Genomic DNA, 144,179 nt, shown 5'->3' on the forward strand with positions numbered 1-144,179 from the left:
AAATGAGCCCTCATATTGCCCCATATACGTCAAAATGAGAAAGTTATTGTTGATCAAAATAGGGCAATTTCATACATACAAATTTTTTTTGAGCGGTACAATTATAGAAAAGCATATAACATGGGTATCATTTTAATCATATTGACCCACAGAATAAAGAAAACATGTAATTTTTACCTGAAAGTATACAGCGTGAAAACAAAACCTTCCAAAATTTGCTAAATTGCGGTTTTCTTTTAAATTTTCCCACATAAATAATATTTGTTTGGTTGTGCCGTACATTTTATGGTAAAATAAGTGATGTAATTACAAAGTACAATTGGTGATGCAAAAAAACAAGCCCTCATATTGGTCTGTGGATGGAAATATAAGAGAGTTATGATTTTTAGAAGGCGAGGAGGAAAAAACGAAAATGCAAAAATAAAATTGGTCTGGTCCTTAAGGCCAAAATGGGCCCGGTCCTTAAGGGGTTAATATCATTGATTCTGTCAATTGTTATTATTCTTATTACAATATCTCTCAAATGATAGTTGATGCAACTGTGTTGCCGGAGCTCCTGATCAGGGACCCATGTGAACCAGTGCACTTCTATCACAAAGTATTGTTTTCATATCATTTGTAAATGATCCATAAAAAAATCTAAAGATAAATGGAATGCAAACGGTCTCATGGCCAACCAAAGAAAGTTCTACTCCCTTTGCAAAAGAAATATATTTTTTTGGTTCATAGTAGTTAATACATTTTATATAAGGGAAAATCTATATAGCTATGTGTAAATAAAATATACAAAAACAAAATATATTTATGTACACAATAGAATTAGACTACTTTCCCCCATGATTTTTTTATGGAACAGGGCAAGGTTACAGTGCTAAAAGGCTTACATACATACAGAAGTACAGTAAGTTTTAACCCCTTCCCTCTTTGGCGATTTTTCATTTTTGCACTTTTGTTTTTTCCTCCTCACCTTCTAAAAAGCATAACACTTTCAATTTTCCCCCTAAAATAATGGGGAAAGGGAGATGATTCAAACTTTAATTAGGGAAGGGGTTAAATGATCTTTATTAACTATTTTTTTACACTTTTTTTGTAAAAAGGGCTATAACATTGCACACACTGATTGAATACACTGATCACTATTATGCAATAGCATAACACTGATCAGTGTTATCGCCGCTTGACTGCTCCTGCCTGGATCTCAGGCACTGAGCAATCATTCAGCGATTGGATGTGCAGGAGGCAGGTAGGGATCCTCCTTGCATCCTTCAAGCTGTTTGGGAATCTGTGGTCTCGAATAGCACCATTGAGCTAACCGGCATTATTTACTTTAGTTTTAGACATGAAGATCAAGTTTGATAACCGCGTCTAAAGGGTTAATGTCGGGCATCAGCCCGATCGGCGATGTCCGGCATTAGCCGTGGGTCCTGGTTGCTTATAGCAATTGGGACCCAACGAGTATGATACGCGCTCTCCTGCTGAGCACACCTCATACCTCGGGAGTCACAATTGGACGTGAATGTACGTCTATTTGCGTTACGGGGCAAAAAAACTGGTATGTTTCCACCACTCAACACCATTTCAACCTGAAAGCTAGATATTACCTATGCAAGGCCTAAAAGTTCTATGATTCATTGTACTCTGTAAATGGATATTGATTTTTTTCCTGACTTTAGAGCAATGCAGACATTGGGGGTCATATTCATAACGCTTAACATGAAAAATTTGGCATTTCGCACAAAATTTTTGGTGCAAAAAAGTTCACGTCAGATATTCAAAGTGTTTTACATGAGAATTATCCAAGGTTTACACTAGTCACACCAGTTTTGCAAAAGTCGGTGTGGCTATGTCAATTTCAAGTTTTAAATTATATCTTCAATGGGGTGAGAGTCCATTTTACATCAAACATTTCACAGGTTTTTTTGCTAGTGTAGAAATCACAGAAAAGTTAATTTTTTTTTAGTTTTTGGGGAAAAGGTGTTATTTAACCCCTTCAGGACCAAGCCCATTTTGGCCTTAAGGACCAGAGCGTTTTTTGCACATCTGACCACTGTCACTTTAAACATTAATAACTCTGGAATGCTTTTAGTTATCATTCTGATTCCGAGATTGTTTTTTCGTGACATATTCTACTTTAACATGGTGGTAAATTTTTGTGGTAACTTGCATCCTTTCCTTGTGAAAAATCCTAAAATTTGATGAAAAATTTGAAAATTTTGCATTTTTCTAACTTTGAAGCTCTCTGCTTGTAAGGAAAATGTATATTATAAATAAAAAAAATTTTTATTCACATATACAATATGTCTACTTTATGTCTGCATCATAAAAGTGACGAGTTTTTACTTTTGGAAGACACCAGAGGGCTTCAAAGTTCAGCAGCAATTTTCCAATTTTTCACAAAATTTTCAAACTCACTATTTTTCAGGGACCAGTTCAGGTTTGAAGTGGATTTGAAGGGTCTTCTTATTAGAAATACCCCACAAAAGACCCCATTATAAAAACTGCACCCCCCAAAGTATTCAAAATGACATTCAGTCATCATTTTAACCCTTTAGGTGTTTCACAGGAATAGAAGCAAAGTGAAGGAGAAAATTCACAATCTTCATTTTTTACACTCGCATGTTCTTGTAGACCCAATTTTTAAATTTTTACAAGGGGTAAAAGGAGAAAATGTATACTTATATTTGTAGCCCAATTTCTCTCGAGTAAGCACATACCTCATATGTCTATGTAAAGTGTTCGGCGGGCGCAGTAGAGGGCTCAGAAGGGAAAGAGCGATAAGGGGATTTTGGAGAGTACGTTTTTCTGAAATGGTTTTTGGGGGCATGTTGCATTTAGGAAGCCCTTATGGTGCCAGAACAGCAAAAAACCCTCACATGGCATACCATTTTGGAAACTAGACCCCTTGAGGTACGTAACAAGGAATAAAGTGAGCCTTAATACCCCACAGGTGTTTCACGACTTTTGCATATGTAAAAAAAAAATTTTTTTTTTCACTAAAATGTGTGTTTCCCCCCAAATTTCTAATTTTTCCAAGGGTTAATAGCAGGAAATACCCCCCAATATTTGTAACCCCTTCTCTTCTGAGTATGGAGGTATCCCATAAGTTGACCTGAAGTGCACTATGGGTGAACTACAATGCTCAGAAGAGAAGGAGTCATATTTGGCTTTTTGAGAGCAAATTTTGCTCGGGGGGCATGTCGCATTTAGGAAGCCCCTATGGTGCCAGAACAGCAAAAAATACCCACATGGCATACCATTTTGGAAACTAGACCCCTTGAGGAATGTAATAAGGAATAAAGTGAGCCTTATTACCCCACAGGTGTTTCATGACTTTTGCATATGTAAAAAAAAAAAAAAAAAAATTTCCACTAAAATGTGTGTTTCCCCCCTAATTTCACCTTTTTGCAAGGGTTAATAGCAGAAAATACTCCCCAAAATTTGTAACCCCATCTCTTCTGAGTATGGAGGTACCCCATAAGTTGACCTGAAGTGCACTATGGGCGAACTACAATGCTCAGAAGAGAAGGAGTCATATTTTGCTTTTTGAGAGCAAATTTTGCTCGGGGAGCATGTCGCATTTAGGAAGCCCCTATGGGGCCAGAACAGCAAAAAAAAAACACACATGGCATACCATTTTGGAAACTAGACCCCTTGAGGAACGTAACAAGGGGTACAGTGAGCATTTGCCCCCCACTGGTGTCTGACAGATCTTTGGACCAGTGGGCTGTACAAGTTTTCATTTTCATGGACCACTGTTCCAAAGATCCGTCAGACACCTGTGGGGGGTAAATTCTCACTGCACCCCTCATTACATTCCGTGAGGGGTGTCGTTTCCGAAATGGGGTCACATGTGGGGTTTTGTTTTTTTTGCGTTTGTCAAAACCTGCTGTAACAATCAGCCATCCCTGTGCAAATCACCTCAAATGTACATGGTGCGCTCTCCCTTCTGGGCCTTGTTGTGCGCCCCCAGAGAACTTTGCGCTCACATATGGGGTATCTCTGTAGTCGGGAGAAATTGCGTTACAAATTTTGGGAGGCTTTTTTCCCTTTTACCTCTTGTGAAAATGTAAAGTATAGGGCAACATCAGCATGTTAGTGTAAAAAATAAAAACATTTTACACTAACATTCTGGTGTAGACCCCAACATTTCCTTTTCATGAAGGGTTAAAGAAGAAAAAGCCCCCCAAACCTTGTAACGCAATTTCTCCCGAGTACAGCGATACCCCATATGTCACCCTAAACTGTTGCCCTGAAATACGACAGGGCTCCAAAGTGAGAGCGCCATGTGCATTTGAGGCCTAAATTAGGGATTTGCATAGGAGTGGACATAGGGGTATTCTACGCCAGTGATTCCCAAACAGGGTGCCTCCAGCTGTTGCAAAACTCCCAGCATGCCTGGACAGTCAACGGCTGTCCGACAATACTGGGAGTTGTTGTTTTTCAACAGCTGGAGGCTCTGCTTTGGAAACAGTGGTGTACCGGACGTTCTTATTGGGGGAGGGGGGCTGTGTAAGGGTATGTGTATATGTAGTGTTTTTAACTTTTTATTTTATTTTGTGTTAGTGTAGTGTAGTGTTTTTAGGGTACAGTCACATGGGCGGGGGATTACAGCGAGTTTCCCAGCGCAAAATTTGCTGCATCTCAAGATGTGAGAAACCCACTGTAAAAGCCTCGCCCATGTGAATGTACCCTGTACATTCATGGGGGTGGCGGGGCGGGGGGGGGGGGGCTTGCATCAGCTGTTGCAAAACCACAACTCCCAGCATGCATGGTCTGTTAGTGCATGCTGGGAGTCATAGTTTTGCAACAGCTGGAGGCACACAGGTTAGGAAACACTGAGTTAGAAACAGACAATGTTTCCCAACCAGTGTGTCTCCAGTTGTTGCAAAACTACAACTCCCAGCATGCCCAGACAGCTGAAGGGCATGCTGGGAGTTGTAGTACGGCAACATCTGAAGGGCCAGATGTTGCTGAACTAAAACTCCCAGCATGCCTGGACAGTCAGTGCATACTGGGAGTTGTAGTTTTGCAACAGCTGGAAGAGCACAGATTGGAGACCATTATACAATGGTCTCCAAACTGGGGCCCTCCAGATGTTGCAAAACTACAACTCCCAGCATGCATGGTCTTTTAGTGCATGCTGGGAGTTATAGTTTTGCAACAGCTGGAGGCACACAGGTTAGGAAACACTGAGTTAGAAACAATGTTTCCCAACCAGTGTGTCTCCAGCTGTTGCAAAACTACAACTCCCAGCATGCCCAGACAGCTGAAGGGCATGCTGGGAGTTGTAGTTCGGCAACATCTGAAGGGCCAGATGTTGCTTAACTAAAACTCCCAGCATGCCTGGACAGTCAGTGCATGCTGGGAGTTGTAGTTTTGCAACAGCTGGAAGAGCACAGATTGGAGACCATAATACAATGGTCTCCAAACTAAGGCCCTCCAGATGTTGCAAAACTACAATTCCCAGCCAAAGGCTGTCTAGGCATGCTGGGAGTTGTAGTTTTCAGACTCCTAGAAGCAGCAGTGAAGATCTTCACTGCTGCCTCTGAGGACTACATACTTACCCGTCGCTGCTCGTCCACGTGGCCGGTCCCGCGCTGCTCCTCGGTCCCGCCGCTGGATCAGGTAAGTCCGCCGGTCCCCACGTGTTCCCCCCGAATGCCGCAGGTCCCGAGCGAGCCCCCGCAGCCATCGTCCACCGTACTGCCCGACTTCCAGGGGCGGGCAGTGCGGGGGATCTGAACTTTCACCCCAGATCACTGTGATTGGTCCCTGTGGACCAATCACAGTGATCGCTGACCAGGACCATCAATTGATGGTCCTGGGGGTGAAGCAGAAGTTGTCCCCTGCTGGAAACAGCGGGACTTCTGCCAGTTAACCCGTGCGATGCTGCGCATCGCCGGGTTAACTGAATGTCATTTATAAACGCCGGGATGTGCGAACGCACTGCACAACCCGGCGTTTATATATGACATTCTGCAGGAAGGGGTTAATAAATTATTTAAAAAAAAATAATAATTTATTGGAAAATGTTTTGGCGCCAAACTCAGCAATTTTGGCACCAAAAAATGTAATATGATGGCAACAAAAAAAATTGGTGCCAAATTTGACAATTTTAGTGTAAAAAAAACCCCAAAAGTGGGATGCACATAATCTGTCATATATTTTCATATTTTCAAAGCAGCACAAGAGACCTTTAAAGGGGTTCTCCGGTGCTTACACATCTTATCCCCTATCAAGGATAGGGGATAAGATGCCTGATCGCGGGAGTCCCGCCGCTGGGGACCCCCGGGATCATGCACGCGGCACCCCGTTTGTAATCAGTCCCTGGAGCGTGTTCGCTCTGGGACTGATTACAGGCGACCACCGGGCCGGCGGCATGTGACGTCATGCCTCTGCCACTGTGTGACGTCACGCTCCGCCCCTCAAAGCAAGCCTATGGGAGGGGGTGTGAAAGAAAAAAAAAGTGTAATTAATATTGCTGGAACAGAAATTACTGTAGTTTGTGAATATCTCCCCCATTATGTCTCTACCTTCTAGAATGCAAATCTGTACAGCTCTATATAGACAATGAACTAGAAGGAGTTGCTAAGAAGAACCTAGAGGAATTCTGGATTCAGCTTTAGATAAAGTTCAAGATATAGTATGTTGCAGAGTTTAATAGCTGCAAATCTATTAAATCTGTTATCTATTTTCTAGATATTTACTGTAAAAAAAATTAATGACTTAAGATTAGTGTCTTATATTTCACTGTCTGTCATTTTCAGTTATTTTCATTATATTGAAACATAAAATAAACAAATTATGTCATTACAGGAACTGAAGCCATTTTGTTAACGTAACCATATTTTGGCCTTTGAAATCAAGCTTGGGTTAGACCTGTCAATAACATATTGAGGCGACCCATACTTGGTTTCCGGGACTGAAAGAACACACCTACAATAATATATTCTGCTTTGCAATAAATGAACAAGAATATGCATGAACTAATGGGAAATAATGCCTAAAGGGGTAATCCAGGGAAGTCAAGTTACCTATCCACAACCTATTCCAGCGGTCAGACCTCCCACAATCTCCTGTACGGGGCCCCACAACATCCTTGGAGTGCTTCGGCCCCCACCTTCTGAGATGAGTGGGAGTCTCAGCTGGTGATTGGCTGAGCAGGCTGTCACTCCTGCTTATCTCCAATGGTGGGGGTCGAATCGATCCAAGGACTGCTGAGTTGCCAAGTCCTTTTTGGTACCCCCAGATTACCCCTAATGTACTATATGTTGTACAATCAAGCCTAGTCTCAAGATGATGGTCTGGTACTCTAGAGTCACAATATTATTGTCATAAATATACCAAATGGAATACCTTGTACAATTTAAAGCATATCTGTCAGATCCCACAAAATTTTTTAATATGTTACTCAGTACCTAATCCTGACCATATACATCTAATTGTTATACCTCTAAGGCTGGGTTCACACCACGTTTTTCAAATACGGTTACCGTATACGGTTTTCCGCTAAAAAACGTATGGCAAAAACCATATGCAACCTTATACAACCGTATGACTCCAAATTAAAACGTATATGGTTTTTCCCCATACGGTTCTATCCGTTTGCATCAGTTTTTGCCAACGGTTTTGCTATTTTGTTGGAATTAGTTTTCCAGCAATTTAATAAAGTTACTATTGTTCTACTGAAATTCCAATCTGCACATGTGTCAACTCCAAAAACGGATTAGAAAAACCGTGTGCAACCGTATTCTGAAATTCCGTGTACGGTTCCCATAGACAATAATGTTAAAAGAACCGCATACGGTTCGCATACGGTTTTCCAACTGGAGGCAAAAATGTGGTCGACAGCGTTTTTGCCTACGGCTGAAAAATCGGCAAAACCGTATCCGAGGCAAAACGGATGCAACCGTCCACAACATTTGGAATACGGTTTACAATGCATTCTCTATGCATACGGTTTCGGGTACGGTCGTATACGTTTTTTTGCGGAAAACCGTATACGGTTACCATATTTGAAAAACGTGGTGTGAACCCAGCCTAACACATATTTATTAAATAAAAACCTCATCCCATTAGCTCACAGTGCTGGAAATCTTCTCAGGGGAAGGGGGCGTGTCCCTCCCTTGTGGTGGTGGGTGGTGATTGGTGTGTCTGCTTATGCAACCTTCAATAGAAATTGCACTCAAACAACCAAATTTGTGTTCCAATCTCAATACTTTTTCTTCACATGTTAGTCTTCATACGAACAACTTTCTTGTATATGGAAACAGTAAATATGAACACAATTGATATTCACCCAGTGTTTTAGTCGCTGATTCGGATATATAGCTTTTGGTTCAACTTCTTATGCCCCAGCCGGAGCTCTGTGTTGGAATGTCCATAGTAGCTGCACACCTTGCTTTACTCTGGAAACAGCATCTGAGAGCTCACCGGCAGGTGAGCTTGATTGGCGACGTTTCAGGATCTCTCCCTTTCTCAAGCCTAACATGAATGAACCCACCACCACACCACCACAATGGGGCTCCGGCTGGGGCATAAGAAGTTGAACCAAAAGCTGCATATCCGAATCAGCGACTAAAGCACTGGGTGAATATCAATTGTGTTCATATATACTGTTTCCATGTACAAGAAAGTTGTTCGTATGAAGACTAACGTGAAGTAAAAGTATTGAGATTTGAACACAAATTTGGTTGTTTGAGTGTAATTTCTATTGAAGGTTGCTATACTGAGATGTGGACACTCAGATGCTAATACACAACCCCAACCCTATATAGAGTGTCTGCTTATGTAGCCTTGTCCATGAGTCAACTCTTGTCCATGACTCATGGACAAGCCTGAAGCTGCAGGACTGGTTAGTGTCTCATTGGTATGGGGACCCCTTGTAGTGGAATTTTCAGGAGTCGTTTTCTTTATTAAATATACATTTTTCTTAAACAACGATGTTACAAAAAGGTCTTTAATTTTCCTCAATTACAACATATAAAAAGTTTTTGGATCTGACAGTGCCCATTTAAAATATAATTTTTGTTTTATCTTGTCTTATGAAAAGTAGAGAATAAAAATGGGTGCCTAGAGTAGTTTTTCTAGATTTATTTTACACTTTCTTTCTTTGTATTGTGTATATCACAGATATGTTATGAACTGTATTTGTATTTACTCTTGCAAATAAATAATAGTGAATAATGCTGGATTTTTTTTGTATTATCACTAGAAAGGTATTCTTACTTATGCTAAATTATACCTATGAACAATCAGTAAAGCAAATTGACAAATAGATTTACCATTTATCAGTTTTCAATAAACAGCAGTTACAATATGTTGAATGATTTCCCTTCAAGTATGTATTGATAGATTCTTCTTATTACAGGACAGAGATGAAAAAAAAAGTTTGCGACAACTGAGCAATAGAAAACAGATGAAAACGAGATGTTAATTGATTTATCTAGTTAACGTGGATTTATGTATCTTGGGTTTTGCATAGTTCTGCCATGAATTCAATGCATGCCTATGTCATAATGCAAATAATCCCATAAAATCATACAATTAAACATTTTTCTATACAGTAATGAAAGTTGTTGAGGGTTCTATTCCCTAGACCCTCAGTGTACACTCTTTGACCATAAAACTAATGCACCTACACAAAAATTTTGGATTGTAGCAAAACATGGCATGGAGTTATGCCTCAGGTTAATATGTAAATGATTACAGGAGTGGTATATTTCGACACTGGGTCTAATCACAAGGGGGCACAAAAGTACTTCCCACGATGTCCTATAAAAAGGCTCTCAGAGACTACTTGTGGGTAGTAAAGCTCTTTGTAAGATATGGGTAGACATGCCTCTGTGACGCACTGAAATACATTTTGCCCAGGGGACAAACTTTAAGAAGGATATCGTTAAAGCGAGTGACACAGGATAGTTGTTCCAACGAATTGCTCGCCATCTAGGCCGTTCTAACCAAGATATTAGGAGCAGTGGTTACATGAGGCCATGCAAAACACAGCCCAGAATGACTAGTGAAGAGAATTGTTTCATTCAACAAGCACAAACACCTCCGACAGTTTCACCATCCAGACAAATGGGTTTGAGTATGGAGGCCTCATGGTGAGCACTTCAGTTCTCCCAATTATTGGTGAGATGATCTGGGGAGCCATTGCATACAACATTAAGCTACCCCTAGAAGTGATACAAAAGATGCCAACAGCTCAGCGATATATACAGGGCATCCTCTTGCCACATATACTGCCTCTCATGACAGAATAATGTTGACATACACATCAAGATTGCAACACTTCCTTGGCCTCCCAGGTTGCAAAATTTATCGCCAAACAAACATTAATGGGACCAGCTGGTATACTTACCTATGAGTGTACAGGATCTACAGGCTCAGCTTCAACATATGTGCAAATGTGCCGCAGAATGCCAAAATCATTAGCCTCATTCACATTGAAATAGGGACATGTTTCCTGAAATTCATCTGTTTTAAAGGCATTTCCAATCAATCTGAAGTTTTCTTATACTATTTGGATTCTATATTAATGAACCCAACGAATGGTTGCGCTGACTAAGCTGTTTTTTTGCCTCCATCTGAACGGAGATACCTGTTCATCTCAGAATTCCAAATAGGACTGATATGCTTCCATGGCCAACCATATCTTATCTTTAATATAGGGCGTTCTTTCAATTGAACAGTTTTCCTCAGCAAACATATCCTTTTGCACTAATATTGTGATTCCTTCTATATATCACCATTATATTCACATATACGCATCCCATTCGGATACCTGTGATGGACAGCATAAATGCTGTGTGGATCTAGCCATACTTTGATAATTCTAGCACATTTAAAGACTTTCTAAGCTTGCACTATCTAAGAATCAGCCAGTTTAAGTAAATCTAGACCTAAGTCTTCAGTTCAGTCTGTATTGATCCAAAGGTGGCACAGAGGGCCCACAACATGGGTATTAATAAATATGCTTATATTGTTTCTCTGATTTTAATGATGCTTCCCTAATGAGGAAATATATACATACAAAATGAAACATGTTATTATAAATAGAAGTAACATGTATATCAGGTGTCATCAGCACTATTTTTGTTGTTTTTTTTTTGGGTGGGGGGGGGCTGGACATTTGTAGCGATTTTATCAGATTTATTTCTCAGGCTCTCGTTGCATTTTTCACTAATTATATTTATGAACTTTATCGTCCAAGCTGCTTTACAAAATCTTATCTGATACATAATCACCATTATGGAGCACTTCAAAGGTGCAGAAAAGAACAAATTGGGTCTTTAATTTGTTCTAAAAAAATAATAGATCCACATGGGAATTCTGTACTGGTGTAACACATTAACATAATTGAAAGCAAAGATTCAGCATTTAAAGTTTAACAATTTATTAAAGGGGTTACCCAGATACTAGACTTTTTATTTAAATGTTGCTGAGGTCCTGTGATTGGTTGCTGTGGAAAAATCACTCCAGTTTTTCTCTCACACAGTTTGATAAATCTGGGCCATATTTACTTGCCTTGCTCTTTCAGGGATCCCTCTGTGAAGTTTTCTGGTCCACCGTGCTGAACGCTCTGGCTGCTACTTATGAAAAGGACTCTTCTGAATTACTGACTGAGGTGGGACACCATATTAACCGATCATTGGCTAAGTGGGCTGTCTCTGCTGAGGCAAGTCCATCTGGGAAGTAGCAGGAGCGTTCAGAGGGGGACTAGAAGACTTCATTGGGAGACCACAGAAGGAGTGAGGTAGGCAAGAATGTGTTTTTTCAAATTGTTATTGCGATCCCAGCAATATATAAAAATATTCTAGTATCTGGATTACCTCTTTAAAGTTAGAACAAAGCTAAGGAAGCAAAAAAAATAATTCCCATTCCTATCAGTTACAACATTTTCCAATTTTGCAATGGCAGGTTGTTAGAGGGGCAGCATCAGATACATGAGATTGCAAAAATGTTCCTATGTTCTGTACGGACAATTGGAGAGATGAAGACCACATAGAAAAATGGTTGCATTTAGAAACCAAAACTATATAAGAACTTGATATACTCTTGCCAAAAGGTCTAAATGTAGTCCTTGAAATTTTAGTTATTTTTATGAAGAGGGGGCCTGAGCTGATATGTATTGCATATATTATCCATCTACACATCAATTTATTTATTTAATTTATTGTAAATTATTGAGTAGCGTATTCCCGAAGGGCCCATAGAGTTTGATGGAAATCTAGTGACTATGTTTGGTCAATTTTTCCAACATATGCATTAATTTGGCAGAATTCAATAGCATAGCAGAAAGTCATAATAATTTAAATTAAGTCATAATAATTAAATTAACATATACATTTAGAAAATGGATTGAAAATAGTTACTTGTTGATTGGGTCCATTAACTCCTTATGACGTGGTTTGTTTAGACCTTAAAGAGATACTTTAGGGAGATATACATATAAAAAAAAGTTCCAAAAAGTCTCCACACTACCTGGATATTTTCCCCTTAAATGATCCGGCCTGGTATGCATGGCTCCTGTGGCCCTTATGGTCTTTTCTGGCTTATTGATATTCTTTGTCATCCTTTCCTCCCCTTGCCTCATAGATACTACATTTCCCAGTAATCATTGCAGGTCTACTCTGCTGTTCAGCTCACTCTCTGAAAAAAGCCCCTACCCTCCTGGTCTGAGCAGCAGAAAGAAGTTCAGTGTCAGTGGCTGAGGCTGCACACACCTCCCAGCTAAAGAGAGTATGACTAATCAGTGCAGGGCAGAAACCACATAGTCTGTGTCTCTCATTAAGGTGGGGGCTACTTTCAGATGGGGATTTGGACAGAGAAGGCCTGGATCTCATTATGAAGTATTTCCTCACTCCCTGCATGTAAGTGACAACTGAAAGAGGGGAAACTGCTTTAGATAGCTAATGAAGCATATTTAGACAATTAAATAGGTTTATAAGAGGGAAAGGATTCGCTATGGGTTTAGTTTCCCTGAGTACCTCTTTAACCCCTTAAGGACCAGGCCATTTTACACCTTAAGGACCAGAGCATTTTTTGCAATTATGACCACTGTCACTTTAAACATTAATAACTCTGGAATGCTTTTACTTATCATTCTGATTCTGAGATAGTTTTTTCGTGACATATTCTACTTTAACATAGTGGTAAATTTTTGTGGTACCTGGCATCCTTTCTTGGTGAAAAATCCCCAAATTTGATGAAAAAAATGAAAATTTAGCATTTTTCTAACTTTGAAGCACTCTGCTTATAAGGAAAATGGATATTCAAAATAATATTTTTTTTGGTTCACATATACAATATGTCTGCTTTATGTTTGCATCATAACATTTATGAGTTTTTACTTTTGGAAGACACCAGAGGGGTTAAAAGTTCAGCAGCAATTTTTAAATTTTTCACAACATTTTCAAACTCACTATTTTCCAGTGACCAGTTCAGTTTTGAAGTGGATTTGAAGGGTCTTCATCTTAGAAATACCCCACAAATGACCCCATTATAAAAACTGCACCCCCCAAAGTATTCAAAATGGCATTCAGTAAGTGTTTTAACCCTTTAGGTGTTTCACAGGAATAGCAGCAAAGTGCAGAAGAAAATTCAAAATCTTCATTTTTTACACTTGCATGTTCTTGTAGACCCAATTTTTGAATTTTTACAAGAGGTAAAAAGGAGAAAATTTTTACTTGTATTTCAAACCCAATTTCTCTTTTATGTAAATTGTTCGGCGGGCGCAGTAGAGGGCTCAGAAGGGAAGGAGCGACAAATGGTTTTTGGGGGGCATGTCACCTTTAGGAAGCCCCTATGGTGCCAGAACAGCAAAAAAAAAAAACACATGGCATACCATTTTGGAAACTAGACCCCTCGGGGAACATAACAAGGGGTAAAGTGAACCTTAATACCCCACAGGTGATTCACGACTTTTGCATATGTAAAAAAAATCTATATATTTTTTGCCTAAAATGCTTGGTTTCCCCAAAATTTTACATTTTTAAAAAGATAATAGCAGAAAATACCCACCAAAATTTGAAGCCCAATTTCTCCCGATTCAGAAAACACCCCATATGGGGGTGAAAAGTGCTCTGCTGGCGCACTACAGGTCTCAGAAGAGAAGGAGTCACATTTGGCTTTTTGAAAGCAAATTTTGCTCTGGGGGCATGCCGCATTTAGGAAGCCCCTATGGTGCCAGAACAGCAAAAAAAAAAAAAAAAAACACATGGTATACCATTTTGGAAACTAGACCCCTCGGGGAACGTAACAATGAGTAATGTGAACCTTAATACCTCACAGGGGTTTCACGACTTTTGCATATGTAAAAAATAATAATTTTTTAACCTAAAATGCTTGGTTTCCCAAAAATTTTACATTTTTAAAAAGGGTAAAAGCAGAAAATACCCCCCAAAATATGTATCACAATTTCTCCCGAGTACGGCGCTACCCCATATGTGACCCTAAACTGTTGCCTTTAAACACGACAGGGCTCCAAAGCAAAAGAGCGCCATGCGCATTTGAGGCCTAAATTAGGGACTTGCATAGGGGTGGACATAGGGGTATTCTACGCCAGTGATTCCCAAACAGGGTGCCTCCAGCTGTTGTAAAACTCCCAGTATGTCTGGACAGTCAGTGGCTGTCTGGCAATACTGGGAGTAGTTGTTTTGCAACAGCTGGAGGCTCCGTTTTGGAAACAGTGGTGTACCAGACATTTTTCATTTTTATTGGGGAGGGGAGGGGGGCTGTGTAGGGGTATGTGTATATGTAATGTTTTTTTACTTTTTATTTTATTTTGTGTTAGTGTAGTGTTTTTAGGGTACAGTCACATGGGCGGGGGTTCACAGTAGTTTCTCGCTGGCAGTTTGAGCTGCGGCAGAAAATTTGCCGCAGCTCAAACTTGCAGCCGGATACTTATTGTAAACCTCTGCCCATGTGAGTGTACCCTGTAAACATTCAGCTGTTGCAAAACCTCAACTCCCAGCATGCACGGTCTATCAGTGCATGCTGGGAGTTGTAGTTTTGCAACAGCTGGAGGCACGCTGGTTGTGAAACACTGAGTTTGGTAACAGTGTTTTGCAACCAGTGTGCCTTCAGCTGTTGCAAAACTACAAACCCCAGCATGTACAGACAGTGGAAGGGCATGCTGGGACTTGTAGTTATGCAACAGCTGGAGGCAAACTACTTTGGCTGGGGATTGTAGTTATGCAACAGCTGGAGACATACTGGTTTGCTACTTAACTCAGTGTTTCACAACCAGTGTGTCTTCAGCTGTTGCAAAAGTTATGCAACCAGCAGATGCACCACTACAACTCCCAGCATGCACTTTAGCTGATTGTGCAAGCTGGGAGTTGTAGTTATACAACAGCTGAAGGTACACTTTTCCATAGAAAAAATGTGCCTCCAGCTGTTGCAAAACTATAAGTCCCAGCATGCCCATAAGGGAATGCTGGGAGTTGTGGTGGTCTGCCTCCTGCTGTTGCATAACTACAGCTCCCAGCATGCCCTTTTTGCATTCTGGGAGCTGTTGCTAAGCAACAGCAGGAGACTGTCACTCACCCAACTGCTGATCCCCGCCGCTGCAGGTCAGTCCCTCGTCGCTGCCGCCGCCGCTCCTGGGGCCCCGATCCCAACAGGGACGCCGGGGATCGGGGTCCCCAGCTGCCGGGTTCCTCTTCCTGCATCCGATCATGTCCTCTGGAAGAGGGGCGGATCGCGTTGCGGGAGTGACACCCGCAGCAGGTGCCCTGATTGGTCGGCCGGTAAACAGGCCGACGAATCAGGGCGATCGTGAGGTGGCAGCAGTGCCACCTCACCCCTGCTTGCTATGGCTGTTCGGGGCCGTCAGAGACCCAATTGACAAGGAATCCGCCGCAGATTGCTGGGCTGAATTGTTCAGCGATCTGCGGCCATCGATATCAGCAGGTATCGGGCACCAGCTCCGCTCCAGCTGGCTGCGGGGGGCCGGGAATGGACAGGACGTATTCCTACGTCCTCGGTCCTTAAGGACTCGGAAACGGGGGCGTAGGAGTACTTCCATTGTCCTTAAGGGGTTAATGATCAAGCCATGTTTTTCAATCCTAAAATGTGTCTCTTTGTGGTAATAACTTTGGAATGCTTTTACTGATCGAAAAATTTTTGAGATGATGTTAAAATTATGTTATCTTTGTTAGGTGGGTTGGTACAATTATAAAGATAATCAACAACACAAATAGAGAAACATAGCCGCACATCCACCATTTGTATTTTGATCTACTTGCTTCTCAGCATAATTAAAAAAAACTAACAGGTTGTTATTATACATTTTGATCAAAATACAAGCCCGCTTGCCACGTCAAGGCCACCTAGTCAAAGTGGGTCCCTAACCTAACACTGGCATAGGGCCAGGCGGTGACCACCACCTCCAAGACACCATGCCCACAGGGAGATCGGCCCAGTTTCCTCCTGGCATTCTCCCAGCCCTCTGGCAGGGAGCACTTGGAAGGTATTCACATTGGTGTGGTTGCACTGCGGTGGTCATTGTTACTGCGATACTTTGTCTGTGGAGTGGGGTGGCCCAGAGCCAGGGGCTATATTGCTTTTTATGTTTTTTTTTTCTTTTCACAACAAAATCCTTTTTATCCCTTTTTTGTGTTGCCATTAGAGATGAACAAACTTTCGAAAAATTCGATTCGGCCAATTGGTTGAATTTTTGTAAAAAAAAATTTGGTTTGTTCAGAATTTATTCGCAGCGAATCTATATTAAAAACGGCTATTTCTGGACTACAGAGAGCCTCAATAGGGGTGTAGAACACTACTTTGTTCTAACACGCATATTGAGTGTGCTGGGGTAGTGAAATAATACTGTTATTCAGAATGACATGCAGATTACAGGCATTGATTAGTGACAAAGCCTGGAGGGAGCATCAGTATGAGGAGACCAAATAGTGGCTGAATGACACAGCATGGAGGTGTTGGCAGCATGAGGAGACCATATAGTGGCTGAATGGCACAGCTTGGATGTGGCTGAAGCATGAGGAGACCATATAGTGGCTGAATGACACAGAGTGGAGGTGTTGGCAGCATGAGGAGACAGTATAGTGGCTGAATGACACAGCTTGGATGTGTCTGAAGAATGAGGAGACCATATAGTGTCTGAATGCAACAGCCTGGAGTTGGCTCAGCATGAGTAGACACTAGGGCTTCACAATACCTAAGATGAAAAGACAAATTTCAAAATTTAAATTGAAGATTGTGGGTAGCTAATGCTACCATAAAAACATTTTTAGGCTCAGACCCAGGCCCAGCAGCATCAGTAAACCATATATTGGCTGATTGACACAGCCTGGAGTTGGCTGAAGCATCAGGAGACCATATAGTGTCTGAATGGCACAGCCTGGAGTTGGCAGAAGCATGAGGAGACAATTTAAATTTAAGATTTTGAAATTTAAATTTAAGATTTTGAAATTTAAATGAAGGATTTTGAAATTTACATTTCACTACTCTGCCTGACATACTTATTGCATATGTGAGAGGAGCACAATACGCTTCACTATGTTTAAAACAGTATTTGTCTAGAACAGCAGTAGATGTGTACTATTGGCTGTCCTTTCACAGTATATAGACCCTTGACAGATTAACAGGTACAAAATAGTACACTACTTAGATGTAGGTATGTGGTATGTACTTATGAGGGCAGAAAAATGTGCTACAGTATGCTTAAAAATACTTATTTTTACCTGTGTCCCAGATTCCAAAATTCCTTTATAATCAGAAAATGTCAGAATACCACCTGACATTCAAAATAAGAAATGATACATACGTTCTCTGAAGAAAATGATCCTTCATTAGATGTTCCAGGGACATTAGCTCATCGGAGGAACAGGAAAACATGATACAACTTAATTCTGCAACTGAAGAACCACGACAAAGAATGAACGACTTAAAGCCTACTGGAACTGAGGAACTTCAAAATGGCAAATCTACCACCTGGGATAGTCAGTCAATACCAACAGCCGGCGGTCAGTATTCACAGTACCCTGCTTCTGCTAGTCCTTGGCAAAATTCCTTTTATTACAGGTATCAACATGACAATAATGATGGGAGAGTAACTAAAGGATACCCACATGTTTCCTACAATACACAGTCAATATATGGAGACCATATAGTGGCTGAATGATACAGCCTGGAGGTGGCTGAAGCACGAGGAAACCATATAGTGTCTGAATGACACAGCCTGGAGTTGGCAGAAGCATGAGGAGACCATTGAAATTTAAGATTTTAAAATTGAAATTGAGGATTTTGAAATTGAAATTTTAACTCCCAAGTTTTAGTGCCCCGGGCGTGTGGGTACAAAGGACCAAATCTAACAAGGAGTCACATGTCACATGGCAGCACAATGACAGAGCCTGGAGGTGGCATCAGTATGAGGAGACTATATAGTGGCTGAATGGCACAGCCTAAAGTTGGCTGAAGCATGAGAAGAGACCATATAGTGGCTGAATGAGACAGCCTGGAGGTGGCATCAGCATGAGGAGAACATATAGTGTCTGAATGACTGCCTGGAGTTTGTGGCAGCATGGGGAGACCATATAGTGTCTGAATAACACAGCCTGGATTTTGCTGAAGCATGAGGAGACCATATAGTGTCTGAATGACACAGGCTGGAGGTGGCTGAAGCATGATGAGACCATATAGTGGCTGAATGGCACAGCCTGGAGTTGGCGGCAGATGAGGAGACAATAGGGCCTCACAATCTCTAAGAATAAAATATGAATTTTGACATTTCCATTGAAGAGAATGTATGGTACGTAATGCTACCATAAACATATATAGGTAATGTCCTAGGCCGCAGCATCACTAAACCATGTAGTTACTGAATGACACAGACTGGAGCTGGCTGTAGCATCAGTAAACCATATATTGGATGAATGGCATAGCCTGGAGGTGGTTGAAGCATGAGGAGACCATATAGTGGCTGAATGACACAGTCTGGAGTTGGCTAAAGTATGAGAAGAGACCATATAGTGGCTGAATGAGACAGCCTGGAGGTGGCAGCAGCAGCATCAGGAGTCCTGAAAGTGACCTGGTGACAGACTGGTGAGGTGGATGGCAATACCAGTACCCGGTGACAAAGGTGGGTGAAAAAAGGTCTGATTCGGAGGAATGTTTGTAACTGGGGAGCAGCGCCTAAAATATGTTTGGCGCTATCCATATTTGTGAAGTGTTGGTGTGGCACCATGGTCAATCTACTCTCATGCATCAGTCATTGATGGTTGGAAATCCTGGCAGTCAGTTTCTCCATATTTTTTGTGGACATACGAGTTCTCCTTGGGGTGACTACCACATCTCCAGTGCCCTGACCAGCCATCGTTTCCAACACATGTTGTAAGAAATTAAGCAGTGGAATTACGTTGTTCATCCCGTAATCCTGGTGACTTATTAATAATGTGGCTTCCTCAAAGGGCCTGAACAAATGGCAGCTGTCACGTATGAGCTGCCACTGGTTCACATAGAAGTTACACAGGAGAGTACCCCTATCCGCTTGGATCATCTAGAAATCGGTGATGGCTTTTCTCTGTTCGTACAGTCAGTCCAACATATGGAGGGTGGAATTCCAATGTTACAAATAGTGATGAGCGAACTTTTCAAAAATTGAATTCGGCCGATTCGCCGAATTTTCCGAAAAAGTTTGTTTCGATCCGAATTTTTTCGCGGCAAATCTATATTTAAAAATCCTATTTCTAGCCTACATACAGCCTCTATAGGGGTATAGAACACTTTGCTGTGTTCTAAAACGCATATGGAGTGTGCTGGGGTAGTGAAATAATACTGTCATTCAGAATAACATGCAGATTACCGGCATCGCTTAGAATCACTGCCGCACAGCAGCACAATGACAGAGCCTGGTGGTGGCATCAGTGTCAGGAGACCATATAGTGACTGAATAACATAGGGTGGAGGTGTTGGCAGCATGAGGAGACCATTTAGTGGCTGAATGACACAGAATGGTGGTGTTGGCAGCATGAGGACACCATATAGTGGCTGAATGGCACAGTGTGGAGGTGTTGGCAGCATGAGGACACCATATAGTGGCTGAATAACACAGAATGAAGGTGTTGGCAGCATGAGGACACCATATAGTGGATGAATGGCACAGTGTGGAGGTGTTGGCAGCATGAGGACACCATATAGTGGCTGAATGACACAGCTTGGATGAGGCTGAAGCATAAGGACACCATAGAGTGGCTGAATAACACAGAATGGAGGTGTTGGCAGCATGAGGACACCATATAGTGGCTGAATAACACAGAATGGAGGTGTTGGCAGCATGAGGACACCATATAGTGGCTGAATGGCACAATGTGGAGGTGTTGGCAGCATGAGGACACCATATAGTGGCTGAATGACACAGCATGGACATGTTGTCAGCATGAGGAGACCATATAGTGGCTGAATGACACAGCATGGAGGTGTTGGCAGCATGAGGAGACCATATAGTGGATGAATGGCACAGCCTGGAGTTGCCAGCAGCATGAGTAGGCACTAGGCCTTCACAATCCCTAAGATTAAAAGATGAATTAAGAAATTTAAACTGAAGATTTTGGATAGCGGGTGCTACCTATGAGAAAATTTGAAATCCCCAGACCCAGGCCCGCCAGCGGCATCAGTAACCCATGTATTGCCTGAATGACACAGCCTGTAGTTGGCTGATGTACGAGTACACACCAGGGCTTCACAATCCCCCCAAAAAACACCACCATTTTCGAAATTTTTGGAAAAGATTTTGGATAGCGGGTGCTACCTATGAGAAAATTTGAAATTACCAGACCCAGGCCCCACAGCGGCATCAGTAACCCATATATTGCCTGAATGACACAGCCTGGAGTTGGCTGATGCACGAGTACACACCAGGGCTTCACAATCCCCCCCAAAAAACACCACAATTTTAGCAATTTTTGAAAAAGATTTTGGATAGCGGGTGCTACCCATGAGAAAATTTTAAATTCCCAGACCCAGGCCCAACAGCGCCATCATTTTTTGATTTGAAATTTAAAACAACCTTTGCGTGTTCCGGACCCCAGCATGTGGGTATGAAGGACCAAATCCAAAGGGCTCATATGGCCGTGAGATTTAGGCGAAACGTCTCCATTGCCCTGACCGGCCATTGTTTCCAAGACTTCTCGCCAAGGCAAACCATGTGAAGAACAGCGTGACACCACCGTGACCTGCACACATGGTATGCTGAAGGGCCACTGAGACTTGTCCGGGCAGTGGAGGCTTAAGACACAGTGGAGGATGTGGAGGCGGAGTAGCACACTGTCGCAGGACCAATGGGCTGACTGAGTGTAGCAGGAAGCAGCATTGAGTACACACCAGGGCTTCAGAATCCCAAAGAAAAAACAAACATTTTTCAAATAATTTTAAGAATATTTAGGACAGCGGGTGCTACCTATATGTTGCATGAATGACACACCCTGGAGTTGGCTGATGCATGAGTACACACTAGGGCTTCACAATCCCTCCAAAAAAACACAACAATTGTAGAAATTTATGAAGAAGACTTATGGATAGCGGGTGCTACCTATGAGAAAATTTGAAGTTCTCAGACCCAGGCCCAACAGTGCCATCAGTAAACCGTATATTGCCTGAATGATACAGGCTGGAGTTGGCTGATGCATGAGTATGCACCAAAGCTTCACAATCCCTAATAAAAAAGACAAACATTTTTGACGAAAAATTTTAACGAAAATTTAGGACAGCGAGTGCTCTCTATATATTACCAGAATGACGCAGCCTGGAGTTGGCTGTAGCATGAGGAGACCATTGAAATGTGTTATATTTTTTTTTTGAAATTTAAATAAAAAATTGTGTCCCGGATCCCGCCGTGTGGGTACAAAGGACCTAATCTGACAAGCACCCACAGGGCTCATGTGGCTGTAAGATGTAGGCGCAACGTCTCCATAGCCCTGACCGGCTATTTTTGGATTTTGTACCTTGTTTAAGAACAAGCGCATATCAAAGAGTCCAGAAGACTCTATAATGCAGGATGGTGGACCACCAAAAGACATTCTTCTATAAAAGAATTTTTTTATGAAATAAAGAAGCAGAGTTCATCCCTCTGCATATTTTTTTTGAAAATTTTACTTAAAAAATCACACGCAACAATCGTTCAATGGTGTAATGGTTATTATTGTGGAAAATTCAAGTTTATTACTGTGATAATTATCAGAAAATTTGAAAAAAACACTACCCAAGAGTGTTTAATAACCCCATACAATGCACCATAAATGTTGAAATTTTAATTAAGCATGTATGTATGTATTTCAAAAATCCTAAAATTAAAGGCCCAAGCCCAGAAGCATCATGAAATCAAGTAGTTCCTGAAAGACGCAGGAATAGGCATCAGCAGTACCCAAGAGGCTTTAATAACCCCTTACATTGCACGATCACTCGCGAAATCAAGCAATAACAGGTGTGTTATGCCCTCAGATGTCCGTGGCTGCACGCGCGCTACACTGAACGGACCAGCGTGTGTCTATCTTTCACCGACAGGTGCTGAACTCCCTTCGCGATAGGGATCAGGGATTGCAATTATTTGCCAAGTAAGAAGAATCACAACTAAGCGCCGGTCATAAGCTCAGGTTCATTAAGTCCCTGCCCTTTGTACACACCGCATGTCTCTACTACCGATTGGATGGTTTAGGGAGGTCCTCGGATCGGCCCCGGTGGGGTAGGGGAAGGCCCTAGCAGAGCGCCGAGAATTTAAAGATCATTGTTGAAATTAGGATGCATTAGCTACTGCTAAACTTCCAAAAATTTAAGGCCCAAGGCCTGAGGCATCAGGAAGGCAAGTACTTCCCGAAAGACACAGAATGAGTCAGGAGCAGTTATTCTCAGTACCCAAGAGGGTTTCATAACCATCCCCTTACATTTTAAGATCAATGTTGAAATTTGCATTAAGTATGTATTTAGCTACTGCTAAACATCCAAAAATTGAAGGCCCAAGGCCTGAGGGCAGGGAGGCACGCAGTTCCTGAAAGACACAGAATGAGTATGGAGCAAGCATTCGCAGTTCCCAAGAGGGTTTCATAACCCCTTATATTTAAAGATCAATGTTGGCATTTGCATTAAGCATATATTTAGCTACTGCTAAACATCCAAAAATTAAAGGCCCAAGGCCAGAAGCATCAGTGAGGCAAGTAGTTCCTAACACAGGATGAGCCAGGAGCAGGCAATCACAGTACCAAAGAGGGTTTCATAACCCTAATTGATAACCCAAGAGGGTTTCATAACCAACCGTAATTGGGAAATGTTGGTGTAGCAGCTTGGTCAATCTACTCTGAGGCATCTGGCATTGGTGGCTGGAAATCCTGGCTGATCCATCCCTGATTCATCTTGACAAACGTCAGTCTCTCCACATTTTTGGTGGAGTTCGCCTTGGGGTGACTATGGCCACGGCCGCACTAAACACCCGCTCTGATGGCACACTACTGGCCATTCAGGACAGCTTTTCCAAGGCAAACTCTGCTAGTTGTGGCCATAAGTCAAGTTTGGCTGCCCAGAAGTCCAGCGGATCTTCAATGGTTGTTGGCATGGCCATGTCAAGGTATGCCACCACCTGCTGGTTCAGGTCCTGCTCCATGTCTACCTGCTGCTGATGAGTTGCTTCACTATGCGGGTGAAGAAAGCTACTCATCAGCGACTGTAGACTCAGGCTGCTGCTGATTGAGCTGGTACTGCTCCTCCCACCCCTCCCCTCCCCAGCAGCCATGGCAGTGGAAGGTGAGCGCAGAGGGCCCCCCGAGTCAGACCTGCGAGTGGATGGACCATGTGGCCGATAGGCATCAGCCAACTGACTACGTAAAATCTCTCTGTAGTAGGTCAGTTTGTCCTCCCTCTCAGTGGGTGTAAAAAAGGCCCCCATTTTGGGACGGTAGCGAGGGTCTAATAAGGTGGAGATCCAGAAGTCTTCCCGCTGACAAATTTTGACAATTCGGGGGTCACTACGCAAGCAACTGAGCAGGCATTGTGCCATTTGCGCCAGTGACTCGGAGGGACTACCTGCCTCCATCTCCACTGCATACTGCCACAGTGTGTCTGGGTCCTCTGTCTCAACTTCCTCATAACCCTCCAGCTCCTCTGGCTGCTCCTGCTCCTCCTCTCCTGTCCGAAGACTAGAAACACCGGCCATCTCATCCAACCAAAACTGTGCTCTGCTTTGCCCCTCATCCTCCTACTCCTCCAGTTCAGCCCCCACAAGACTCATGTAGCCTTGAGATGTAGGCGCAGCGTCTCCATTGCCGTGACCAGCCATGGTTTCAATCATTTGTTGTAGGAAATGTAGGAGTGGATTTACGTCGTTCATGGCGTAATCCAGGTGACTCACAAATACTGTGGCTTCCTCAAAGGGCCTCAGCAAACGGCAGGTGTCACGTATGAGCTGCCACTGGTTCACATTGAAGTTACACAGGGGAGTACTCCTATCTGCTTGGATCATCAAGAAATCGGTGATGGCTTTTCTTTGTTCGTATAGTCTGTCCAACATATGGAGGGTGGAATTCCAATGTGTGGCAATGTCACAAATAAGACTATGTTGTGGGATACCGTTCTGACGCTGCAGCTCAAGGAAGGTGTGCTTGGCGGTGTACGAGTGGCTGAAGTGCATGCACAGTTTCCTTGCCATTTTCAGGATGTTTTGCAAATGGGGTGAAGACTTGAGGAAGTGCTTGACAACCAGATTCAACACGTGTGCCATTCAGGGCGCATGTTTCACACTTCCTTATCGCAGCGCGGACACGATGTTCTTCCTGTTGTCGGTCACCATGGTTCCCATTTCCAGATTTCGTGGAGTAAGCCATACTAGGATTTCTTTACAAATTAACTTTAGCAGTTCCTCCCCTGTGTGACTCCATTCGCCAAGGCAAACCATGTGAAGAACAGCTTGACACCGCCGTGCCCTACACACATGGTACGATGAAGGACCACCGAGATTTGGACGTGCAGTGGAGGCAGAGGACACGGTGGAGGTTGAGGAGGTGGCGTCGCACACTGTAACAGGACCAACTGCCTGGGAGCGAGAGCGGGGAGGAGGAAGCGGTGTGACCTGTACAAGTTGCTGTTGTGGCTGTGCAGGAACCACATTTACCCAGTGGGCCGTAAAAGACAAGTATTGTCCCTGCCCGTAATTACAGCTCCACATGTCGGCGCTGCCGTGCACTTTTGAACACACCAACAGGCTCAAGGACTGGCCCACCTTCTCTTGTACAAACTTATGCAGGGCTGGTACGGGCTTCTTCACAAAGAAATGATGGCTTGAGACTCTCCACCTCGGCTCGGAACAAGCCATCAATTCTCTGAAAGGTGTAGAGTCCACCACTTGAAAAGGGAGGGACTGCAACACCAGCAACTTGGACAGGAGCACATTCAACTTCTGCGCTGTTGGATGAGTGGGCGCATACTGTTGTCTCTTGGACATGGCTTCGCCAATGGATTGTTGGCAGAATGGCTGACTAAAAGCGGGAGAAGCAGGAGCCACAGAAGGAGGGTTTGACACACAGCTCCCTTCGGCTGAGGTGGTGGAGCCTTGGCTGGATGAAGGAGGGAGCGGATGGCCACTGGATGATGCAGCATGCTGGACCACTACATCAGAGCCACCGTTCTCCCAGGCCGCTTTATGGTGGCGAAGCATGTGTTGACGCCGGGCCGTGGTGCCGACATTGGGACCCTGGCCACGATTCACCTTCTGCCGACAGATCTTGCATGTGGCTATGTTAACCTCCTCCGGATGCTTTATGAAAAACTTCCACACCACCGAGTAGCTGATTTTCCCATCCGCAGTCCGCACTAATTGACTGCTACTGGCGCCATCTCCAGGAACCCCTGTTCCACTACCTCCCAGAAAGGTAGGCTGCCGCGAAGCAGGTGTTGTCCCCCGGGCACGTTTGGCTCCTGAATTTCCACTACTGCCACCACGCTGACTGCCAACTGTGCTACCGCCTTGCTGCCTCAAGGGCAACTCTCTTCTCCTGATGATGATGAAGCCCCTTCTGCACCCGACTCCCAATTGTGATCGGCTTCATCATCATCAACAGTTGTGTGCATGTCACTGATGTCCTCCTCGTGTTCCACAACAGTGTCTGCCTCAGGACCCTGAACACTTGCAACACTTGCAACTCCCACGTCACTCTCCGCATCACTACTTGGCCGCCTAGCAGAGCAAGCAGCGCATGTCTCCTCCCCTTCTTGGCTGTCCAGTAGCTGCTGAGTGTCCTCTATTAGATCGTCCTCAGTAAATAGTGGAGCTGATCCCACAGCATAAGATACTTCTTTAGGAGAGGGAACAGCATAGGACAAAGGCAATGCGAGGACACGGACTGTTCCCGGGCCATGCCAACTGAGGGCTGTGTCTGAGGAACCCACCGACTGTTGACTGGGGGTGTCAGATATCACTTGTGATGATGTGGATGAGCGTGCTAACCAATCCACGATGGCAGATGGGTTGCTGGTGGAGACACGACCGCTGGCTGATAACGGGAGCTCAGGCCTCTCGCTGCAACTCCTGCTGCCACTCGCCCCAAGTCTGCTGCCAACTCTACCTGAAGTATTTAGGCCTCTGCCACTCCTCTGTGCACGTCCTGGCTCTTCTCTGCCTGACATACTTAGTGCGTTTATGAGGGTATTACAATACACTACACTACTCTTTAAACAGTATTTGTCTAGAACAGCAGCAGGTGATTACTTACGGCTGTCCTTGAACAGTATGTAGGCCCTTGACAGATTAACAGGTACTAAATGGTACAATACTTTGATGTACCTATGCGGTATGCACTGAGGAGGGCAGTAATATGCCTAACTATTAGCAGAAAAAAATCTGTATTTTTGTAAAACACCAGCCGGTGGATATTATTGTTTGGGCTTTGACGATATGGAGCACCTTGACAGCTTAACAGGTACTAAATGGTACAATACTTGGATGTACCAATGCGGTATGCACTGATGAGGGCAGTAATATGCCTAACTATTAGCAGAAAAAACTCTGTATTTTTGTAAAACACCAGCCGGTGGATACTATTGTTTGGACTTTGACGGTATGGAGCGCCTTGACAGCTTAACAGGTACTAAATGGTACAATACTTGCATGTACCTATGTGGTATGCTCTGATGAGGGCAGTTATATATGCATAACTATACACAGAAAAAACTATTTAAAAAAAAAAACAGCTAGTGAATATTATTGTTTGCACTTGCACAGTATGTAGCCAGCCCCTTGACAGATTAACAGGTACAAAATGGTACAAATGCACTACAGTCCACTGAACAATCATGTATTTCTGAACAGCAGCAGGACCCAACAGTGCAGCACCACAAAAAAAAAAAAAAAAAAAACAAGGGATGAAACCCTAAATTGCACTCTGTCACACAATTCTGAGCAGCAGAAGATTTGTGGAGCATATAAAAATATAAACTCAATTGGGCTGAAAAATGAGGAGATAAGATGCTTGAGAAAGTTTAGGCAGCTTGGAGATCTGTGTGAGGCAACTGACAGCTATCTGCCCCTCTCTGCTGCAATGCTCAATAACGTGAATAGGAGGTTTAGCTATCAATGATCCTTCTCAGAGTAACAGCAAAGCACTCTGCACTCCTGCCTTTCCCTAATGCTGACGTGACTAGCATTTGCGTTGTAACGCTGAGGTATGAGCTATTCACACACACGCAGTTCCGTCCTCTCCATCTGAGTGCAGAGATGAAATGAAGAGAGGCAAGATGGCCGCCGATTATATAGGGCCTGTGACATCACAGGGGTCAGTGAACACTGATAGGCTGCATCTCACATGTGATTCAGGGTCAGCCCGCCTACCTTCATTCCCGCCCTCCCATAATCCCCTGCCCCATGTACTCACATGTGGATCCGCCATCTTAGGTCTCCAATAGCCTGGAACGCTGTAAAATGGAGTTTAATGAAGCGATTTGCGCAATAGAATCGCGGCAATATTCGTATTCGTTGCGAATCAAATTTTTCATGAAATTCGTAACGAATTCGGGTTCGTCAACTTCGATTCGCTCATCTCTAGTTACAAATCAGACTATGTTGGGGGATACTGTTTTGACTCTGCAGCTCAAGGAAGGTGTGCTTTGTGGTGTATGAGTGGCTGAAGTGCACGCAAAGTTTGCCTCCCATTGTTAGGATGTCTTGCAAATGGGGGGAACACTTCAGGAACTGCTTCACAACCAGATTGAACACGTGTGCCATGCAGAGCGCATGGCTCAGCCTTCCCAGTTGCAGGGAATGCAAGATGTTCTTCCCGTTGTCAGTCACCATGGTTCCCATTTCCAGTTTTCATGGAGTAAGCCATGCTCCGATTTCTTTATGAATGACTTTTAGCAGTTCCTCCCCTGTGTGACTTTTCGCCAAGGCAAACCATGTGAAGAACAGCGTGACACCGCCATGCCCTGCACACATGGTATGCTGAAGGGCCACTGAGACTTGTCTGGGGCTGAGGACGCGGTGGAGGATGAGGAGGCGGAGTCGCACACTGTAACAGGACCAACGGCCTGAGAGCGTGGTGGAGGAATCGGCGTAACCTGCCCAAGTTGGTGTTGTGGCTGTGCAGGAACCACATTCACCCAGTGAGCCGTAAAGGACATGTATTGCACCTGACCATAGTTACAGCCCCAGACGTCGGCACTGCTGTGCACTTTGGTACACACCGACAGGCTTAAAGGGGTACTCCGGTGAAAAACTGACATCTCTGTCCATTTTATGAACTGTCAAGAACAGCATATGTTTGCAATGGGGATTTCCTTTTACCCTGGACAGTTCATAAAATGGACAGAGATGTCAGCAGAGAGCACTGTGCTCATGATGTCAGCAGACAGCTCTGTGTTTCAAGGGGAAAAGAATTTCCACTGTAGTATTCAGCAGCTAATAAGTACAGGAAGGATTAAGATTTTTAATAGAAGTAATTTACAAATCTGTTTAACTTTCTGGCACCAGTTGATTTAAAAAAAGAAAAGTTTTTCACCGGAGTACCCCTTTAAGGACTGGACTACCTTCTCTTCCACAAATTTGTGCAGGGCTGATACTGCCTTCTTCACAAAGAAATGATGGCTTGGCACTCTCCACCTTGGCTCGGCACAAGCCCTCAGTTGTCTGAAAAGGGCAGAGTCCACCACTTGAAAAGTGAGGGACTGCAGCACCAGCAACTTGGACAGGAGCACATTCCGCTTCTGCGCCGTTGAATGAGTGGGCGCATACTGTTGTCTCTTGGACAGGGCTTTGCCGATGGATTGTTGGCGGAATGGCTGAATAAAAGTATGAGGAGCAGGAACATCTAGAGCGACAGAGGGAGGGTATGAAACACAGTTCCCTTTGGCTGAGGTGGTGGAGCCTTGGCTGGCTGTAAGAGGGAGCAGCATGACACTGGGTGATGCAGCAGGCTGGACCACTACATCGGAGCCACGGTTCTCCTAGGCCGCTTTATGGTGGCGACGCATATGTTGACGCAGGGCCGTGGTGCCAACATTGCAAAACCTGGTCACGCTTCACCTTCTGCCAACATATCTTGCATGTGGCTATGTGAACCTCCGGATGCTTGATGAAAAACTGCCACACTGCCGAGTAGCTGATTTTCCCACCAACAGTCCGCACTACTTGACTGCTACTGCCGCCGTCTCCAGTAACCCCTGTTCCACTATCTCCCGGGAAAGTAGGCTGCCGCGAAGCAGGTGATCTCCCCTGGGCACGTTTGGCTCCAGAATTTCCACTTCTGCCACCATGCTGACTGCCAACCATGCTACCACCTTATTGGCTCAGCTGCTACCTCATGGGCAACCTGCCACTCTTTTCTCCTGATGATGAAGTCCCTTCTGCACCCGGCTCCCAATTGAGATCGGCTTCATCATCATCATCATCATCATCAACAAGTGTCTACACGTCACTGATGTCTTCCTCAGGTTCCTCAACAGTGTCTGCTTCAGGACCTTGTAACCTGGCAACAACGCCTCCTACATCACTCTCCTCATCTCTACTTGCCCGCCTGGCAGAGGAAGCGGCAGATGTCTCCTCCACTTTTTGGCTGGGCAGTAGCTGCTGACTGTCCTCTATTAGATTGTCCTCAGTGAATGGTGGAGCTGAACACACAGCATAAGATACTTCTGTAGGGGAGGGAACTGCATAGGACAAAGGCAATGGGAGGACGGGGACTGCTCCCAGGCCACGCCAACTGAGGGTTGTGTCTGAGGAACCCACCCACTGTTGACTGGGTTATCAAATGTCACTTGTGATGAAGTGGATGACCATGTTAACCAATTGATGACGGCAGATGGGTTGCTGGTCGAGACACGATCGCTAGCTGATACCGGGAGCTCAGGCATCTCGCTGCAACTCCTGCTGCCACTCAACCCTAGTCTGCTGCAACCTCTGCTTGATGAATTTAGGCCTCTGCCACTCATCTGTGCATGTCCTGGCACTTCTCTGCGTGACCTACTTAGTGTGTATATGAGGGGAGTACAATACCCTTCACTACGCTTAAAACAGTATTTGTCTAGAACACAGCCGGTGAGTACTTTTGCCTGAACTTTCACAGTATCTACAGTGGGGATCAAAAGTTTGGGCACTCCAGGTAAAAATTTGTATTAATGTGCATAAAGAAGCCAAGGAAAGATGGAAAAATCTCCAAAAGGCATCACATTACAGATTAGACATTCTTATAATATGTCAACAAAAGTTAGATTTATTTCCATCATTTACACTTTCAAAATAATAGAAAACAAAAAAATGGTGTCTGCAAAAGTTTGGGCACTCTGCAGAATTTATAGCATGCACTGCCCCCTTTGCAAAGCTGAGACCTGCCAGTGTCATGGATTGTTCTCAATCATCATCTGGGAAGACCAGGTGATGTCAATCTCAAAGGTTTTAAATGCCCAGACTCATCTGACCTTGCCCCAACAATCAGCACCATGGGTTCTTCTAAGCAGTTGTCTAGAAATCTGAAACTGAAAATAGTTGACTCTCACAAAGCTGGAGAAGGCTATAAGAAGATAACAAAATGTTTTCAGATGTCAATATCCTCTGTTCGGAATGAAATTAAGAAATGGCAGTCATCAGGAATAGTGGAAGTTAAAGCAAGATTTGGAAGACCGAGAAAAATATCAGATAGAACAGCTCGCAGGATTGTGAGAAAAACAATTCAAAACCCATGTTTGACTGCACAATTCCTCCAGAAAGATCTGGCAGACGTTGTAGTACACTATTCCACTATAAAGAGATACTTGTACAAATATGGTCTTCATGGAAGTGTCATCAGAAGAAAACCTCTTCTACGTCCTCACCACAAAAATCAGCATTTGAACTTTGCAAATGAACATATAGACAAGCCTGATGCATTTTGGAAAGAAGTTCTGTGGACCGATGAGGTTAAAACTGAACTTTTAGGCCGGAATGAGCAAAGGTACGTTTGGAGAAGAAGGGGAACAGAATTTAATGAAAAGAACCTCTGTCCAACTGTTAAGCATGGGGGTGGATCAATCATGCTTTGGGTTTGTATTGCAGCCAGTGGCACAGGGAACATCTCACGAGTAGAAGGAAAAATGGATTCAATAACATTTCAGCAAATTTTGGATGCTAACTTGATGCCATCTGTGAAAAAGCTGAAGTTAAAGAAAGGATGGCTTTTACAAATGGATAATGATCCTAAACACACCTCGAAATCCATGAGGGATTACATCAAGAGGTGTAAACTGAAGGTTTTGCCATGGCCTTCACAATTTTCTGACCTCAACATAATTGAAAATCTATGGATATACCTTAAAAGAGCAGTGCGTGACAGACAGCCCAGAAATCTCAAAGAACTGGAAGGCTTTTGTAAGGAAGAATGGGCAAAGATACCTCAAACAAGAATTGGAAGGCTCTTGGCTGGCTACAAAAAGCATTTACAAGCTGTGATACTTGCCAAAGGGGGCAGTACAAGATATTAACTCTGCAGGGTGCCCAAACCTTTGCAGACACCATTTTTTGTTTTCTGTTATTTTGAAAGTATAAATGATGGAAATAAAATCTAACTTTTGTTGACATATTATAAGAATGTCTAATGTCTAATCTGTAATTTGATGCCTTTTGGAGATTTTCCATCTTTCCTTGGCTTCTTTAAGCACATTAATACACATTTTTACCTGGGGTGCCCAAACTTTTGATCCCCACTGTAGGCCCTTGACAGGTTAACAGGTTGAAAATAGTACACTTCTTAGATGTAGGTATGTGGTATGCACTTATGATCGCAGAAAAATGCGCCACAGTAAGCTTAATAAACGTATTGGACTAGAACACAGCCGGTGATTACTTTTGGCAGTCCTTTTACAGTATATTGGCCCCTGACAGTTTAACAGGTACAAAATAGTACACTACTTAGATGTATGTATGTGGTAGGCTCTTATGAGGGCAGAAAAATGCGTTACAGTACACTTAAAAAAGTGTAATAACACAAGGCGGTGAGCAGTTTTCCCTGGAATTTCACGGTATCTAGACCCTTGACAGATTAACAGGTTTAAAATAGTACACTACTTAGAGGAAGGTATGTGGTATGCACTTATGAGGACAGAAAAATGCACTACAGTATGCTTAATAAACGTATTGGAGTAAAACACCAGCCGGTGATTACTTTTGGCTGTCCTTTCACAGTATGTGATGAACAGGCACAAAATAGTACACCACTTAGATGTAGGTATGTGGTATGCACTTATGAGGGCAGAAAAATGCAGTACAGTACACTTAACCCCTTAAGGACCTAGGACATATGGATACGCCCTGGCTTCCTGGTACTTAAGGACCCAGGACATATCCATACGCCCTGGGAATTTCAGTCCCTGCCGAGTGCTGGGCGGGGACCAGACCTTGGTGACTGCTGATATCGATCAGCAGGCACCCCGCGCAAATGCCCAGGGGGGGGTCATCAGACCCCCCCATATCGGCGATCGGCGCAAATCGCAAGTGAATTCACACTTGCGATTTGCGGCTATTCCGGGTCATACGGGTCTATGGTGACCCGGTGACCCGGAATATAAGGGGGATCGTGGTGGTCTAAGACACCTACGATACCCCTGAAGGGATAGGAGTGAGGTGGCCGGGGTGCCACCCCTCCTATCCCTGCTATTGGTCGTTAGAAGCGACGACCAATAGCAAATCGGGGGAGGGGGTTAACTTTCGTTTTCCCCGTCCTGCCCACCCACAATAGGCGGGGCAGAACGGGGAAACTGAAGAGGACCGACAGCAGAAGATCCACTTAACCATCCGGTGATTCGCCGCAGCGCAAACTCCTAGCGGGAAACTCACCGTAACCCAACAGTGTGAATGTACCCTAAAAATACTACACTACACTAACAGATAATAAAGGGTAAAACACTACTGTACATATACACCCCCTTACATTGTCCCCCCCAATAAAAATGAAAAACTTATTGCATGGCAGTGTTTCCAAAACAGAGCCTCCAGCTGTTGCAAAACAACAACTTCCAGCATTTCTGGACAGCCACTGACTGTCCAGGCATTCTGGGAGTTTAGAAACAGCTGGAGGCACCCTGTTTGAGAATCACTGGCGTAGAATAGCCCTATGTCCACCCCTATGCAATCCCTACTTTAGTCCTCAAATGCACATGGTGCTCTCTCACTTCGGAGCCCTGTCGTATTTCAAGGAAACAGTTTAGGGCCACATATGGGCTATTTCCGTACTCGGGAGAAAATGTACTACAAATTTTGGGCGGCTTTTTCTCCTTTTACCCCTTATGAAAAGGAAAAGTTGGGGACTACACCAGCCTGTTAGTGTAAAAAAATAAAAAAATTTACACTAGCATATTTTTTTTTCACAAGCGGTAAAAGGAAAAAAATTCCCCCAACATTTGTAATGCAATTTCTCCTGAGTACGGAAATACCCCATATGTGGGCGTAAAATGCTCTGCGGGGGCACAACAAGGCTCAGGAGTGAGAGGGCACCATGTACAATTGAGGCCTGAATTGGTGATTCGCACAGGGGTGGCTGATTTTACAGCGGTTCTGACATAAACGCCCAAAAAAAATACTGAAATGTGACCTCATTTTGGAAACTACACATCTCACGGAACGTGACACGGGGTATAGTGAGCCTTAACACCCCACAGGTGTTTGACGAATTTTCATTACAGATGGATGGGAAAATAAATAAAAAAATTCACTAAAATGCTGGTGTTACCCTAAATTTTTCATTTTCACAAGGGAAAATAGGAAAAAAGCCCCCCAAAATTTGTAACCCAATTTCTTCTGAGTAAGAACATACCCCATATGTGGATGTAAAGTGCTCTGCGGGCGAACTACAATGCTCAGAAGAGAAGGAGCGACATTGGGATTTTGAAGAGAAAATTTGTCCTGAATTGAAGACCACGTGTGTTTACAAAGCCCCCATAGTGCCAGAACAATGGACCCCCCCACATGTGACCCCATTTAGGAAACTACACCCCTCACGAAATGGTATAAGGGGTACAGTGAGCATTTACGCCCCACAGGTGTCTGACAGATTTTTGGAACAGTGGTCCGTGAAAATGAAAAATTAAATTTTTCATTTGCACAGCCCACTGTTCCAAAGATCTGTCAAACGCCAGTGGGTTGTAAATACTCACTGCACCCCTTATTAATTTCTGTGAGGGGTTGATCGCTGTGCCGAGCGCTATTAACCCTTTAGAAGCGGCGGCGTTCAAAGTTGAACGCCGCGTCTAAAGTGAAACTGAAACCATGCCGGTTAGCTCAGTGGGCTGTTCGGGATAGCCGCGGCGAAATCGCGGCATCCCGAACAGCTTACAGGACAGCTGGAGGGTCCTTACCTGCCTCCTCGCTGTCCGATCGCCGAATGAATGCTCAGTGCCTGAGATCCAGGCATGAGCAGTCAAGAGGCAGAATCATCGATCACTGGTTTCTTATGAGAAACCAGTGATCAATGTGAAAGATCAGTGTGTGCAGTGTTATAGGTCCCTATGGGACCTATAACACTGCAAAAAAAAAAGTGAAAAAAAAGTGAATAAATATCATTTAACCCCTTCCCTATTAAAAGTTTGAATCACCCCCCTTTTCCCATAAAAAAAAACACAGTGTAAATAAAAATAAAAACAAACATATATGGTATCACCGCGTGCGGAAATGTCCGAATTATAAAAATATATCGTTAATTAAACCGCTCGGTCAATGGCGTGCGCGCAAAAAAATTCCAAAGTCCAAAATAGTGCATTTTTGGTCACTTTTTATATCATGAAGTCCTATCAATGCAAAAATGGAACCGTTAAAAACTTCAGATCACGGCGCAAAAAATGAGCCCTCATACTGCCCCATACACAGAAAAATAAAAAAGTTATAGGGGTCAGAAATGACAATTTTAAACGTATTAATTTTCCTGAACGAAGTTATGATTTTTTCCAGAAGTACGACAAAATCAAACCTATATAAGTAGGGTATCATTTCAACCGTATGGACCTACAGAATAAATATCAGGTGTCATTTTACCGAAAAATGTACTACGTAGATACGGATGCCCCCAAAAGTTACAAAACGGCGTTTTTAAAATTTTTTTTGTCTCACAATGATTTTGTTTTCCATTTCACCGTAGATTTTTGGGGCACAATGACTGACGTCATTACAAAGTAGAATTGGTGGCGCAAAAAATAAGCCATCATATGGATTTTTAGGTGCAAAATTGAAAGAGTTATGATTTTTTAAAGGCAAGGAGAAAAAAACAAAAATGCAAAAACGGAAAACCCCCCGGTCCTTAACCTCATAAGGACCCAGCCATTTTACACCTTAGGACCCGGCCATTTTTTGAACATCTGACCACTGTCACTTTAAACATTAATAACTCTGGAATGCTTTTAGTTATCATTCTGATTCCGAGATAATTTTTTCGTGACATATTCTACTTTAACAGAGTGGTAAAAATTTTTTGGTAACTTGCATCCTTTCTTGGTGAAAAATCCCAAAATTTTATGAAAAAATAGAAAATTTTGCATTTTTCGAACTTTGAAGCTCTCTGCTCGTAAGGAAAATGGATATTCAAAATATATTTTTTTAAATTCACATATACAATATGTCTACTTTATGTTTGCATCATAAAATTGACAAGTTTTTACTTTTGGAAGACACCAGAGGGCTTCAAATTTCAGCAGCAATTTTCCAAGTTTTCACAAAATTTCCAAACTCACTATTTTTCAGGGACCAGTTCAGGTTTGAAGTGGATTTGAAGGGTCTTCATCTTAGAAATACCCCACAAATGACCCCATTATAAAAACTGCACCCCCCAAATTATTCAAAATGATATTCGGTCAGCCTTTTAACCCTTTAGGTGTTTCACAGGAATAGCAGCAAAGTGAAGGAGAAAATTCACAATCTTCATTTTTTACACTCGCATGTTCTTGTAGACCCAATTTTTGAATTTTTACAAGGGATAAAAGGAGAAAATGTATACTTATATTTGTAGCCCAATTTCTCTCGAGTAAGCATATACCTCATATGTCTATGTAAAGTGTTCGGCGGGCGGAGTAGAGGGCTCAGAAGCGAAGGAGCGACAAGGGGATTTTGGAGAGTACGTTTTTCTGAAATGGTTTTTGGGGGGCATGTTGCATTTAGGCAGCCCCTATGGTGCCAGAACAGCAAAAAAAAAAAACACATGCCATACCATTTTGGAAACAAAACCCCTTGAGGAACGTAACAAGGAATTAAGTGAGCCTTAATACCCCACATGTGTTTCACGACTTTTGCATATGCAAAAAAATAAAATAAAATTTCACTAAAATGTGTGTTTCCCCCCAAATTTCACATTTTTGCAAGGGTTAATAGCAGAAAATACCCCCCAAAATTTGTAACCCCAGCTCTTCTGAGTATGGAGGTACCCCATAAGTTCACCAGAAGTGCAGTACGGGCGAACTACAATGCTCAGAAGAGAAGGAGTCATATTTGGCTTTTTTGAGAGCCAATTTTGCTCGGGGGCGTGTCGCATTTAGGAAGCCCCTATGGTGCCAGGAGAGCAAAGAAAATCCCACATGGCATACCATTTTGGAAACTAGACCCCTTGAGGAACATAACAAGGAATAAAGTGAGCCTTAATACCCCACAGGGGTTTCACGACCTTTGCATACATAAAAAAAAAAAAATACGTTTTTCACTAAAATGTGTGTTTCCCCCTGAATTTCACATTTTTGCAATGGTTAGTAGCAAAAAAAAAAAATTGAAACCCCATCTCTTCTGAGTATGGAGGTACCCCATAAGTTGACCTGAAGTGCACTATGGGTGAACTACAATGCTCAGAAGAGAAGGAGTCATATTTGGCTTTTTGAGAGCAAATTTTGCTCGGGGGGCATGTCGCATTTAGGAAGCCCCTATGGTGCCAGGACAGCAAAATAACCCCCACATGGCATACCATTTTGGAAACTAGACCCCTTGAGGAACGTAACAAGGGGTATAGTGAGCATTTACCCCCCACTGGTGTCTGTCAGATCTTTGGAACAGTAGGCTGTACGAAATTTTAATTTTCACAGCCCACTGTTCCAAAGATCTGTCAAACACCAGTGGGGTGTAAATTCTCACTGCACCCCTCATTACATTCTGTGAGGGGTGTAGTTTCGGACATGGGGTCACATGTGGGGTTTTTTTTTTTTGCGTTTGTCAAACCGCTGTAACAATCAGCCACCCCTGTGCAAATCACCTCAAATGTACATGGTGCACTCTCCCTTCTGGGCCTTGTTGTGCGCCCCCAGAGCAATTTGCGCCCACATATGGGGTATCTCCGTATTCGGGAGAAATTACATTACAAATTTTGGGGGGCTTTTTTTTCCCTTTTACCTCTTGTCAAAATGAAAAGTATAGGGCAACACCAGCATGTTAGTGTAAACAATTAATTTTTTTACACTAACATGCTGGTGAAGACCTCTACTTCACCTTTTCATAAGGGGTGAAAGGAAAAAAAGCCCCCTAACATTTGTTAGGCAATTTCTCCCGAGTACTGCGATACCCCATATGTGACCCTAAACTGTTGCCTTGAAATACGACAGGGCTCCAAAGTGAGAGCGCCATGTGCATTTGAGACCTGAATTAGGGATTTGAATAGGGGTGGACATAGGGGTATTCTATGCCAGTGATTCCCAAACAGGGTGCCTCCAGCTGTTGCAAAACTCCCAGCATGCTTGGACAGTCAACGGCTGTCCAGCAATACTGGGAGTTTTTGTTTTGCAACAGCTGGAGGCTCCATTTTGGAAACAGTGGCGTACCAGACGTTTTTCATTTTTATTGGGGAGTGGGGCTGTGTAGGGGTATATGTATATGTAGTGGTTTTTTTTACTTTTTATTTTATTTTGTGTTAGTGTAGTGTTTTTAGGGTACAGTCACACGGGCGGGGGATTACAGCAAGTTTCCTGCTGCGAGTTTGAGCTGCCGCACACAATTTGCTGCATCGCAAACTTGCAGCCTGATATTCACTGTAAGCCCCCTGCCCTTGTGAATGTACCCTGTACATTCACAGGGGGGGGGGGGGGGCTCCAGCTGTTGCAAAACTACAACTCCCAGCATGCACATTCTATCAGTGCATGCTGGTAGTTATAGTTTTGCAACAGCTGGAGGCACACGGGTTGGGAAACACTGAGTTAGGAAACAGACAATGTTTCCCAACCAGTGTGCCTCCAGTTGTTGCAAAACCACTACTCCCAAGCATTCTCAGGCATGCTGGAAGCAGTAGTTCGGCAACATCTTTAGAGCCAGATGTTGCCGAACTACAACTCCCAGAATGCTTGGAGTTGTAGTTTTGCAACCCCTGGAGGACTACAGTTTGCAGACCACTAATACAGTGGTTCCCAATCTGCGCCCTTCCAGATGTTGCAAAATTACAACTCCCAGTATGCCAAAACTGTCCAGGCATGCTGGGAGTTGTAGTTCTGCAACATCTGAAGGGACAGATGTTAAAGAACTACAACTCCCAGCATGCCTGGTCAGTAAGGGCATGCTGAGGATGTGTAGTTTTGCAACATCTGGAAGGGCACAGTGGTCTCAAAACTGTGGACCTCTAGATGTTGCAAAACTGCAACTCCCAGCATGCCCAGACACCAAGGGCTGTCTGGGCATGCTGGGAGTTGTAGTATACAGGGTCACATTACAGCAATGCATGTCGCTTTACGGCGACGTGCATTGCTGTAAAGGACCCGACCGCGGCTGAAGAGGAACTCACCTGTACCAGGGCCAGGCCACAGCACTCCCCCGTCCCCCGCCGTGTCCTCCGGTCTTCCTCCCGTCCTCTCCGGACTTCCAGGGGCCGGGCAGGGCGGGAGGAAGTAATCACCCCCCCCCCTGCGATTGGTCGGTTAGCTAACCGACGGATCGCAGGGGATATGAGGAGGTGGCAGGCTTGCCACCTCGCTCCTATACTTTTGCATGGGCCTGGCTGTTTGTGACAACCGGGATCATGCAAAATTACCGGGTGGTCGGGTCCCAGAGACCCGATCAGCCCGGTATTGCCGCAGATCGCAAGGGCGATTTCCCTTGCGACTTGCGGCGATCGCCGACATGGGGGGCCTACATGGCCCCCCTCGACGTTTGCCCTGGATGCCTGCTGAAGCATTTCAGCAGGCATACGCTTCCGATCTCTGCCCGGCGCGCGGCAGGGACCGGAAAACGCCAGGGCGTATGGATACGCCCTGGGTCCTTAAGGCCCAGGGTGTGAGGGCGTATCCATATGCCTTGGGTCCTTAAGAGGTTAAGGAGTACTCCGGTGAAAATCTTTTTTCTTTTAAATCAACTAGTGGCAGAAAGTTAAACATATTTGTTAATTACTTCTATTAAAAAATCTTAATCCTTCCTGTACTTATTAGCTGCTGAATACTACAGAGGAAATTCTTTTCTTTTTGGAATGCTCTCTGATGACATCATGAGCACAGTTCTCTCTGCTGACGTTATTATAATAATAATAATGCTTTATTTATTGTTGTCCTTAGTGGGATTTGACCGTAGATTTTTGGGGCACAATGACTGACGTCATTACAAAGTAGAATTGGTGGCGCAAAAAATAAGCCATCATATGGATTTTTAGGTGCAAAATTGAAAGAGTTATGATTTTTTAAAGGCAAGGAGAAAAAAACAAAAATGCAAAAACGGAAAACCCCCCGGTCCTTAACCTCATAAGGACCCAGCCATTTTACACCTTAGGACCCGGCCATTTTTTGAACATCTGACCACTGTCACTTTAAACATTAATAACTCTGGAATGCTTTTAGTTATCATTCTGATTCCGAGATAATTTTTTCGTGACATATTCTACTTTAACATAGTGGTAAAAAATTTTTGGTAACTTGCATCCTTTCTTGGTGAAAAATCCCAAAATTTTATGAAAAAATAGAAAATTTTGCATTTTTCGAACTTTGAAGCTCTCTGCTCGTAAGGAAAATGGATATTCAAAATATATTTTTTTAAATTCACATATACAATATGTCTACTTTATGTTTGCATCATAAAATTAACAAGTTTTTACTTTTGGAAGACACCAGAGGGCTTCAAATTTCAGCAGCAATTTTCCAATTTTTCACAAAATTTCCAAACTCACTATTTTTCAGGGACCAGTTCAGGTTTGAAGTGGATTTGAAGGGTCTTCATCTTAGAAATACCCCACAAATGACCCCATTATAAAAACTGCACCCCCCAAATTATTCAAAATGATATTCGGTCAGCCTTTTAACCCTTTAGGTGTTTCACAGGAATAGCAGCAAAGTGAAGGAGAAAATTCACAATCTTCATTTTTTACACTCGCATGTTCTTGTAGACCCAATTTTTGAAAAAAATCTTTTTTCTTTTAAATCAACTAGTGGCAGAAAGTTAAACATATTTGTTAATTACTTCTATTAAAAAATCTTAATCCTTCCTGTACTTATTAGCTGCTGAATACTACAGAGGAAATTCTTTTCTTTTTGGAATGCTCTCTGATGACATCATGAGCACAGTTCTCTCTGCTGACGTTATTATAATAATAATAATGCTTTATTTATTGTTGTCCTTAGTGGGATTTGAACCCAAGTCCCCAGCACTGCAAGGCAGCAGTGCTAACTACTGAGCCACCATGCGGCCCTTAGCATACATCTGCTATGCATGGTTGCTAAAATGGACAGAGATGTCAGCAGAGAGCACTGTGCTCGTGATGTCATCAGTGTTCCAAAAATAAAGGAATTTTCTCTGTAGCATTCAGCAGCTAACAAGTACTGGAAGGATTAAGATTTTTTAATAGAAGTAATTTACAAATATGTTTAACTTTCTGCCACCAGTTGATTTAAAAGAAAAAAAGGTTATCCCCTGAGTACCCCTTTAAGGGGTTAGAAACACATATTTTAGTAAAACAGTACACCACTTAGATGTAGGTACGTGGTATGCACTTATGAGGGCAGAATAATGCGGTACAGTACGCTTAAAAAAAGTATTTTTGCACAACACCAGCAGTACACAACAGTGCTGCAGCACAAAAAGCTGTGTACTAAACACAACATTTTACTCTGTCAAATACTATTAGAAATGGACTGCTGGGTATTATACCATCTACAGACTAGTATAACCAGCAGAGCATTTGTTGTGGAACAAAGACACAGAATTGCGCTGAAAAATTATTCCTGCCTCCTCTGCTAAGGTTTATGAAGTTGAGGCAGCTTGTTGAAATGTGTGAGGCAACACAAAGCTCTCTGCCCCTCTCTGTAGTACAATGCTGAAGAAGGTAACTGGGAGGTTAATGGCTGCAGTAAAAATCCTTTTCAGTGAAAAAAACACTGCTCTCTGTCCACCAGAACGCTGATGTGACTAGGATGTGAAAAGCTGCTGGAATGAGCTTTTCTGTGTAACACACAAACACACACAGCGATGTCCGTCCTATCTGTATGCAGTGTAATGAATGATATGACGAGCCGCAAAATGACCGCCGATTATATAGGGCTGTGACATCACAGGGGTGACTGGCTGCTTATAGGCTGCATCCTACAGGTGATTCAGGGTCATCCCGCCTACTTCCCTTCCCGCCTTCCCAGCATTCCTTGCCCCATGTACTGACATGTGGATCCACCATTTTAGATGCGCTGGAGCCTGGACCGCAGTAAATTAAATTTAATGAAGCGATTCGCGCAATAGAATCGTGGCCATATTCACATTCGTTGCGAATCAAATATTTCATGAAATTCGGAATGAATTTGGGTTCGTCAGCTTCAATTAGCTCATCTCTAGTTGCCATGTTCTGACAGTTGTAATAAATTTTTTTGTCCAATACCATTGTGTGGGGGTTTATTTTTAGCGGGACAAGCTTTTTATTGATAACATTTTTGAGATACATGCTGCCTTTTGATTATTAGGTGACCAAAATTAACAATTCTTGTGCTTTTTTGCTGTTTAAATTTTTTTTGAAGCGTTCACTGTGCAGGATAAATAACATTATTGTTTTATAGTACAAATCGTTACAAATGTGGGAAAACCTATTATGTATAGTTTTTTTTATGATAACACATGGCTTTATTGGGAACGTTAAAATTTTTTACTCTTTATTATAAAAAAATTTATATTGATCCTTTTTTTTTTTTTTGCCTATTATATTATACTGCAGTATATATGTACTGAAGCATAGTATAACTGTCAGTATCTGTGTTCCCACTGTATGTGTGCAAAGATGCCTTTAGGCGCCCTCAGGCACCAGGGCCCAGATCTATAGCTCACTTCTACTTTACTTAAAATGTTTTAAAGATACATTAATACAGTAAAGATAATTATGTGGCATAACGAACAGATATAGTAATAATATGATTTGCTCCTTAGTTTATGCCAGGTACTGTAGCTAACTCAAACACTGAGACCTTTTAAATCTTTTTAAAGGGAAATCAAATCTGTAAAATAAAAACGCTAAATACATTTCTACTTTTGTATTGCTCTAAAACACTGGCAGATTTTTGAAGGACAACTGTCATTAAACAACAACTAAAATACAGACTACTGCAATATCATGTACTTTCATTCATAATATATAAGAAAATACATTATTTCAGTGATTCCCAGACTGTTCTACAGCCAAGAAAGATTTAAAAATTCTTTGTAATCTACAGCCAATAGTATGCCGTCTGTATCTTATGGCTTCAAGCCCAGTATTGCTCCATTCTTTCACTTACATACATGGGACAAAAACAGAAATAAAAACATACTGAGCTGTAACTCTCCAGGGGGCTGAAAAAAAAAAAAAGGATAAGAACTAAGGGGAGTAGACCTTCAATTACGTCATTGCACCTTTGTGTGGTTCTTTACAAAAAATGCACAATATAATCCTTTATCATATCAATCAAGTTAAACAGTAAATAACATTAAAAACTTTAAAAAGTACCTGTCACCAAACCAAATAAACTGTTCTAAACCAACTCTGGCATGTTCCCTAACTACTCCAAACACCCCTCCTGCCCTTAAACAAAATTCAGAGCTTTAAAAAGCTCTATATTATACCTTTTTTCTTTCTTAAGGTATGTTCACACATGTGAACCGAATCTCCGCTCCCAGAATTCCGCGAGCGGAGATTCAGTCTGGCAGCCGATGGTGGCGGTAGGACTGCGCAGCACTGCGCCATCACCATTGATGGCTATGCAGTGCTCGCAGACTTCCGCGCAAAGAATGAACATGTTCTTTCTTTGCAAGTAACAATTTCGCAGAGACACATTCACACTAATGTTAAGTTCACACCTGGAATTCCGTAGTGGGAACATTCCCCTACATTCCCAGCAGGAGAAAGTGGGCATTTCCCAGCAGTCATGACATTACTGAAGCCTGCTGGGGGACCACTTGCGCCCTCACATGGTTTGCAGAGCTCTGTGCAGGTTTCAGTCTGTGTGGCTTTCTGGGAGAATCTGTGGAGCTTCCACTTTCTCTTCAGCTGTCAATCAAGCAGAGAAACACTTCCTGAGTTTGGACTCCTGGGAAGAGACCAAACTGACTGTATTAATTGTGGCAGGGAACAGAACAGAGACACCTAGTGGCCATTTTTTTTATTAAAATTTAAACATATTTATGTTGATAATTTTAAAAGCAATTGAATAGGAAAGTGTGTTCTAATTACATAAGGAACACTATATTAAAAGTTTTATTTGGTGACAGGTACTCTTTAAAAGTTCACTGTCAGGGAACGATCAGGGAAGATGGAGAGTAAGCCCTAAACTGACCCTAAAACTGCTCTCCCTGCCTAACCGGTGGATCGACATCTGGGCGCCGGTCCCTCCCTGAACTAAACTGCAAGGGCCTAATAAAAACACATACTAATAAATAGTTGTTCTCAAACTAGAAACATAACAGGAGCATAGAACTCTATAGTATAAAGTTCAGAGGACACAGATCAGTGAGCAGCACAGGGGACACTATATCAGCGGACATGAACAGAGGACTCAATGGTCGTGAACAGAGGACACTATAGATAAGCGGTCATGAACAGAACTCCAAAGATCTGAATAAAGAACTAATAAACATATAGAGTTCAAAACACCAGACAGGAAAACAGATAAGTCTAAACATACTTAAGGAACAAACAGGAATATAGCATAATTCCCCAGAACCTCCAGTAGACACAAAGTCCGCATTGACCGGTAACAGGGATCTATAGCTAAACAAGAATATTTGCAATTCCACGTAAAACCTCCAGTAGACACGGGGTCCCCATGGACAGGTAACAGGGATGCCTAGACCCACAGGACATATTTGTAGAATACTGTTCACACTGAACACAAGACAGGAATAGCAATCCCTCAGAACAACTCCAGTAGACACAGGGAGAACAATACCCTCTGAGATCCCATGGACAGGTAACAGGGATGTCTAAATACACAGGATATAATATAGAACACTGTTCACACTGGACACACAAACTGTACACTCCACTCCACTAATGAAGTAGCCATTAATAATAGATCCAAATAGACTACTGGCCAGCGGCACACTCCACAGTGTGGTCAGAAGCTCACCGAGTAGGAAAACAGAAATATTAAACACAGAACTTCATATAAATGGATACATGAGAAAACACAGTGTGAACAGACAGTTAGCAAAAAGAACATACAAATCCATTGGTTTACTTCAGGGAGATCATGTCAAACAAATCTTATTGATTTTTTTTGACTGGGTGACTAAAATAATAGATGGCGGAGGGGCAGTAGACATGGCATATCTAGATTTTAGTAAGGCTTTTGACACTGTCCCACATAGAAGACTTATCAATAAACTTGAGTCATTGAGCTTGGACTCCAATATTGTTGAGTGGATTAGGCAGTGGCTGAGTAACAGTTAACAGAGGGTTGTAGTCAATGGAGTATATTCAGAGCAAGGTCTTGTCACCAGTGGGCTACCTCAGGGATCTACACTGGGACTAATATTGCTTAATATCTTCATTAGTGATATTGCAGAAGGTCTCGATGGTAAGGTATGTCTTTTTGCTGCTGACACAAAGATATGTAACAGGGTTGATGTTCCTGGAGGGATCCACCAAATGGAAAAGGATTTAGGCAAACTAGAAGAATGGTCAGAACTCTGGCAACTGAAATTTAATGTGGATAAGTGCAAAATAATGCACCTGGGGCGTAAAAACCCAAGGGTAGAATATAGAATATTTGACACAGCCCTGACCTCAGTATCTGAGGAGAGGGATTTAGGAGTAATTATTTCAGAAGACTTAAAGGTAGGAAGACAATATAATAGAGCAGCAGGAAACGTTAGCAGAATGCTTGAATGTATAGGGAGAGGTATAAGCAGTAGAAAGAGAGAAGTGCTCATGCCGCTGTACAGAACATTGGTGAGACCTCAATTGGAGTATTGTGCGCAGTACTGGAGGCCGTATCTCCAGAAGGATATAGATACTCTAGAGAGAGTTCAGAGAAGAGCTACTAAACTAGTACATGGATTGCAGGATAAAACTTACCAGGAAAGGTTAAAGGACCTTAACATGTATAGCTTGGAAGAAAGAAGAGACAGAGGGGATATGATAGAGACTTTTAAATACATAAAGGGAATCAACACGGTAAAGGAGGAGAGCATATTTAAATGAAGAAAAACTACCACAAGAGTAGATAGTTTTAAATTAGAGGGGCAAAGGTTTATAAGTAATATTAGAGTAGTGGATGCATGGAATAGCCTTCCTGCAGAAGTGGTCGCTGCAAATACAGTGACGGAGTTTAAACATGCATGGGATAAGCATAAGGCTATCCTTCATATAACATAGGGCCAGGGACTATTGATAGGATTCAGATTATTGGGCAGACTAGATGGGCCAAATGGTTCTTATCTGCCGACACATTCTGTTTCTATGTTTCTAAAACCGACTAAAAAAACACAGCTTACAATCTACTAAGAGCATGCCACATAAAATTGGCTAAAACCAGAAAATACTAAGTGCATGCTAAAACAGAGATAGTAGATTAAAAGCTCAAACAAAGAGTGTTTCGCCCAAAGCACCAAAGCAGCATGTCAAACATGGCAGCAGCAAGATGTAGTCACCAAGAGCTCCATGTCCAGCATCTTAGCGAGTCAGGATGTGAAGTATCACCAGCCTTGAGGCTAGGGTGAGCTGATCCTTATCTAAACACACCCTAGGAGCAATTGGATAGCAAGCCAGAGACATTAACTATTCCCTGGCCAGGGAACATAAAACTGTTCACACACAAGCAAACCAATAGCTGTGTGTGAACACAGGCCAATACAGATATGACATTCACACAGTGGTTCTTAAAGGGAACTTATAAGCAGTATTTGCTGCTAAGAGCTGTTAGGGTTGAAAGCAATCTGTACCTTTCCTGGAACTGATGGTAGTTGCCAAACTTATAAAATTGCCTTTGTATTTCTCAATAGTGTTGAGCGGCATAGGCCATATTCGAATTCGCGAATAGGGGGGAGATAAAAGCCGTATGCGCTCCCGTATGTCATTCATTTCAATGAGCCGACCGGAGTGAAACGTTCGGTCCGGTCGGCTCATTTTTGCGCCGTATGCGCTTTTACAACCGGACCTAAAACTGTGGTCAACCACGGTTTTAGGTCCGGTTGTAAAAGCGCATACGGCGCAAAAATGAGCCGACCGGACCGAACGTTTCACTCCGGTCGGCTCATTGAAATGAATGACATACGGGAGCGCATACGGTGACATACGGGAGCGCGAGCTTTTAGCTCCCCCCTGCCGTATGCGCTCCCGTATGGAGGAAAACGTAGTGTGAACCCAGCCTTAGTTACCTGTGACTTGCTTTTCCTCAGCAGTTCTCTTTACTTTTATACCTGACCACATTTTGGAAGGTTGTTTCCCTTGATATATGTCACAAGTGGAACTTTAATGCAAACAACTTCTCTTTCACTAGTTATCTTGAAAAGAGACACAAGCTCATAGCAGTCACACAACAAACAAGTAACAGTCTCTTATACAACAGGTCTGACAGACAAATTTCTTCCAGGTGGTTGTTCTAAAGCACTTCCCCCCACAGATTCACACAATCACACACACACTCTGTCCTACTGAACTCTTGGCACATGTGCTCAGTATATAAAGGGGTACTCCGGTGGAAAACAGATAAGTTAAACAGATTTGTAAATTACTTCCATTAATAAATCTTAACCCTTCCAGTACCTATCAGCTGCTGTATGCTCCAGAGGAAGTTGTGTAGTTCTTTTCAGTCTGACCACAGTGATCACTGCTGACACCTCTGTCAGGAGCTGTCTAGAGCAGGTTAGGTTTGTTATGGGGATTTGCTCCTACTCTGGACAGTTCCTGACACAGACGGAGGTGTCAGCAGACAGCACTGTGGTCAGACTGAAAAGTACAACTTAACTTTCTCTGGAGCATACAGCAGCTTATAAGTACTGATAGGATTAAGATTTTTTAATAGAAGTAATTTACAAATCTGTTAAACTTTCTCGAGCCAGTTGATATGAAAAACATTTTTTTCCACCGGAGTAACCCCTTAACTCAGCAAAGGGCACCCTCTCTTGGAGGTTTAGGAGTAAAGTTTATTCATTACTTAAATTTGAGTTGTTTTCCAGCAACTCAATTTTGGCTCATTTCTGCATTTCCACTGGCTTCTCACCTAGACTACCCACCTTCTGCACCCTGACTGGCTATAGCACCTCCTTAGAAGATATTGTTTAAAGGGGACATGACGTCTCTGCACACTAAATTTACAACAATTTATGCCTGGATTTGTCAAGAGTTGTGAGTCCTTTGTTAAATATAGTGCGAGAGTACACTGACTTGGGTTTACTTAAGACTGGGTGAGAAACACAGGTCTTAGTGAATTCACCCCAAAAACTGTGCTGCCTTCAATGCAATAGAGTTGTGTTTTCTAACCAAGGTGCCTCCAGCTGTTGCAAATTCTTGCAGAATGATCTTCCACCCAGCGGTGGCCCACAAATTAAAGCAAAGACAGGCTCCCTCTGAAAACCTGACTAGTGATGTTATGTCTCGCGCCGCACAGCAACCTGGGAAAACCTGAGACGACACTCATTTTGTATGCTGTTAAAAATAAATGTAAGGGCAAAAATCACAGAAGAATTGCAAGACCTGCATGAAACATAGATACAGACACTTTGTTATGAACTACACTAACTGTACAGCTACTGTAGCATAGTCAAATAAAAAAAATCATGGAATACCTCTTTGAGCAGTTTTTAAAGCTGAATAATGCCAGTAGGTATACACCCCATACAGGTCACCCATTTATAAAGTATCATTAGAATCTATTGATATGCCCCATTGCATATTGTGGAAGTCATTAAATTTGGCAAAAAGTGTTCTAAATGTATTAAAATAGCATAGTGTGCATACATTTGGGGCAACTCCTAACAGATTAGATATATGTATTTTGCAATAAATATATTTCAGTCTTTACAAGCTCCTTTAAAGAATCTCTTTTTCAAAATATATGTCAAATACAGTATGCCACAAAACTTGACTTTCAGAAAAGAGTAAAGTATAAACGAGAGTAAAGGAATCACAAATAAAAATGACTTCCTAATTTTTATGGATTATGCTGGAATAATTCATGACCCCTTAAATTGGTTTATGAGCCAAAAAATATGTCATTCCTACAAATTAAAAATTTGAGGATTATCCAGCATCCGTACCATTCATGCCTCAGCACTGATGATATGGATAACTTCAATGCGTGTAAAAATGCTCATCTCCCTGGCAGAATTATTGAGATATGTGACAAAGCTTCACAGACCATTAAAGATGAGACATTTTCCTGCATGGTGAAATTAGGATGATCAAATGTTTCTTACTTTATGATTCTTGACATTGTGCAGCACCTAGAACAATAGATTCTAAGAATATTCTGTGTAAATAAACTTAATTAAAACATCAGGGTGAGCGCTGTCACTGCTGGTAACTCAATATAAATTTGTCTTGTCTAGACATAGTTGCAATTAAATATGAGTAATTCAGAAGACGACTCGTGTTATTCTGTGAATCATTTTACAGCGGAGCCCAGATTTTTGCAGCTTAGCAACATAAATAATTAAAGCCAATCCTGCGAGTTATGAGCTGTTTGTTATTTATTGATACTGAATTCTCGTACCCAGGGTTCAACATTCCTCCATTAGAAAGAATGAATTGAAGACAAATCCGGCCTCAGCACAGTTGTTGTTTTCATACATATCAATAAGCTATTCCTTTTCACGGATTTCCTTTTTCTCCTATATCACATTTTAATGTGCTCTATTTGGATTATGAGTATATTTATCAAAGGGAGAATATTTTAGAAGATGATCACGATCAGAACAAATTCTTTTTGAAATGTAACTCCTACATTTTCTCAAAGCCTCTAAGTTATGCACAATCATCTGAAACATGTCAAAGAAACTGCATATGACTCTGGCTCTAGGGGACCCGTCCCATGCATGAAAGGGGGGGTGAATCAGCGTAACCAGAGTTTGCAAGAACCCCTTGGGACTGATAGGTGCTCTCCCTGAGTTATGTTAATGTTGATGCTGTGAATTACTATGTTATAATGGATATATGCATTTTCTTCTTGTATTTAGCTTGGGCCTCTGTAAAAATAAAAAAAATAAAAAAATATACTTACCTACCTGGGTCTCTCACTCCCACTGTGACATAATCCAGTTCACTGTACATTACTCTCTATACTACTTCAGCAATGGACTCATCTCTGCAGTGGTGACGGCCTGCAAAGCCAATTACTGGCCACAACAGTGATCTGCATGAGTAAATATTTGGTTGAGCAGGCCGTAACTGCTAAGACGAGTCCATCTTAGAAGTAGAAACCAGAGCAATGAGCTGGGAACAAGATGACGTCACAGTGGACCCCGTTAGATGAGTATGCCTTGTTTTCTATTTTTACAGCTCCCCAAGCAAAACATAAATAGATGTATATCAGGATAACCACATTAATAGTTTATACCTTCTATTTTATTTCAGAGAATATGACCATTGCTTTGCACGGTTGTAGTTAAAGGGGTACTCCGGTGAAAACCTTTTTTCTTTTAAAACAACTGGTGCCAGAAAGTTAAACAGATTTGTAAATTACTTCTATTAAAAAATCTTAATCCTTCCTGTACTTATTAGCTGCTGAATACTACAGAGGGAATTTTTTTCTTTTTGGAATTCTCTCTGATGACATCATGAGCACAGTGCTCTTTGCTGACATCATTATAATAACTCTTTATTTATTGTTGTCCTTAGTGGGATTTGAACCCAAGGCCCCAGCACTGCAAGGCAGCAGTGCTAACCACTGAGCCACCATGCTGCCCTTAGCATATATCTGCTATGCACGGTTGCTAAAATGGACAGAAATGTCAGCAGAGAGCACTGCGCTCGTGATGTCATCAGTGTTCCAAAAAGAAAGGAATTTCCTCTGTAGCATTCAGCAGCTAATAAGTACTGGAAGGATTAAGATTTTTTTATAGAAGTAATTTGCAAATATGTTTAACTTTCTTCCACCAGTTGATTTAAAAGAAAAAAGGTTTTCACCGGAGTACCCCTTTAAGGTGTTTATGTTGTGCTGAGCTGGAGTGTACAGCATGAGGAAAGTGACAAGAGAGTTTTCCGGGCCTGTGTGACAAGCCACCACTAGTACAGTGCTATGTGCTACAGAATACAGAGATTATTGCTGGCGTGACAGGGATAGAGAGAGAATTGTAGCTGTGGAGAAGTCTGAACTTTGAGACCGATGACTGGGCTGAGGGGGGAAAGAACCACCATCAGTATCATCAGTAACATAATAGTGAGTAGTGTATGTACAGAGCTTGACTATAGAATATGGGGCCCTTAAACAGGGTCTTCAGCTACAACCCTAGCTCTGGGGATAGATATTGAGTTAGTAGAGCGTTGAAACATTAGAACTGCCAGCTTGCCACTGTTATAATATGAGCTGTGCCTTTTTTTGAGAACCTGTGTAAATTTTTCCATAATCATCAGGTTTACAGTGCCTTCCGTAAAGTCTGCTTGAATTTACCTACTAAGACTATGGGGGAGATTTATAAAGACCCGTCCAGAGGAAAAGTTGCTGAGTTGCCCATAGCAACCAATGAGATTGCTTCTTTAAATTTCTGAGGCCTTTTAAAAAATGAAAGAAGCAATCTGTTTGGTTACTATGGACAACTCAACAACTTTTCCTTTGGACAGGTATTGATTGATCTCCCCCTATGTCTCTCACATCACTTGCTATGCCATCTCCTCAGCCACATCAACAGCGAGCAGAGCTTTACCATTGCATATTACATTACACCTTGTCCCTTCTTACATACGGACATTACATGGAAAACTCTTGAATTTTAATGGGACACAATATATTACTGCAGGGATACTGAAAACATACTGGTAGTTGTTCCCACAGAGTAAAGCTGGGGCCCCTTTAGTGGTATACCCTGTGCTCTAGTTATTGTCAATGTACCTTTCTAAAGCAATCAAGTCTGTATCCATGACCTATAGATGAATAAAAGTATCTGTGGAATTTTCCGGTGTAAGTGTCACAACTTTATGTTGATAACCCTCTTTGAAGAGCTTCAATAATGGGATGTTTGTACATTTATTTTCCCATAGATTCCTATTTAGGAGTCCAAAAAAATCCCTATGTTCCCATATATTAAATTTTTGTGATCCCACAAGCTTTATTGGAAAAAGTGCTCAAAATCAAATTGGAAAAACACTCTCTTAAAATTACACACAGCTCGGGACAGTTTTATGGATAAGAACCTATAGTTTCAGGGAGTTATACTCCTCTATTGTTGTTTTGTATAATGCATCTAAGAAAGCGTGCCTGCAGGAACATGCTCTCTCATTGACTGGCCTCCGCTTGTGCTATTAAAAATCTCCCTGCTCTGCCACCCTCGACATGTTTCGCTACAACGTAGCTTTATCAAGAGGTAGTGGGCATATGAGTGCGGGCGCCATTTTGGCTTAATTTATAGACTTCCTCCGGTGTCAGCGTGGTCACCATTTGTATTTTTTAGCCTATCAAGTGGTTTCTCTCTGTACCGATGCATTTCCGATTGGTTATTTCTATTTCTGATGTCCTTCCTAGCCAATCTGCTCTTGATAGCATCTGGGCCAAAAAAATCTAAGATTAAGTCCTGGTCATTCATTGGTGGTATCAGTGACACGTCATCTTGCGCATTCTCGTCTGCGCAGGGACTTAGAGTTCGGCGGTATGTCTCGCCTGCGCAATCCCGTATGCGCCGGCACTTAGATGTTTTTATTCAATCCCTCACTGCGCACACTCCGGGACTTCAAGAACGAGTGTTCAGGTTGCTTCCACTGCGCAGGCTCCGGGACTTAGAATTATTTCTAATCCACATTTTTTGTACGCATGCGCCTGGACTTTATTTCTCCTTTCTTTTATTTTAGGTAAATCCATAGAGGCTCCTGCTCCCCAATACACTCTCCAGTGAAAATCGGTAAGTATTTTTAACATGTTTCTATGATGTTATACTAATAAGCAAGGGGAGAAAAAAGGAGATTGGTGAAACAGATATTAATAAAGAGGAAGTAGAGATATTATATTATACACATACCGTGATATAGGGTATCTTTTATCAAATTTTTATAGATGCTATGTTGACAAATATATTTTTCTGGGATATGATAATCCTTAGTGATAGATAAAGGGGACAATTATATATTGAGGAGGGCCAATACTGATATTAGATAACCCTCCCTCATTGTCCCATTGATTCACTTAACACCCTCCTTATATCTACGGCATCTCATATCTCTTATTATGTTAATACCTTCCTGTCTCACTGTATGCGCATGTGCGTATATGATTAATTGTTAGTTGTTTGTTACTTGAACATGATCACTGTATCTATTGGGGCCAATTAATTGTTCATATTATTTAGTTATTATTTTTATTTTTAGGTTCCGCACTCTACCCCATTCCAAATCCTCCCACTGGTGACCCGGACATACACCACCCTCAGGAGGTATGTTATCATATAAATTTTCTTTATATTCCCTAGATTATTGGCTATTGGTCCACTTTTGATCTCACTTCTTATTTTTCTTCAAAACACTTTAATTCCGGGGTGTCTATCTTGTTTTCAAGTGTCTGTTCTTCCATTCTTCAATTTTCTTTTTGTATTCTGTATTATATTGTATTCATATTTCTAATATTCTTAAGTTAAATGCAGGTTTATAAGAAGGCTGAAAAAGTAAATCCCTCGTTCAAGCCTTGAGGGCTCAGTGATTTTAGTCTATATATCCAAAATTGCTTCTTCCTTAAGCAATTTCTTGTACATTTAGATACTCCCTATGAAAGAATCAATAATAGCATACATAAATAGTGTCACTCTTATTTTTGACATGTCACTGGAGACAGGCTCTTTGGAGCATGCTTCAGTCAGCTATATCAAACAATGGGAGGGGGTGTCAGCATTGAGACCCAGAACGATCTGAACTTTTGACATGTTTATGTGGCATGTCAAAAATTCCTTTAAAGGACAATAATCCTTTAAAAATACATCACCTATCTTAGTATTGTGTGCTTATTGGTATGAAAGAAAATCAGGATTTGCATAGAAGCACTGAATTAAAAAAGTGGATGTCATGTGGTAGAGAAGAAAAGTGGAGATTCTAATGTGTAAATGGACTCTCACCATTTTAGAACCTTAATTTCATGCATATCACCCCTAACCAGGGGTACATCAGGTAGGATGCTCCGGCTCGTCAGTGTCTCGTACTGGGATACTCGGCAGGAACCTGTTAGCGGCAGTTCTGAAGAAAATAATAATAATTTGCACTGGAATCGGCGCTGGATAAGGATAAAACCTCAGGAGTTGTTGATAATTAAAAATATATATATTAATATATTTATTGACACTAAGAGAAAATAAAAAAGCTACGTACAGTAGCAATTACGTGTTTCAGGACTTAATTCAATTTTTGCAGATGTATAGTCACCATGAGGGACATTTATCAGTGTTTCCTTATGTATTCCTTTTTTTAGTAATTTTTTCCTTACTTTTTTTTTTGCTTATGTGTGACTTATTTATCAACTGGTTTCAGCCTGTTGATAATTTTCTTTCACGTAAGCAATTTTTCCTTTTTTACTTTGGTAGTAGCTTTTTCTGCTCCATGTTTGAGCTGGAGTAAATTTAGTCAATTTTTAACCCTTTTTTTGCGCAGTTGCGACTGTCGCAGTTAATAAATACCTGACTACCTGCTGTCCATTATAAAATTATTACTACGTAGTTCATTTTTGGAAAACTTGCTTTACTCGCTTTCCAGTCAAAATGTCGCACAAAAAATCACGTAGTCGCAGTTGCGACAATTTTGCGACAATTATAGTAAAGAAAACCTGACTAAACTCGTTGATAAATGTCCATACATGTACACACAATTGGAAATGGCACTACAGCCACATTCAGGTGACTAACATATAAAAGCAACAGCAGACATAGGCCATGGGCAAGAAATGTACTGCTTTGGGGAAAAAGTAAGTAGGCCTTTTTTTAAATGAAACAATGATTATAGAGGTTGCCAGCCATGTTTAAACAGGGAACATAAGTGGGCATCTTTGTGTTCACTAGGCAATCCAATTGTTTAGCTACGTGAAGACAAGGGCCACCAAAGTTATTAACCACTCATCCTTCTGATCTACACAGTGACAAGATACACATCTAGCCAAACAGTATTTCATTTTAAAGAAACCAAAGTATACAAATAGAAAACAGCACTCCAGACAAGGGTTTTCAGTAAAACAAAGTGACGTGTCATTATTCACCCATCAAATATATAATGCAACATTTCAAACTCACAATGAGGTTGAGACTTAATAACCACAAATCAGCTATAAGGACAAGTAAAAATTAAGTTACCAGTTCCCTGACACTTTATGGAAAATAATCATTTTGTGGACTAACTATGCTTCAAAATAACTGATCACATCCTAAAATTGTAGAGAGAAGGCAGTAGAAAGAAATTGTTACGAAGAAAGTATGCCTGGTGGATAAATAGTCTCAATACCTTACATCCACACAGACTTAACATGGATAACTATTTGAAAGCATATATGTAGCCTTGCCCTTGTTGTCCCCGAATGGAGACTTCCTGTTGAAGGGGTACTCCAGTGGAAAACTTTTTTTTTAGGGGATAAGTTTCAGAGTGTGGTGGTCGACATGCGCTATCTGGCCGGAGAGCTGGGGCCCGTACAGGAGATCACGGGGTGTCCCAGCGGTCTGACCCACCACGATCTGAAACTTATCCCCTATCCTTAGGATAGGGGATACGTTTTTCAATACTGGACTACTCCTTTAAGATTTTCAAATAAAAGTAATTTACATATCTGTATAACTTTCTAGCACCAGTTAATTTTAACTTTTTTTCCCCACTGGAGTACCCCTTTAACCTCAGAGGTAGTAAAGATATGCATATCTATTCCTTACGGTACATAGCAATATTTGCTTGTATACATATCATATGACTAATACCTGTCTGTGTCCGCTTTTTATTTTAGATGGTAAATGGACTGGGGGCACACCAATAACTTCTATACTTACCTTTTGATTTGTGTGAAGCCCTGGAACTACAAGTATCTACAGTTTCTGGCATCTTGGACATATTTCACCTCCTATGTAATTATAGATGTATTTGATTGTTATGTTGTTCTCTTTTTGGTGAAGCAGACATTATGACCTATGTGTCCTTGTTTGTATGAATGAGTTGATCACTTGCTGTATAGAGTGTGTTCACACTAAGTAATATATTATATTTTCTCTTTAGAACGTATGTTGCCATGACGGTAGATATTGGGGGGGGGGGGTGAGTCATACGAACCTTGGTATGTTATTGATATACCTAGTGAGGTATGGCCCCCTGATAACCACAATCAAAGGTTGCCATACCAAGGGTGGGCTGCAACTGGTATTTAAATAATCTCTCTGTGTATATAAATACATTATGCCAAGGAACAATATGGAAAAGTAGTGAAGTGTGGGGTTGATTCTGCCTCTCACCTATTATGTTTACAACTTATCTTGTAATCTATAGAATAAATGTCAGCATTATATGTATATATATATATATATATATATATATATATATAAATCATAAAATGTTGCAGTATCTAGTAATACCTTTTTTATTGGACTAACAGCATTTTGTAGAGACAAGCTTTCGGGATTCCTCCCTTTATCAAGTCCAAAGCAAATCTAAGCACAAATATGCAGGGGTTAGGACAATAGATGGGGAGAATTCACACTAAGATGGGCCATAAATTGTCCTGTTATGGGAACATAGACTAAATAGATAAGGATGAGAAAAAGGGGGAGGGAGGGGGGAGCAGGGAAGAGTGATAATTAAGCAGGACAAAGTGAGATGCAAAAGAGAATCCAGTACAGTACAGGATATAAGAAATTTTGATAATGAGATAAGAAGCTCAAATCCACATTGAGTTCCCTGTTTTTCGAGTAAAAAAACAGTATCATTTTGGCTTCAAATGTCTTTCTCTCTTCTGTGTTTTTGAAATTCCCTCTCTTTGAAATTCCCTGATTGTAAGGTCATGTATGGAGTGCCCTGTTGGGTAAAATGGTGTCCAACTGGGGTGCAGTAGTCATTTTCTTTATGGCGGTTGATGGAATGTCTGTGTAGATTCATCCTTTCGTTGAGTTTCCGGCTGGTTTCACCAGTGTAGCATCCCATGTCACACTTGGTGCATTGTATCATGTAGACCACATTTGGGGATGTGCAGGAGTATAGTCCCCTAATGTTATATGTCTTGTTGTTGTGGGTGGCTTCCATCTTAGTGCAGATATGTTGGCAGAGTTTACAGCGAGGTTTGGTGCAGGGTTTAGTCCCATTGTCTATGTCTGTTCTTTCTGTAGGTAATTTTCGGCTGACCAGTTTTTGTTTTAAATTGTGTGGTTGTTACGCCTAGCGCTCCGGGTCCCCGCTCCTCCCCGGAGCGCTCACGGCGTCTTTCTCCCTGCAGCGCCCCGGTCAGTCCCGCTGACCGGGAGCGCTGCACTGTCTTGGCCGTTGGGGATGCGATTCGCACAGCGGGACGCGCCCGCTCGCGAATCGCATCCCAGGTCACTTACCCGTCCCGGTCCCCTGCTGTCATGTGCTGGCGCGCGCGGCTCCGCTCTCTAGGGCGCGCGCGCGCCAGCTCTCTGAGACTTAAAGGGCCAGTGCACCAATGATTGGTGCCTGGCCCAATTAGCTTAATTGGCTCCCACCTGCTCCCTGCCTTTATCTGACCTCCTCCCATGCACTCCCTTGCCGGATCTTGTTGCCTTGTGCCAGTGAAAGCGTTTAGTGTGTCCAAAGCCTGTGTACCTGAACTTCTGCTACCCATCCTGACTACGAACCTTGCCGCCTGCCCCCGACCTTCTGCTACGTCTGACCTTGCCTCTGCCTAGTCCTTCTGTCCCACGCCTTCTCAGCAGTCAGCGAGGTAGAGCCGTTGCTAGTGGATACGACCTGGTTGCTACTGCCGCAGCAAGACCATCCCGCTTTGCGGCGGGCTCTGGTGAATACCAGTAGCCTCTTAGAACTGGTCCACTAGCACGGTCCACGCCAATCCCTCGCTGACACAGAGGATCCACTACTTGGAAGCCGAATCGTGACAGTAGATCCGGCCATGGATCCCGCTGAGGTGCCGCTGCCAAGTCTCGCTGATCTTCCCACGGTGGTCGCTCAGCAATCGCAGCAGATTGCCCAAAAAGGACAGCAGCTGTCGCAGTTGACCGCCATGTTACAGCAACTTCTGCCTCTGCTACAGCAGCAACCATCTCCTCCGCCAGCTCCTGCACCTCCTCCGCAGCGAGTGGCCGCTCCTAACCTCCGCTTGTCCCTGCCGGACAAATTTGATGGGGACTCTAAACTCTGCCGTGGATTTTTGTCTCAGTGTTCCCTGCATATGGAGATGTTGTCGGACTTGTTTCCTTCAGAACGGTCTAAGGTGGCGTTCGTAGTAAGCCTTCTTTCAGGAAAGGCCTTGTCTTGGGCCACACCGCTCTGGGACAGCAATGATCCTGCCACAGCCACAGTCCAGGCCTTCTTCGCTGAACTCCGGAGTGTCTTCGAGGAGCCAGCCCGAGCTTCTTCTGCCGAGACTGCCCTGTTGAACCTGGTCCAGGGTAATTCTTCAGTGGGCGAGTACGCCATCCAATTTCGTACTCTTGCCTCCGAGTTATCATGGAATAACGAGGCTCTCTGCGCGACCTTTAAAAAAGGCCTATCCAGTCGCATCAAGGATGTGCTGGCCGCACGAGAGATTCCTGCCAATCTGCAAGAACTCATCCATCTAGCTACCCGCATTGACATGCGTTTTTCTGAGCGACACCAAGAGCTCCGCCAGGAAAAAGACTTAGATCTCTGGGCACCTCTCCCACAGTATCCGTTGCAATCTACGCCTGGGCCTCCCGCCGAGGAGGCCATGCAAGTGGATAAGTCTCGCCTGACCCAGGAAGAGAGGAATCGCCGTAGGGAAGAAAATCTCTGTCTTTACTGTGCCAGTACCGAGCATTTCTTGGTGGATTGCCCTATCCGTCCTCCACGCCTGGGAAACGCACGCACGCACCCAGCTCACGTGGGTGTGGCGTCTCTTGGTTCCAAGTCTGCTCCTCCACGTCTCACGGTGCCCGTGCGGATTTCTTCTTCAGCCAACTCCTCCCTCTCAGCCGTGGCCTGCTTGGACTCCGGTGCCTCTGGAAATTTTATTTTGGAGTCGTTTGTTAATAAATTCAGCATCCCGGTGACCCGTCTCGTCAAGCCGCTCTACATTTCCGCGGTCAACGGAGCCAGATTGGACTGCACCGTGCGTTACCGCACAGAGCCCCTCCTCATGTCTATTGGACCCCACCTTGAGAGGATTGAGTTCTTCATTCTCCCCAACTGTACCTCTGAGGTCCTCCTCGGTCTGCCTTGGCTCCGGCTTCATTCCCCCACCATTGTTTGGACCACCGGGGAGATCAGGAACTGGGACTCTGCCTGCCACAGGAAGTGCCTCTCCCCCCCTCCCAGTCCCGTCAGGCAATCCTCTGTGCCTCCCCATGGCCCCCGTCCTGGTGTCACACTGCCCCGTGCCAGGCCTCGCCCTCTGCCCTCCCTCCCCATTCCCACTCCTGCTGTACTGCCTGCCGTTGAGGAAACCCTCCATTCTTTCCCGGTGTCCTCATCCCAGGAGAGGCAGTTACCGGACAAAGAGAAGGGGAGACCTAAGGGGGGGGGTACTGTTACGCCTAGCGCTCCGGGTCCCCGCTCCTCCCCGGAGCGCTCACGGCGTCTTTCTCCCTGCAGCGCCCCGGTCAGTCCCGCTGACCGGGAGCGCTGCACTGTCTTGGCCGTTGGGGATGCGATTCGCACAGCGGGACGCGCCCGCTCGCGAATCGCATCCCAGGTCACTTACCCGTCCCGGTCCCCTGCTGTCATGTGCTGGCGCGCGCGGCTCCGCTCTCTAGGGCGCGCGCGCGCCAGCTCTCTGAGACTTAAAGGGCCAGTGCACCAATGATTGGTGCCTGGCCCAATTAGCTTAATTGGCTCCCACCTGCTCCCTGCCTTTATCTGACCTCCTCCGATGCACTCCCTTGCCGGATCTTGTTGCCTTGTGCCAGTGAAAGCGTTTAGTGTGTCCAAAGCCTGTGTACCTGAACTTCTGCTACCCATCCTGACTACGAACCTTGCCGCCTGCCCCCGACCTTCTGCTACGTCTGACCTTGCCTCTGCCTAGTCCTTCTGTCCCACGCCTTCTCAGCAGTCAGCGAGGTAGAGCCGTTGCTAGTGGATACGACCTGGTTGCTACTGCCGCAGCAAGACCATCCCGCTTTGCGGCGGGCTCTGGTGAATACCAGTAGCCTCTTAGAACCGGTCCACTAGCACGGTCCACGCCAATCCCTCGCTGACACAGAGGATCCACTACTTGGAAGCCGAATCGTGACAGTGGTTGTCTGAAGGCCAAGATGGGAGGTTAAGGGAAGATTTCTTTTAGCATCTCATCATCCGCCAATATTGGCTGCAGGTCCTTGATAATTTTGCGTATTTTTTCAAGTGCCGGATTGTATGTGGCTACCAGTGGTACGCGTGGTGATGGTTGTATCTCTCTGTATTGTAGCAGGTGTTCCCATGGTGTTTGAAGGGCGGAGTGTATTTTCCTATTGATTGTCCTAGGTTTGTATCCTTTTTGTTTGAATTTCTCAGACAGTGTTTGTAGGTGCATGTCTCTGTCATCAGGGTTGGAGCAGATGCGATGGTACCTGGTAGCTTGGCTGTATATGATGCCTTTCTTTGTGTGTGATGGATGGAAACTGGATTTATGTCGATAGCTGGATCAGTCTGTGGGTTTTATGTACACAGACGTTTGTAGTGTGTTCCTTTTTATTGTGACAGTTTTCAAATGTCTTTCTCTCTTGTGTGTTTTTTAAATTCACTCTCAGTATCCTGATTGTAAGGTCATGTATGGAGTTGCCTGTTGGGGTAAAATGGTGTCCAACTGGGGTGCAGTAGTCCTTTTCTTTATGGTGGTTGATGGAATGTCTGTGTAGATTCATCCTTTCGTTGAGATGCTAAAAGAAATCTTCCCTGAACCTCCCATCTTGGCCTTCAAACAACAACACAATTAAAAACAAAAGCTGGTCAGCCGAAAATTACCTACAGAAAGAACAGACACAGACAATGGGACTAAACCCTGCACCAAACCTCGCTGTAAACTCTGCCAATATATCTGCACCAAGATGGAAGCCACCCATAACAACAAGACATATAACATTAGGGGACTATACTCCTGCACATCCCCAAATGTGGTCTACATGAAACAATGCACCAAGTGTGACATGGGATGCTACATTGGTGAAACCAGCCGGAAACTCAACGAAAGGATGAATCTACACAGACATTCCATCAACCGCCATAAAGAAAATGACTACTGCACCCCAGTTAGACATCATTTCACCCAAACAGGCCACTCCATACATGATCTTACAATCAGGATACTGAGAGGGAATTTCAAAAACACACAAGAGAGAAAGACATTTGAAGCCAAAATGATACTGTTTTTTGACTCGAAAAACAGGGGACTCAATGTGGATTTTAACTTCTTATCTCATTATCAAAATTTCTTATAACCTGTACTGGATTCTCTTATAACCTGTACCGGATTCTCTTTTGCATCTCACTTTGTCCTGCTTAATTACCAGTCTCTTAATTAGAAGTCTCTCCCTTGCTCCCCCCTCCCTCCCCCTTTTTCTCATCCGTATCTATTTAGTCTATTTTGAGTTCCCATAACAGGACAATTTATGGCCCATCTTAGTGTGATTTCTCCACATCTATTGTCTTAACCCCTGCATATTTGTGAAATGTAACCTGTGTCTTCTACTTGTGAGCTTAGATTTGCTTTGGACTTGATAAAGGGAGGAATCCCGAAAGCTTGTCTCTACAAAATGCTGTTAGTCCAATAAAAAAGGTATTACAAGATACTGCAACATTTTGTAATTTGCATCACTGGACTAATACGGCTACTCAAATTTAATATATATATATATATATATATATATATATAAAAAGAAAATGGCAGCAGCACACTTGGTCAACAAAATGGAGGCTCTTAGCGCACTTTTTGATCAAAACGTGTCCCCCATCCACCACGCGGAGGTGGCCTCTTATCGGATGGGTCCCTAAACACTCACCTACCTCAGGCTGGGTGACATGTTGGATCCACTAACGATCCAAACCACCTCCTGTGAAAATAGGGGAGGGGATGCACGGCTACAGAGGGAGCCACTCCCCCCAAATTTGCACAGCAAAGAAAAAAAAATGAAAATGTAGCCAGCACCTATTTTCACAGGAGGTGGTTTGGATCGTTAGTGGATCCAACATGTCACCCAGCCTGAGGTAGGTGAGTGTTTAGGGACCCATCCGATAAGAGGCCACCTCCGCGTGGTGGATGGGGGACACGTTTTGATCAAAAAGTGCGCTAAGAGCCTCCATTTTGTTGACCAAGTGTGCTGCTGCCATTTTCTTTTTTTACATGTTTTGTACTTGCCACAGCAGCGTGCACCCGTGTATTGGGTTTAGGTGCTGGCTACATTTTCATTTTTTTTTTCTTTGCTATATATATATATATATATATATATATATATATATATATATATATACATACATACATTAATTTAATTCGTATATGTGATTATGTAGTAACATTGGATTGTTCTTGTGATGGATATGTTATAATGTTTTATGATCAGAAGGTATTATTTAACCCCTTAAGGACAAATTTTCGTTTTTGCATTTTCGCTTTTTCCTTCTAAAAATCATAACATTTTCAGTTTTGCACCTACAGACTCATATAAGGGCTTGTTTTTTGCAAGGACATCACATATTTTATAATATAACCTGTGGCAAAGCCCAAAAAATGTATTATTATTTGTGGGATGAAATAAAAAAATAAAAAAACGCCATTTTGTAAATTTTAGGGCCTCCCGTTTCTATGCAGTGCAATATTTGGTAAAAATGACACTTTATCATTATTCTGTAGGTCCATACAATTAAAGAGATACCCAATTTATATAGTTTTTATTTTAAAGGGGTATTCCAGGCAAAAACTTTTTTATATATATCAACTGGCTCCGGAAAGTTAAAAAGATTTGTAAATTACTTCTATTAAAAAATCTTAATCCTTCCAATAGTTATTAGCTTCTGAAGTTTTCTGTCTAACTGCTCAATGATGTCACATCCCGGGAGCTGTGCATGATGGGAAATTATCCCCATAGGAGCTGCACAGCTCCTGGGACGTGAGTCATCAGAAAGCAGTTAGACACAAAATAACAACTCAACTTCAGAAGCTAATAACTATTAGACGGATTAAGATTTTTTAATAGAAGTAATTTACAAATCTGTTTAACTTTCTAGAGCCAGTTGATATATATATATAAAAGAGTTTTGGCCTGGAATACGTAAAAATGACATGTGTTCTTTATTCTGAGGGTCAATATGATTAAAATGATACCCATTATTACATACTTTTCTATTATTGTTGTGCTTAAAAAAAATCACAAACTTTTTAACCAAATTAGTATGTTTATAATCCCTTTATTTTGATGACCTCTAACTTTTTTATTTTTCCGTATAAGCAGCGGTATGAGGGCTCATTTTTTGCCCCATGATCTGTACTTTTTTTTGCTACCACATTTGCAAATAAAAAACTTTTAATACATTTTTTATAATTTTTTTTAATAAAATGTATTAAAAAAGTAGCAATTTTGGACTTTTTTTTTTTCGTTCACGCCGTTCACCGTACGGGATCATTAACATTTTATATTAATAGTTCGGACATTTACGCATGCGTCGATACCAAATATGTCTATAAAAAATTTTTTTTACGCTTTTTGGGGGTAAAATAGGAAAAAACTGACGTTTTACTTTTTTATTGGGGGAGAGGATTTTTCACTTTTTTTTTACTTTTAATTTTACATTTTTTTAAAAATTTTTTTACACTTGAATAGTCCCCATAGGGGAATATTCATAGCAATACCATGATTGCTAATACTGATCTGTTCTATGTATAGGACATAGAACAGATCAGTGTTATCAGTTATCTTCTGCTCTGGTCTGCTCGATCTCAGACCAGAGCAGGAGACGCCGGGAGCCGGAAGGAGGAAGGTGAGGGGACCTCCGTGCAGCGTTCTGAATGATCGGATCACCGCAGCAGCGCTGCGGGCGATCCGATCATTCATTGAAATCGCGCACTGCCGCAGATGCCGGGATCTGTATTGATCCCGGCACCTGAGGGGTTAATGGCGGACACCTGCGAGATCGCGGGCGTCGGCCATTGCCGGCGGGTCCCTGGCTGCGATCAGCAGCCGGGATCAGCCGCGCATGACACAGGCATCGCTCCGATGCCCTCGGTTATGCACAGGACGTAAATGTACGAAAAGTACCACCGCACCAGGACGTACATTTACATCCTGCGTCCTTAAGGGGTTATTACTTATTAAATTAAAAACTACATGCACCAAAATTAGTTTGTTTAAAATTGGCATCTTATGACCCCTATAACTTTTTTCTTTGACTGTGTACGGGGCGGTATGGGGCTAATTTTTTGCGCCGTCATCTGTCGTTTTTATTGGTACCATTTTTTTTATGGGACTTTTTGATCGCATTTTATTAATATTTTTATGGTATAGGAAGTTACCAAAAATGCACAATTTTGGACTTTGGTATTTTTTCACTTGTACGCCATCGATTGTTGTTACGCCTAGCGTTCCGGGTCCCCGCTCCTCCCCGGAGCGCTCACGGCGTTTCTCTCCCTGCAGCGCCCCGGTCAGTCCCGCTGACCGGGAGCGCTGCACTGACATGGCCGTCGGGGATGCGATTCGCACAGCGGGACGCGCCCGCTCGCGAGTCACATCCCAGGTCACTTACCCGTCCCGGTCCCCTGCTGTCATGTGCTGGCGCGCGCGGCTCCGCTCTCTAGGGCGCGCGCGCGCCAGCTCTCTGAGACTTAAAGGGCCAGTGCACCAATGATTGGTGCCTGGCCCAATTAGCTTAATTGGCTTCCACCTGCTCCCTGGCTATATCTGATCACCTCCCCTGCACTCCCTTGCCGGATCTTGTTGCCTTGTGCCAGTGAAAGCGTTTAGTGTTGTCCAAAGCCTGTGTTACCTGAACTTCTGCTATCCATCTTGACTACGAACCTTGCTGCCTGCCCCGACCTTCTGCTACGTCTGACCTTGCTTCTGCGTAGTCCTTCTGTCCCACGCCTTCTCAGCAGTCAGCGAGGTTGAGCCGTTGCTAGTGGATACGACCTGGTTGCTACTGCCGCAGCAAGACCATCCCGCTTTGCGGCGGGCTCTGGTGAACACCAGTAACCTCTTAGAACCGGTCCACCAGCACGGTCCACGCCAATCCCTCGCTGACACAGAGGATCCACTACCTGTGAGCCGAATCGTGACAGTAGATCCGGCCATGGATCCCGCTGAGGTGCCGCTGCCAAGTCTCGCTGACCTTACCACGGTGGTTGCTCAGCAATCGCAGCAAATTGCCCAACAAGGACAGCAGCTGTCGCAGTTGACCGCCACGTTACAGCAACTTCTGCCTCTGCTACAGCAGCAACCATCTCCTCCGCCAGCTCCTGCACCTCCTCCGCAGCGAGTGGCCGCTCCTAGCCTCCGCTTGTCCCTGCCGGACAAATTTGATGGGGACTCTAGACTCTGCCGTGGATTTTTGTCTCAGTGTTCCCTGCATATGGAGATGTTGTCGGACTTGTTTCCTACAGAACGGTCTAAGGTGGCGTTCGTAGTGAGCCTTCTTTCAGGAAAGGCCTTGTCTTGGGCCACACCGCTCTGGGACCGCAATGATCCTGCCACAGCCACAGTCCAGTCCTTCTTCGCTGAGGTCCGTAGTGTCTTCGAGGAGCCAGCCCGAGCTTCTTCTGCCGAGACTGCCCTGCTGAACCTGGTCCAGGGTAATTCTTCAGTGGGCGAGTACGCCATCCAATTTCGTACTCTTGCTTCCGAATTATCATGGAATAACGAGGCTCTCTGCGCGACCTTTAAAAAAGGCCTATCCAGTCACATCAAGGATGTGCTGGCCGCACGAGAGATTCCTGCCAACCTGCAAGAACTTATCCATTTGGCCACCCGCATTGACATGCGTTTTTCTGAGAGACATCAAGAGCTCCGCCAGGAAAAAGACTTAGATCTCTGGGCACCTCTCCCACAGTATCCGCTGCAATCTACGCCTGGGCCTCCCGCCGAGGAGGCCATGCAAGTGGATCGGTCTCGCCTGACCCAGGAAGAGAGGAATCGCCGTAGGGAAGAAAATCTTTGTCTGTACTGTGCCAGTACCGAGCATTTCTTGGTGGATTGCCCTATTCGTCCTCCACGTCTGGGAAACGCACGCACGCACCCAGCTCACGTGGGTGTGGCGTCTCTTGGTTCAAAGTCTGCTTCTCCATGTTTCACGGTGCCCGTGCGGATTTCTTCTTCAGCCAACTCCTCCCTCTCAGCCGTGGCCTGCTTGGACTCTGGTGCCTCTGGGAATTTTATTCTGGATTCTTTTGTGAATAAATTCCGCATCCCGGTGACCCGTCTCGTCAAGCCGCTCTACATTTCCGCGGTCAACGGAGTCAGATTGGATTGCACCGTGCGTTACCGCACAGAACCCCTCTTGATGTGCATTGGACCCCACCACGAAAGGATTGAATTTTTCGTCCTCCCCAACTGCACCTCTGAGGTCCTCCTCGGTCTGCCATGGCTCCAGCTTCATTCTCCCACCCTTGACTGGACCACCGGGGAGATCAAGAACTGGGACTCTGCTTGCCACAAGAGATGCCTCTCCCCCCCTCCCAGTCCCGTCAGGCAAGCCTCAGTGCCTCCTCATGGCCCCCGTCCTTGTGTCACCCTGCCCCGTGCCAAGCTTCACCCTCTGCCCTCCCTCCCCATTCCCATTCCTGCTGTACTGCCTGCCTTTGAGGAAACCCTCCGTTCACTCCCGGTGTCCTCGTCCCAGGTAAAGCAGTTGTCGGACAAAAAAAGGGGGAGACCTAAGGGGGGGGGGGTACTGTTACGCCTAGCACTCTGGGTCCCCGCTCCTCCCCGGAGCGCTCACGGCGTTTCTCTCCCTGCAGCGCCCCGGTCAGTCCCGCTGACCGGGAGCGCTGCACTGACATGGCCGTCGGGGATGCGATTCGCACAGCGGGACGCGCCCGCTCGCGAGTCACATCCCAGGTCACTTACCCGTCCCGGTCCCCTGCTGTCATGTGCTGGCGCGCGCGGCTCCGCTCTCTAGGGCGCGCGCGCCAGCTCTCTGAGACTTAAAGGGCCAGTGCACCAATGATTGGTGCCTGGCCCAATTAGCTTAATTGGCTTCCACCTGCTCCCTGGCTATATCTGATCACCTCCCCTGCACTCCCTTGCCGGATCTTGTTGCCTTGTGCCAGTGAAAGCGTTTAGTGTGTCCAAAGCCTGTGTTACCTGAACTTCTGCTATCCATTTTGACTACGAACCTTGCCGCCTGCCCCGACCTTCTGCTACGTCTGACCTTGCTTCTGCCTAGTCCTTCTGTCCCACGCCTTCTCAGCAGTCAGCGAGGTTGAGCCGTTGCTAGTGGATACGACCTGGTTGCTACTGCCACAACAAGACCATCCCGCTTTGCGGCGGGCTCTGGTGAACACCAGTAGCCTCTTAGAACCGGTCCACCAGCACGGTCCACGCCAATCCCTCGCTGACACAGAGGATCCACTACCTGTGAGCCGAATCGTGACAATTGTGTGGTTTACCTAACCTAATATTTTAATAGTTCAGACATTTACGCATGCAGCAGTACCACATATGATTATTTTTATTCTTTATTACATTATTTTATTTAAATAAAATAGGCATGGAGCAGTAGATCGCCGATCGGACATCGGACAGGCAGGTGAGGACTCTCCCGTCGTCCGGTAAGCTGATCTGGACATCGAGATTTTGTCACGATAGTCTCAATCAGCTCAATCAGCTGCTGGGATTCTTTTACTTTCGTTTTAGATGCCGCGATCAAAGGTGATCCCGGCATCTAAAATGAAAGTAAAAGAATCCCGGCAGCTCAGCTGAGCTGATCGGGACTATCGCGACAAAATCGCTATGTCCCGATCAGCTTACTGGAAAATGGGAGGGTCCTCACCTGCCTCTCCGTTGCCCGATAGGCCGTGACCGGCATCAGCCATGGGTCCTGGCTGCCCGTAGCAACCGAAATCCACAGGGTTTAACCCGTTATACTGGACCAGGTCGTAAAGGTACGCCCTGAGTCCTTAAGGAACCGGGATGCAGGGCATATTCATATGCCCTGCGCCTCCAAGAGGTTAAAGTGTGGCCTGGTGATGCACATTATGCACTGATTTTTTGCTCACATATTTATATACATATGCAATTATTTTGTATATTACACTGTGTATTATATTCACTCATAATGTCCCTATGTAACCATATCCTGTTAAAACACTTGTATCACTATGCCTGAGAAAGACCTCACATTATATATTTGAGAAATGAAGACATGTCACTTTTTCACTGAAATCCCCGGTCTGGAGTTCTGCTTTCCATTTGCATATTTTGGATTTCTAAACCTTGCTCGGGTTTTCAAGACAAAACAGATTTTTTTGTTTAATCTTAACCCCTTAAAGGGGTACTCCCACCCTAGACATCTTATCCCCTATCCAAAGGATAGGGGATAAGTTGTCTGACCGCAGGGGTCCCGCCGCTGGGGACCCCCGCAATGTTGCATGCGGCACCCACCTGTTTGTTGTCCGGAAGTGCTGGTGGCTCTCGGTCGCGACCACGGGAACGGAAGTCTGTGACATCAGGACTCCGCCCCTGTGTGACGTCACGCCCCGTCCCCTCAATGCAAGTCTATGGGAGGTGGCGTGACCGAGACCCTCCAGTGCTTCCGGACAACAAACAGGTGGGTGCCGCATTCAACATTGTGGGGGTCCCAAGCAGCGGGACCCCCCCGGTCCTTTGGATAAGGGATAAGATGTCTAGGGTGGGAGTACCCCTTTAAGGACACAGACTATTTTGGCCTTAAAGGGGAACTCTGCCCCTAAACATCTTATCCCCTATCTCTTATCCCACGATCTCAGGTGCAACACCCCATTATCCAATGCATGGAGCAAACTCTGCTCCGTGCCAGATGAAGGGTGACCACCTCCATCACGCCCCATCCATTACGTCACGAGCAGGAAAGCCCCAAGCTTCCGTGTTCAGTACGTTTGTGGTGCCTGCCGGGGGGGGTCCCGGCTGCCTTACCCCCCCATGATCAGACATCTTATTTCCTGATCCAAAAAGATGTTAAGGGGGGAGTACACCCCACAAGGGACTTTTAATAGCAACCATTAGATTGCTATGTAATGTTCAGTACTACGTAATATCATAGTACTGATCAGTACTATCAACAATCTTCTTGTATAGCCTGGTAAGCCAGTCATTTGCGCTAATCAGACCCCCGCAAATGCACAGCGGGCATATGATAAGACCACCAGAACCTCTGGTTTTACTATAAATGGTTAACCTGCTAAGGACACAGGGCATACCTGTACGCCCTTCACCTGCTCCCCTGCCATGAGGTGGCCTCACAAGCTGACCCCGCATCATAGCCTGACCCGTGTCCGTGTCTAATGCCGGACATCACTGATCCCGATGATGCCTGTCATTAACCGTTGGCATTATCTCTGTTTTTTTTATTCCTGGATAAGGCCAAGTTTCCACTTGATTTTTTTTCTGGCAGTTTTGGGAAAATTGCCACTGCAGTTTTTGAGCCAAAGCCAGAAGTGGATCCATTAGGGAGGAGAAGTATAAGTCCATCCTTTATATGTCCTATTCCTTTTGAATACATTTCTGGCTTTTGCTCAAAAACTGCAGTGGCAGTTTTTCAAAAACTGCCAGAAAAAAACCCAAGTGGAAACCTAACCTAACTCCTTAAAAGGGGTACTCCGCTGCCTAGTGCTTATTTCACCAACATTTTACCTCTTACTTGATGACTTCACATAACACCCCTGTACTGTATGCGCCTTATCCATTAGCGTTGTCGTTCCCTGAGTTGGCGTTCTGTCTGGCTCCATTGTTGCTTATTTCCTTTGTTCGGTCCGTGAAAACTACCATTCCCCTAATACTTTGCGGCTTGATTATGCGCTTAGGTGCCACCTATTTTTCCTTGTTATTCCGCCCATCCTTTTTTTGGTTCACGCCTATGTGCATGCCCCTTTTTTTATTTCCACCCATAGGCATCCTAGCTTCCGCCCCTTGTTTCTTCTTTCCACGCCCATTATGTTCCATCATTCGGTAGAGAAATGTGCTGCCAGCATAGTGCTAACGTAGCATACATTAGTAGCGTAGCCATGCGCATGCGCAGTTCTCCTTCCAGTTCAGGACGTACGTTCCTAGCGTAGCCCTGCGCATGGCCAGTTGTCCTTACAGCTCACAGCTATGCTACTAACGTAAGCCCTTATCTGTAAGGACTACTGCGCATGCGCAGGGCTATGCTACTGACGTAGCCGACGTTAGCACTATGCTGTAAGCGTAGTGCTGAGAACGCGATTCACAAAATGACCAGACATGCGCATTACGCGCCTAAGACGACTCTCAAAATATACATGACGCATGCGCCTTGACAAAGACGATTGGACCAGGCTAGGACGCTCACAAAAGGGGCGGCAAAGAAAGTGAAAAATGTAATTCCCACACAATTTCAAAGAATGAATATTCAAGAAGTGGGCCGGCTTGACTACGGACACGGGAGGAGGGAAATGCGGACGTCAATGCCGACACTGCAGGGTGGGCTGACAACAACATGGCCGCAAACGTTGTCAGCAGTCTCGAAGCACCAAAAAACTACACTACTTCCTGCACATAGGAACAGTAAGTATAACGGAAATAATATGCATTATTGACACAGCAAGCATATTAGAGAGTTAAACAACTTTACACAATGGGCAAATGTATTGATAAAGTCATAGCAGTGGAGTACCCCTTTAAGTACAGAAAATTTTAAATAGCTGAAATGTTTATATAGGTAAAAAAACAAAACAAAAGATGAACCATCATAGCTACTTTGTTGAAAGAGTGAATACAATTGTGTAAATTGGTAATTAAAGCCAAGATTGATGTTCTGTATAAGAACAATAGCCTCTAAAACCAGATAATTGCAACAATAAGCCATCATTTAGTGACTTTTCTAATTAAAGAAAAGATCTCCAAATTGTAATTGTCTAGAACAAAGGACTGTTATTTTCAGTAGTTCATCTTGAGTTTAACTTTCAAGTCTTAAAATATTACTATGATATAAATGGCCATATGCTGAAGACTGAATATGGTTATTTTTCCTAGCTTGTGAGGCTGAAATTGTGCATAGTTGCTCCTTAATTAAGTTTAGTGGATTGCATTTTAGAATTCCCTTCTTCTATACGGCATCTTTTGTAGTGAACACAAAATCTGAGGTTGTCAGGTCAACAGTACATTTATGCATCAATCTTGACTGAATAGTAGCCTCTTCTTCCTCCCTATCATTTCTGACATTCTCATTCCCGGTATCCTTTAAAAGCAATGTGGAAATGGTTGACTCTTGAAAAGTATTGCCATTACAGATTGAACTGGGAATTATGAATAGATGAGAACTGTCATCTTGTAAAATTTCAGCTCATATATTTTTCTGTTTTAGATGCTGAGGAAACTTCTTGAACTCCCGTAAACTGCTTGAATCTTCACTGTTTGCATCACTAATCAACAGTATTACAAAAAAAGCCATCTACCAATTGGTTTGAAAACACCTCAAGATGAATTAGTAATTTTTAGTTTTGGAGCACATTGGAGAAAGAACAACTTGTATTAAAATTTGCAACTATACAACCATGGGATATGATGAGGTTATAACTAATGTAGCTCTGCAAGCAATAATAATACATTGAGTTATGCCTAGATAAGGGTCTGAGAGGCAAAGCATAATGTAGAATCAATGTTCAATGTTTTGAATCAATGTGCTATGTATCACCCCCGCAGGACCAGCACTAGGGCTTTGAATTTAGCTAGTAGCGATGTTGTTGGCTAACAGAGAGGATATAGATTGCAAACTTTAGCCTTTATCCTCTTGATTAGCCAATAAAGGTATCATGGCTACTTCACTTATCGCCTATATTTCTAGGGCTAACACGGTAAAAACTCTCATTGGCTAGGAGTAAGGTCATACAAAAACTGAGACAAATGGGGCATCACACAGAAGAAAATAGCTCTTAACTAGCAAATATGCACAGCCACTTCTCATTTTCTTCATTCAGGGTGCAGAACCAGAACTGGGCTGTTAGGTCAGCAGTACACACACCTGGACTTCATTTCCCTTACCAACTGCTTTCTTGCCTTGCATAGTTCTGGAAAAAGTGCACTAGGCTTAAAGAGGCACTGTCATTGTTAAAAAAAACTTTCATATATTGCAGGACTCATTATTATATGACATTTTACAATATATACCTGTTAATTTTTTTTTTACATTTTCACCTGAAAATCAAGCTCAAAATAACCACCAATAGGCCTCGCCTGTCTTTTAGACAGACAGACTAGTCTAGATTTTACAGCATACTGGATACCGGCCATAAAACATACCGGTATCCAGTATAGGAGATTTCTATTGTGTATGCAAAACTACAGATAAAGTATGTGTGGACATGCTGGGAGCTGTAGTTTTAAAACAGCTTGAGGCAACACTGCTCTAACAAAGTTATTTACAAACATTGCAGCTTCAGTTGTTACTAAACTACAACTCCCAGCATGCTGAAATAGTCAAAGCTTTCTCGGACTCCTGAATGACAAAGAAGTTGATCAGACATTCAGGAGTCTGTGAAAGATGAATGACACACATAGTGACAGCTATGCTGATTAGCATCCAGCTTTACTAGGAGAAGATAAAACAGATAGAACATGTATTCATAAAAATGCTGTACTTTTATCTAAAAAATCCTTGCACTAATTTAATAAAGATCTATTCTTATATTTATACATTTTATCCTGTTATGAATTCACCATAATGTCTTCTGATTACTGCAGGCAAGCTCCAAGTATCTTCCTCTGACACATGACACAGCATAAAACCAGAGAGGAAAGGGTTACAGAGAAGAGAGTACTGATTGGCTGACTGCCCAGGCTTGCTCCTGTGAGGTAGACAGACTGACACACCCCCTCTGCCTGCACAATGAAAAAGTAACTCACCAGCAGATAAATGCTTATATCTCTGGATATATAGGTCCGAGACACATAATTTTTTTTTTTTTTTTGCACTATGACAGGTACGCTTTAACAAGGCATGTGGTGGTAGTGATGGTGGTTGTGGTGTGTGTGTGTGTGCGTGTGTGGGGAGGAATGATATACTGGCATTGCAAGATGCTGTGTGCGAATAAATAAAACAATAACATGATCCTGTTACTGATGGAGATAATGATGTTGATGGCAAGCTAAATAAAAGGAGAAGAGTGGATTACAGTCAGAAGACAGCACACACAATTTTTTTCACAAGGGTCAGCTTCCAAGAACTGTGTGGACCCTCTGGCTCATAGTTTGGGCCTTGTGGCTTTCTGCATAGCACTAGCTAAGCTCCATTTCCACTAACTGTGTTCTGTTTTGGTCTCTTTGCTGCTAGAGACATAATTCCCCTAACAACAGGCAGTGAACAGCAGAGTGCAGGAAAATGAGAAGCTTAGTGGAAAAAACTTAACAGCTTTTTTTGTTTTGGAGTAGTTTTTGTAAATAAAGGAATTTGCAAGTATATTACAAATCAAATACTTCTCATCTAGAGGAAACAAACACCGGCACCAGAACGGTTCATATACGGCTGTGTAATACACTCTTACTAGGTGGGGAGTAATCAGACGTACTTTAACCGGCTGTCGGCACTCACTGTGCAAGCGTTTATGCAGTATAGAACAATAATCCAAACTTCTCAAGAATAAAAACGCTGCACTTACCAGGAATTCCAATTCACAAGGAAACAAGACGCCAGCAGGTACAGCGGTAGAGCGGGTAGACAGACATGCGGGGGGGGGGGGGGATGTAGCGACGGACCGTTGCTCTGGCCATCAAATATCAAATAGGCCATCAAATGGAAAGAAGTTATTTTAATGCCAATATTTTAGTCACTGTAATTCTTTAAGGTTTTATTCACTGTAGTTTTAGCAGAGCTATGACATGTATAAATAATATATTCAATTATACTAAATAGACCAGACAGATTCCCAATGGAGTGAAAGCCATAATCAATACGAATAGATTGTTCGGTGCAAACCGAAGTGTTTTAGCTACAGTGGGGATCAAAAGTTTGGGCACCCCAGGTAAAAATTTGTATTAATGTGCATAAAGAAGCCAAGGAAAGATGCAAAATTCTCCAAAAGGCATCAAATTACAGATTAGACATTCTTATAATATGTCAACATAAGTTAGATTTTATTTCCATCATTTACACTTTCAAAATAACAGAAAACAAAAAAATGGCGTCTGCAAAAGTTTGGGCACCCTGCAGAATTTATAACATGCACTGTCCCATTTGCAAAGCTGAGACCTGCCAGTGTCATGGATTGTTCTCAATCATCATCTGGGAAGACCAGGTTATGTAAATCTCAAAGGTTTTAAATGCCCAGACTCATCTGACCTTGCCCCAACAATCAGCACCATGGGTTCTTCTAAGCAGTTGTCTAGAATTCTGAAACTGAAAATAGTTGAAGCTCACAAAGCTGGAGAAGGCTATAAGAAGATAGCAAAATGTTTTCAGATGTCAAAATCCTCTGTTCGAAATGTAATTAAGAAATGGCAGTCATCAGGAACAGTGGAAGTTAAAGCAAGATCTGGAAGACCAAGAAAAATATCAGACAGAACAGCTCGCAGGATTGTAAGAAAAACAATTCAAAACCCATGTTTGACTGCACAATCCCTCCCTCACAAGAAGAAGGAAAAATTGATTCAATAAAATTTCACCAAATTTTGGATGCTAACGTGATGCGATCTGTGAAAAATCTGAAGTTAAAGAGAGGATGGCTTCTACAAATGTATAATGATCCTGAACACACTTCAAAATCCACAGGGGGATTACATCAAGAGGCTTAAACTGAAGGTTTTGCCATGGCCTTCACAATCTCCTGACCTCAACATAATTGAAAATGTATGCATAGACCTTAAAAGAGCAGTTCGTGACAGACAGCCCAGAAATCTCAAAGAACTGGAAGACTTTTTGTAAGGAAGAATGGGCAAAGATACCTCAAACAAGAATTGAAAGACTTGGCTGGCTACAAAAAGCGTTTACAAGCTGTGATACTTACCAAAGGGGGCAGTACAAGATATTAACTCTGCAGGGTGCCCAAACTTTTGCAGATGCCATTTTTTTTGTTTTCTGTTATTTTGAAAGTGTAAATGAAGGAAATAAAATCTAACTTTTGTTGACATATTATAAGAATGTCTAATCTGTAATTTGATGCCTTTTGGAGATTTTTCCATTTTTCCTTGGCTTCTTTATGCACATTAATACACATTTTTACCTGGGAGCCCAAACTTTTGATCCCCACTGTAAATTAAATAATCTATATGATTTAAAGGAGTTTCCAGGATGTTAATGGTTGCTCCTTGTGATCGGCTATCAGTATCAGATCAGTGGCAGCCAAAGTCTCAGAACCTCACTGATAAGCTGACCTCATTGTTTACCAGCAGAACATTTAGCATTTTGTAGTGGCTGTGCCTGGCAAGGCTGCTTAACCCAATTCACTTGAATAAGATTGAGCTGCACGATGCTACATACCAGACATGGCCACAAGCATTGATGGGAAATAGATATTTACTGATCTGATATTTATGGCCTATCCAAAGAAATAGCAAGATCCAGGAAACCCCTTAAGCACATTGTACAGTATCTCATCTGTCACATACTAATCTCTGGCAATCTCCTACAATATTCATCTTTAAAAGTATACAGTGGTCCCTCAACATACGATGGTAATTCGTTCCAAACGAGCCATCGTTTGTCGAATCCATCATATGTTGAGGGATCCGTGCAATGTAAAAAGTGCATGTCACGATGCCGGCTGGCAGGTAGTGGATCTTCTGTGCCAGAGAGGGATTGGCGTGGACCGTGCTAGTGGATCGGTTCTAAGTCACTACTGGTTTTCACCAGAGCCCGCCGCAAAGCGGGATGGTCTTGCTGCGGCGGTAGTGACCAGGTCGTATCCACTAGCAACGGCTCAACCTCTCTGACTGCTGAAGATAGGCGCGGTACAAGGGAGTAGACAGAAGCAAGGTCGGACGTAGCAGAAGGTCGGGGCAGGCAGCAAGGATCGTAGTCGGGGGCAACGGCAGGAGGTCTGGAACACAGGCTAGGAACACACAAGGAAACGCTTTCACTGGCACAATGGCAACAAGATCCGGCGAGGGAGTGAAGGGGAAGTGAGGTATAAATAGGGAGTGCACAGGTGAACACACTAATTGGAACCACTGCGCCAATCAGCGGCGCAGTGGCCCTTTAAATCGCAGAGACCCGGCGCGCGCGCGCCCTAGGGAGCGGGGCCGCGCGCGCCGGGACAGGACAGACGGAGAGCGAGTCAGGTACGGGAGCCGGGATGCGCATCGCGAGCGGGCGCTACCCGCATCGCGAATCGCATCCCGGCTGGAGACGGTATCGCAGCGCACCGGGTCAGTGGAGCTGCCCGGAGCGCTGCGGTAGCGAGAGAGAAGCGAGCGCTCCGGGGAGGAGCGGGGACCCGGAGCGCTCGGCGTAACAGTACCCCCCCCCCTTGGGTCTCCCCCTCTTCTTAGAGCCTGAGAACCTGAGGAGTAGACTTTTGTCTAGGATGTTGTCCTCAGGTTCCCAGGATCTCTCTTCAGGTCCACAGCCCTCCCAATCCACCAAAAAGAACTTTTTTCCTCTGACCGTCTTGGAGGCCAGTATCTCTTTCACTGAGAAGACGTCAGAAGAACCGGAGACAGGAGTGGGAGAAACTAGTTTGGGAGAGAAACGGTTGATGATGAGTGGTTTAAGAAGAGAGACATGAAAGGCATTAGGAATACGGAGAGAAGGAGGAAGAAGAAGTTTGTAAGAGACAGGATTAATTTGGCACAAGACTTTGAAGGGACCAAGATAGCGTGGACCCAGTTTGTAACTGGGGACACGAAAGCGGACATATTTAGCGGAGAGCCATACCTTGTCTCCGGGAGCAAAAATGGGGGGAGCTCTTCTTTTCTTATCGGCAAACTTTTTCATGCGAGATGAAGCCTGTAAAAGAGAAACTTGGGTCTCTTTCCATATGGTGGAAAGATCACGAGTCACTTCATCTACAGCGGGCAAACCAGAGGGCAAGGGAGTAGGGAGGGGGGGAAGAGGGTGACGGCCGTACACCACGAAAAATGGGGATTTGGAGGAAGATTCAGAGACTCTAAAGTTATACGAGAATTCGGCCCATGGTAGAAGATCTGCCCAATCATCCTGGCGGGAGGAAACAAAATGTCGTAAATAATCACCCAAGACCTGGTTAATTCTTTCTACTTGTCCATTGGATTGAGGATGATATGCAGAAGAAAAGTTTAATTTAATCTTGAGTTGTTTACAGAGAGCCCTCCAGAATTTTGACACGAATTGGACGCCTCTATCCGAGACTATTTGTGTGGGCAACCCGTGAAGACGAAAAATGTGTACAAAAAATTGTTTAGCCAACTGAGGCGCTGAAGGAAGACCAGGAAGAGGGATGAAATGTGCCATCTTGGAGAATCGATCAACGACCACCCAAACAACAGTGTTGCCACGGGATGGGGGTAGGTCTGTAATAAAATCCATACCAATCAGAGACCAAGGCTGTTCGGGGACAGGCAGAGGATGAAGAAAACCAGCGGGCTTCTGGCGAGGAGTCTTATCCTGAGCACAGACAGTCCAGGCTCGCACAAAGTCCACGACATCCGTCTCCAGAGTCGGCCACCAATAGAAGCGAGAGATGAGTTGCACAGATTTCTTGATGCCTGTATGACCTGCGAGATGGGAGGAGTGACCCCATTTGAGGATTCCGAGGCGTTGGCGTGGAGAGACGAAGGTCTTTCCTGGAGGAGTTTGCCTGATGGAGGCTGGAGAAGTGGAGATCAGGCAGTCAGGAGGAATGATGTGTTGCGGAGAGAGTTCAACTTCCGAGGCATCCGAGGAACGAGAGAGAGCATCGGCCCTAATGTTCTTATCGGCAGGCCGAAAGTGAATTTCAAAATTAAATCGGGCAAAGAACAGAGACCACCTGGCCTGGCGAGGATTCAGCCGTTGGGCAGACTGGAGATAGGAGAGGTTCTTGTGATCGGTGTAAATAATAACAGGAAATCTTGATCCCTCCAGCAGATGCCTCCATTCCTCAAGTGCTAATTTAATGGCTAGAAGCTCTCGATCCCCGATGGAGTAGTTCCTCTCCGCCGGAGAGAAGGTCCTAGAAAAAAACCCACAAGTAACAGCATGCCCGGAAGAATTTTTTTGTAGAAGGACCGCTCCAGCTCCTACAGAGGAGGCATCAACCTCCAATAGGAAGGGTTTAGATGGGTCAGGTCTGGAGAGCACGGGAGCCGAAGAAAAGGCAGACTTGAGCCGTTTAAAGGCGTCTTCCGCTTGAGGAGGCCAAGACTTGGGATTGGCATTTTTTTTGGTTAAAGCCACGATAGGGGCCACAACGGTAGAAAAATGTGGAATAAATTGCCTGTAATAATTGGCGAACCCCAAAAAACGTTGGATAGCACGGAGTCCGGAGGGGCGTGGCCAATCTAAGACGGCAGAGAGTTTGTCTGGATCCATTTGTAGTCCCTGGCCAGAGACCAAGTATCCTAGGAAAGGAAGAGATTGGCATTCAAACAGACATTTCTCTATCTTGGCATAAAGTTGATTGTCACGAAGTCTCTGAAGAACCATACGGACATGCTGGCGGTGTTCTTCTAGATTGGCAGAAAAAATCAGGATATCGTCCAGATATACAACAACACAGGAGTATAAGAGATCACGAAAAATTTCATTAACAAAGTCTTGGAAGACAGCAGGGGCGTTGCACAGGCCAAAGGGCATGACCAGATACTCAAAGTGTCCATCTCTAGTGTTAAATGCCGTTTTCCATTCATCCCCCTCTCTGATGCGGATGAGATTATAAGCACCTCTTAAGTCCAGTTTGGTAAAGATGTGGGCACCTTGGAGGCGATCAAAGAGTTCAGAGATGAGGGGTAGGGGGTAGCGGTTCTTTATCGTGATTTTATTAAGACCGCGGTAGTCAATGCAAGGGCGTAGAGAGCCATCTTTTTTGGACACAAAGAAAAATCCGGCTCCGGCAGGAGAGGAGGATTTACGGATAAAGCCTTTTTTTAAATTTTCCTGGATGTACTCCGACATAGCAAGAGTCTCTGGGGCGGACAGAGGATAGATTCTGCCCCGGGGTGGAGTAGTGCCCGGGAGGAGGTCAATAGGACAATCATAAGGCCTGTGAGGAGGTAGAGTCTCAGCTTGTTTTTTGCAAAAAACATCCGCAAAGTCCATATAGGCCTTAGGGAGACCGGTTACAGGAGTCACGGCAAGGGGTACTGGGAACCGGTTTTAGGCAGTCCTTGAAACAAGAGGGCCCCCAACTCTTGATCTCCCCAGTGGACCAATCCAGGGTTGGGGAATGGAGTTGAAGCCAGGGTAGTCCAAGGAGGATTTCGGAAGTGCAATTGGGGAGGACCAAAAATTCAATCTTCTCGTGATGAGGTCCGATGCACATTAGAAGGGGTTCCGTGCGGAAACGTATGGTACAGTCCAATCTTTCATTGTTTACACAATTGATGTAGAGGGGTCTGGCGAGACTGGTCACTGGGATGTTGAACCTGTTGACGAGAGAGGCCAAAACAAAATTTCCTGCAGATCCGGAATCCAAGAAGGCCATAGTAGAGAAGGAGAAGGCAGAGGCAGATATCCGCACAGGCACAGTAAGACGTGGAGAAGCAGAGTAGACATCAAGGACTGTCTCACCTTTGTGCGGAGTCAGCGTACGTCTTTCCAGGCGGGGAGGACGGATAGGACAATCCTTCAGGAAGTGTTCGGTACTGGCACAGCACAGACAGAGATTCTCCATGCGGCGTCGTGTCCTCTCTTGAGGTGTCAGGCGAGACCGGTCGACCTGCATAGCCTCCACGGCGGGAGGCACAGGAACGGATTGCAGGGGACCAGAGGAGAGAGGAGCCGGGGAGAAAAAACGTCTTGTGCGAACAAAGTCCATATCCTGGCGGAGCTCCTGACGCCTTTCGGAAAAACGCATGTCAATGCGAGTGGCAAGATGGATGAGTTCATGTAGGTTAGCAGGGATTTCTCGTGCGGCCAGAACATCTTTAATGTTGCTGGATAGGCCTTTTTTAAAGGTCGCGCAGAGGGCCTCATTATTCCAGGATAATTCTGAAGCAAGAGTACGGAATTGTACGGCGTACTCGCCAACGGAAGAATTACCCTGGACCAGGTTCAACAGGGCAGTCTCAGCAGAAGAGGCTCGGGCAGGTTCCTCAAAGACACTTCGAATTTCTGAGAAGAAGGAGTGTATAGAGGCAGTGACGGGGTCATTGCGGTCCCAGAGCGGTGTGGCCCATGACAGAGCTTTTCCAGACAGAAGGCTGACTACGAAAGCCACCTTAGACCTCGTCCGACATCATCTCCAAGTGCAGGGAACATTGGGAAAGAAAGCCACGGCAGAATTTAGAGTCCCCATCAAATTTATCCGGCAAGGATAGTCGTAGACCAGAAGCGGCCACTCGCTGCGGAGGAGGTGCAGGAGCTGGCGGAAAAGATGATTGCTGAAGCTGTGGTAGTAGCTGCTGTAGCATCACGGTCAGTTGAGACAGCTGTTGGCCTTGTTGCGCTATCTGTTGTGACTGCTGGGCGACCACCGTGGTGAGGTCGGCGACAACTGGCAGAGGAACTTCAGCGGGATCCATGGCCGGATCTACTGTCACGATGCCGGCTGGCAGGTAGTGGATCCTCTGTGCCAGAGAGGGATTGGCGTGGACCGTGCTAGTGGATCGGTTCTAAGTCACTACTGGTTTTCACCAGAGCCCGCCGCAAAGCGGGATGGTCTTGCTGCGGCGGTAGTGACCAGGTCGTATCCACTAGCAACGGCTCAACCTCTCTGACTGCTGAAGATAGGCGCGGTACAAGGGAGTAGACAGAAGCAAGGTCGGACGTAGCAGAAGGTCGGGGCAGGCAGCAAGGATCGTAGTCGGGGGCAACGGCAGGAGGTCTGGAACACAGGCTAGGAACACACAAGGAAACGCTTTCACTGGCACAATGGCAACAAGATCCGGCGAGGGAGTGAAGGGGAAGTGAGGTATAAATAGGGAGTGCACAGGTGAACACACTAATTGGAACCACTGCGCCAATCAGCGGCGCAGTGGCCCTTTAAATCGCAGAGACCCGGCGCGCGCGCGCCCTAGGGAGCGGGGCCGCGCGCGCCGGTACAGGACAGACGGAGAGCGAGTCAGGTACGGGAGCCGGGATGCGCATCGCGAGCGGGCGCTACCCGCATCGCGAATCGCATCCCGGCTGGAGACGGTATCGCAGCGCACCGGGTCAGTGGAGCTGCCCGGAGCGCTGCGGTAGCGAGAGAGAAGCGAGCGCTCCGGGGAGGAGCGGGGACCCGGAGCGCTCGGCGTAACAGTGCATTAAATACTCACCTGTCCCCACCACTCCGGACCGCGTCCTCACCGCTCTCGATGGTCTCCCAGGGGCTCCTGATGCTGTCCCGCTGCTCCGGCGTCTTCTTCTGGGTCCTCCGGCGTCTTCCGCATCTTCACTGGAGTCCGGGGCTCGCTTTCTGGTGACGTTATTACATAATAATAGGACCCGGAGCAGCAGGGATAGGTAAGTGAACCTGCTGGGGCACATTACACTGCTATCCGACAGCAGCTTAAGCATTTTGCGCTGTCGGATAGCAGTTGCGATGGCCCTGACATATAAAAGCATCGTATGTCGATGCTGACATCGACATGCGATGGCCTCTGAGAGGCCATCGTATGTCGATTTGATCATATGTCGGGGCCATCGCGTGTCGGGGGGTTACTGTTACAGGATATCTTGAGAAATATAATATATAGAGGCTCCTAAATTTGTAATAACCCTCTGGGCACCATGTTAGCACCTTAGCCTTGTTTCTACACAAAGATGAGAGCTGCATGTGTTAGAAAGCAATGGTGACTTGAAGCCTGTTTTCTATTCTGCTGTGAACCTTTTACACATCTAATGGGATTAATTTGGTAATACATTTACATTTAGCTATTGTTGGGATGTGTGTATTACTTAAATATACACGTTGGTAACAGGTTTGCTAATGTGATCAAATCCTTCAAATATCAAAGGAAAAAAAAAAACTGTACAGCCTATACAGAGTGTAATATTCTATCCATTATTTTAATAACATTAAATAAAATACTTGAACTAACTATGAGAAAATATATTCTACTGACTCATAAAAGTGCCTGTATTTGCTGATGGTTTGTAGAAAATATTTAGAGAATTCACCACATTGACTGTTGTGTCCCCTATTGTAATAGAAGAAATTCCCTACAAAAAAAAATAAAAATAAATAGAAAGAACAATCAGAAACTTCTGTACTTATACTGTATAACCCTAAAGTTGATTGTTTTCTTTTTTACAAGAGCACTATGACAACATAACAATTGCTAGGTTTTCTGCTATTGTTTCCATATACTGACAGGAAACAGAGAGAACAATGTATAAAAGATGTTAAAAGATGTCACCCTTTTTATTATACATTGAACGAACAGTATTTGCATAAAGAAGAAACTCATTATCAGTGTTTTTTACACTGCTACAATTTAATTTACATTGCATTTATCTTAAAAATATGAGTATTTATTTATAACTCAGGATACAAAACAATGAGATATGAGTCAACATTTCAAAGTGCGAAATCATTTAAAAGTGTTAAGTTACTAAAATGCTAAACTATTCCTATTTTAGTATCTGTAATCACATATGCTATAACAGCGTTAATTACTGCCATAAAAATTCAAAAATAAGTTTTGTTAGTGCTATTTTAAAGGGGTAGTCCAGTGGTGAAAATCTTATCCCCTATCCTAAGGATAGGGGATAAGTTTGAGATCGCGGGGGGTCCGACCGCTGGGGCCCCCTGCGATCTCTCTGTACGGGGCCCGGCTCTCCGCTGAGATAGCGGGTGTCGACCCCCGCACGAGGCGGCGGCCGACACGCCCCCTCAATACATCTCTATGGCAGAGCCGGAGATTGCCGAAGGCAGCGCTTCGGCTCTGCCATAGAGTTGTATTGAGGGGGCGTGTCGGCCGCCGCCTCGTGCGGAGGTCGACACGCCCCCTTCCCGCGGGCTGTCGGGGCTCCGTACAGGAGATCGCAGGGGGCCCCAGCGGTCGGACCCCCCGCGATCTGCAACTTATCCCCTATCCTTAGGATAGGGGATAAGTTGCTCACCACTGAATCACCACTGGACTACTCCTTTAACTGTTTAAATGGCATTAGATTTGCCACAATGACAACAATGTGTAATCTTTTATATTGTTCAATACCTAATATAGTGACCATGCACAACTAAATTCGGCCCTGCAATGAATGTCCATGTTAGGAGCAATATGAGTATATGAGTATATATATATATATATATATATATATATATATATATATATATATATATATACCCTTAGGTAAGCAATGCAAAATATCACAGCCGCACAACTACGTAGCAGTAAAGTGTGGCTTTATTCAACACCAATATGCCATAGTGACATTTAAGCCACCTCATATGGCCATTGTCAAGCTTAATAAGTAACAACTTAAACAGGGGAGTCTAAGGGACACATTATTCTCTGTACAAGGATTAGCCTTTGATGCAGGGAACCTACCTCAAAGGTTTCCCAGTACTGGAGTGGGTCCTGTCAGGTAAACATTGCTTCAGGTGCCTGTGATGGGCCCTGCTGCTGTGATGTTCATTGTAATAATTTGCTCTGTTAAATGTGCTGCGCTGTATCTTTAACAGCAAAAACAAAGAAAAGCAAAAATGTAGCCAGCACCTAAACCCAATACACGGGTGCACGCTGCTGTAGCAAGTACAAAACATGTAAAAAAAGAAAATGGCAGCAGCAAACTTGGCCAACAAAATGGAGGCTCCTAGCGCACTTTTTGATCAAAACGTGTCCCCCCATCCACCACTCCGAGGTGGCCTCATATCGGATGGGACCCTAACATTCACTCACCTCAGGCTGGGTGACATGCTGGATCCACTAACAACCCAACTAGTAGAAGGAATGTCCAGCGCAGAATGTAGTCAAACAGGAGCTTTATTAACTAAACAATTGGACCGGTGGCACGGCCGGTTAGTCCGGAAGCGGATGCGGGTGTCAGGCTGAGGTGAGCCGCCAATTTTGTTGCAGTTCTACTAACAACCCTAACACCACCTACTGTGAAATAGGGGAGGAGATGCACGGCTACAGAGGGAGCCACTCATTCAAACAAAGAAAAACAAAAATGTAGCAAGCACCTAAACCCAATACATGGATCTGTATCTTTAACCTCTTAAGGACCAAGCCCATTTTGACCATAAAGGAGTACTCTGGTGGAAAACATTGTTTTAAATCAACTGGTGACAGAAACTTAAAAAGATTTGTAAATTACTTCTATTAAAACATATTTTTCCTTCTAGTACTTATTAGCAGCTGTATGCTACAGAGGAAATTCTTTTCTTTTTGAATTTATTTTTTGTCTTGTCCACAGTGTTCTCTGCTGACACCTGATGCCTGTATCAGGAACTGTCCAGAGCAGGAGAAAATCCCCAAAGCAAACCGACAAGGACAGAGGTGTCAGCAGAGAGCACTGTGGACAAGACAAAAAAAAATTCAAAAAGTAAAGAATTTCCTCTGTAGCATGCAGCTGCTAATAAGTACTGGAAGGATTAAGATTTTTAAATAGAAGTATTTTACAAATCTGTTTAACTTTCTGGCACCAGTTCATTTAAAAAAAAAATAATAATAATTCCACTGGAGTAAGGAGCATTTTATGCACAACTGACCACTGTCACTTTAAGCATTAATAACCCTGGGATGCTTTTACTTATGAATTTGATTCATAAGTAGACATATTTTACTTTATCATAGTGGTAAATTTCCATTGATACTGCATCATTTCTTGGTGAAAAATTCTAAAATGTTATGAAAAATTTGAACATTTTGCATTTTTCTAACTTTGAAGCTCTCTGCTTGTGAGGAAAATAGACATACCAAATAAATTAAATAATGATTCACATATACAAAGGGGGAGATTTATCAAAACCTGTGCATAGGAAAAGTTGCCTAGTTGCCCATAGCAATCAATCAGATCACTTCTTTCATTTTCCACAGGCCCTTTTGAAAATGAAAGAAGCGATCTTTTACTCTGCACAGGTTTTCAGGGACCAGTTCAATTTTGAAGTGAATTTGAGGGGTCATCATATTAGAAATACCCCACAAATGACCCCATTATAAAAACTGTACCCCTCAAAGTATACAAAATGACATTCAGAAAGTTTGTTAACCTTTAGGTGTTTCACATGAATAGCAGCAAAGTGAAGGAGAAAATTCAAAATCTAAATTTTTTACACTAAAATGCCCCCCCAAAATGTGTAACCCCATTTCTCTAGAGTAAGTAAATACCTCATATGTGAACGTAAAGTGCTCTGTGGGGTGCACTAGAGGGCTCAGAAGCGAAGGAGCGGAAATGGGATTTTGGAGAGGGAATTTTGCTAAAAAGGTTTTTAGGGGGCATGTCGCATTTAGGAAGCCCCTATGGTTCCATAATAGCAAAAAAAAAAACACATGGCATACTATTTTGGAAACCACACCCCTCGAGGCACCTAACAAGGAGCACAGTGAGCCTTAACACCCCACAGGTGTTTGACGACAATTCGTTAAAGTTGGATGTGTAAATGAAACATTTTTTTTCACTAAAATGCAGTTTTTATCCCCCAAATTTTTCATTTTTACAAGAGGTTATAGGACAAAATGCCCCCCCAGAATTTATAACCCCATTTCTTCTGAGTATGGAAATACCCCATGAGTGGATGTAAAGTACTCTGCGGGCAAACTACAATGCTCAGAAGAGAAGCATTGAGCTTTTGGAGAGAGAATTTGTTTGGAATGAAAGTCGGGGGCCATGTGCATTTACAAAGCCCCCATGCTACCAGTACAGTGGACCCCCCCACATGTGACCCCATTTTGGAAGCTACACCCCTCAGGGAATCTAATTAGGGGTGTAGTGAGCATTTAAACCCCAATGGTGTTTGGCAGACTTTTGGAACAGTGGGCTGTGCAAATGAAAAATAAAATTTCACGGACCACTGTTCCAAAAATCTGTCAGACACCTGTGGGGTGTAAATGCTCACTGCACCCCTTATTGCATTCTGTGAGGGGTGTAGTTTCCAAAATGGGGTTACATGTGGGGGGGTCCACTGTTCTGGTACCATGGGGGCTTTGTAAAAGCACATGGCCTTCATTTCCAGATAAATTCTCTTTCCAAAAGCCCAATTGAGCTCATTCTCTTCTGATCCCTGTAGTGCGCCAGCAGAGCACTTTTCATCCACATATGGGGTATTTCCTTACTCAGAAGAAATGGTGTTGCAAAATATGGGGGGCTTTTTTCTATTACCCCTTGTGAAAATGAAAAATTTGGGATAACACCAGTATTTTTCTTAAAAAAATACAAAATTTTTCATTTTCACTTCCAACTTTAATGAAAATTCTAAGGCTCACTGTACCCCTTGTTACATTCCTTATGGGGTGTACTTTCCAAAATGGGGTAACATGTGGGTGTTTTTTTTGTGTGTTTATGTCCGAACCGCTATAACGATCAGCCACACCTGTGCAAATCCCCCCAAATGTACATGGCGCTCTTACTCCTGAGCCTTGCTGTGCGCCCACAGAGCATTTAACATCCACATATGGGGTATTTACGTACTCAGGAGAAGTTGCATTGCAAATTTTGGGGGTCTTTTTTTCCTTTTAACTCTTGTGAAAATAAAAAGTATGGGGCAAAAATGTATTTTTTTACAATAACACTGTCACGATGCCGGCTGGCAGGTAGTGGACCCTCTGTGCCAGAGAGGGATTGGCGTGGACCGTGCTAGTGGACCGGTTCTAAGCCACTACTGGTTTTCACCAGAGCCCGCCGCAAAGCGGGATGGTCTTGCTGCGGCGGTAGTGACCAGGTCGTATCCACTAGCAACGGCTCACCTCTCTGGCTGCTGAAGATAGGCGCGGTACAAGGGAGTAGGCAGAAGCAAGGTCGGACGTAGCAGAAGGTCGGGGCAGGCAGCAAGGATCGTAGTCAGGGGCAACGGCAGAAGGTCTGGAAACACAGGCAAGGAACACACAAGGAACGCTTTCACTGGCACTAAGGCAACAAGATCCGGCAAGGGAGTGCAAGGGAAGTGAGGTAATATAGGGAAGTGCACAGGTGAAAACCCTAATTGGAACCACTGCGCCAATCAGCGGCGCAGTGGCCCTTTAAATCGCAGAGACCCGGCGCGCGCGCGCCCTAGGGAGCGGGGCCGCGCGCGCCGGGACAGAACAGACGGGGAGCGAGTCAGGTAGGGGAGCCGGGGTGCGCATCGCGAGCGGGCGCTACCCGCATCGCGAATCGCATCCCGGCTGGCAGCAGGATCGCAGCGCCCCGGGTCAGAGGACGTGACCGGAGCGCTGCAGCGGAGGGAGTGAAGCGAGCGCTCCGGGGAGGAGCGGGGACCCGGAGCGCTCGGCGTAACAGTACCCCCCCCCTTGGGTCTCCCCCTCTTCTTGGAGCCTGAGAACCTGAGGAGCAGACTTTTGTCAAGGATGTTGTCCTCAGGTTCCCAGGATCTCTCTTCAGGACCACAACCCTCCCAGTCTACTAAAAAAAATTTTTTCCCTCTGACCTTTTTGGCAGCCAAAATTTCCTTGACCGAGAAGACGTCCGAGGAGCCGGAAACAGGAGTGGGAGGAACAGATTTGGGAGAAAAACGGTTGAGGATGAGTGGTTTGAGAAGAGAGACGTGAAAGGCATTAGGGATACGAAGAGAAGGAGGAAGAAGAAGTTTATAAGAGACAGGATTAATTTGACACAAAATTTTGAAAGGACCAAGATAGCGTGGTCCCAACTTGTAGCTAGGGACACGGAAGCGGACATATTTAGCGGAGAGCCATACCTTGTCTCCAGGGGAAAAAACGGGGGGAGCTCTTCTTTTCTTATCCGCGAACCTCTTCATGCGTGAAGAAGCCTGCAAGAGAGAATTTTGGGTCTCTCTCCATATAATGGAAAGGTCACGAGAAATTTCATCCACAGCGGGCAGACCAGAGGGCAAGGGGGTAGGGAGGGGGGGAAGAGGGTGACGGCCGTACACCACGAAAAATGGGGATTTGGAGGAAGATTCAGAGACCCTGAAGTTATACGAGAATTCGGCCCATGGAAGGAGATCTGCCCAGTCATCCTGGCGGGAGGAAACAAAATGTCGCAAATAATCACCCAGGATCTGGTTAATTCTTTCTACTTGTCCATTGGACTGGGGATGATATGCAGAGGAAAAATTTAATTTAATCTTGAGTTGTTTACAGAGAGCCCTCCAGAATTTAGACACGAATTGGACCCCTCTATCCGAGACAATCTGCGTAGGCAACCCGTGAAGACGAAAAATGTGTACAAAAAATTGTTTAGCCAACTGAGGCGCAGAAGGAAGACCAGGAAGAGGGATGAAATGTGCCATTTTGGAGAATCGATCAACGACCACCCAAATAACGGTGTTGCCACGGGAAGGGGGTAAATCAGTAATAAAATCCATACCAATCAGAGACCAAGGCTGTTCGGGGACAGGCAGAGGATGAAGAAAACCAGCGGGCTTCTGGCGAGGAGTCTTATCCCGGGCACAGATAGTGCAGGCTCGCACAAAGTCCCCAACATCCGTCTCCAGAGTCGGCCACCAATAGAAGCGGGAGATGAGTTGCACAGATTTCTTGATGCCCGCATGACCTGCGAGATGGGAGGAGTGACCCCATTTGAGGATTCCGAGGCGTTGGCGTGGAGAAACAAAGGTCTTTCCTGGAGGAGTCTGCCTGATGGAGGCAGGAGAAGTGGAGATCAGGCAGTCAGGTGGAATGATGTGTTGCGGAGGGAGATCAACTTCTGAGGCATCCGAGGAACGAGAGAGAGCATCGGCCCTAATGTTCTTATCGGCAGGACGAAAGTGAATCTCAAAATTAAATCGGGCAAAGAACAGAGACCACCGGGCCTGGCGAGGATTCAGCCGTTGGGCCGACTGGAGGTAGGAGAGGTTCTTGTGGTCGGTGTAGATAATAACAGGAAATCTTGATCCCTCCAGCAGATGCCTCCATTCCTCAAGTGCTAATTTAATGGCTAGAAGCTCTCGATCCCCGATGGAGTAGTTCCTCTCCGCAGGAGAGAAGGTCCTAGAAAAAAAACCACAAGTGACAGCATGCCCGGAAGGATTTTTTTGTAGAAGAACAGCTCCAGCTCCTACTGAGGAGGCATCAACCTCCAATAGGAAGGGTTTGGAAGGGTCAGGTCTGGAGAGCACGGGAGCCGAAGAAAAGGCAGACTTGAGTCGTTTAAAGGAGTCTTCTGCTTGAGGAGGCCAGGACTTGGGATCAGCATTTTTCTTGGTTAAAGCCACGATAGGAGCCACAATGGTAGAAAAATGTGGAATAAATTGCCTGTAATAATTGGCGAACCCCAAAAAGCGTTGGATAGCACGGAGTCCGGAGGGGCGTGGCCAATTTAAGACGGCAGAGAGTTTGTCTGGATCCATCTGTAGTCCCTGGCCAGAGACCAAATATCCTAGAAAAGGAAGAGATTGGCATTCAAACAGACATTTCTCAATTTTGGCATAGAGTTGGTTGTCACGAAGTCTCTGAAGAACCATACGGACATGCTGGCGGTGTTCTTCTAGATTGGCAGAAAAAATTAGGATATCGTCCAGATATACCACAACACAGGAGTATAACAGATCACGAAAAATTTCATTGACAAAGTCTTGGAAGACGGCAGGGGCATTGCACAGTCCAAAGGGCATGACCAGATACTCAAAGTGTCCATCTCTGGTGTTAAATGCCGTTTTCCACTCGTCCCCCTCTCTGATGCGGATGAGGTTATAGGCGCCTCTTAAGTCCAATTTAGTGAAGATGTGGGCACCTTGGAGGCGATCAAAGAGTTCAGAGATGAGGGGTAAGGGGTAGCGGTTCTTAACCGTGATTTTATTAAGACCGCGGTAGTCAATGCAAGGACGTAGGGAGCCATCTTTTTTGGACACAAAGAAAAATCCGGCTCCGGCAGGAGAGGAGGATTTACGGATAAAGCCCTTTTTTAGATTCTCCTGGACGTATTCGGACATGGCAAGAGTCTCTGGGGCAGAGAGAGGATAAATTCTGCCCCGGGGTGGAGTGGTACCCGGGAGGAGGTCGATAGGGCAATCATAAGGCCTGTGAGGAGGTAGAGTCTCAGCTTGTTTTTTGCAGAAAACATCCGCGAAGTCCATATAGGCCTTAGGGAGACCGGTTACTGGAGGAACCACAGAGTTACGGCAAGGGTTACTGGGAACCGGTTTTAGACAGTTCTTGGAACAAGAGGACCCCCAACTCTTGATCTCCCCAGTGGACCAATCCAGGGTTGGGGAATGAAGTTGAAGCCAGGGAAGTCCAAGGAGAATCTCCGAGGTGCAATTGGGGAGGACCAAAAGTTCAATCCTCTCATGATGAGATCCGATGCTCATAAGAAGGGGCTCCGTGCGGAAACGTATGGTACAGTCCAATCTTTCATTATTTACACAATTGATGTAGAGGGGTCTGGCGAGACTGGTCACTGGGATGTTGAACCTGTTGACGAGAGAGGCCAAAATAAAATTTCCTGCAGATCCAGAGTCCAAGAAGGCCACTGTAGAGAAGGAGAAGGCAGAGGCAGACATCCGCACAGGCACAGTAAGACGTGGAGAAGCAGAGTAGACATCAAGGACTGTCTCACCTTTGTGCGGAGTCAGCGTACGTCTTTCCAGGCGGGGAGGACGGATAGGACAATCCCTCAGGAAGTGTTCGGTACTAGCACAGTACAGGCAGAGGTTCTCCATACGGCGTCGTGTCCTCTCTTGTGGTGTCAGGCGAGACCGGTCGACCTGCATAGCCTCCACGGCGGGAGGCACAGGAACAGATTGCAGGGGACCAGAGGAGAGAGGAGCCGAGGAGACGAAACGCCTCGTGCGAACAGAGTCCATATCTTGGCGGAGTTCCTGACGCCTTTCAGAAAAACGCATGTCAATGCGAGTGGCTAGGTGAATAAGTTCATGTAGATTAGCAGGAATTTCTCGTGCGGCCAGAACATCTTTAATGTTGCTGGATAGGCCTTTTTTGAAGGTCGCGCAGAGGGCCTCATTATTCCAGGACAATTCTGAAGCAAGTGTACGGAATTGTACGGCATACTCGCCAACGGAAGAATTACCCTGGACCAGGTTCAACAGGGCAGTCTCAGCAGAAGAGGCTCGGGCAGGTTCCTCAAAGACACTTCGGATTTCCGAGAAGAAGGAGTGTACAGAGGCAGTGACGGGGTCATTGCGGTCCCAGAGCGGTGTGGCCCATGACAGGGCTTTTCCGGACAGAAGACTGACTACGAAAGCCACCTTAGACCTTTCAGTGGGAAACAGGTCCGACATCATCTCCAGATGCAGGGAACATTGGGAAAGAAAGCCACGGCAAAACTTAGAGTCCCCATCAAATTTATCCGGCAAGGATAAGCGTATCCCAGGAGCGGCCACTCGCTGCGGAGGAGGTGCAGGAGCTGGCGGAGGAGATGACTGCTGAAGCTGTGGTAGCAACTGTTGTAGCATAACGGTCAGTTGAGACAGCTGTTGGCCTTGTTGCGCTATCTGTTGTGACTGCTGGGCGACCACCGTGGTGAGGTCAGCGACAACTGGCAGAGGAACTTCAGCGGGATCCATGGCCGGATCTACTGTCACGATGCCGGCTGGCAGGTAGTGGACCCTCTGTGCCAGAGAGGGATTGGCGTGGACCGTGCTAGTGGACCGGTTCTAAGCCACTACTGGTTTTCACCAGAGCCCGCCGCAAAGCGGGATGGTCTTGCTGCGGCGGTAGGGACCAGGTCGTATCCACTAGCAACGGCTCACCTCTCTGGCTGCTGAAGATAGGCGCGGTACAAGGGAGTAGGCAGAAGCAAGGTCGGACGTAGCAGAAGGTCGGGGCAGGCAGCAAGGATCGTAGTCAGGGGCAACGGCAGAAGGTCTGGAAACACAGGCAAGGAACACACAAGGAACGCTTTCACTGGCACTAAGGCAACAAGATCCGGCAAGGGAGTGCAAGGGAAGTGAGGTAATATAGGGAAGTGCACAGGTGAAAACCCTAATTGGAACCACTGCGCCAATCAGCGGCGCAGTGGCCCTTTAAATCGCAGAGACCCGGCGCGCGCGCGCCCTAGGGAGCGGGGCCGCGCGCGCCGGGACAGAACAGACGGGGAGCGAGTCAGGTAGGGGAGCCGGGGTGCGCATCGCGAGCGGGCGCTACCCGCATCGCGAATCGCATCCCGGCTGGCAGCAGGATCGCAGCGCCCCGGGTCAGAGGACGTGACCGGAGCGCTGCAGCGGAGGGAGTGAAGCGAGCGCTCCGGGGAGGAGCGGGGACCCGGAGCGCTCGGCGTAACAAACATGCTGGAGTAGACCCCAACTTTACCTTTTTATAAGGAGTAAAAGGAGAAAAGGCTCCCCAAAATGTGTTAGGCAATTTCTCCCCAGTAAGGAAATACCCCATATGGGGCCCTAAACTCTTGCCTTGAAATACGACAGGGCTACGAAGTGAGAGAGCGCCATGCGTATTTGAGGCCTAAATTAGGGATTTGCATAGGGGTGGACACAGGGTTATTCTTAGCCAGCGATTCCCAAACAGGGTGCCTCCAGCTGTTGCAAAACTCCCAGCATGCCTGGACAGTCATTGGCTGTCCGACAATACTGGGAGTTGTTGTTTTGCAACAGCTGGAGGCTCTGTTTTGGAAATAGTACCATACCAGATGTTTTTCATTTTTATTGAGTGAGTTTCCCGCTGGGAATTTGAGCTGTAGCGGGAAATTTTCTGCATCTCAATCTTGCATCAAGAAACTCACTGTAAACCCCCGCCCGTGTCAATGTACCCTGAACAGCTCCGGCTGTTGCTTGCAAAACTACAACTCTCAGCATGCAGTGACAGCAGAAGGGCATGCTCTGACTTCCAGTTATATAACCGCTGAAGGCATACTACTACAACTTCCAGCATGCCCTTTGGATGTCTGTGTATGCTGGGGGTTGTAGTTATGCAACAACTGGAGGCACACTGGTTGCAAAACACTGAGAGTTTGTTGCTTAACTCAGTGTTTCCCAACCTGTGTGCCTCCAGCTGTTGTAAAACTACAATTCCCAGCATGCATGGTCTGTCAGTGCATGCTTGGAGTTATAGTTTTGCAACAGCTGGAAGCACACGAGTTAGGGAACACTGAGTTAGGAAACAGACAATGTTTCCCAACCAGTGTGCCTTCAGTTGTTAAAAAGCTACAACTCCCAGCATGCCCAGACAACCGAAGGGCATGCTGGGAATTGTAGTTTTGCAAGAACTGGGAGTTGTAATTTTGCAGCAGTTTGGAGACCACTGTGTAGTGGTGTCCAAACTGTAGCATCCCAGATGTTGCAAAACTTCAACTCCAAGCATGCCCAGACTGCCCAGGCATGCTGGGAGTTTTAGTCCAGCAACATCTGAAGGGCCAGATGTTACAGAACTACAACTCCCAGCATGCTTGGACTTTCTGGGCATGCTGAGAGTTGTAGTTTTGCAACATCTGGAAGAGCACAACTTAAAGACCACTGCACAGTGGTCTTCAAACTGTGGCCCTCCAGATGTTGCAAAACTACAACTCTCAGCATGCCCAGACAGCCAAAGGCTGACTGGGCATGCTGGGATTTGTAGTTTAGAAATTCCTAGAAGCAGCAGTGAAGATCACTTTACAGCGATCTTCACTGCTGCCTCTGATGCCGATGCCAAGGCTGCCTCCTCCACTGGCCTGCCGCAGGTCCCCGGTCCCAGCCGGTCCTCAAGTATGTTGGCAGCTCTTGGGGTCATCTTCCCCTGCTCTGCCTGGACCTCTAGGGGCGGGCAGAGCAGGGGATCTCAACTTTTACCCCCCCCCCCAGTCAGCTGAGACACTGTTACTGGTACACAAGGACCAATTACAGTGATCGCTGACCAGGACCATTCACAGATGGTCCTGGGGTGGCTTGCAGAAGTTGCCTCCCACCGGTAAAAGGGGGACTTCTGCCTGTTAACCCGTGCTATGCCATGCATTGCCGGGTTAACTGAATGACTGAATGCGCAAACTGGCTGCATAACCTGACATTTATATAAGTCATTCTGCCAGAAGGGGTTAAGGAATGTCCAGGATATTTGTAAGGAGGTATGAAAGAATTCTGAAATTCCTAATTGCAAGCATAATATCCACATAGAACGGGCCACATAGAAATAATTCATACCCTGGTGGTGTAGAGTAAATTGGACACTAACAGAACCCTAGTCAGCGTGGGATGCCTCAGCAAGTTTACAGGGCTCCCAAGTGTTACACTGCATTTCCTCCACTCTAATATGCGCTGCGAGGATTGTACCATCTACTCCTGCCTCAGTAAAGATAGTTATCCATAATCTGGCATTGATGTATTTTTTATCCCGTGCCTGGCCAAGGAGAAGCTGTCCTATCCTTGGACCTTGTAGGTTAATGGTGACCTGGTGTCACAATCATACCCATACACCCTACAAACAGTACCCCCAAATTGGGCGCCATAAGCCAGACCATTGTCACTGGGTTGCTGCATCTCTTATTTGTGCACTTATTTCTTAAGATAAACTTTCCACAAATAATTAGACCTCGGATCTGGGTGGGCCACAGCAACGGTTCCCTCAATACAGGAATATATCCTAAAGGCATATACAGTGCCCATAACACAACTGAGCATGGTGAGTGTTACTCTGTACATCCCCATCCCCTCACCTTCCATTTCATAGAGCAACCTGCACATTAAGTGTGGTGAGCGGTGGTTGGTAATATGCTTGGAACTGAAGTTACAGTGCAGAACTGGGGTGTGGTAGTTGTTAAGTTCGTGACACCAAAATAGGGTTGAGTATATTGTCATTAATATAGGTATATGATAAGGGTGGTGATATCACGTTTTTTTTTACAAATCTGTTCAGTGCAATAACGATTCTTTGGTACACATTGGGGATTTCGTACATTCTTTTGGAATACAGTTTTAGTTCAAGAGCAAATAGAAAACTATCACTATTCACTGTCCATAAGATTTATGTAGATATTTACTTGGGTTGCACTTGTACTTGTAGTTCTCCTTTACTTTTAGTAAAGTTGCCTCCCTTGTTGAAACTAGGTTGCTGCATTTCACTTGGGATCACTTGGGTACAATTAATTAAATTTCAGCACAGCTGCATCTTTTTATTTCCTTACTGTAACTGGGTCATGTGATCAGCAGTCTGACCTACAGAAAATCATAGTGCTTAATTTGTTAGAGGAAGTTCTTTGTGCCCTGGGAATTACAGAATGACATCATCACCTACCAGATCCCTTATAGCAGCTCACACACCCCTCTAAAAATATGGCATTTAGTGTGAACTAACACCAACCCACTTATGAGTCTCAACAGTTTGGTTGCTAGAGTCTTGCCAGGGGATTAGGTTGGTCTTATTAGGTGAATTGCAGAGATTACACTTCACCCCCTCTCTGTAAAGCCAAAGGATTCATGTGAAATGTATGCAGCATGAGAAATTCATTCCTGTTCTGTAAAAGAAACCAATATGGCTCAAAAACTCATGCCTGCCACATCAGCTAAAACAGGTAAGCACAAAGAATATACAAAAACTCCCACATTATTCTCTAATAATAGCCTATGCTGCACTAATTCTAAAAATTCGGGAAGTGCTTCTTTAACTCTGCAGTTGTGGTGCCGATGTTCTTACTGCTAAGTATTCAAGTATCCAAGACACAGGAACACATTACTGTTCAAGCGGATCCTGATTTGTAATGTATAATTTAACCAACCCTTCTTAAGAGACTCTGGGACTTAAAAAAATATATATAAAAAAAATCTCTTTCTTTCAAAACTTATGAATTTTATCCCTTCTAAATGAAAATAAAAAATTGTCTCTGAACTGTAACATAAAATGAATGATGTTTTTATCTGAAATATTTTTTGAACAGGGAGTTGAATGTTATGGCTTAATAAAACGTTAAAAGAAAAATCCCTTGTTTTAATTTTTATTTTGTATTAGTAAATGTTTTAGCCTGTTAAAGGAGTATGCACATCTTAGAATGTGGTGGCACATTTTTGGAAAATACCAAAACATTTTACTGATAGATATTAAGGACCAAAAAATTGAAGTCCCTAAAAATGTAATAGCGCTTTCTCTGTTACTTCCTGGTTAGTTATCATCCCCACAAGAAGAGCATACTCAGTTTATTGTAAAAACTAGAGATGAGCGAACTTACAGTAAATTCGATTCGTCATGAACTACTCGGCTCGGCAGTTGATGACTTATCTTTCATAAATGAGTTCAGCTTTCAGGTGCTCCGGTGGGCTGGAAAAGGTGGATACAGTCCTAGGAAAGAGTCTCCTAGGACTGTATCCACCTTTTCCAGCCCACGGGAGCACCTGAAAGCTGAACTAATTTATGCAGGATAAGTCATCAACTGCCGAGCCTAGAAGTTCGTGACAAATCGAATTTACTGTAAGTTCGCTCATCTCTAGTAAAAACCACATGGTGACCACTGTAAAAAGAAAAGTTAGAAAACAATATTGAAATTGGAATTGGGATTTCAATAAAAAAAACTGTTGCAATTAGTCAATAAGTCTGATGTGTCCCAAAAAATTACTTTTTTTTTTCCAATAAAACATAAGCCCATATACAGATACATAAACTGAAAAATATAAATCTTATGGGTCCTGCAATGTGCCAACACAAAAACTAATAAAGCACATACATATTTGGCATCACCACAATCAGACCAACCCATAGACTAAAGGTAACAAATTATTTTTATTACTGTGTGAATAGCATAAAACATAACTAACCCTGGCTGAATTTGGGGGCTATAAAATGTAATCAATACTTAATATGCCCCAAAATGGTGTCACTGAAAAATATAAGTTGTACAACAAAAAAATTAGCCTTCACACAGTTACACCAAATAATACAAAAATAATAAAGATAGCTCTTGGGATGAAATCATAAAGAAAAAACATCTTGGTTCTTATGGCCTAGTTGTCTAGCAATTAATAGTTGTAGGCACATAAGATATGTACACACACATCACTTTATTCATACTGTACAATGCACAAATATTACCATACTATAAACATACCGTATATACTCGAGTATAAGCCGACCCGAATATAAGCCGAGGCCCCTAATTTCACCCCGAAAACCCAGGAAAAGTTATTGACTCGACTATAAGCCTAGGGTGGGAAATACATCATCCCCCCATGTCATCATCCAGACCCCCATCATCATCCAGACCCCCGTCATTTTCACCCCCGTCATCATCCCCTTCGTCATCTCCCCCCCTTCATCATCACCGCCTGTCAATCCCTTTCAGTGGTCTTCAACCTGCGGACCTCCAGATGTTTCAAAACTACAACTCCCAGCATGCTGGGAGTTGTGGTTTTGAAACATCTGGAGGTCCGCAGGTTGAAGACCACTGCGGCCTTCGTCATCATCCAGACCCCCCCTTTAGTTTTCTTCTCACCTCCCCTCGGTGGGAAGGAAGGGTGAGCTGGTCCGGGCCATCTATGCTGCAGGGACCGTCCGGTGGGAGGGATAGTCGTTCTGGGCTGTCCATTTTCACCGGGAGGCCCTCTTCTCCGCTCCTGGCTGGCCCCGGGCTAGTGACATTGTCTTGACGATGACGCACAGGGACGTTCATGCGCAGGTACGTCTGCTGCGCAGCCGATGGCTGTCTGGGCATGCTGGGAGTTGTAGTTTTGCAACATCTGGAGGTCCGCAGGTTGAAGACCACTGAGAAGGGATTGACAGGCGGAGAGTTCACTCGAGTATAAGCCGAGGGGGGCGTTTTTAGCACGAAAAATCGTGCTGAAAAACACGGCTTATACTCGAGTATATACGGTATATCAGACTGTTCGTACTGACCTCAAGCAGAATCTTGCATATTACAGACCCCCACCCACCTATTAAACCCTACTCACTAATGTATTTAATCCACACACCAATCCAAATAGAGATGTCCACTTGTCCTGACCCTACTGGGGGGAGCACGGGGAGTGACGAAGAGCTATGCTGGGTGTAGTAGTCCTTGTATATATCATGTGGCAGAGTGATGCTGATGTTTTCTTGTTACCCAAGCACAACCTTTTATCAAAGAAGCTGTTTTACTTCACAAAATGAGGACTCTGGACACTGGGTTTGGGTCCACCCCTTCTCCTGGGATAGAGAGGTTGGACTAGACCCTTCTTCTGCAACCATTGGTTGGAAGGATCATGTCCCCAAAGCATCATTCTTTTGTATACAATAAATGTGTGGTGTCCCGGTACCGTATTGTATACCGTACCTTGTGTGGTGGTCCCCAAAGTCAGAGTTACTTCATTCCAGTAGCATCCTCCTGGTAGGATAGCCCCTAGTCGCCTCTATCATATGTAATTCTAAGATGTTTACATGTATATAATAATTTTATATTTAATTAGTTATATAGTGTTGCAGGACCTTAGGTCACATGACTCATGTTAATTCTAGTAAGGTGTGTTGAATTACCTTTGGAGGTCTCATGTGTGGTCACATGGTTAGACCATAATTCCTTGTAAAGTGAATGACAGATGGTATGGACCAGTGAGCTTAAGGCCAGCCCCTGCCCATATAAGGATGCTGCAACCAATGATCGCTCTCTTGGGTGCTGGACAATCAGAGAGAGAGGAGTTCCGTGTTACTTACAAAGACAAGCTTAGGCCTGAAGCCTGCCAGCCTCAGCCTGAATCTAATCGTGAGTTACGATATCAATCCCCGCTAAAGCTAGTGTGACTGCTGGACCTAAACTCAATCCCCTAAATCCAGCGGAACAGCACTTATTCCATTTCTAAGCTCTAGAAACTCACGAGGTCCCAACCAACTGTAAAACTCCAAATAGACTTTGTTACATGGACTGTTTAGTGTTTAATGTTGCATAAAAGCTGCGGTAAAGGTTCCGACAGTTTTCTGAAAACCTCCGGTTGTGGACAATCATTTATTATACCTCCCTATCGTTCTTGGGATGGGTGGCGATAGGACAAGCATATGCAGAAGAATCCTCACCTTGGCATCACGAGTGATAAGGGTTAAACAAGCACCCTTTAGTTACCGCACAGCTTCACCCCATATACCCTATACCCCAGGCTACAAAAAATGCAAGAATGTTAACCCTTTTACTCTATTAGACTTCAGTGTAATATACATGTTGAAATGCATCATAAATACATGTACATTAACTATCGAGAACCTCATACACATTTATGCATTATGAAAACCTTTTGCCATCAGTAACCTGACAACTTTCCTAGAATAGTAAAACAAAAATAGAGAAACAGAAACAAAGCCACATATCCACAAATTGTATTTTGAAATTATGCTGAGAAGCAAGTAGATCAAAATTCTAATTGTGGATGTGCGGCTGTGTTTCTCGATTTTTGTTTCCTAGAATAGTAGCTGGAACAATTGTACTAGGATACTATTCTACCTCAATCTATAACACTGGTCAGGTATGTGTATCGAGTATGCATTCCATACAATTGTATTGCATGTAGATGTATTGCTTTGGACTGCAGCTGTAGTCTTAGTTATAGTAATGTAGTGCTGTAGAATTTACAGTGTAGTCTTACCATAAAGAGGCTGTCAGGTTCCTTTTACTGTTTTTTTATTTTATTTTTTTTTAATCCATGGTTGATCCTATAATAGTATTATTTCTCCTCAACAAACATCATCTTCCTATTCTGTATGAAATTCAAGAAATAGAAATGTTTGCAATATTGATTTTAATTAATTCAGTCATAACAAAGAGGATTTCATTCCTGAGTGAATTTTTGGAAAATGATCAGTTCTATTTAGTAAAACCCAATGAAAACATTTACACAAGAAGCAAAAATAATGATCTTATTCTCCTTATGCTTAACTTCAGCCGTTCTGGTGCATGCCATGGAAGCCAGCCTTTTTCTCCGGCTGTATAACCTCAGGTGAGTCATTTTTCTCAAATGATAAATCTGCATTTTAGTTCCCCCAAATGTGCTACATTATTCAGCTTTTTTGGATGGGAAGGTCAGATGAAAAGCAGATGGTCTATTTCCTAGTAATATTGTTTCATCTAAAGGGAGCAATTGTATTTGTCAGTGGCAGCGAGGATGCATTGCTGCTAGGACTCCAATCTGATGTTGTATCTATGAGGATATAGTTATAAATTCTCTCTTGGATAGTCACTTAATGTACAGTATACACATTAACACAAAATGCTGTAGTTAAAAAATAGATTTCATCTTCATTATGGATAATTAAGCCAACACTGTTTATGGAAGAAATCCAATTTCTTTAGAAAGCTGTTTTTTTAAGCATATGATGAATGAGATTCTATTGTTTTCAATGGTTATTGGTCAGGTGGGACAGGCCAGAACACCCATTAGCAGTGGGTGCATGAAACTAGAGATAGACTATCAAATTGAAAATATAATCCATATTGTCTATTAGTGTTGCTCGCGAATATTCGCAATTCGAATTTTATTCGCGAATATCGCATATTCGCGAATTCGCGAATATTCGCGAATATAGCGCTATATATTCGTAATTACGAATATTCGTATTTTTATTTTTTTTTCACATTACACATCACAGTGATCATCCCTCTCTGCTGCCAGCTTATGTGGTGTAAGAAGGTTCTAATACTACTGTGTGAGACTGCTGTGCGAATTTTCGCATATGCGAAATTTGCATGTGCGAATATTCGCATATGCGAATTGTCGCGTATGTCAATTTTTGTATATACAAATTTTCGCATATGTTAATTTTCGCATGCGCGAATATACGCATATGCGAATATAAAACGAGGCTATTGCGAATATTCGCGAATATGACGAATATTCGTCCATATATTCGCGAATATTCGCGAATTCGAATATGGCCTATGCCGCTCAACACTATTGTCTATGTACATCCTCATTTATAATAAATATGAAAACACCTTATAATAATAAAAAAATAATAATAATAATAATGTTAATAATTGTTATTATTATAATTGTTTCTTTTATCTATATGGTGTATATATCCTTGTGAAATGGTTGATCTCACCCCAGGGCTTTATGTACAGTTGAGATTGCTCACTACCATGCTTTTCAGACTGCAGCTGCTGTTTATGCTTTGCTTTGAGACAGAGAAGTGCAGGCTCCTCTCTGTGCATGCAGTGCATGAGAGACACCATAGACATTAACCCCTTAAGGACCCTTGACGTACGCGTATGTCATGACACCACGCTGGGCGGGAATCGGACCAGGATGCCTGCTGAAATCATTCAGCAGGCATCCCGTGCAAACGCCCATGGGGGTCACCAGACCCCCCCCCCCCCATGTCGGCGATCATGGCAAATTGCAAGTGAATTCACACTTGCGATCTGCGTGATTCCGGGCCATTACGGGTCTATGGTGACACGGTGACCCGGAATATAAGGGGGATTGCGGTTGTCAAAACACTGACGATCCCCCTAAAGGGATAGGAGTGAGGTGGCAGGGGTGCCACCCCTCCAATCCCTGCTATTGGTCGTATAGACGCGACGACCAATACCAGATCGGGGGGGGGGGGGGTTACTTTCGGTTTCCCCGTTCTGCCCACCCACAATAGGCGGGGCAGGACGGGGAAACTGACAGGGACCGGCGCCGAAGGTCACTTACCAATCTGTGGAGGCTGCGGGGGATGGTGATCGATGGGCGGCGATGTCGTGCGGCTGGCTGCCTGGATCCTATGGAAGCCGGTGAGTTTCCTAGCAACATCTGGAGGGCTACAGTTTGAGACCACTATACAGTGGTCTCTAAACTATAGCCCTCCAGATGTTGCAAAACTACAACTACCAGCATGCCCAGACAGCTGTTTGGGCACACTGGGAGTTGTAGTTTTGCAACATCTGGAGGGCCACAGTTTGGAGATCACTGTGCAGTGGACTCTAAACTGTCGCCCTCCATATGTTTCAAAACTGCAAATCCCAGCATGCCCAAACAGCAAACAGCTGTCTCGGCATGCTGGGTGTTGTAGTTGCGCACCTCCAGCTGTTGCATAACTACATCTCCCAGCATGCACTTCGGCGATCAGTACATCCTGGGAGTTGTAATTTTGCAAGGAGCTGGAGACACACTGGTTGGAAAATACTGAGTTAGGTAACAGAACCTAACTGAAGATTTTCCAACCAGTGTGCCTCCAGCTGTTGCAAAAGTACAACTCCCAGCATGCACGGTCTGTCAGTACATGCTGGGAGTTGTAGTTTTGAATCAGCTGTACAAGGTACATTCACATGGGCAGGTTTACAGTAAGTTTCCTGCTTCAAGTTTGGGCTGCGACAAATTTTTCGCCGCAGCGCAAACTACTAGCGGGAAACTCACCGTAACCCGCCAGTGCGAATGTACCCTAAAAACAAAACAACAACTCCCAGCATTTCCGGACAGCCACAGACTGTCCAGGCATGCTGGGAGTTTAACAACAGCTGGAGGCACCCTGTTTGGGAATCACTGGCGTAGAATACCCCTATGTCCATCCCTACACAATCCCTAATTTAGTCCTCAAATGCGCATGGAGCTCTCTCACTTCAGAGCCCTGTCGTATGTCAAGGCAACAGTTTAGGGCCACATATGGGGTATTTCCGTACTCGGGAGAAATTGCACTACAAATTTTGGGGGGCTTTTTCTCCTTTTACCCCTTATGAAAAGGAAAAGTTGGGGGCTACATCAGCTTCTTAGTGTAAAAAAAAAAAAAAAATGTACACTAACATGCTGGTGTTGTCCCATACTTTTTATTTTCACAAGAGTTAAAAGGAAAAAAAGACCCCCAAAATTTGTAACACAATTTCTCCTGAGTACGGAAATACCCCATATGTAGGCGTAAAATGCTCTGCGGGTGCACAACAAGGCTCAGGAGTGAGAGTGCACTATGTCCATTTGAGGCCTAAATTGGTGATTTGCACAGGGTGGCTGATTTTACAGCGGTTTTGACATAAACACATAAAAAGAAATACCCACATGTGACCCCATTTTGGAAACTGCACCCCTCACAGAATGTAACAAGGGGTATAGTGCACCTTAACACCCCACAGGAGTTTAATGAAAATTCTTCAAAGTTGGATGGAAAACCAAAAAAAAACACTTTTCACTAAAATGCTGGTGTTACCCTAAATTTTTCATTTTCACAAGGGAAAATAGGAAAAAAGCCCCCAAAATTTGTAACCCAATTTCTTCTGAGTAAGAACATACCCCATGTGTGGATGTAAAGTGCTCTGCGGGCGAACTACAATGCTCAGAAGAGAAGGAGCGCCATTGGGCTTTTGAAGAGAAAATGTGTCCGGAATTGAAGGCCACGTGTGTTTACAAAGCCCCCATAGTGTCAGAACAATGGACCCCCCACATGTGACCCCATTTTTGAAATTTCGTAATTAGGGGTACAGTGAGCATTTACACCCCACAGGTGTCTAACAGATTTTTGGAACAGTGGTCCATGAAAATGAAAAAAAAAAAATTTAATTTGCACAGCCCACTGTTCCAAAGATCTGTCAAACGCCAGTGGGGTTTTAAAAACACACTGCATCCCTTATTGAATTCTGTGAGGGGTGTAGTTTTCAAAATAGGGTCACATGTGGGGGGGGGGTCCACTGTTCTGGCAGCACGGTGGACTTTGTAAACGCCCATGGCCCCTGACTTCCATTCCAAACTATTTTTTTCCCAAAAGCTCAATGGCGTTCGTTCCCTTCTGAGCATTGTAGTGCGCCAGCAGAGCACTTGATGTCAACACATGGGGTATTTCCATACTCAGAAGAGATGGGGTTACAAATTTTGCGGGGCATTTTGTCCTATTAGCCCTGTATATTTGAGCCCTTTAAATTTGAGGGAAAACTAGCATTTTAGTGAATTTTTAAAAAAATCATTTACATATCCAAATTTAACGAAAAGTCGTCAAACACCTGTGGGGTGTTAAGGCTCACTGGACCCCTTGTTACATGCCTTGAGGGGTGTCGTTTCCAAAATAGTATGCCATGTTTTTTTTTTTTTTGCTGTTCTGGCACCATAGGGGCTTCCTAAATGTGACATGCCCCCCAAAAACCATTTGAGAAAAACTCACTCTCCAAAATCCCACTGTCGCTCCTTCCCTTCTAAGCCCTCTACTGCGCCCGCCGAACCCTTGACATACACATATGAGGTATTTTCTTACTCAAGAGAAATTGGGTTAAACATTTTAGGAAGATTTCTCTCCTTTTACCCTTTGTAAAAATTCAATAACTGGGTCTACAAGAACATGCGAGTGTAAAAAATGAAGATTTAGAATTTTCTCCTTCAATTTGCTGCTATTCCTGTGAAACACCTAAAGGTTTAACAAACCTTTTGAATGACATTTTGAATACTTTGAGGGGTGCAGTTTTTATAATGGGGTTATTTATGGGGTATTTCGATTTTGAATTTTTTTTAGGAAAATTGCTGCTATACTTTGAAGCCCTCTGGTGTCTTCCAAAAGTAAAAACATGTCAACTTTATGATGGAAACATAAAGTACACATATTGTATATGTGATAAATATATAATTTATTTGGAATATTCAGTTTCCTTATAAGCAGAGAGCTTCAATTTTTTCATCAAATTTTGGAATTTTTCACCAAGAAATGATGCAAGTATCGACAAATTTTTACCACTAACATAAAGTAGAATATGTCACGAAAAAACAATCTCGGAATCAGAATGAAAGGTAAAAGCATTCCAGAGTTATTAATGTTTAAAGTGACAGTGGTCAGATGTGCAAAACTTGGCCGGGTCCTACAGTGAAAATTGGCTGGGTCCTTAAGGGGTTAAGCTCCACCCATTCATTCTGGGCGAATGGAAATTATAGATGAAGCCTACAGAACAGAAATCTACTAAAAATGCCATATACAAGTTATGTTATGGTCAGAAATAGTGCTGTTTCTCATGTATACAGCACACACACGGAAGCTTATTATTAAAAGTCAACAACAGGTATGTTACAGCGAGCGCTCCGGTCATCTCCTCCGGATCGGAGCGCCCGCTGCCTCAGCCCTCTGTCCTGGGGTCCCGGCGTCTCTCGGTCAGTTGCGCTGACCGGGAGCACGGGTCCCGCAGTGTCAGAGACGCGGCTGGCGTGGCAGCTGGTCCCCGGTCACGCCCCACGTCCCTGTCCGGCTCACCTGTTCCCCGGCGTGCGGCGCCATACTCTCCTGCATCCCGGCGCGCGCAGCCCTGCTCTCTAGGGCGCGCGCTCCGGCTTCAGTAAGTTTAAAGGGCCAGCGCATCGGTAATTGGTGCGCTGGCTCCTCACCTACTACTGTGTCTTGCATATATAAACTGCCTCCCCCTTCCTGCCCTTGCCGGATCTTTGTGCCTTGTGCATCTGAGAAAGCGTTCCCTTCTGTGTTAGTTGCCTTGCCAGTTGCCGAACCCGTTGCTACCGTATACTCGCTTGTGAACCCTTGCCGCTTGTCCTGACCTCTGCTATGTCTGACTACGCTCTTGCCTGCTCCCTGTGTACCACGCTATATCAGCTGCCAGAGAGGTCGAGTTGTTACTGGGGGATACGACCTGGTAGTTACCACCGCAGCAATTCCATCCCGCTTTGCGGCGGGCTCTGGTGAAGACCAGTAACTGCTTAGAACCGTTCTTCCAGTATAACCCACGCCATCTTCTCTCTTGTCCAGAGGATCCACTACCTTCCTGCCGGTTCGTGACAGTAAGATCTGGCCATGGATCCCGCTGATGTTCCCCTGCCAAGTCTAGCGGACCTCACCTCCATTGTGGCCCAGCAAGGTCAGCAGCTGGCCCAGTTGACCACTATGATGCAACAGCTCCTGCCTGCTCATCAACAGCCAGCTCCTCCGTCTGCACCGGCTGCATCACCTCCGCCTGCAGTTGCCACTGGTTCCAGAATGCATTTGTCCCTACCAGGCAAATACGATGGAGATCCTAAGTTATGCCGAGGGTTCCTGTCTCAGTGCTCTCTTCACCTTGAGCTACTGTCTGACCAGTTTCCATCTGAGCAAGCAGAGGTAGCCTTCATCCTCAGTCTGCTCTCCGGGAGGGCCCTGACCTGGGCTACACCGCTTTGGGACCGCGCTGATCCAGCCACCGCATCTGTCCAGAGTTTTTGTCAGGAGTTTCGTAGTGTTTTCGAGGAACCTGCCCGGGTTACCTCTGCAGAGACTGCTTTGCTAATCTTGTCCCAAGGAAATTCTACAGTGGGTGACTATGCCATCCAGTTCCACACCCTTGCCTCCGAGCTGAACTGGAACAATGAAGCTCTTTGTTCCAATTTGAAGAAGGGACTTAATTGTGACATTAAGGACGTCCTTGCTGCACGTGACCTGCCTACTACCCTGAGTGACCTCATCTTGCTAGCCACAAGAATCGATAAACGTTTCTCCAAGAGACAAGAGGAACTCCTTCTTGAGAAGGAAAAAGCCCGCCCTAAACGCTGCCCTGGTCTGACTCCTGTGTTCCAGCATCCACCTCTACCTGTTTCTGGGTCTTCCACAGTGGAGGCCATGCAGGTGGACCGGTCTCACCTGACCCCGCAAGAACGGAGCCGCCTTAGAGACTAGAACCTGTGTTTGTACTGTGCTAGTACCGAGCACTTCCTTAAGGATGGTCCTTTTCGTCCTCCACGTTCGGGAAACGCCCGCACCTAGTGGATGTGGGAGAGGCATTACTAGGTGTGGATTCTTCCTCTCCACGTCTCATTATATCCGTGCAGTTGTTTCTTTCGTCCAAGTCCTTCTTCTCTGCTGCAGCCTTCTTGGATTCCGGTTCAGCTGGCAACTTCATCCACGCCTCCTTGGTCGACAAGTATCAAATTCCTATAACCCGTCTGCCCAAGCCGTTCCTCATTTCTATGGTCAACGGGGAGAGACTCTCTGCTACAGTACAATACCATACCCAGCCCCTGCGGATGGACATTGGGATGTTTCATACCGAGACTCTGGAATTTCTTGTTCTTCCCTTTTGCTCTTCCAAACTTTTGCTGGGTTTACCGTGGTTGCAACGCCATTGTCTTGTCTTGAATTGGTCCACCGGTGAGATTCTGCGTTGGGGTTCCTCCTGCTCTGACCGGTGTCTCAAGCCTGCTTCTATCAAACGGGTCCCGCCAGTTCCTCCGCCACCAGGTCTCCCCAAGCATTACCACCATTTTGCGGATGTCTTCTGTAAAAAACAAGCAGAGACCCTTCCTCCTCACAGGCCTTATGATTGTCCTATTGACCTGTTACCTGGCTCTACTCCTCCTCGGGGCAGAATTTATCCTCTCTCACCTCTAGAGACTCAGGCCATGTCGGACTATGTACGTGATAATTTACAGGAGGCTTTATTAGGAAGTCTTCTTCTCCTGCTGGAGCCGGTTTTTTCTTTGTGTCTAAAAAGGATGGTTCTCTCCGCCCCTGCATTGATTATAGAGGACTCAATAAAATTACCATTAAAAACCGTTACCCTCTGCATCTAATCTCCGAACTGTTTGACCGTCTCAGAGGAGCCAAGATTTTCACCAAGTTGGATCTCCGCGGGGCCTACAATTTGATCCGCATTCGAAGAGGAGACGAGTGGCAGACCGCTTTTAACACCAGGGACGGTCACCTTGAGTACTTAGTGATGCCATTTGGACTCTGTAATGCACCTGCAGTCTTCCAGGAGTTCGTTAACGACATCTTCCGGGACCTTCTTTACACTTGTGTAGTAGTATACCTGGATGAAATCCTTATTTTTCCCTCTAATTTGGATCAACATCGAGTCCATGTCCGACAAGTTCTCAACCGTCTCAGAAGCAACCGCCTCTATGCCAAGATTGAGAAATGTCTGTTTGAGCGTTCCTTCTTACCCTTCCTGGGGTATATCATCTCTGCCAAAGGACTTCAAATGGATCCCGCCAAGCTTTCTGCAGTTCTGGACTGGCCACGCCCCTCTGGTCTCCGAGCCATACAGAGGTTCCTGGGTTTTGCCAATTACTACAGACAATTTATTCCTCATTATTCCACCCTGGGGGCTCCTCTTGTGGCTTTGACTAGAAAGGGTGCTAATCCCAAGACCTGGCCTCCTCACGCTGAAGAGGCCTTCCAGTCCCTGAAAGCCACTTTTGCTTCCGTACCTGTTCTTTCCCAGCCAGATTCTTCCAAGCCATTCTATCTTGAAGTGGATGCATCCTCGGTGGGAGCTGGAGCTGTTTTAACTCAGAAGTCATCCCGAGCCAAGACCATAACTTGTGGCTTTTCTTCCGCCGAGAAGAATTACGCTATTGGGGACAGAGAACTGTTGGCTATTAAATTAGCTTTGGAGGAGTGGAGACATCTTCTCGAGGGTGCTCCTCATCCTGTGACCATTTTCTCGGACCATAAGAACCTGGTCTACCTTCAGTCTGCTCAGAGACTAAACCCCCACCAAGCCCGTTGGTCAATCTTCTTCGCCCGCTTCAATTTCCAGATTCACTTCCGCCCCGCTGCCAAGAACATCAGGGGAGATGCCCTTTCTCGCTCTTCAGATGTGGTGGGCGACGTACCCACTCCCCAACACATTATCCCACCAGAATGTCTCATCTCGGTTGCACCTGTGGACTTGCGGCTTCTTCCTCCGGGTAAGACCAATGTTCCTCCTGGTCAGCGGTTACAAGTTCTCAAGTGGGGTCACGCTGCCCTCTTTGCCGGTCATCCTGAGATTAAGAAGTCTCTTCAATTAATTTCTCAAATATATTGGTGGCCCATGCTGGAGAGAGACGTCACAGAATTCGTCCAGTCCTGTGCGATCTGCGCCCGTGACAAGACTCCTCGTCAGAAACCTGCAGGTCTTCTTCTGCCCCTTCCTGTTCCGGAGACCCCTTGGTCGCACATCACCATGGACTTTATCACTGACCTTCCCTCCTCCCATGGTATGACAGTCATTTGGGTCGTGGTGAACCGATTTTCGAAGATGGCTCACATTGTGTCCCTGCCTTGTCTCCCGTCCGCGCCTCAGTTGGACAAACAGTTTTTCCTACACATCTTCCGCCTCCACGGTCTTCCCAGACACATCGTCTCTGACCGTGGGGTGCAGTTCGTTTCCAGGTTTTGGAGGGCTCTCTGTGGTCAACTCGGAGTCAAGCTGGACTTTTCTTCCTCGTATCACCCTCAGTCCAATGGCCAAGTAGAACGGGTGAACCAGACTCTGGGAGATTACCTACGCCATTTTGTGTCCTCCCGACAAGATGATTGGTCGGACTTTATCCCTTGGGCAGAGTTCTCATATAATTTCAGGCAATCTTCCGCCACCAATAAGTCTCCCTTTTTTGTGGTTTATGGTCGTCATCCTCTGCCTCCTCTACCTCGGACCTCCGCCCCCTCTTCTGTACCGGCTGTAGAGGACCTCCTTCTGGACTTCACTTCTATTTGGCGAGAGACCCACTCAGCCCTCCTCAAGGCCTCGGCCCGTATGAAGTTCCAGGCCGACAAAAATCGTAGAGCTCCTCCGGAATTCAGTCCCGGTGACAAGGTGACACTCCTCGAAGTGCATCAGATTTAAGGTACCAAGCTACAAGCTGGGTCCTCGTTACTTGGGTCCCTTCAGAGTCAAGAGCCGCATTAATCCGGTGTCCTACCAGCTCCATCTTCCTCCCTCCCTCAAAATTCATAACTCTTTCCATGTCTCCCTTCTCAAACCTGCTATCTTTAATCGCTTCTCTCCTAAACTTCTTTCTCCCACCCCTGTCTCTGGTACCTCAGATATTTTTTCAGTCAAAGAAATCCTAGCTACCAAGGTCGTTTGGGGGAAAATATTTTTTTTGGTCGACTGGGAGGGCTGCGGTCCTGAAGAGAGGTCTTGGGAGCCTGAAAATAACATCTTGTACCGCAGTCTCATCCTCAGCTTTCTTGGTGCCAAAAAGAGGGGGAGACCTAAGGGGGGGTACTGTTACAGCGAGCGCTCCGGTCATCTCCTCCGGATCGGAGCGCCCACTGCCTCAGCCCCCTGTCCCGGCGTCTCTCGGTCAGTCGCACTGACCGTGAGCACGGGTCCCGCAGTGTCAGAGACACGGCTGGCGTGACGGCTGGTCCCCGCTCAGGCCCCGCGTCCCTGTTCGGCTCACCTGTTCCCCGGCGTGCGGCTCCATACTCTCCTGTATCCCGGCGCGCGTGGCCCTGCTCTCTAGGGCGCGCGCGCGCCGGCTTCAGTAGATTTAAAGGGCCAGCGCACCGGTAATTGGTGCGCTGGCTCCTCACCTACTACTGTGTCTTGCATATATAAACTGCCTCCCCCTTCCTGCCCTTGCCGGATCTTTGTGCCTTGTGCATCTGAGAAAGCGTTCCCTTCTGTGTTAGTTGCGTTGCCAGTTGCCCAACCCGTTGCTACCATATACTCGCTTGTGAACCCTTGCCGCCTGTCCTGACCTCTGCTACGTCCCACTACGCTCTTGCCTGCTCCCTGTGTACCACGTTATATCAGCTGCCAGAGAAATTGAGTTGTTACTGGGGGATACGACCTGGTAGGCTCTGGTGAAGACCGGTAACTGCTTAGAACAGGTCTTCCAGTACAACCCGCCCCATCGCCTCTCTTGTCCAGAGCATCCACTATCTTCCTGCCGGTTCGTGACAAGGTACACTTTAAGTGTGTGATCTGCTGAGGATGAATAAGGAAAGTCACATAAAGGGGACTTCTGGGCACTGTGAGTGCCATCCGGCTCTTTTTAGGATAAAACATATTTATGTAAGGCAGGGAAAGGAAGGAGTAAAGAAAAAGTGAAAATGGAAAACAAAATTGCAGCTACCCCCTTGGTTGGTGTCCGAGGGTCCACAGCATCTTAAGCTGCATGACCTGGGCCCTACTTTAGGGTGCTGCGGTCTTCTCCCCAATTTTTAGGGGCGTAGACCATTTTTTTCTGTTAACGATGTGTGCTTTAGCGAACACACACCTTTAATTAATGCACACACACATACACGCCTTAGGCAAAAATCAATCATGAGGCCCCTCATCCCGGGCCTGTGAATTTAAGAGAATGACGATGCATACAATGTATTCATCACTGCTCACCAGTGGCGCACGCAGGATTTTCTCACGAGTTGGAGTTTAAAAACATAAAATAATACCTCCACACCAGGACAACATATTACTATCACAATGACTAATTCCGTCATACTGTTATTAAATTAAACCCACTATACAGAAACCAATAGCACCACTATACAAGGGACAAAAAATTACATTACACCATGATCACTTACCACTGACATTACCTCCATATAGTGACGGAATAATACTATCATACGGCTACAGAATAAAAACCACTATACACAGACCAGTAATGCCAATAACACCACTATACAAGGGACAAATAATTGCATTACACCAAGACTAACATTACCACCATATAGTGATGGGATAATACTACTATACTGAATAAAATCACTATTCACAGACCAGTATTGCCAACAACACCATTATACAAGGGACAAATATTTGCACCACACCATGACCACTACCGTTACCAGCATATAGTGACTTGATAATATTACCATACTGACATTAAATAAATACCTCTCTACACAGTCAGTGCTGTCCACGGCTCTACACAGACTCTACAGACCATATTGTGGTGTTCCAGGACAAGTGGCTGTCCCGTGGTTGAGGACTGACTCAGGCAGCCTGGCAGCACAGAATATTGGACCCACTGGAGTTGCTTAGTATTATAAATTATGTGTAAAGTGTAATATAAAATAATATATTTTTCTTAAATTAATTTGATAATTCTATGTATGTAAGTTTAATGTATTACTGTGCCTTTAAAATATGTTAACTGCAGACCCTATGTGATCATGTGACCAATGAGACCCCAAAAGCTCCCTCTGTATAGTGAGGTACAGGGGAGGAGTTAGTCAGTTGAGTCTAGTGCTGGACATTGTTCAGGAAAGTACCATCCAGACTCCTGTGCAACAGCCTAGCTGAGTCGTGTGTCCTAAGCAGAGGCCTACTTCAGTTTACTACTGGTAATCCTACGTGTCATTCGCGAGAGAACTATATGTACCTGCAGAATCAATTGCAGTGCCTTGGAAGGACCCTAGCTACCAGAACCTCAAATCCTAAAAATCTGTCTGGTGAAAAGCACCACAAGTCTCAGAACGGCAACAAGGCTCGCAAGGGGTACGCTGCACTCTCACACTAAGGCCAATTGTTTGTGTTTTCCCAACTTCACAAGCTCAGTAAAAGCAGTTAACTTATCTTATAATATAGAGGGAGAGCACCTTATTCACTGCCATAAATTGTGAGAAGATTGCGAAAGATTGCATATTTTGCGCACAACGTTTCAGGAATGTGCAAGAAGCGCAACAAATTCATGCTGCACCACAGATTCCAGACCGCCCCAGCAGGGGTTAACTCAGCAAGCACAAAGCGTGTGAAGAATTCCTGCCAGACAAAACGCCCCGCTCCTGGGCACGGGAACCAAGTTGCTGTGCCAAAGCCTAAGTGGAAACAAAAAACCTTGGGGATGCAACTCCCCTCAGGGTAAACCCTAAATAAAGACCCTCTCTAGTCTAAAACTTAACTTTTAATTGTTCAAATAATAATCTGTATTCACGTGCTCAAAGTTGCCCACTAGGTGGCAGTGTGAGATTAAAATTACAATCCCGTGTTAATTTATTTTAGTTTTATGGCATATTTATGCTTGGATGTATCTGACCAGGGGGCTCTGTATGCAGTGCTCTGCTTCAATGCCGTCTACTGGCTTAGCATCTCAGAGCTCCGTGGTCCATCCATATATTGCTGCCGGGATTGAGCTAAAATCTGTTCTCCTCTAAATCAACGTTTCGCCGGTGGGACCTGGCTTTTTCAAGAGTCTGAGGTCTGAGGTTCCACTGAAGCCTAAGTGGAACTCAAAGGACTACCCCCTTGTTCCACAGGGGATGGTTGAAGAGGCTCATCCCTTCATGTGACTTATTTGCCTCAGTTGTTTTTGTTTACTACCTGTTTTGGCAACAAAACCTATATCTTCAGTTCCTGCTTTTGTTTACTAATAGCCTGAGTAGGATATACAGTATCAATGCCCCAGGACTGATACCTTTACCAATACCCCAGCCTGTGCAGGGCATTCGGTATCAATGACTCAGGACTGCAACATGATTAAGTTTTAAGTTCCTGCAACGTTTAAGAACTGTGCCTGGCCTTGGGGCAAGAAGTAACCAAAATGCTTACATGTGCCCAACTTATGGGTAAGTTCGGATCCCCAGTGCGTATTACGCTGCGGATCTGCTGCTGAAGGACCTCTGTATGCTGCGTCTACAAGTGCCTGCTCGGAGCAGCAATCCACTGCCACAAGCAGACAACCTGCGATGTGTGAGTATACACAGTATACTCCCACATCACGGCAGCTCTCTGCCTAGCTCATAGAGCAGGGGGAGCGTCCGCGATGTGTGCGAGTACACCGCGCATGCACAGCAACTCGCACATCGCTTCAGTGTTTCTGCTTGTATTGCCGCTCAGAGCAGGCACCAGTAAAGGCAGCATACAGTAGTCCTTCAGCAGCGGATCCGCAGCGTAATACGCGCTGGGGATCCGCTCTTGTGAATGTACCCTGAGTCGTGAACTTTATTACATATTCTTATACCTTCCTGTTTGGTAGCCACAAATGCTATGTGTGCCATTCCAAATTATTTTTCTAGTTAGTATTGTCTAGTAGAGAAAGTTGTATAACCTAGATACACCCTGTTCCAAATTACTATGCAAATTCTATTTAAGTGTCACAAAGACTAAATATTTTTTTATTTTAGATTGCCAGGTGAGCCCAATTTAAGGAAAAACTAGGTGGGTGTTCCACATTATTAAGCAGAGCACTATTTTCAAGCAATATGGGGAAGAAAAAGGATCTCTCTGCTGCTGGAAAGAGTAAAATAGTTCAATGGCTTGGATGATGTATGAAAACATTAGATATTTCATGAAATCTTAAGAGTGATCATTGCACTATAAAGAGATTTGTGGCTGTTTCAGAGCACAGACAGGTTTGTGCAGATAAAAGCACATTGAGGAAGATTTCTGCCAGATCCATGCATCTGATCAAGAGAGCAGCTGCTAAAATACGAATGACATAGCAGCAAACAGATATTTGAAGCTGCTGGTACCTCTGGAGTCCCACAGACATCAAGGTGTGGAGTCCTCCAGAGTCTTGCAAGTATGCATAAACCTTCTTTTCGGCCACCACTAACCAATGCTCACAAGCAAAAATGGCTACATTGCTTAGAAAAATACATGAAGACTCATTTTCAAATAGTCCTGTTCACTGACGAGTGTCATGCCACCCTTGGATGGATGGATGGAGTAGTGGATGGTTGGTGGACAGCCATCCTGTTCCAACAAGGCTGCAATGTCAGCAAGGCGGTGGTGGAGTCATGTTTTGGTCCGGATTCATGGGAAGAGACCTGGTCGGTCCCTTTAGGGTCCCCGAAGGTGTAAAGATGACCTCTGCAAAATATGTGGAGTTTTTGTCTCCACGGAAGGAAGAGTCATGCTTTCCGTAATAAAATCATCTTCATGCATGAAATTGCACCATCTCATGCTGCAAAGAATACCTCTGCATCAATTGCTGCTATAGTTATAAAAGGAGAGAAAGTCATGGTGTGGCCTTCATCCTCCCCTGACCTCAATCCTATTGAAAACCTTTGGAGCATCCTCAAGCAAAATATCTATGAGGGTGGAAGGCAGTTTACATCCAAACAGCAGCTCTAGGAGGCTATTCTGACATCTTGCAAACAAATTCAAAAACTCACAAGTTCAATGGATGCAAGACTTGTGAAGCTGCTATCAAATAAGGGGTCCTATGTTAAAATGTTTAAAAAGTTAAAATGTTGTAAAAAATTTGAAATAGCTTTTGATTTCAGTAAATATGCTGCAAACAAAACAAATGACAATTTTCAGTTCTTTACAACCGGTAAAGTGTTTTGAAACTTACTGTGTGTAATAATTTGGAACAGAGCATTGTAAGTTTTTATGTTAAAAAAAAATACTGTTATCATTAGGAGGTGTCAGGATTCGGCAGGCTGGAGGTGGATCCTCTGTGTCAGAGAGGGATTGGTGTGGACCGTGCCGGCGGACCGGTTCTAAGTTGCTACTGGTATTCACCAGAGCCCGCCGCAAATCAGGATGGTCTTGCAGTGGCGGTAGCAACCAGGTCGTATCCACCGGCAACGGCTCAACCTCTCTGACTGCTGAGATAGGCGCGGTACAATGGATTAGGCAAGAGCAAGGTCGGACGTAGCAGAAGGTCAGGGCAGGCAGCAAGGATCGTAGTCAGGGGCAATGGCAAGAGGTCTGGAACACTGGCTTGGGACACACAAGGAACGCTTTCACTGGCACAATGGCAACAAGATCCGGCAAGGAAGGGAAGGGGAAGTGAGGTTATATAGGGAAGTGCACAGGTGAACACACTAATTAGAACCAGGCGCCAATCAGTGGCGCACCGGCCCTTTAAATTGCAGAGAGCCGGCGCGTGCGCGCCCTAGGGAGCGGGGCCGCGCGCGCCAGGACAGAACAGACGGGGAACGAGTCTGGTAAGCAGGCCGGGATGCGAATCACGAGTGGGCGCGTCCCGCATCGCGGATCGCATCACGGCTAGGGACATTATCGCAGCGCTCCCAGTCAGCGGGTCTGACCGGGGCGCTGCGAACAGGAGAACGCTGCGAGCGCTCTGGGGAGGAGCGGGGACCTGGAGCTCTCGGCATAACAGGAGGTTTGTTCAATAAAATTTTAATTGTACTTTTATTAGTTGGAAACATGAGATTCATGTTGACTGTTATTTACATCAATTATTTAGATAAATGAGAAAAATATTACTTGCATAATAATTTGGAACAAGGTGTAGTCTTAAAGGGGTACTCCGGTGGAAAACTTTTTTTTAAATGAACTGGTGCCAGAAAGTTAAACAGACTTGTAAATTTCTTCTATTTAAAAATCTTAATCCTTTCAGTACTTTTTAGCAGCTGTTTTCTACAGAGGAACATCTTTATTCTGCTCTCTGCTGACACCTGATACCATATCTGGAACTGTCCAGAGCAGGAGAAAATCCCCATAGCAAACCTATGCTGCCCTGGACAGTTCGTGATTCAGGCATCAGGTGTCAGCAGAGAGCACTGTGGACAACACAAAAAAGAAATTCAAAAAGTAAAGAATATCTTCTGTAGCATACAGCTGCTAAAAAGTACTGAAAGGATTAAGATTTTTTAATAGACATAATTTACAAATCTGTTTAACTTTCTGGCACCAGTTCATTTAAAAAAGTTTTCCACTGGAGTACCCCTCTAAATTGTTCTTATAATGTCTTCCTTTTCATTGTGCTTTCTTTAAATTATTGCCAAAAACTTTGCCTCGTCAAACTAAAATTGTCTCATTATTTCATCCTGTTTGCTCAATACCATTATTGTAGTAATGCTTAAAAGACAACTGTAGTGGAACACTTTTATATATTCCCGTGCTGTGCCTCAAAAATAAACAAAATAAACTTATACATACCTTCCTACGACCCCCAGTTGGTCCGGCACAGGCCTCACAGTCCGACAGTGCTGACCTCATTCCACTTCCTGGGGACGGGGACGCCGCAGAGCCGTCGGCGTTTCACCGGCCGCAGCAATGTCCCGCCCCTTTCTGTGATGGGCTGAGCCCACTGTCATGTAAGAAGCCAGCCAGAGCTCCTTACATGACAGTGGGCTTAGCCTATCACAGGCTGGGGCGGGACATCGCTGTGGCCGGTGATACGCTGACGGCTCTGCGGCGTCCCCGTCCTCAGGAAGTGTAATGAGGTCAGCACTGTCGGACCATGAGGCCTGTGCCGGACCAACTGGGGGTCGTAGGAAGGTATGTATAAGTTTATTTTGTTTATTTTTGAGGCACAGCACGGGAATATATAAAAGTGTTCCACTACAGTTGTCTTTTAAGCATTACTACAATAGTGGTATTGAGCAAACAGGATGAAATAATGAGACAATTTTAGTTTGACGAGGCAAAGTTCTTGGCAATAATTTAAAGAAAGCACAATGAGGCCTGTGCCGGGCTAAAGTATGTATAAGTTTATTTTGTTTATTTTTGAGGTCCGGGCACGGGAATATATAAAAGTGTTCCACTACAGTTGTCATTTAAAGCCAGACAGTTAGCAAAAATGTTATTCAGGATGTTCTCTCCATGTTTCAAGGTGTGCCTTCTAAGTGTCTCCTAAAGCACACGAGGGCCCAAAATTCAAGGTGGCACCTTGGTAGTTAAGCCTTAAGGACGCAGGGTTTTTTCGGTTTTTGCACTTTCGTTTTTTCCTCCTCACCTTTTAAAAATCATAACCCTTTCAATTTTGCACCAGAAAATCCATATGATGGCTTATTTTTTGCGCCACCAATTCTACTTTGCAGTGGCATCTGTCAATTTACCCAAAAATCTACAGTGAAATGGGAAAAAAAATCATTGTGCGACGAAATTGAAGAAACAACGTAATTTTGTAACTTTTGGGGGCTTCTGTTTCTACGCAGTAAATTTTTCAGTAAAAATTACACCTGATATATATTCTGTAGGTCCATACGATTAAAATGATACCCTATTTATATCTGTTTGATTTTGTCGTACTTCTGGAAAAAATCATAACTACATGCACGGAAATTTATACGTTTAAAATTGTCATGTTTTTCTGCATATGGGGTGGTATGAGGGCTCATTTTTTGCGCTGTGATCTGAAGTTTTTGTATTGATTGGACTTTATTAATTTTATCATGATATAAAAAGCGACCAAAATACGTTATTTTGGACTTTGGAATTTTTTTGCACGTACGCCATTGACCGAGCGGATTAATTAATGATATATTTTTATAGTTTGGACATTTACGCACGCGGCGATACCACATATGTTTATGTTTATTTTTATTTACATGGTGTTTTTTTTATGGGAAAAGGGGGGTGATTTGAACTTTTATTAAGGAAAGGGTTAAATCACATTTCTTAACTTTTTTTACACTTTTTTTTGCAGTGTTATAGCTCCCATGGGGGCTATAACATTGCATACACTGATTACCAGCACTGTTCACTGCAAAGCCATAGCTTTGCATTGATCTGTGTTATCGACGGTTGATTGCTCAAGCCTGCATCTCAGGCTTGGAGCAATCAATCGCCGACGGGACATGCCGGAGGAAGGTAAGAGGACCTCCCAGCTGATCGGGACACCCCATTTTCACTGCAGTGGTCCCGATCAGCCCCACTGAGCAGCCGGGCAGCTTTCACTTTCGTTTTAGACGCAGAGTTCAACTTTGAATGCCGCGTCTAAAGGGTTAATAGCACGCGGCACCGCAATCGCTGCCGCACGCTATTAGCCCCGGGTCCCGGCTTCAGATATATGCCAGAACCGACACGATATGACGCGGGGTCACCGCGTGACCCTGCGTTATATTGCGGGAGCCGGCCAAGGACGTAAATATACGTCCTTGATCGTTAGAGGGTTAAAATTGCTGTGGATGGAGATGTCCCTATGAGGTTGCCGAAACTCACCGAGAGGATGCGCTCACTGAGTGGAAGCACCTGCACCTTGTGGCACTCACCTCTTGATTCCCGGCCTTCTGGCTAGGATCAGAGAAATTTTTATAGATCTGGCCGAATGTCCGGGCAGTAAACCTGCGCACATTCACTTATTTATTTCTTTTTGTTCACTGGCCCTCATTTACTATTGCAAACCTAACATATTTTGTCAGGTTGTGCGCCAGATTCTGTCGCATTGTACCAGAAATTCTGTCTGCGTCAGATTTTGCACCAGAATTTGCACCAGAATTTAAAAAAAAACCAACTAACTCGCCATTTTGCTAAGGAAACCCGAAATGGGGCGTGGTCGTCTGGGAAAGTGGGTGTGGTCTCCAAAAAGGGGCGTGTTCCCCACATTTTTTTTTAAAAAACTACATCTTTACTAAAGTTTACATAAAATGTGGTGGATTTGAGCTGAGGAAAACCATCAGAGCATGTGTAAAAAAAAGTGTAGGAAAGTGGAAAATGTAGGGAAACCTTAGTAAATACCATGGAAAATAAATTGTAGGGAATTAAAACCCACAAAGAAACCTACACAACACTCTTAGTAAATAAGGGCCACTGTGTCACTTTTTGCGTGATGTGTGTCCACAGGATTTGTCAGGATGCGGTAGCCCTTCTAGGTGTCCCTCCTGGCTTTCTAGGGGAGGTGTGTGTGGCCATCAGGTTCCACACCTCCCTGCAAAAACCCCAGGTACTCCTGCATGGGCAGAGTATCGATCGTTTACGGGGATGGCGGGAGTATTTGTGGTCCCTTAGTAGCTTTGGCGAAAAGGGACATCGAACCTGGAACCTTGCAGGTACCTTTTAGTGAGGGAGCGAAGGGTAAGATTTGTTGGGGGGCCTCTATACTGTAGGAGAAGGGCTTGCAATAGACCACATCCTTTGTGCATGTTTTTTATTGTAACATGTTTTGCACTTTTTCTTGCACTTTGGGTGATTCGAGAGCACGTTCCTTGGCTCTTAAAAAAAAATGTGGAGGTGTCCCTATGTTGTCTTTGTTTGTCCCAGGGTGTGGCTACGGAGGAGTGCTCGGATTCTCATTGTGGGGAGAAGTGCCAAAAGCCAATGAACCCCGTGGCACCAGACCGGTTGTGAAAATATAGCCTACGGCAGCGCCGATCCACCTTTAGGAGTTCCCTTGGAGTTTTACTGCTGCAGCCCATGGTGTACAGCAAAGTCTTGTTATATGTTTGTCGTGTGCAGATACAAAGCAACTAAACAATACCACAATTATTACAAAAACCCAATTGGCACAAAGCATTTGGTTTTCATCAAAGCCACCAACTGTATCAACTCCAGGAAGACACTTTAATTTGCACCTTTCCTACCTCAGGGCTGCCCTTTGCCACCCCTCAACTGCCGGGACTAGGCGCCAATAGCAGCTGTCTTTTAGAGGGCGAGTTTGTGGTGTCCCAGCACAAGTGGCTGTCCCGTGGTTGAGGACTGACTCGGGCAGCCTGGCAGCACAGAGTGTTGGGCCCACTGTAGTTCCTTAGTATTATAAATTATGTGTATAGTGTAATATATCTAAAATATATTTTTCTTAAATTAATTTGGTTATTCTTCTACAGTATGTATGTAAGTAGATTGTATTACTGTGCCTTTAAAATATGTGAGCAGCAGACCCCATGTGACCATGTGAGCCAATAAGACCCCAAAAGCTCTCTCTGTTTAGTGAGGTACAGGGGAGGAGTTAATCAGTAGAGTCTAGTGCATGACATTGTTCAGTAACGTACCATCCAGACTCCTGAGCAACAGCCTAGCTCGGGTGTGCTGAGTTGTGTGTCGTAAGCAGAGGCCTACTTCAGTTTACTACTGGTCATCATACAAGTTTCACTCGTGGGAGAACTATATGTACCTGCAGAATCAGTTACAGTGCCTTGGAAGGACCCTAGCTACCAGAACCTCAAATTCTACAATTCCGTCCGGTGAAAAGCACCACAAGTCTCAAAATGGCAACAAGGCTCACAAGGGGAAAGCTGTACTCTCACATTAAGGCCTACTGTTTTTGTTTTAACAACTTCACAAGCTCAGTAAAATCAGTTAATCATAACCTTATGTCGGTGTGTTTATTGACTCATCGTGTTTGGCCCAGGAAGACTGCTTCCCTCCTTTGGACCGTGGTTCGGATAAACAATGTCCTGGCATCACAAAGTAATGAAGGTACGTCCAGTGGCGTTGCTGGGGTTGGTGTCACCCGGTGCGGTAGAAAATGGTGTCACCCCCATACCTCCCCCCAGTAAGTTTTTAGCCTGTTGTGACAGACACCACTGTTGTAGCGCATTGTGAGAAATTCCAGTATAATAATCAGATATACCAATTGCCACAGAATGGGAAAGTGTTAAAGAAGTTTTCACCATTTAAATATACAGCTCCCAGAATTACTTAAAGGGGTACTCCACTGGAAAACATTTACTTTTATATCAACTGGTGCCAGAAAGTTAAACAGATTTTTAAATTACTTCTTTTTAAAATCTTAATACTTACAGTACTTATCAGCTGCTGTATGCTCCACAGAAAGTTGTGTAGTTCTTTCCAGTCTGACCACAGTGCTATTTGCTGACACCTCTGTCCATGTCAGGAACTGTCCAGAGCAGGATAGGTTTGCTATGGGGATTTGCTCCTACTATGGACAGTTCTTGACATGGACAGAGGTGTCAGCACAGAGCACTGTGGTCAGACAGAAAATAAATTAAAAAAGAAAATAACTTCCTGTGAATTCCTTATACAGCAGCTAATAAGTACTGGAAGGATTAAGATGTTTAAATAGAAGTAATTTACAAATCTGTTTAACTTTGTAGCACCAGTTGATTAAAAAAAATGTTTTCCAGTAGAGTATTCCTTTGAGCAGTGGTGAGGTTATGCTGGGAGTTATAGTTTCACTGACCTAACTGTAGAACTGACAAGTGACTACAGCTCTGATAGGACATAGAGAGGAGAATGTACAATGATATCAGTGACTACAGGTGACGTCTTCTCTATAGTGAGGAGAATACACAATGATTTCAGTGATTACAGGTGACGTCTTCTCTATAGTGAGGAGAATACACAATGATATCAGTGACTACAGGTGACGTCTTCTCTATAGTGAGGAGAATACACAATGATATCAGTGACTACAGGCGACGTCTTCTCTATAGTCTTTCCTTATCTAATTCAGATGGTACATACCACCTGGCCCAGATAAAACTTCTCTCTGTAGAATGTGGCGCCCAGACGTCTCCTCACTGTCAGCGCATTCTCATCCTCTATATGAAAGCAATTATTATTATAAACCTGCCAGACACTGTATCCTCTAAATATAATACTACTATACACTATACTCTTTGATTATAAACCTTCCATACACCATACCCACTGAATATAATACTACCACACACTGTACATTCTGAATATTAATCTGCCACATACTGTACCCTCTGAATATAAATCTGCCACATACTGTACCCCTGAATATAAATCTGCCACATACTGTACCCCTGAATATAATACCGCCACATACTGTACCGTCTGAATATAATACTACCACCCACTGCGCCCCCTGAATATAATACTTAGAGATAAGCGAACTACAGTAAATTCAACTCGTCACAAACTTCTCGGCTGGGCAGTTGATGACTTTTCCTGCATAAATTAGTTCAGCTTTCAGGTGCTCCCGTGGGCTGGAAAAGGTGGATACAGTCCTAGGAGACTCTTTCCTAGGAATGTATCCACCTTTTCCAGCCCACCAGAGCACCTGAAGGCTGAACTAATTTACGCAGGATAAGTCATCAACTGCCGAGCCGAGAAGTTCGTGACGAATCGAATTTACTGTAAGTTCGTTCATCTCTAATAATACTACCACAAACTGCGCCCTCTGAATATAATACTACCACCCACTGCGCCCTCTGAATATAATACTACCACAAACTGCACCCTCTAAATATAATACTACCACAAACTGCGCCCTCTGAATATAATACTACCACACACTGTGCCCTCTGAATATAATACTACCACAAACTGCGCCCTCTGAATATAACGTTACCGTACAGTGCACCCTCTGAATATAATACCACAACCGCAGTAACACCCCTCAACATCCGTTAGCTGATGCTTTTACCACGGGAGGGGGGTATTGGTGGTGTTGCTAGTGGATGATGGGGGTGCTACTACTGGGGGGGTGTTGCTGGAGGATGATGAGGGTGCTACTGGCCATCTCCCCTGGCAGTATCACCGCCATCATCCATCGGCAGGATCATCCTCCTGGCAGGAGCACCGCCATCATCAACCATCAGGATCTGCTTTAGGATTAGGTAGGCAGCAGTTCCCCCACATTAGGTAGGTAGCAGTTTCCCCACATTAGGTAGCATCTTTTCCCCACATTAGGCAGCATAGATTCCCCACATTTGGTACCAGTTCCCCCACATTAGGTAGGTACCAGTTACCCCACATTAGGTAGCAATTTCTCCACATTAGGTAGCACAGATTCCCCACATTAGGTAGCAATTTCCCCACATTAGGTAGCACAGATTCCCCACATCAGGTAGCACAGATTCCCCACATTAGGTAGCATAGACTCCGCACATTTGGTAGTAGTTTCCCCACATTAGGCCGCAGGTTCCCTTGCAGGTTCCCCACAATGGGTCAAAGTCTCCCCACATTAGATCACTGGTTCAAACCCCCCCCCCCCCCCCCCCACAAAAAAACACATACAACAGAGAGACACACACACAAACACAGTCAGAGAGACACACACTTGCAGACACACACACAGAGTCACACAGTCACACACACACAGAGTCACACAAACACACAGAGTCGCACAAACACAGTCACACAGTCACACACACAGACAGAGTCACACAGTCACACACACACAGAGTCACACAAACACAGAGTCACACACACACAGAGTCACATACACACACACAGTCACATACACACAGTCACACACACAAACATAGATAGAGACAGACCAAGAGACAGACACACACACTCACCCATCCAGCGCAGCGATCCTTCTCATCGGGCGCCCTGCGAATGACGTAACTGACGTCCTCCTGCGCGGCCATGCGGTGTGACGTCAGGCCGGCGCAGACGTGGGAGCGGAGGCCAGGCACAGTGCTGGTGAAGGTGAGGGTGGGTGTGATGACGGACGGGTGCACAGTGCAGGGGGGGTGCTGACTGACGGGAGGCCGGGCACAGATGGGGGGTGTCGGTGTAGCTGGGGAGGGGGGGTGCTGACGAGCGTCTTGGTGTCACCCCATTAGGTTGGTGTCACCCGGTGCGGGCCGCACCCCCCGCACCCGGGTCGCAACGCCACTGGGTACGTCCTACTAACACCCAGTGGCCGCCACATGATTACACACAGTTTAAGGTGACTCCCAGGTGACGTCTTTTCTAATTGGAGTCATTCCCTTTTCTTTTTTTTCTCCATCCGGCCCAGACCGTTATGACAATTTCTTCCAGCCACAAATTGTCTCCACAGAACCTTCCAGACAAACATTTTAGACTTTGCACTTTTCCACCACCTATAGTACTCCATACAGTAATAATAGTCCCCTTAGTGTCCTACATAGTAGAGTGGGCAGATAATTGGGTTTGGTGAAGAGTAGATAGGTCCCCCCATTAAATAGTTTGGTCGCTCCAGTAGGTAGACAGGTTCCTTCACATGGCCTTCAATTTCGGAACTACTCTCTCTCCAAAAGCCCAATGGAGCTCCTTCTCTTCTGAGCATTGTAGTTCACCCACAGAGCACTTTACTTCCACATATGGGGTATTTTCATACTCAGAAGAAATGGGTCTACAAATTTTGCAGGCCTTTTTTTCCCTATTGAAAATGAAAAATGTAGGGTAACACCAGCATTTTTGTGAAAAGTGACAAAATTCGTCAAACACCTGTGGGGTGTTCAGGCTCACTATACCCCTTGTTACGTTCCGTGAGGACTGTAGTTTCCAAAATGGGGTCACATGTGGATATTTATTGTATTGCGTTTATGTCAGAACCGCTGTAAAATCAGCCACTCCTGTGCAAATCACCAATTTAGACCTCAAATGTACATGGTGCAATCTCATTTCTGAGCCATATTGTGCGCCTGCAGATCACTTTAACCCTTTAACGACGCAGGATGTATATTTACGTCCTGCGCCGGCTCCCGCGATATGAAGCGGGGTCGCAGCGCGACCCCGCATCACATTGCATCGGTCCCGGCGCTCATCAATGGCCGGGACCCGCGGCTAATACCACACATCGCCGATCGCGGCGATGTGCGGTATTAACCCTTTAGAAGCGGCGGTCAAAGCTGACCGCCGCTTCTAAAGTGAAAGTGAAAGTATCCCGGCTAGTCAGTCGGGCTGTTCGGGACCGCCGCGGTGAAATCGCGGCGTCCCGAACAGCTTGCAGGACACCGGGAGGGCCCTTACCTGCCTCCTCGGTGTCCGATCGACGAATGACTGCTCTGTGCCTGAGAACCAGGCAGGAGCAGTCAAGCGCCGATAACACTGATCACAGGCGTGTTAATACATGCCTGTGATCAGGATGAGAGATCAGTGTGTGCAGTGTTATAGGACCCTATGGGACCTATAACACTGCAAAAAAAAAGTAAAAGAAAAGTGTTAATAAACGTCATTTAACCCCTTCCCTAATAAAAGTTTGAATCACCCCCCTTTTCCCATAAAAAAAAATAAAACAGTGTAAATAAAAATAAAAATAAACATATGTAGTATCGCTGCGTGCATAAATGTCCGAACTATAAAAATATATAATTAATTAAACCTCATGATCAATGGCGTACGCGCAAAAAAATTCCAAAGTCCAAAAAAGCGTATTTTGGTCACTTTTTATACCATTAAAAAATGAATAAAAAGTGATCAAAAAGTCAGATCAAAACAAAAATCATATCAGATCACGGCGCAAACAATGAGCCCTCATACCTACCTGTATGTGGAAAAATTAAAAAGTTATAGGGGTCAGAAGAGGACATTTTTAAACGTATACATTTTCCTGCAGTTATGATTTTTTCCAGAAGTACGACAAAATCAAACCTATATAAGTAGGGTATCATTTTAACCATATGGACCTACAGAATAATTATAAGGTGTCATTTTTACCGAAATATGCACTGCGTAGAAACGGAAGCCCCCAAAATTTACAAAATGGCGTTTTTTCTTCGATTTTGTCGCACAATGATTTTTTTTTTCCATTTCATCGTGAATTTTTGGCTAAAATGACTGATGTCACTGCAAAGTAGAATTGGTGATGCAAAAAATAAGCCATAAAATTGATTTTTAGGTGGAAAATTGAAAGGGTTATGATTTTTAAAAGGTAAGGAGGAAAAAACGAAAGTGCAAAAACGGAAAAACCTAAGGGGTTAAGGAGAAATTGCGTTACAAATTTTGGGGGTCTTTTTTTCCTTTTACCGCTTGTGAAAATTTAAAGTATGGGGCAACAGCAGCATGTTATTGTAAAAAATAGAACATTTTTACACTAACATGCTGGTCTAGACCCAAACTTTAAAAGGAGAAAAAGCCCCCCAAAATTTGTAACACAATTTCTCCCGAGTACGTAAATACCCCATATGTGGCACTAAACTGTTGTCTTGAAATACGACAGGGCTCCAAAGCGAGAGAGCGCCATGCGCATTTGAGGCCTGTTTTGGGGATTTTCATCCACCATCAAAATACCCTACGTCAGTGTTTCCCATACAGGGTGTCTCCAGCTGTTGCAAAACTCCCAGCATGCCTTGACAGTCAGTGGCTGTCCGGCAATACTGGGAGTTGTTAATTTTTAGCAGCTGGAGGCTCCGTTTTGGAAGCATTTTTTTTTTTTATTGGGGTGGGTGGGTGGTTTACTGTGTAGGGGTATGTGTATGCGTAGTATTTAACTTTTTATTTTGTGTAGGTGTAGTGTAGTGTAGTGTTTTTAGATTACATTCACACGGGCGGGGGTTTACAATTTGCCACAGCTCAAACTTGCAGAGGGAAACTCACTGTAAACCCCCACCTGTGTGAATGTACATTCACATGGGGGGGATAAACCTCCACCTGTTGCAAAAGTACAACTCTCAGCACTCAGCATGCCCTTTGGCTGTCCGTGCATGCTGGGAGTTGCAGTTATGGAGCACACTGGTTGGAAAACACAGTTTGTTACTTAATTCAGTGTTTCGCAACCAGTGTACCTGCAGCTGTTGCAAAACTAAAAACTCTCAGCATGTACAGTCTGTCAGTGCATGCTGGGAGTTGTATTTTGCAACAGCTGGAGGCACACTGGTTGCGAAACACTGAGTTAGGTAACAAACTGTGTTTTCCAACCAGTGTGCTACATAACTGCAACTCCTAGCATGCACGGACAGCCAAAGGGCATGCTGAGTGCTGAAAGTTATACTTTTGCAACAGGTGGAGGTTTATCCCCCCCATGTGAATGTACATTCACACAGGTGGGGGTTTACAGTGAGTTTCCCTCTGCAAGTTTGAGTGTTTCGCAACCAGTGTTCCTTCAGCTGTTGCAAAAACTACAATTTCTCAGCATGCATTGACAGTCAAAGGGCATGCTGGGAGCTGTAGTTATGCAACAGCTGGAGGCACACTACTACATCACCCAGCATGCCCTTTGGCTGTTTGTGCATGCTGGTTGTTGGAGTTATGAAACAACTGGAGGCACACTTTTTCATAGAGAAAAAGTACCTTCAGTTGTTGCATAACTACAAGCCCAAGCATGCACAAACAGCCAAATAACATGCTGGTAGTTGTAGTTTTGCCACCAGCTGTTGCAAAACTACAACTCCCAGCATGCCATTTGGCTGTGCATGCTGGGAGTTGTGGCTTAGCAACAGCAGAAGGCAAACAACTCACCTCCTGCTATATCCTGCTGCCGCCACTGAGGACGCTGTTGCCGCAGCTGCCCGGGGACCTCCGCTGACTCCAGGGATCCTACATGTCGATGCTAAGGACCCCCACCTGCCCCGATGGACAGGTAAGGGACCCCCAACTTGCCCGATCCCGGCCCGATCACCTCCTAGCAGGCTGTTGATCGATCATCCGGACCGATTAATCATGCAATCATGAAGTGGCACCCGTGGCACACCTGGTAACGGGTAATTGGTGGTGTCTCGGACCCCACCTATCACCCTTTTTTTCTGGGTCACCGGAGACCCAATTGACCCGGAATCGCCACTAATCGTCGGTCTGAATTGACACAGTGGGGTCTCAGGACCACCCCAGGGGTTTGCACGGGGTGCCTTCTGAACCAATTTCAGGCGTACAGGTATTCCCTGGGTCCTTAAGTACCAGGGCATCAGGGTGTACCTGTACGCCCCGGGTCCTTAAGTGAACCTAGTCTGTTAAGGTAAGACAATATTCTATGTTTAAAACACATTACTCTAAATAAATCATACAGTTACCAAATAACACCGGTATATAAGGAGAAATATTATCACCATAATTATTACCATCATACTGTTACTGACCAAATCCTGTATACTGAGACCAATATTACCAATAATACCAGTATACAAGAAGGAAATATTATCACCATACATATTACCATCATACTGTTACTGACCAAATCCTGCATACTGAGACCAATATTACCAATAATACCAGTATAGAAGGAGGAATATTATCACCAAAATTATTACCATCATACTGTTACTGACCAAATCCTGTATACTGAGACCAATATTACCAATAATACCAGTATACAAGAAGGAAATATTATCACCATACATATTACCATCATACTATTACTGACCAAATCCTGTATACTGAGACCAATATTACCAATAATACCAGTATAGAAGGAGGAATAGTATCACCATACATATTACCATCATACTGTTACTGACCAAATCCTGTATACTGAGACCAATATTACCAATAATACCAATATACAAGTAAGAATAAGACCGCTACACCATGACCACTACCATTACCACCATATAGTCACTGTAGAAAAGCCTCTGAAAATAGACCAATATCCCCTATACAAAGCCCATATAGTAGTGACCCTGGCTCTAAACAGACGCTGCAGATCATATAAGTGATTGCAGTGCAGTTACTACTGACTCTTATCTTTTCTTCTCTGTCTTGCTTAGACCATCATGAAGTCTTCTTCCAATCCAGAGTCATCTGAGAATCTGCCAGGCAACAAACATATTAGCCTCCACACTTTTCAAGCACATTCCCCACCTGTTCCCTACCCTAGGCAATGCTCCCAGTAGGTAGGTAGAGAATCTCCCCAATAAGATAGAAGCCCCCAGTAGGTTGGTAGTGCCCGCAGTATGTAGGGAATGCCCCTCCTATTGCTCCCAGGCAGGTAATGCCACAGGTAGGTAGTGCCCCCAGGTAGGTTATGCCCCCAGAAGGTGCCAGGTGATGCCCCCAGGTAGGTTGTAGGTAATGCCCCAAAATGTAGGTAGTAGGTAATGTCCCCAGTAGGTAGTGCCCCCAGTAGGAAGTAGTTAAGCCCAAGATAGGTAGTGCCCCCAGGTATGTAATGCCAATAATAGGTAATTTCCCCAGGTAGGTAATGCCCCCAGTAGGAAGCTTCTCTAGGCAGAATGTGCCCTCAGTAGGTAGTGTCCCTAGGTAGATAATGCCACCAGTAGGTACTTTACCCAGGTAGGTAATGCTACCAGTAGATAATGCCTCCAGTAAGTAGTGCCTACCCCTGGCAGCCCCTGTGCTTGTTTTAAATTACCCGCAGACCATCCTACAGTCTAAGTGAAAAGAGGTTTGACAGTGGGCCCCCTTTCTGCCGTTTAAAGGAAAACTGTCAACAAAGTCACCCACGCTAACCAGTGGTACTGGCTGGTAGTGCGGGTGACGCAGTTCTATTCCATTTTGTGATTATGGTAATGTGGACCAAGTTGCATGGGCGGGGTTAGAAGTTAATGAATATTCATTCCCTCCGCTTCTCCCCCTCCTCTCCGCTTTCCAAACACGTCTTCTGCACATGTGCCGCTTCCTGGGTATGCCCAGAAGCGGCCTCGGCGTAGCTTCAGTACAGCTCAGGAAGCGACACATGTGCAGAAGACGTGTTTGGAAAGCGGAGAGGAGGGGAAGAAGTGGAGGGAGGGAATGAATATTCATTAGCCCGGCCGATGTCACAGTGCCGCAAGGCAAGCTTCTAACCCCGCCCATGCCACTTGGTCCTCATTACCATAATCACAAAACGGAATATAACGGCGGAACGAGGCAACGGATCCAGGCAAGGTTAGCACCATTTTAATCAGCGTCACCCGAACTACCAGCCAGTACAACTGGTTAGTGCGGGTGACTTTGCTGACAGTTTTCCTTTAAGTATGTTAATTGTTAAGGGTAAATAAAATAAAATAAAAAATAAGTGGCGTTCCCCCTCTCAGGCAATTCCCTGAATATAAGACAGATAGATAGATATAAGATAAGTAGATAGATATGAGATGATAGATAGTAGATAGATAGATATGTGATAGATGATAGATAGATAGGAGAGAGAGAGAGAGAGAGAGAGAGAGAGAGAGAGAAGATAGATGGATAGATAGATGTGAGATAGATGGATAAATATGGGATAGATAGATAGTACAAGCAGGCATGTAATACTGCAATTACATATGATATACTATGCATTCCCTGGCTATTCCAGCAACTAAGATGGCGTGGATATCCTCTATGAGGCTAGTGCGCAGGCGCTGAATCACTCACACCTGCGCATGTCAGCAAGAAGGTCCACAGAACGGGTTGCCCACACTCAAGATGGCTCGAAGCTACAAGCAGGAAGATGGGCGCATGCACTAAGAAAACTATGTCACAAACCTGTACCGGAAACACCGGAAGTGCTACGGCGTGAACGCCGATTCTACTCTTTATTTTATTTTCTGGCATTACTAATGTTTCTTTGGTGAATTGGCCCGAATTGGACTATACTCACATTGGGATCCGCTGTGCCCTTGTCCTGACCCGATCCGGAGGTAGTGATGACTAGTGTTGAGCAGCATAGGCCATATTCGAATTCGTGAATATTCGTCATATATTCGCGTATATTCGCATATTCGTAATATCCTCGTTATATTTTCGCATATGTGACAATTCGCGTATGCGAAAATTAGCATAAATGAAAATAAACATAAACGAAAATTCGCATATGCGAATAATTAGCATATGCTAATTTTCGCATATGCGAAAATCCGCGCGCCAGTCTCACACAGTAGTATTAGAGCCTTCTTTACACCATACAAGCTGGAAGCAGAGAGGGGTGATCACTGTGATGTGTACTGTGAAAAAAAAAAATAAACAAATATTCGTAATTACGAATATATAGTGCTATATTCACGAATATTTGCAAATTCGCGAATAAAATTCGTTTTGCGAATATTCGCGAGCAACACTAGTGATGACTATATAATATAAGTTAATTTTCACTATGCGGCACTAAACATTTGTATTTCACTTATTTGTTATAACTGTGTGTTGCACTATATTCTCGCAGTTAGTAGGACTCCTGATGATTTGTGTGATTAGAGTACCACTACTGTGGCTTATGATGTTTATTTGTGTACATATGTTAATTAGTTAACACCCACAGGATATGATGTAATGATGTCTACCATATATATATACTGTTCACTTTATAACCAACACTGCTTGATAAAGGCTTGAAGAGCAAGCCGAAACGTTGCTGTTCACATTTTTTTGGTGATAATAAAAGCCTCTACTTATCACAACTCCTGGAGTGCTGCAGTGCCTGCTTGTACTATATTGAGACTGGACCCGAGACCAAGGTCTAACCACAGCTTGCACCCACCTACAATTTCTAAGTGTGCTGCTCCACCTGCTGGAGGCACTTCTGTTAGAAAACACTGAGATAGATAGATAGATAGATAGATAGATATGAGCTGGATAGATAAATAGATAGATCAATGTTTCCCAACCAGGGTGCCTCCAGCTGTTCCAAAACTACAACTCCCAGCATGCCCACACAGTCAGACACATGCTGGGGGTTGTAGTTTAGCTGGAGGCACCCTGATTGGGAAACCCTGAGATGGATAGAGAGATAGATAGATAGATAAATTCCAAAAATAAGCAGCACATCAAGAAAAATGAAGGTCTGTAGGCAGGGTGCACGCATGCTGGAGCCACGGTCCTCTGGTTCCTTGGTAATAACAGTAGTAATATGCACCACACCGAAATGTCATGCAAAGTGCTTTATTCCATGTGGTACAAAAGCGACGTTTCCTCACGCCAGCATTCTCGGATAGATAGATAGCCACTCCACAAACGAGAGACCGCAGCACTCCAATGAATAGGTGAATAAGGTTTATTGACCCAACATCAAGAACAATGTTTCAACTGCCCAATTGCAGTCTTTCTCAAGCTCTAACAACCAGTGTGGCTAACAGGATATTTATACAAAGGTGTGCATAAACTTAATTGTTTAACAATGTGATTTCAGTGGTTACAGTATCAAAAATATATCAATACCACATATTAATAAAGTGCATCCGTGCATATTGCGTTTAAGAAACATCAATGCTTCACACTACTTCACAGTGTTCCGCATATGTTAAAATAAAATGACAGTGCTAGTGACAGTAAAACAACATGAGAGAGGCAAATCATACATAATTAGATGATTACAGTATATAGGGTGATTATAATTACCATGTAAGACGGCTGTACCATGTTTGGGATGTACATATGGGACGCCACTCTAACTTCCGTCGCGTCGCGCCATGACAGACATCAGGGCGCCTGCGCACAGAAGGAATCACGGAGCCTAGGGCCAATAGCAGGCCGGCGTCACTGGAGTCAGGGAGACAAAGCTTCACATACTGATGTGCATGCGCAGTATGTGTTACTGAGTCCTGAACTTCCATAGGAAGGTCTGGCAACCTTCCATTGAATGTGATGTGGGAAAACACACAGAAGATACGCGCCGGGGACCTGAGACCCGCTCGTGTGCACGGGAAAAGAGACCCCTGGAACACATGGAGGCTACAGATTGAACGGCATATCTCCATGTGTAAATTGGCACGTACCTTTCCGTTGTGAACCCAGAGACATATATTTGGAATAACTGGAAGACAGGATAATGTAAAAAAATGAATGGTACATATTCAGACGCTTGACATGGTATATTTCTTGTTTCGTATGTTGCCTTCTCTTGAAAATGATCTAAAATAGTAAACAAATAAAAGACATAGCATGAGATACAAGTTACAATATCATATGGATGTACCCAAAGTTTTTCGAATAATAACATATCATCCATGGTTACTAACTGTAACAGACACTATAATAGATCTCTCATTCATGTAACATAAGGATGCCTGGGGTGACCACAAATTCTACATTGAGACCATGGGGCCGCAGGAAGTTGAGTGTGTGGATCCACCGCAGCTCACATTTTTTCAATAGACTTGTGCGGTCTCCACCATATTTAAGGGGGGGTATATGATCTAATAATGTAAACCTAAGATCTTTCTCTGTATGTCCAGCCTCCAAGAAGTGCTTGGAGACTGGGAGGTCACTGCGTTGTTTGTAACGGTGTTGATTAATGCGATTTTTAAAGGATAACGTCATCTCTCCTACATAAATGTAGTGACAAGGACAACTCAAGACATATATCACGTGATCCATAGTGCACGTAAGGTATGACTTAATGGGAAACACTTGACCTGTGCCTGGATGTACAAAATTTGGACATTTGATCATGAATTTACAATTAATACATTGCCTGCATGGGTACGAACCCTTGTTTTGCACTGTAATAAAGGATTGTTGGCTAGTCTGCTTGGTGGAAATGTCAGTCTTGACTAATTTGTTGCGAAGGCTAGGAGGTCTACGATAGGACATGAGTGGTGCTGTTTGAAATTCTTGAATGTCCGGGAAACTCTTTTGTATAATGTGCCAATATTTGCGTATCGTGCTGGCAATATTGTTTGCACTTGGACTGTAGGTGGTAACAAAAGGAATACGTGTTAAAGTATTGGTAGGAGCTGTAGTGGAAAATAACTTGTTTCTGTCCCTGTCTTTGACTGATTGTTGACTATGTCCTACCAGGGCCAGAGGGTAGCCTCTGTCTCTAAAATTCTTTGCCATACGGTCTAGTGTTGGAGTGATGTTGTCCTCTCTACTGACAATGCATTTAGCTCTCATCATTTGGCTCTTGGGTAAAGAGCGAGCTACATGTTTAGGGTGAAAGCTGTTGTATTTCAAAATAGAATTACAGTCAGTACTTTTTGTATAGAGATCTGTGTGTAATTGATTGTCAGAGAAAGAAACTGTGGTGTCCAAAAAGTTGACAGAAGTGTGAGACCAGTTCAATGTGAATTGAATATGAGGGTTAATGTTATTGAGAATGAGTGAAAGGATAATAGTTCAGCTTCACTCCCTGTCCAGATCAGAAACACATTATCAATGTATCGCCACCACTTCAGCACATGGCTGAAGTGGGGCGATACATAGATGGAAGACTCCTCCATGGCGCCCACGTATATATTTGCATACGTGGGTGCCACGTTAGTGCCCATAGCGGTCCCCGCTATCTGGGCATATAGACAGTCATTGAATGCAAAATAGTTGTTTTTTAAAACAAGTGTGAGTAAGGTGATGAGAAAGTCTGTTTCTGCTGGAGAAAAGTCGGAGATAATGGCATCGTGTACTGCAGATATGCCCTGTTCATGGGGAATGGACATGTAAAGGCTGCAAATGTCCAAAGTTGCCAAAATGATATTATCAGTGATGTTCAGTTGTTGAAATTGTGCAAGGAAATCAGATGTGTCACGAATGTAGGATTTGGCTGAGTTAGCATATTGTCTAAGTACTTGATCTAAAAAAATGGAAAGATGACTGGTAACTGAATCCCTCCCGGAGACGATTGGTCTGCCGGGAGGGTCCACCAATGTTTTATGGATTTTGGGTAAACTGTATAGGAGTGGAGTTTTTGGGTGAGATACCAGTAGATATTGATGTAGTGGCTCATCAATGATTCCCTCGGTTTAAATTTTAGTCCTGTAAACACATCGGATTGGTTTCAAACTGACCTTGACTTGGCACAGTTTCTCAGATGTGTCAAACTTAAGATCTGGTTTTGCTCCAATCTGAGCAAATCTAATGCATTTACAGAGGGTGACAATATACCGTTTAGAGCTTCTAACTATGCACTGAGAAATCCGAGCAACTTTCAACCTCACTTGTCTTCCAGCGCCGTGGATACCTTCCAGGCACTGGTGAAGAGGGACTTTGAAAAAATCAGAGAGACATCTGACATACCAACAACATCAAGCACTTCAAGGACTGATCCATGACCACAATCTTGTCATCGTGGTCGTGGATCGGTCCAAATACATAGCAGAGGTCACCAGACAACTCAATGACAGTACCACTTACCAACCTTTACAATCTGACCCTAGGCCCAGAATCGAAGCACAGATCAAAACTGTACTGCAGGATGCCTTAACAGAGGGAATAATTGATGAGTCACTACATCAATATCTACTGGTATCTCACCCAAAAACTCCACTCCTATACAGTTTACCCAAAATCCATAAAACATTGGTGGACCCTCCCGGCAGACCAATCGTCTCCGGGAGGGATTCAGTTACCAGTCATCTTTCCATTTTTTTAGATCAAGTACTTAGACAATATGCTAACTCAGCCAAATCCTACATTCGTGACACATCTGATTTCCTTGTACAATTGCAACAAATTAACATCACTGATAATATCATTTTGGCAACTTTGGACATTTGCAGCCTTTACATGTCCATTCCCCATGAACAGGGCATATCTGCAGTACACGATGCCATTATCTCCGACTTTTCTCCAGCAAAAACAGACTTTCTCATCACCTTACTCACACTTGTTTTAAAAAACAACTATTTTGCATTCAATGACTGTCTGTATGCCCAGATAGCGGGGACCGCTATGAGCACTAACGTGGCGCCCACGTATGCAAATATATACGTGGGCGCCATGGAGGAGTCTTCCATCTATGTATCGCCCCACTTCAGCCATGTGCTGAAGTGGTGGCGATACATTGATGATGTGTTTCTGAACTGGACAGGGAGTGAAGCTGAACTATTATCCTTTCACTCATTCTCAATAACATTAACCCTCATATTCAATTCACATTGAACTGGTCTCACACTTCTGTTGACTTTTTGGACACCACAGTTTCTTTCTCTGACAATCAATTACACACAGATCTCTATACAAAAAGTACTGACTGTAATTCTATTTTGAAATACAACAGCTTTCACCCTAAACATGTAGCTCGCTCTTTACCCAAGAGCCAAATGATGAGAGCTAGATGCATTGTCAGTAGAGAGGACAACATCACTCCAACACTAGACCGTATGGCAAAGAATTTTAGAGACAGAGGCTACCCTCTGGCCCTGGTAGAACATAGTCAACAATCAGTCAAAGACATGGACAGAAACAAATTATTTTCCACTACAGCTCCTACCAATACTTTAACACGTATTCCTTTTGTTACCATCTACAGTCCAAGTGCAAACAATATTGCCAGCACGATACGCAAATATTGGCACATTATACAAAAGAGTTTCCCGGACATTCAAGAATTTCAAACAGCACCACTCATGTCCTATCGTAGACCTCCTAGCCTTCGCAAAAAATTTGTCAAGACTGACATTTCCCCCAAGCAGACTAGCCAACAATCCTTTATTACAGTGCAAAGCAAGGGTTCGTACCCATGCAGGCAATGTATTAATTGTAAATTCATGATCAAAGGTCCAAATTTTGTACATCCAGACACAGGTCAAGTGTTTCCCATTAAGTCATACCTTACGTGCACTATGGATCACGTGATATATGTCTTGAGTTGTCCTTGTCACTACATTTATGTAGGAGAGACGACGTTATCCTTTAAAAATCGCATTAATTAGCACCGTTACTCAATAAGAAAACAACGCAGTGACCTCCCAGTCTCCAAGCACTTCTTAGAGGCTGGACATACAGAGAAAGATCTTAGGTTTACATTATTAGATCATAAACCCCCCTTAAATATGGTGGAGACCGCACAAGTCTATTGAAAAAACGTGAGCTGCGGTGGATCCACACACTCAACTTCCTGCGGCCCCATGGTCTCAATGTAGAATTTGTGGTAACCCCAGGCATCCTCAATGTTACATGAATGAGAGATCTATTATAGTGTCCGTTACCGTTAGTAACCATGGATGATATGATATTATTCGAAAAACTTTGGGTACATCCATATGATATTGTAACTTGTATCTCATGCTATGTCTTTTATTTGTTTACTATTATAGATCATTTTCAAGAGAAGGCAACATACGAAACAAGAAATCTACCATGTCAAGCGTCTGAATATGTACCATTAATTTTTTTTTACATTATCCTGTCTTCCAGTTATTCCAAATATATTTCTCTGGGTTCACAACGAAAAGGTACGTGCCAATTTACACATGGAGATCAGCCGTTTAATCGGTAGCCTCCATGTGTTCCAGGGGTCTCTTTTCCCGTGCACACGAGCAGGTCTCGGGTCCCCGGTGCGTATCGTCTGTGTGTTTTCCCACATCACATTCAATGGAAGGTTGCCAGACCTTCCTATGGAAGTTCAGGACTCAGTAACACATACTGCGCATGCACATCAGTAGGTGAAGCTTTGTCTCCATGACTCCAGTGACACCGGCCTGCTATTGGCCCTAGGCTCCGTGATTCCTTCTGTGCGCAGGCGCCCTGATGTCTGTCATGGCGCGACGCGCCGGAAGTTAGAGTGGCGTCCCACATGTACATCCCAAACATGGTACAGCCGTCTTACATGGTAATTATAATCACACTATATACTGTAATCATCTAATTATGTAGGATTTGCCTCTCTCATGTTTTTTTAATGTCACTAGCACTGTCATTTTATTTTAACATATGCGGAACACTGTGAAGTAGTGTGAAGCATTGATGTTTCTTAAATGCAATATGCACAGATGCACTTTATTAATATGTGGTATTGATATATTTTTGATACTGTAACCACTGAAATCACATTGTTAAACAATTAAGTTTATGCACACCTTTGTATAAATATCCTGTTAGCCACAATGATTGTTAGAGCTTGAGAAAGACTGCAATTGGGCAGTTGAAACGTTGTTCTTGATGTTGGGTCAATAAACCTTATTCACCTATTCATTGGAGTGCTGCGGTCTCTTGTTTGTGGAGTGGCTATCTATGGGACCCCTGACCCGGGACCTTTATACTGCCGGCACCCGCTTGCATCAGTCAAGGTTGTGCTGCTCGGTTTATATTCTTTGCTAGATAGATAAATAGATAGATAGACAGACAGACAGATATGTAGAAAGTTACTTACTGAACATGGCACCAACTGTGGGAAGGGGAAGGCTTCCTTTTCCCAGGCAGCTTAGGGTCTGTGGTGGACAGGAAATACAGAATTATCCTGCTCCACCAATCGGACTGCACACAGGGGGTCATGAGGGGGAGGAGCGTTGCTCTCAGCTGCTCTTTTCCTCCCAGAATGTCAGTCCGGCCACTGCACTGATTGAAAAGGGCCTGAAGGGGGAAAATGTAGGTAAAGACTGGCTGCAGCGGCCACTTCTCAGACTCAGGCAGTGCCTGACCTGTCAGTCGCTGTATCCCCCTGACAGCGGCCCGGGCACAGATCTTATAGATGTGGCTGCAAGCTGCAGCTGCTTAGTATTAAGAGCAGGCAGGGGACCGGCTCAGCCCACAGACGGCCCGGCCCACCTGGAAAATTCTGGTGTGCCCGATGGCCAGTTCGGTCCTGGTGCGGTGTATCTATGCCAACATAAAGTAGACAGATTGTATATGTGAATCAATACATAATTTATTTGGCATGTCCATTTTCCTTACAAGTAGAGCATTAAAAAAAAAAATGCTAAAGTGCAAGTATTGACGAAAATTTCGCACTATCATAAAGCAGAATATGTCACAAAAAACAATCTCAGAATCAGAATAATAAGTAAAAGCATCTCAGAGTTATTAATGCGTAAAGCGGTCAGATTTGCAAAAAAAAACACTGGTCATTAAAGGAGTACTCCAGTGGAAAAAATTTTTATTTAATCAACTGGTGCCAGAAAGTGCAACAGATTTTTTAATTACTTCTATTTAAAAATTAGCTGCTGTATAATACAAAGGAAGTTCTTTTCTTTTTTAATTTATTTTCTGTCTATCCACAGTGCTCTCTGCTGACACCTCTGTCCGTGTCAGGAACTGTCCAGAGCAGGATAGGCTTGCTATGGGGATTTGTTCCTGTTCTGTACAGTGCCTGACATGGACAGAGGTGTCAGCAGAGAGCACCGTGGACAGACAGCTTTTAAGTCCTTCAAAGAATAAGATTTTTTAATAGAAGTAATTATAAATAATTTACAAAACTGATTACAAAACTTTCTTGCACCAGTTGATAAAAAAAAAATAAAAAAAATAATGTTTTCCACTACAGTACCCCTTTAAGCTCAAAATGGGATGCATCCTTAAGGGGTTAAAGAAGTAACTGTGAGGTGTTCAAAAGAAAGTAACAGATATAGCTAGCAAGCTAGGAAGTCTTGAATGTGATAACAGAAATCTAAAGCTTTAGAACAACAATGCTTAACCCCTTAAGGACCAGGCTATTTTACACCTTAGGACCAGAGCATTTTTTGAACATCTGACCACTGTCACTTTTAACATTAATAACTCTGGAATGCTTTTAGTTATCATTCTGATTCCGATATTGTTTTTTCGGTGACATATTCTGCTTGTAAGGAAAATGGATATTCCAAATACATTTTTTTTATTCACATTTCCAATATGTCTACTTTATGTTTGCATCATAAAATTGACAAGTTTTTACTTTTGGAAGACACCAGAGGGCTTCAAATTTCAGCAGCAATTTTCCAATTTTTCACAAAATTTTCAAACTCACTATTTTTCAGGGACCAGTTCAGGTTTGAAGTGGATTTGAAGGGTCTTCATCTTAGAAATACCCTATAAAAGAACCCATTATAACAACTGCACCCCCCCCAAAGTATTCAAAATGACATTCAGTCAGCATTTTAACCCTTTAGGTGTTTCACAGGAATAGCAGCAAAATGAAGGAGAAAATACACAATCTTCATTTTTTACACTTGCATGTTCTTGTAGACCCAATTTTTTAATTTTTACAAGGGGTAAAAGGAGAAAATGTATACTTGTATTTGTAGCCCAATTTCTCTCGAGTAAGCACATACCTCATATGTCTATGTAAAGTGTTCGGCGGGCGCAGTAGAGGGCTCAGAAGCGAAGGAGCGACAAGGGGATTTTGGAGAGTACGTTTTTCTGAAATGGTTTTTGGGGGGGATGTTGCATTTAGGAAGCCCCTATGGTGCCAGAACAGCAAAAAAAAAAAAACACATGGCATACCATTTTGGAAACTAGACCCCTTGAGGAACGTAACAAGGAATAAAGTGAACCTTAATACCCCACAGGGGTTTCACGACTTTTGCATATGTAAAAAAAATATTTTTTCCACTAAAATGTGTTTCCCCCCAAATTTCACATTTTTGCAAGGGTTAATAGCAGAAAATACCCCCCAAAATTTGTAACCCCATTTCTTCTGAGTATGGAAATACCCCATGTGTGGACGTCAAGTGCCCTGCGGTCGAACAATAATGCTCAGAAGAGGAGGAGCGCCATTGAGCTTTTGAAGAGTGAATTTGTTTGGAATGGTAGTCAGGGGCCATGTGCGTTTACAAAGCCCCCCGTGGTGCCAGAACAGTGGACCCCCCCTCCCCCACATGTGACCCTATTTTGGAAACTACACCCCTCACAGAATTTAATAAGGGGTGCAGTGAGTATTTCCACCCCACTGGCATTTGACAGATCTTTGGAAAGGTGGGCTGAGTAAATGAAAAATAAAATTTTTAATTTTCACAGACCACTGTTCCAAAAATCTGTCAGACACCTGTGGGGTGTAAATGCTCACTGTACCCCTTATTACATTACGTGAGGGGTGTAGTTTCCAAAATGGGGTCACATGTTGTGCGGTCCATTGTTCTGGTACTATGGGGGCTTTGTAAACACACGTGGCTTTCAATTCCGGACACATTTTCTCTTCAAAATCCCAATGGCGCTCCCTCTCTTCTGAGCATTGTAGTTCGCCCGCCGAGCACTTTACATCCACATATGGGGTATTTTTTTACTCTGAAGAAATGGGGCTACAAATTTTGGGGGCTTTTTTCCTATTTTCCCTTGTGAAAATGAAAATATTTGGGTAACACCAGCATTTTAGTGAAAAAAAATATATTTTTTTCATTTTCCCATCCAACTTTAACGAAAATGTGTCAAACACCTGTGGGGTGTTAAGGCTCACTATACCCCTTGTTATATTCCGTGAGGGGTGTAGTTTCCAAAATGGGGTCACATGTCGGTATTTATTTTTTTGCGTTTATGTCAGAACCGCTCTAAAATTAGCCACCCCTGTGCAAATCACCAATTTAGGCTTCAAATGTACATAGTGGGCTCTCGCTCTTGAGCCTTGTTATGCGCCCGCAGATCATTTTGCGCCCACATATGGGGTATTTCCATACTCATGAGAAATTGCATAACAAATTTTGGGGGTCTTTTTTTCCTTTTACCTCTTGTGAGGTAAGGGGGTGTATATGTAGTGTTTTACCCTTTATTATGTGTTAGTGTAGTGTACTGTTTTTAGGGTACATTCGCACTGACGGAGGTTTACAGTGAGTTCCCTGCTAGGAGTTTGCGCTGCGGTGAAAAATTTGCCGCACAAAACTTACTTTAAGCCTGCCCGTGTGAATGTACCCTGTACGTTCACATGGGGGGGCAAACCTCCAGTTGTTTCAAAACTACAACTCCCAGCATGTACTGACAGACCATGCAGGCTGGGAGTTGTACTTTTGCAACAGCTGGAGGCATACTGGTTGGAAAACCTTCAGTTAGGTTCTGTTATCTAACTCAATATTTTCCAACCAGTGTGCCTCCAGCTGTTGCAAAACTACAACTCCCAGCATGTACTGATCAGCGAAGGGCATGCTGGGAGATGTAGTTATGCAACAGCTGGAGGGATCGCAACTACAACTCCCAGCATGCTGGGTTTTTCAGTTTTGCAACATCTGGAGAGCTACAGTATAGAGACCACTGCAAACTGTGGCCCTCTAGATGCTGCAAAACTACAAATCCCAGCATGCCCAGACAGTAAACAGTTGTGTGGGCATGCTAGGAGTTGTAGTTTTGCAAGATCTGGAGGGCTATAGTTCAGAGACTACCATATAGTGGTCTCAAACTGTAGCCCTCCAGCTGTTGCAAAACTTCAACTCCCAGCATGCCCAAACAGCGGTCTGGGCATGCTGGGAGTTGTAGTTTTGCAACATTTGGAGTGCTGCAGTATAGAGACCACTATATAGTGGTCTCAGACTACAGCCCTCCAGATGTTGCTAGGCAACTTACCGGCTTCCGTCGGATCCAGGGAGCCTGCTGCACGACATCGCCGCCCGCCGATCTCCGACATCGATCGTCGCCCGCAGCCTCCGCAGATCAGTAAGTGGACTCTGGCGCCGGTCCCCGTCGTTTCCCCCTTCTGCCCCACCTATTGTGGGTGGGCAGGACAGGGAAAACTAAAGTTAACCCCCCCGCCCCCGATCTGCTATTGGTGGTCGCGTCTAGACCACCAATAGCAGGGATAGGAGGGCCCTGCCACCTCACTCCTATCTCTTCAGGGAATTGTGGGTGTCTTAAACACCCGCGATCCCCCTTATATTCCGGGTCACTGGGCCACCATAGACCTGTAATGACCCGGAATCGCGCAAATCGCAAGAGTGAATTCACTTGCGATTTGCGCCGATCGCCGACGTAGGGGGTTCTGATTGATATCAGCAGTCACCCCGGTCCGGTCCCTGCCCGGCGCACGGCGGGGACTGAAATTCCCACGGATGTATGAGTACGTGCCTGGTCCTTAAGACCCAGGGTGCAGGGACATACTCATACGTGCCTGGTCCTTAAGAGGTTAAAGAGGAACATGAAGGAGTTTCTGCAGATAAAAGATGATGGAAACAGCAAGAATGATAAGAATTGAGCTTGTGAACATATATTGAGAAATGCAGGACTGACCCGGGACACATGGTTAAAAGATTGCAAGACACCATATATTGTAGGCTATAATGCAATGGATAGTTCAGCTGTCCAATATGGAGAACAGAAGGGCAAATGATAGATGCTAACTTTATTGTACTACTGCAGTAAGTGCTGTCACTCATCCACCCATTATGAAAAACAACATGCCATGTGGTCATCCCTACGTTTTTTGTCATCTCTGTCACACCAATCCTAAAAAAATACTCAAGCATCAAGCTTTGCAATTTCCACAGGCAAGCATTAGCAATAGATCTGTTTCAGTGTGAACCAACATGAGTTTCTCAATTTCCTACCATGCAGTTATTGCTCTAGTCAACTGTAAGGGCTGATAGAAATGGACACATCTAAGAACAATGACGGCATGCAGGAATACATTGGGTTACTCATGTTTAGAGAATTGGGCTACTGAAAACAGAAGCATGAAGTGGATAAAGATTTGGAGTAAAGGACATTATTTTCTGTCATAAGCCCCATCGCACATTTGGAAGTAGTAAAACTGTGTTCAAACTACATTTTACTGCTAAACATTAGTAGTTGGCTTCAAAAATGTTGCTGACTGGACATGAATCCCAGAAACAAGGTTCGAGAATCTAGTGGAATTTTTTTTTCTATGTGTATATTCAACATCAGGCTCTATGGACATCACCATGACTAGGGGATCGTCTAGATCCGCTGACCCACTACCACCTCTCCCTCTTACACAAGACACGGACACCTGAATTGTGGTAGAAACGGCCACAGCGGACCACATTTTTTAACATTACCATAAATATATAAATATTCACATTAACTAAATTCCAAAACAGATATAAAAGTGCAAAAACAATAATAACAGTGCAAATCAGCTTAAACCTAAGCTCTTAAAACTCCCCCAGAATGAAGGGGGGACCTGAAGGCAACCGAATCCTCCCTTCTCCTGCTGTGCCCTTAGTCGCCTCTCCCCCTGACCCAAGGGCTTCACCTTTGAAGAGTATATATCCAGAACCAGCTGGGTTCCATTCCAGCTCCACCAGGTGCCGGTATAACCGGGCCGCTGCCACCACTTGTCCATAAATGCCTTTAAGTCACTCCTTTTCTTTCCTGCCTCTGCAACAATGTACCCCATTCCACACCCACTACCCATAATAAGGGCGGGCGGGACAATCCTTTCTCTTTTGAGGTACTGGTCCTGCACTTTCTGTTCACCCCCTTTTAACCCCTTCTATGCTCCTCCCACTATGCTTCCCGCTCTTTATCCTAACCTTTCACTAAACCCTTGTGCTCCTCATCCCACCCCTGTCATGAGCCCCCTTCCTTCCCATACTGTCCAGT

General features: G+C 44.3%; 1 long non-coding RNA gene across 1 annotated transcript; it reads left to right on the forward strand.

Annotated features, from left to right (window-relative positions):
* The first annotated feature begins 12,778 nt into the window (after positions 1-12,778).
* Positions 12,779-72,834, forward strand: LOC130361744 (uncharacterized). Its single transcript, XR_008891134.1, has 5 exons — positions 12,779-12,875; positions 52,845-52,894; positions 53,358-53,422; positions 55,954-56,071; positions 71,622-72,834. It is a non-coding gene; the product is annotated as an uncharacterized LOC130361744 (long non-coding RNA).
* The last annotated feature ends 71,345 nt before the right edge of the window (positions 72,835-144,179 follow it).

The sequence above is a fragment of the Hyla sarda genome, chromosome 3 (genome assembly GCF_029499605.1).
Source record: "Hyla sarda isolate aHylSar1 chromosome 3, aHylSar1.hap1, whole genome shotgun sequence".
NCBI classification, from domain to species: domain Eukaryota; kingdom Metazoa; phylum Chordata; class Amphibia; order Anura; family Hylidae; genus Hyla; species Hyla sarda.